General features: G+C 37.0%; 14 protein-coding genes, 1 long non-coding RNA gene and 2 pseudogenes across 37 annotated transcripts; 5 read left to right on the top strand and 12 right to left on the bottom strand.

The window, feature by feature from the left end:
• Positions 1-13,459: 13,459 nt before the first annotated feature.
• LOC103420430 (uncharacterized) lies at positions 13,460-14,536 on the top strand. The gene has a single exon (XM_008358496.1). The coding sequence runs from the start codon at positions 13,460-13,462 to the stop codon at positions 14,534-14,536; it is 1,077 nt and encodes a 358-aa protein (XP_008356718.1).
• A 1,142-nt stretch (positions 14,537-15,678) lies between these two features.
• Positions 15,679-18,447, bottom strand: LOC114825558 (uclacyanin 1-like). The gene is made up of 3 exons (XM_029104294.2): positions 18,182-18,447; positions 17,339-17,552; positions 15,679-16,731 (listed from the first exon to the last, which is right to left on the bottom strand). The coding sequence occupies exons 2-3, from the start codon at positions 17,541-17,543 to the stop codon at positions 16,040-16,042; spliced, it is 897 nt and encodes a 298-aa protein (XP_028960127.1). The 5' UTR covers positions 17,544-17,552; positions 18,182-18,447; the 3' UTR covers positions 15,679-16,039.
• Positions 18,448-19,491: 1,044 nt separating this feature from the next.
• On the top strand, positions 19,492-23,231 carry LOC103409902 (dehydrogenase/reductase SDR family member FEY-like). The gene is made up of 8 exons (XM_029104140.2): positions 19,492-19,904; positions 20,127-20,247; positions 20,328-20,445; positions 20,545-20,681; positions 20,933-21,034; positions 21,503-21,595; positions 21,799-21,871; positions 22,621-23,231. The coding sequence occupies exons 1-8, from the start codon at positions 19,678-19,680 to the stop codon at positions 22,881-22,883; spliced, it is 1,134 nt and encodes a 377-aa protein (XP_028959973.2). The 5' UTR covers positions 19,492-19,677; the 3' UTR covers positions 22,884-23,231.
• Positions 23,232-23,489: 258 nt separating this feature from the next.
• Positions 23,490-27,708, top strand: LOC103438291 (kinase-interacting family protein). Of its 3 annotated transcripts, XM_070824245.1 has the most exons (4): positions 23,490-23,607; positions 23,742-23,894; positions 24,807-25,011; positions 26,485-27,708. In XM_070824245.1, the coding sequence occupies exons 3-4, from the start codon at positions 24,837-24,839 to the stop codon at positions 27,483-27,485; spliced, it is 1,176 nt and encodes a 391-aa protein (XP_070680346.1). In that variant the 5' UTR covers positions 23,490-23,607; positions 23,742-23,894; positions 24,807-24,836; the 3' UTR covers positions 27,486-27,708. The 3 variants fall into 3 exon arrangements, with proteins under 3 accessions (XP_070680346.1, XP_008375055.3, XP_070680347.1); XM_008376833.4 differs by lacking the exon at positions 23,490-23,607 and having other exon boundaries at positions 23,617-23,894; XM_070824246.1 differs by lacking the exon at positions 23,490-23,607 and having other exon boundaries at positions 23,756-23,894; positions 24,816-25,011.
• Positions 27,709-27,913: 205 nt separating this feature from the next.
• On the bottom strand, positions 27,914-30,098 carry LOC103438340 (uncharacterized). 2 transcript variants are annotated; one of them, XR_011582468.1, is made up of 5 exons: positions 29,475-30,098; positions 29,233-29,370; positions 28,880-28,996; positions 28,302-28,439; positions 27,914-28,204 (listed from the first exon to the last, which is right to left on the bottom strand). XR_011582468.1 is itself a non-coding variant. In XM_070824247.1 (4 exons), exons 1-4 carry the CDS (start codon positions 29,961-29,963, stop codon positions 28,392-28,394), a joined length of 792 nt encoding a protein of 263 aa, XP_070680348.1. In that variant the 5' UTR covers positions 29,964-30,053; the 3' UTR covers positions 28,211-28,391. The 2 variants fall into 2 exon arrangements, 1 of the variants encoding a protein (XP_070680348.1); XM_070824247.1 differs by lacking the exon at positions 27,914-28,204 and having other exon boundaries at positions 28,211-28,439; positions 29,475-30,053.
• Positions 29,991-35,352, top strand: LOC103438290 (uncharacterized). The gene is made up of 9 exons (XM_070823324.1): positions 29,991-29,996; positions 30,247-30,400; positions 31,039-31,136; positions 31,868-31,939; positions 32,987-33,069; positions 33,286-33,386; positions 33,524-33,691; positions 34,186-34,268; positions 35,125-35,352. Exons 1-6 carry the CDS (start codon positions 29,991-29,993, stop codon positions 33,347-33,349), a joined length of 477 nt encoding a protein of 158 aa, XP_070679425.1. The 3' UTR covers positions 33,350-33,386; positions 33,524-33,691; positions 34,186-34,268; positions 35,125-35,352.
• Positions 35,353-36,253: 901 nt separating this feature from the next.
• LOC103438289 (germin-like protein subfamily 1 member 13) lies at positions 36,254-37,447 on the bottom strand. Its single transcript, XM_008376832.3, has 2 exons — positions 37,203-37,447; positions 36,254-36,930 (listed from the first exon to the last, which is right to left on the bottom strand). Exons 1-2 carry the CDS (start codon positions 37,327-37,329, stop codon positions 36,377-36,379), a joined length of 681 nt encoding a protein of 226 aa, XP_008375054.1. The 5' UTR covers positions 37,330-37,447; the 3' UTR covers positions 36,254-36,376.
• A 15,515-nt stretch (positions 37,448-52,962) lies between these two features.
• On the bottom strand, positions 52,963-65,364 carry LOC103438288 (uncharacterized). 10 transcript variants are annotated; one of them, XR_011582466.1, is made up of 18 exons: positions 65,116-65,336; positions 64,889-65,020; positions 64,642-64,758; positions 64,447-64,497; positions 63,852-63,941; positions 63,623-63,769; positions 63,374-63,481; positions 62,630-62,686; positions 61,811-62,204; positions 61,467-61,729; positions 61,044-61,211; positions 60,609-60,774; positions 60,140-60,282; positions 59,242-59,520; positions 59,007-59,141; positions 58,735-58,933; positions 53,253-53,363; positions 52,963-53,141 (listed from the first exon to the last, which is right to left on the bottom strand). XR_011582466.1 is itself a non-coding variant. In XM_029104138.2 (18 exons), exons 1-17 carry the CDS (start codon positions 65,206-65,208, stop codon positions 53,297-53,299), a joined length of 2,613 nt encoding a protein of 870 aa, XP_028959971.1. In that variant the 5' UTR covers positions 65,209-65,336; the 3' UTR covers positions 52,963-53,141; positions 53,253-53,296. The 10 variants fall into 10 exon arrangements, 5 of the variants coding, with proteins under 5 accessions (XP_028959971.1, XP_008375050.2, XP_008375051.2 ...); XM_029104138.2 differs by having other exon boundaries at positions 58,735-58,916; positions 64,642-64,779; XR_529763.4 differs by having other exon boundaries at positions 61,467-62,204; positions 64,642-64,779.
• A 173-nt stretch (positions 65,365-65,537) lies between these two features.
• LOC103438337 (rhodanese-like domain-containing protein 8, chloroplastic) lies at positions 65,538-68,773 on the top strand (annotated as a pseudogene).
• LOC103438286 (uncharacterized protein At4g15970-like) lies at positions 68,646-73,339 on the bottom strand. 5 transcript variants are annotated; one of them, XM_070824244.1, is made up of 5 exons: positions 72,865-73,320; positions 72,766-72,804; positions 69,832-70,206; positions 69,270-69,751; positions 68,646-68,910 (listed from the first exon to the last, which is right to left on the bottom strand). In XM_070824244.1, exons 1-5 carry the CDS (start codon positions 73,114-73,116, stop codon positions 68,907-68,909), a joined length of 1,152 nt encoding a protein of 383 aa, XP_070680345.1. In that variant the 5' UTR covers positions 73,117-73,320; the 3' UTR covers positions 68,646-68,906. The 5 variants fall into 5 exon arrangements, with proteins under 5 accessions (XP_070680345.1, XP_008375046.2, XP_008375048.2 ...); XM_008376824.4 differs by having other exon boundaries at positions 72,766-73,339; XM_008376826.4 differs by lacking the exon at positions 72,766-72,804 and having other exon boundaries at positions 72,805-73,339.
• Positions 73,340-79,656: 6,317 nt separating this feature from the next.
• On the bottom strand, positions 79,657-80,598 carry LOC139197240 (uncharacterized). Its single transcript, XR_011582467.1, has 2 exons — positions 80,271-80,598; positions 79,657-80,151 (listed from the first exon to the last, which is right to left on the bottom strand). It is a non-coding gene; the product is annotated as an uncharacterized lncRNA (long non-coding RNA).
• A 949-nt stretch (positions 80,599-81,547) lies between these two features.
• On the bottom strand, positions 81,548-83,421 carry LOC114825514 (uncharacterized protein At4g15970-like; annotated as a pseudogene).
• A 3,099-nt stretch (positions 83,422-86,520) lies between these two features.
• LOC103409877 (uncharacterized protein At4g15970-like) lies at positions 86,521-89,408 on the bottom strand. 2 transcript variants are annotated; one of them, XR_011582462.1, is made up of 5 exons: positions 89,103-89,407; positions 87,622-87,999; positions 87,060-87,541; positions 86,845-86,946; positions 86,521-86,725 (listed from the first exon to the last, which is right to left on the bottom strand). XR_011582462.1 is itself a non-coding variant. In XM_070824241.1 (4 exons), exons 1-4 carry the CDS (start codon positions 89,298-89,300, stop codon positions 86,898-86,900), a joined length of 1,107 nt encoding a protein of 368 aa, XP_070680342.1. In that variant the 5' UTR covers positions 89,301-89,408; the 3' UTR covers positions 86,842-86,897. The 2 variants fall into 2 exon arrangements, 1 of the variants encoding a protein (XP_070680342.1); XM_070824241.1 differs by lacking the exon at positions 86,521-86,725 and having other exon boundaries at positions 86,842-86,946; positions 89,103-89,408.
• Positions 89,409-91,494: 2,086 nt separating this feature from the next.
• On the bottom strand, positions 91,495-97,127 carry LOC103409881 (uncharacterized protein At4g15970-like). 3 transcript variants are annotated; one of them, XM_008348671.4, is made up of 6 exons: positions 96,867-97,067; positions 96,142-96,773; positions 94,885-95,250; positions 94,287-94,768; positions 93,438-93,516; positions 91,495-91,586 (listed from the first exon to the last, which is right to left on the bottom strand). In XM_008348671.4, the coding sequence occupies exons 2-5, from the start codon at positions 96,397-96,399 to the stop codon at positions 93,483-93,485; spliced, it is 1,140 nt and encodes a 379-aa protein (XP_008346893.1). In that variant the 5' UTR covers positions 96,400-96,773; positions 96,867-97,067; the 3' UTR covers positions 91,495-91,586; positions 93,438-93,482. The 3 variants fall into 3 exon arrangements, with proteins under 3 accessions (XP_008346893.1, XP_028959968.1, XP_070680341.1); XM_029104135.2 differs by lacking the exon at positions 91,495-91,586 and having other exon boundaries at positions 93,279-93,516; positions 96,142-96,633; positions 96,709-96,773; positions 96,867-97,127; XM_070824240.1 differs by lacking the exon at positions 91,495-91,586 and having other exon boundaries at positions 93,279-93,516; positions 96,142-96,633; positions 96,867-97,097.
• Positions 97,128-100,259: 3,132 nt separating this feature from the next.
• LOC103409880 (sucrose synthase 6-like) lies at positions 100,260-104,519 on the bottom strand. Its single transcript, XM_008348668.4, has 13 exons — positions 104,256-104,519; positions 103,844-104,131; positions 103,546-103,747; positions 103,317-103,435; positions 102,903-103,215; positions 102,616-102,789; positions 102,362-102,478; positions 102,092-102,258; positions 101,784-102,008; positions 101,124-101,690; positions 100,819-100,957; positions 100,592-100,743; positions 100,260-100,502 (listed from the first exon to the last, which is right to left on the bottom strand). The coding sequence occupies exons 1-13, from the start codon at positions 104,357-104,359 to the stop codon at positions 100,370-100,372; spliced, it is 2,700 nt and encodes an 899-aa protein (XP_008346890.1). The 5' UTR covers positions 104,360-104,519; the 3' UTR covers positions 100,260-100,369.
• Positions 104,520-105,449: 930 nt separating this feature from the next.
• On the bottom strand, positions 105,450-113,288 carry LOC103409879 (protein argonaute 1). Of its 2 annotated transcripts, XM_008348667.3 has the most exons (23): positions 113,061-113,278; positions 112,544-112,586; positions 111,535-112,256; positions 111,247-111,455; positions 111,006-111,155; positions 110,784-110,917; positions 110,531-110,640; positions 110,080-110,186; positions 109,802-109,940; positions 109,614-109,730; positions 109,257-109,364; positions 109,111-109,182; positions 108,066-108,188; positions 107,798-107,963; positions 107,415-107,674; positions 107,166-107,308; positions 107,000-107,062; positions 106,851-106,914; positions 106,609-106,744; positions 106,444-106,517; positions 106,264-106,358; positions 106,126-106,157; positions 105,450-106,041 (listed from the first exon to the last, which is right to left on the bottom strand). In XM_008348667.3, exons 3-23 carry the CDS (start codon positions 112,246-112,248, stop codon positions 105,821-105,823), a joined length of 3,237 nt encoding a protein of 1,078 aa, XP_008346889.1. In that variant the 5' UTR covers positions 112,249-112,256; positions 112,544-112,586; positions 113,061-113,278; the 3' UTR covers positions 105,450-105,820. The 2 variants fall into 2 exon arrangements, with proteins under 2 accessions (XP_008346889.1, XP_008346888.1); XM_008348666.3 differs by lacking the exon at positions 112,544-112,586 and having other exon boundaries at positions 113,061-113,288.
• A 7,269-nt stretch (positions 113,289-120,557) lies between these two features.
• On the bottom strand, positions 120,558-130,234 carry LOC103428368 (protein argonaute 1-like). Of its 3 annotated transcripts, none has more exons than XM_070823874.1 (23): positions 129,701-130,232; positions 127,606-127,835; positions 126,965-127,572; positions 126,657-126,865; positions 126,417-126,566; positions 126,185-126,318; positions 125,948-126,057; positions 125,424-125,530; positions 124,678-124,816; positions 124,479-124,595; positions 124,190-124,297; positions 124,037-124,108; positions 123,126-123,248; positions 122,884-123,043; positions 122,505-122,767; positions 122,266-122,408; positions 122,054-122,116; positions 121,914-121,977; positions 121,621-121,756; positions 121,453-121,526; positions 121,274-121,368; positions 121,160-121,191; positions 120,558-121,061 (listed from the first exon to the last, which is right to left on the bottom strand). In XM_070823874.1, the coding sequence occupies exons 2-23, from the start codon at positions 127,811-127,813 to the stop codon at positions 120,835-120,837; spliced, it is 3,342 nt and encodes a 1,113-aa protein (XP_070679975.1). In that variant the 5' UTR covers positions 127,814-127,835; positions 129,701-130,232; the 3' UTR covers positions 120,558-120,834. The 3 variants fall into 3 exon arrangements, with proteins under 3 accessions (XP_070679975.1, XP_028959966.1, XP_008364694.1); XM_029104133.2 differs by having other exon boundaries at positions 126,965-127,605; positions 127,639-127,835; XM_008366472.4 differs by having other exon boundaries at positions 126,965-127,835; positions 129,701-130,234.
• Between the last annotated feature and the right edge of the window lie 1,792 nt (positions 130,235-132,026).

Genomic DNA, 132,026 nt, shown 5'->3' with positions numbered 1-132,026 from the left:
TGAGGGTAAGTTGTTTGTCATTTTCGCTTTGCACGTAGTTTTGGACTCGGAACGTTGCTTGCTCAAGCTCAACTGGATAACTGCCTCTGTATCAAAGGCAAGTGAGAATGGGGTTTCTCTTGTTGATGTTCGATACGAAGTGCGGTATGACCAAAGAAATTAGGGTACAAATTCTGGCCAACAACCTTTAACCTTGTCTAAGCTGGTTTTCAAAGTTCGCTTGAGTATTTTGTTGATGGCTTCAACTTGTCCATTAGACTGGGGATGAGCTGGGGAGGCAAAACATAAGTTGATGTTGAACTTAGAGCAGAACATCCTGAACTTATTGTTGTCGAACTGTCGCCCGTTGTTAGTGACTATCGCATTAGGAATGTCGAATCTGCAAATGATGTTCTTCCATACGAATTCTTCTATTTTTGCCTCAGTAATGGTTGCCAAGGGTTCTACTTCGGCCCACTTTGTGAAGTAGTCAACTGCAACGATTGCATAGCGAACCTTGCCCTTCCCTGCAGGCATTGGGCCGATCAAATTAAGTCTCCATTGGGCGAAGGGCCAAGGGCTGATCATAGGAGTGAGCGGCTCTGGAGGGGAGTGAGGAATAGTTGCGTAGCGTTGACACTTATCACATGAGCGGGATATTCTGATGGCATCTTGGTGGAGTGTTGGCCAGTAATATCCTTGGCGAAAAGCCTTGTGTGCTAGGGATCGAGATCCAGCATGATCTCCGCAGACTCCTTCATGTATTTCTCGAATGACAGTTTCCGCCTCTACGGGCGTAAGGCATCTTAGGTATGGTAGGTTAAAACCCCGCTTGTAGAGTTTGTCATTAATAATCAAGTAATGGGTAGCCTTGTATCGAATCTACTTAGCTTGGACTTTGTCATTTGGAAGGGTGCCATGAGTAAGGAATCTATAAATCGGGGTAATCCAACTATCTTCTTGTTGTAAGTTACACACTTCCGCAGTCATGGTGCTTGGTGCTGCCAATAATTCGACCTGAATTTTTCTCCCAATCTTGTCTTCCACCGCTGAGGCGAGGCGAGCCAAAGCATCTGCATGACTGTTTGCCGCTCGAGGAATTTGGGTGATCTGGTAGTGGAAGTGCTTGAGCAACAATTGTGTTTGTGCCAGATATGTTGCCATGGAGCTATCATTAGCGTCAAAGTTATTGGTGACCTGGTTAACCACCAATTGGGAGTCACTGAAGATATCAATTCGTTTAACCCTAAGGTGTTTGGCCAAACGTAAGCCTGCTAGGAGGGCTTCATATTCGACCTCATTGTTCGACGCCTTGAATTTGAAACGAAGAGCATACTCCATCGCCACTTTGTCAGGGGTCGTAAGGACTAGTCCTGCTCCACAACCATGTTGGTTGGATGAGCCATCAACATATAGACTCCATGCTGGGGTTGTTGGTTCTATTTTCTGAGCTTCCGAGGGTAATGAAACCACTTCTTTAGGTGTAGAAACAATGTCAACAGGATATATGAAGTCAGCGATGAAGTCTGCCACTGCTTGGCCCTTCTCAGCTGGCTTTGGTTGGTAAGAGATGTCAAACTCACCCAATGCTATCGCCCATTTGATCATTCGCCCGGAAGTGTCAGGACTTTGGAGTATCTGTCGAAGAGGATGATTGGTAAGCACGATGATGGAGTGTGCTTGGAAATAAGGGCGAAGTTTTCAAGCAGACATAACCAATGCTAGAGCCAATTTCTCAATGTTGGAGTATCGTGTTTCTGCATCTTGTAAGGCCTTGCTATCGTAATAGACAGGCCGTTCGACATTACCATCATTTTGAATGAGAATGGAACTTACTGCTGAAGCCGATACCGATAGATAGATAATGAGAGTGTCACCAACCTCAGGTTTGGAGAGTAGATGGGCTTTACTCATGTAGTTTTTAAGGTTCTTGAATGCCTCAGCACATTCATCAATCCGTGTAATGTACTTCTTACTTCCCTTAAGTGCTTTGAAGAAAATAGCACATCTGTCTGTGGCCTTAGAGATGAACCTAGTTAAGGCTGCCACCTTACCAATAAGGCTCTAGATGTCTTTTGAAGTTACCGGTTCCTTCATGTCGATGATTGCTTTGATCTTCTCAGGATTAGCCTCAATGCCTCGTTGGCTTATCATGAAACCTAAGAATTTACCAGAGCCTACGCCGAAGGCACATTTATTGGGGTTCAACCTCATTCGATACCTCTTCAGAATGGTAAAAGTTTCAGATAGGTTGGTGATGTGTTGGTCAGCATGTTTGCTCTTGACTAGCATATCATCAATGTAAACTTCCATGCTCTTCCCAATCTGTTCGGCGAACATTGAATTGACCAGTCTCTAATAAGTCGTTCCTGCATTTAGGCCGAAAGGCATGACTTTATAGCAATATAATCCTTTGTCAGTAGTGAAGGCTGTGTGTTCTTGGTCTGGAGAGTTCATGAGGATTTGGTTGTATCCTGAGTAAGTATCCATGAAGCTCAGAAGTTCACACCCTGCCGTAGAGTCTATAAGTCTGTCTATGAGAGGAAGAGGAAAACTATCCTTCGGGCATCATTTGTTTAGGTTGGTGTAATCGACACACATTCTCCACAAGACCTTTTGGAGCAGGAGACTTTCCTTGGTCAGATTCTTCTTTACAAGGACAACATTTGCTACCCACGTTGGATAATTGACTTCGCGGACGAAGCCTATGCCTTTTTCAACTTCTGCCTTCATTGCCTCGTACTGTTTAGCGTCATAAGATCTTCACTTTTGTCTCGCTGGCTTGGTCTTGGGGTCAATACTTAAGCGATGACAGATGATATCGGAGATAAATGCCTGGCATGTCTTCGTATGATCAGGTGAAGACCTTAGTGTTCTCTTGCAAAAAAGATATCAATGCCAACCGAATGGGTGGTGACAAGGTGGTGCCAATCTTCACCATGCGATCCGGATAATCTTTTGAGATAGAGACCTTCTCCAACTCTTCAGCGGGTTGTACTTGCTGGGTGAAAGAGTCATCTCGAGGATCGTCAGGTTGACTGTTGCCACCGTGAAGATCCAAGTTGGCTTCGTCTAGGCTGGTCTTTATGACTTGGTCATGTATAGAAAGGGTTTCCTTGGGCATATGCAGGTGTTGTTGCTTGACCGAAGTGTTGTAACATGATCGTGCACTAAGTTGATCTCCTCTGATGTAACCATTGCCATAGGGGGTTGGAAATTTCATCAACAACATATGTATGGATACCATGGCCTTGAGATCATTGATGCCTATGCGTCCGAAGATGACATTGTATGTCGTTGGGCAATCAACCACCAGGAAGTTAGTGGTAATGGTAGCTGTGTAAGGGCCTGTACCAATTGTGAAAGGTAAGTGTATGCTCCCCAAAAGTTGCACGATATCACCGGAGAAGCCTATCAAAGGGGAAATCGAGCGATCGAGCAAGTGTTCAGCTACATTAAGTGCCCTGAAAGCTTCAGCAAACATGATTGTGAGGGTAGATGATACCTATTTCTTCCTCAGGGTAGAAACATATTGGATCCCAGTTAGGTTTTTGATGCTTACCTCATCTGATGTCTTCCACGTGAAACACTTGATGGCTAGACCTTAAAGCTCGTTCGCTATTTTTCATGGCCCTGTTGGAAGATTTAGATATGGGTGTGCCACCACTTATGGAATATATCACATTAACCTGGCGTTGGTTACGGTTACCCCTTGGAGGGTGAAGGAGGAATTGATCAATTTTTCCTTCACATGACAAAGCTTCAATATGATCACGAAGGGTGATACATTTCTCGCCGTCATGGCCGTTATGCTCGTGGTAGCAGCAAAACGTGCCCGTGTTCTTCGTGGGCTTGTAATCCGGGTGCCTCGGCTTTGGCTTTGGTATCAAGTGTGCTATGCTGGGGTAAATGGCCACGTATGTGGCGTTCAAAGGTGTGTATGCCTCATACCTCGGGGTAGAGGCTGTCCTAACACGTGTTTGACCCACTGTGTTGACTGCTTGGGGTCGGGGATTATCATGGCGATACCCTTGGTTATCGCGGTAGTGTCCCTTACTTTTTTTACTAAAATGAGACTGGTGAGGATGGAAATCTTTCCTTTTGCCCTGAGATTGATATGTCTGTTGACTTGACAAAGTATTAAGTAAGGCAGGGGGAGGCACCGCTGCCGTTTGGAAGGTCGAGGTCTTCTCATTTGGTTGGATCTGGCTTCCACTCCTTACTTGCTGATAAGGGTTGGTCGTGGGGGGTTTCCCTTGATATGTCTTTGCCTCGGCGGAGGCATAGTTGTAAGCATGTGCTATCACCTCAGAGTAAGTTTTCCAAGTGTTGGCATTGATCATGTACTTGAAGAAACAATCACGTAGGCCTGCCGTGAAGGCTTTGAGGGTGGTCTTGTCATCTACCTCAGCGCAGCGAGAATACTCATGGCTGAAACGACCAGCATACTCTCGTAATGACTCGTCCAGCTTTGGCGAATAATGTATAAGTCATCTGCAGAATGTAAACGATCGGTGTGGAAGATGTGTTGAGAGATAAATAGTTTCCTCAGTTCATCAAATGAGTCTACTGTCTCAGGTGGAAGACTGCAATACCAGTTTAAAGCTCCATCAGAGAGGGTGGAGGGGAAGAGAAGACATCACTCTTCGTCGGTGTGCATCCGATATGCCATGGTGGACTCAAAGAGGTTAAGGTGTTCAATTGGGTCCTCCCTTCCAATATAGAGTTGTAAACCAAGCTTTTGTTTTGTCTTCGCTTAAAGAGGGGTGTCGAGGATCCTCCTTGTGAGAAGGCCAGGCCTGGGTTGGTTCCAGTCAGGTATCTCGGCCTGACGTTCGGCCTTCAACTTGTTTACTTCCTCAATGAGCTGTAGGACAATGGGGTCTTGAGTGGAGTCATGTACCACTGGGATTTTCTTTCGTAAGTCTCCATCGCCTCTTAGAAGTAGGAAAGTTTGAGCAAGGGTGTGTGATTCCTTGGACTCGCCGTACTGACTTCTAGGGCGAGTCTGTCGGAATACCTCAGAGTCCCCTGTACCTTCATATTCCTCTAGGACATGTCGGTCCTTCCCTAGATTGGCAGCTGAGAGGAGACCGAGTCTTTCAGAAACCCTTGGGTTATTGATCTTAGAGCATATGTGGAAGGGATTCTCTCGACGTTGCTTTAGGAAGTCTCGGCAGCCACGATAAACGACTTTCGATCCTTCCAACCCTTCTGCAAGGAGGTGTCTTCCTCCACTTCTCCTGCTTTGGATCGAAGCAGCTGGGTTGAGAGAAGTCTCATGTTGATCAATGTTTTGATGATTTGCTCGCTCCTCATCAGAGATACCCATGTCGAAGGAAGGTGACCCTCCGTGTTGGGGGGCACCCAGATGATGGTTGATGTCCACAAGGGCAAGAAGCTCGCGTGTTTGAGTACGCATAGTTTCATGGAGCGTCTCAAAGAGCTTCTCATACTGCTCCTGGAGGACCTCATTCTTCATTGCTATCTTGTTGTTTTGAGCTTCTAGCTCATCGACTTTAGCTTGAAGAGCAAACCTATTTCCTTCATTCTTTCGTTGCTTCGCACTAGGTGCAAGAGGGGTGTCATTCTATGTGTTGTGGCTTCCTTCGCTCCCCATGTTGGAGATGGATGCCTGATCAAAAGAGAGTGTATGAATGGTGGAAACCAGCTTGACAAAACTGAAGAGAGTGGGAATAAGTGTCGTTCCCACAGACGGCGCCAAATGTTGATGCACAAAATCAGTAAGGACTTTGGTACAACAGAAAGTATTAAGTTTGTAACCTTCGCTAGATTGCTCTGGTCACTAGTGTGGATAAATATGTAAATGGATAGAAACAGGGAAACAAACACAAAATGTACGTGGTTCACCCAGATTGGCTACGTCCACGAAGTAGAGGAGGTCTCATTAATTGTGAAGGGTTTACACAAGTACATAGGTTCAAGCTCTCCTTTAGTGAGTACAAGTGAATGATTTAGTACAAATGACATTAGGAAATATTGTGAGAGAATGATCTCTATTTATAGAAAAGAATTTCTAGTTTCATTCTGACATTGACACGTGTCGTGTTGTGATTGGCTTCTGATGTTGACACGTGTCGCGTTATGATTGGCTTCTGATGTCGACACGTGTCGCGCTGTGATTAACCTCCTGGTTGAAGGGAAACTCTTCTGGGTACTTGACGGTATAACGTTGACCAATACTCAGTAGTTTCGGGATTGGTCAAGTATGGTACAAACACCTTCCTTCTCTCTGGTATTTTATATAAGCTACGTGCAAAAGAGAATGAACAAAGTGACATAAGAAAACCTACGCAAGAGAACAACACCTACTTGAGAGAAGGAAACGTTTGTATGAAAGAGAAGGGAGAATGTGATCGCAAAGCTTTGTGAAACCCAAAATAGAAATCACCCTAAATAACGTTTTCTTTCCAATCACCATAAATAAGATTAAATAATAGCAAAAATTAAGGAGTGGAAAATATTAACAACAAGGGTAAAATGGGGATTATAAATTATTTTAATAACGATAGATGACTCATCAACCGTATAAAGAAAGTTTGATGAAGTGGACAAATGGTCAAACGGGTTTAAATCGAAAAATACAGAAAAGTGGGTTTTCTCTAAAATATATTTAAGATACTGGGTTAGTATCAAATTGTGATGGACAAGACTCTTGATAACTACTAAGGCTCGTTTGTTTGACCTCCTTAGCTAGGATTGGATTAGCTAAGACTAATAACTCACATTTGGCATGGCTATGGACTAAGTAAATGGGACTAGCCCGTACTCGCATGGACTATTGGCCTCGTTAAGTCGTCCTAATTAGTCTGACCCAAAAGCACGGGATTGCTAAGAATCTCAATACGCTGCTTCCCTCGCCGTCTCCTTTGCGTAAATTAGTGGGAGCGAACCGTTGTTCTTCGTCAAAGATATTGATCCTCCAGTGAGCTTCCAGAACAAGTCTCATTTCTCTCTCTGATCGATATGGGAATTGGGGGATGAACTTGGTAATTAGAGTTGCTCTTGAACTTGGTCAATTTGCCTTAAAAATTGATAATTATTTCTCTTGAATTGAAGAAGAACCATCTAGCTGTCCTTTTTTTCCATGCTGATGTTGTGCCCATTGGATGCAGTCAAGAAATTCCGATAAAAAAATTTCAAAGCTCTTGTTGAAGCTCTGCCATGGTAGCTTGACAACCGTGTCCTATTTCTGATGGGTGAGTGGGTCGGCGCACGGGAGGGCTGAAAAAGCACTGCCCAGATGAAGATTGAAGACAATGGAACAAATTGTCAAATTCCGGTTTCGTCAATTTTGGAGGAGAGAGAGGATAAAACGGTGGTGTTCTACTCGATTTGATCTTTTATTATTTATTTTTTTATTAGTTTTTAGTTTTTCTTTTGTAAAGCAAGTGTGGATTAAAAATGAAAAAAAAAACGATTTGAGTCCTAAAATATTTTAGACTATAGTTTAGTCCGGCACTGTACCAAACACTTCGCTATTTTTATTCTGCTTAGTCTAAGCCAAGTCAGTCCAGCTTAGTCACTAAGGCTAGTCTAGTTCGAGATAGTCTGATGCAACAAACGCATCCCTAGTTATATAAACCATTCCTTGGACAATGAGAGCAATGGCATGGAGAGCTCCTTCCTCCGACCACATCCTCCTACACTCTAGCTGCCTCCTCGATCAGAAGTTAACAAGATATTTCCTTCTCTTAACGGATGGATTTATGTGTTTTTTTTTTGGGCAACAAAAATCAAAACCAAAACTCTACTGTTTGTGATCATGACTGTAGAAAGATCTTTCTCTTTCTCTTTTGTAAATGTAATGCCATCAATCACTAGTAGTATAATTATGTGGTAGTAGTCTAATATATATACACTGTAGCCCATTCCAAGTGACGTTAGTTTTACTTTTATTTGCTTACTTTTGCTACTATATCTAATCATTGTGTTAAAAAATATATCTATATCAAAGAAGGAAAAAAGAAAGGGAATTTTAACGAAAAACTTCCGGTACTGTTCATTTTAATGAAAAATCACATTTTTACACTAAAAAGTCAATTCTTGTACTATTCACTTTACCCTTTATTTTGTCCTTATCATTAAAACTCAAAGTTTTCAAGTCATTTTCATTAGTTTTCCTAAAAATAAATTGAGCAAACACATTACAAACTTGTATTCATATTTTATTGATTAAAATAAATAAGAATACAACAAATTATCAAGACGACTATATAACCAAATGATCACATCTTGCTATACTTAATAATTAGAAAGTTACAATTAAAAGGTGTTTATAAAGGCCTAACTATGAAAATTATGAAACAAATAAGAAAGCAATCTTAAACCCTAATAAAAACTACAAATGAAACCATAATTCTTAATTATTTTCCTACTAGAAAACCATAAACATAACTGGACGTCTCATCTCTCATGCATAAATGCATTTTCTATCTCAGTGTCCCACATGATCAACATTCTTGTGTTCTTCATCGGTCATGCTATCATCAACATTCGTCTTTAGCCCTCACCTCTTGGCAATCAGGCAATCAGGCAATCAGGCAATCAGCACTGGCAATGCTATGATGTCTAGTTAGCTGCAATATTTTGGATGACATGAAGCCTGCCAGTGTCAGTACTGCCTGCCAGTGCCTAATTTGGAAAATGGAGTCGAAGAGTAGTGATTAATTGAAAGAGTAAACTGTCATTTAACCCCCTAAACTATCACGTCAGTGTCAATTTCCCCCCTGAACTATTTTTTTGGCCAATTGACCCCCTAAACTATGTTAAAGTGGCCAATTGACCCCCTACCGTTAAGTATCTTTAACTCCATCCAATTTTCTGTTAGAAAGTGTCATGTGCTTGGCACATGACCACCTTTTTACATTTTATGTCTAAATCTTTACAAAGAAAACATATAAAACAAATATTAAAAAAAAAACATACAAACCCTAAACTTAATCATTCAAAATAATAGAAAAAGTAAGGCTTTTTATATTAACCCCACAAAATGTTGAATGCACCCCATATTAAAATTTAATATTAAATGACTTATTTACTCTACTATGCAATGTCAATTTTGACCTTATTAGGTTTTTTAAAAAATAAAATTTTATAAATACACCCCAAATCACTTTTAGTGTATTATTTATCTTCTCAACTATCAAAACACTCACATCCTCCATTGTTGAACAAAACCCTAACCAATGAAACTACAAACATGTTGACTGAGAAAAATTGTTTTTGACGAATGAAACGCGAAATCGATGTTTCTGAAGCTTCACATGAGGTAAGACTTCACATTTTTCATTGTTTTAGTGATTTCGATGACATCGATAATTATTTAATCTTGTGTTTGCTACATTATTTTTCAATATGAACCCTAAAAGATGAATATGAATATGAATATAGAAGTTTGAATAATGCAGCAAATGCAAGATTAAATCATTATCGATGTCATCGAAATCACTAAAACAATGAAAAATGTGAAGTCTTACCTTATGTGAAGCTTCAGAAACATCAATTTCGTGTTTCATTCGTCAAAAACAATTTTTCTCAATCAACATGTTTGTAGTTTCATTGGTTAGGGTTTTGTTCAACAATGGAGGATGAGAGGGTTTTAATAGTTGAGAAGATAAATAATACGCTAAAAGTGATTTGGGGTGTATTTATAAATTTTTTTTTAAACCTAATAAGGTCAAAATTGTCATTGCATAGTGGAGTTAATAAGTCATTTAATATTAAATTTTAATATGGGGTGCATTCAACATTTTGTGGGTTGTTAATATAAAAAGCCTTACTTTTTCTATTATTTTGAATGATTAAGTTTAGGGTTTGTATGTTTTTTTTTTAATATTTGTTTTATATGTTTTCTTTGTAAAGATTTAGACATAAAATGTAAAAAGGTGGTCATGTGCCAAGCACATGACACTTTCTAACAGAAAATTGGATAGAGTTAAAGATACTTAACGGTAGGGGGTCAATTGGCCACTTTAACATAGTTTAGGGGGTCAATTGGCTGAAAAAATAGTTCAGGGGGGAAATTAACACTGACGTGATAGTTTAGGGGGTTAAATGACAGTTTACTCTTAATTGAAATTACATATATAAGAGAACTTAAGAGGAGAGAAATGTAGCGGTTTAATTGAATTTGTCGGGACATGGCGGAGTGTTTTTGGTACGTAGTGAGTGACTAGTGTGCTATCAGTTTCAACGCAGAATATTCATATGTATATAAAATAAAGAAATATATTGAAAGAAAGAAAAAGAAAAGAAGAAAAACGATTGTTTGGAAAAGCAGAACCTGCAGGCTACCACGGTGGGTGAGTGGGTAGGTGGGGTGGTGGCTAGTGCATGGCTGTGGGTGTTCCCTGGGGTCAGACAGGAGGAGACCTCCAATGGCCCCCAACCCCATATGGAAGGGAGGGTCCATTTCTGCTTATCAGCCTGGTTAACTTATGCCTAGAGCTGGAAAAAAATCCCAAAAATTCCAAACCAAACCAAAAAATTCCCAAAATCAAACCGAAAAAATCCCAAACCAAAATTCCCGAAAATTTTGGTACCCAATACCGAACCGATCCCAAATTTCGGTACGGGAATCGGTCTCAAGTTTTTGGGATTTCGGTATTCCCAAACCGAACCAAAAAAAATTATATATATATATTGTTTAATTTTTAAATATATATTTAGATTTTTAATACCTGTCGGATTTTGTTGAGATTTAATCTCAACCATTGAATATAAATTTGATTATTTGATACCTTGCCCCTCCTTAATAATTCTTCATCTGGATGGTTCACGTATGCATTGAGATGAAAGATTCATGTGCTATATAGAAATTTAAGCTGACGTATTATTTTTTATACTACAATTGTACTTACTGGTGTACACAGACTTTCTTTTTCCTTCCATCCATTATTAAATCCATTTTTACTTACTGGTGTACACGGACTCAAATTTGTGCACAAATTAGTACAAACATGCCTTGCCATTTGATTGGCAGATTAGTAGAAACAAATTGGCAAATTGAGCTCAAAAGCATAATATGTCAAATTTTAGTCCAAAAGCCCAAAGGCCCAAAACCATTTCGGGATTCCCGATTTGTCCCGAAATCCCGAAACTATTTCGGGATTCCCAAAAATTGGGATTCCCGAAAATTTGGTTTGGGATCGGTATTGAAATTGGGATTCCCGAAAATTTCGGTTTGGGAATTGGGACAAGGGTTTCGGTATGGGATCCCATACCGAACCATCCCTACTTATGCCACTTTGGCACTTTCACCACATGCATCCTCCTCCTAAACAGTGCCACTTTGGCACTTCCTTAATTTGTAATTAAAATGATGATGAGCACGTAGCAAGCTTCTAGCTACCAGGGTCTAATTAATTGTCCATGGTAATTAAGTTAATAGTTAAGTTGATATTCAAGAAGAAATTACAAACTTTCATGTACATGATGATCAAGAGCCTAGAAGGTTGGAGGTCAAGTAAATATATTTGTTTGAGAAATAGAGGAGGAAATTTAGGAATGGAGAACAGCTGCTAATTAGTCCAATATCCACCCACCAACCAACCCCTCCAAAAACAACAACATAAAAGTATATACAGCTTCCATTCCATTTCATGATCATGGCATTCTTTTTGGCCTAAGGAATAGGGGTGGAGGGAAATGAGGGATCTTTTGTTCGAGAAATTTTTTAATGTGCTAGGCATACTAATTGATACACCAAATGTAATGACACAATTGGTTGAAATATATATTTTTTAATTTTTCAACCAATTATATTATTATACTTGGTATGCCAGGCCGTGTTTCCGAAACACTGAAAAATTTGTCCTTTTGTTGGGCTGCGTTTACTTCCTAAATTGGTTAACTTATTTACTGTTTGTGCATAAATTGTTCCTTACAAAATTACAGAGCATGCTTCAAATGGTAGAGAAAGGAACACGCACAAATAAGCAAGCAGTCAGAGCTAATAAAATGCGAAACTATTGAGTGTGGGTTAGTACTTACTACGTAGTGTTGAAAATTCCATGTAAAAATTGTCAAAATAAATTATAATATAAAATAAGGTTCCATTCCTAATTTCGGTAAGGCCTTTTAGGATGAAATCAAACTCATGCCGAGCTAGTAGGTGATGAAGTTGTAGAATAATATCAAAGTTAGATCATTGACACGTCTCATTGAAATTTAACACTTAATAGTAATAATTAACTGTGATAATTAGTTGGGCAAGCACTTACAATAAATTCCATGTAGGAGTAGGACAGAGCCGCGGATGAAAGCAAAGAGGCGCGGTACTGGATCTAATGGAGATTAGATTTTGGTTAATTAATTCAAAACTTTTGTCATACTTGTGACATCAACTAATTTTCTTATCTGTAGTGTTGCTGTTGCTGGTGCCGGGCCATATATGACTATAATTAACAAAAAAAGGGTAATCTTTAATTATAAAAAGAATAACGTGGCAAACGTCGAACAGTTTGGGAGAGGATACGAAAATTGGAGGGCAGAGATTTGATCAAGGAAGGAATAGTTGAGAGGAGTTTAAGAGATTTTTCAATATGACCGGTATACAGAGTGGTACGTCACGTGTTACTAAACAAATGGCGTTATATGTGTGCTAAAAAGTTAATAACTTAAAAAATAAAATTTCTCACAATTACTATTAAAACACACGATATACCACTTGTGTTTCCGTCACAACTAAAAATTTCTGACACAGAGGCCTTCCCTCGGCTTTTGTGCATTTAAGCCCTCCCTCCCCCATGGCTCTTGGCCCTCCTTGTCCTTGCTCATCTTCTTAAATTAATTCGTTGTTTTTCTTTCGTTGTTTCTCTCTAAATAAAAAGCCCATTCACTGCATCGCCATTGAAGTCGAAGAGATGCAAAATCCGTCTGCAATTGCAAATGCAAACTGCATCCGTTCTCTGCTTTACTTTCTGTCCATTCTTCTTAGCTCTATATGAATGAATTAGTCCGACTCCATCAGTCCACCTTCATTCCCTCTTCATTTTCTTCTTCTTTTTCTTTGTGTGTGTGTGTGTGTATATATATATGATATGGGAGTGATCCAATATTTTCATGCGATCCTATCCTAGCTAGGCTATAAGGCTGCTCATATACATATTTTCATCAAGTGCCACGCACCAAACTTCTTCTTGTCTCGAGCCTTAAGGTAGAAATTTATTCCAGCAATTTTTTACGCTGTTTTAAGGAACCCTGTCATCTCTCTCTCTCTCTCTCTCAGTTCCTTAGTCTCCGTGCCTAGCCCAAGTAGTCTCCAATATCCCAAGTCTCTACTGTTTCGAAAATGGCCGTTTTATATGCTATTTTGGGTCTCCTTTCGTTGAGCAGACGCAGAGCGTGTGGTTTTTGACACATTCTTTGCTCCTTTCTTCTTACTTTGAATTTGAATTTCTCAAACTTATCCTTCTTCCAGTTAGGAATTATTATAATTAGGATACAAATTAAGATGATGGACCATATGTTTGGAAGAGGAAGACTGGAAACGGCAATCTGGGCGGCAAAGGTTTTGCTGCTTTGTGTAGGGACAGTGTCGACAGTGGTATTCTTCAAAGCAGCAGTCATTCCTTACCTGCTCAACCTCAGTCTTTCCCTCGTCCCCCACATCTGGACCTCCTTCAAAAGCTGCTGCTCTTTATCCCCTCTTTACATCTTCATCATCCTCAACTTTATCATCGTCACCATCGCCGCCTCCTCCACTTTCCAACGCAGAAACCACAAAAACAATGCCAAGACCACTGACAGCATTGACCCCTCTCACGATTTTATTTACAGTCCAGACAGCAGCACCGACAACAAGTACAACAGCAGCCAATCCCAGATGTTGTCCGCCCAGCCGCAGCAGCAGCAGCAGGACAGATTAATCCAAAGTCATCCGGAAGATGATGCAACTTCTCTATTTTCTTCATCATCTCTGGACAAGAATCTGTACTCATCGAATAATGAGATGATGAGTTGGCTTGACATTCACACAGTACAAGAAGGTGTCATGCCAAGTACTAGTCTGAGTACTAGCACTACTACCTTTGATTATGATGGTCATCAGCGATCTGGGCCGTCACCGGAAAAGTGCTGCGGTGACTCGATGCCAACAGAGGAGGAGATGGAGGCGGATGATGACACCAAGACATTGGACACGACATGGAAGGCCATCATGGAGGGGAAAGGCAAGGCAAGTGGTAAGCACCTCAAAAAGAGTGACACTTGGGACACGCCTCCTCGCCTAACCGGCCGGCAATTGGCCATCACAAGTACCAAATTCAAAGTCCCACAACGTCAACTAAATCAATGTAACTTTGATGACGATCACGATGACGAGGACGATGCATTGACATGGGCTCGCCGGGAGCTTAAGAAATCGGATACATTTAGCGACAGAGTGTCGTTGAGAAGGGAAAAGTCGATGACTCAGGAAGAGTTGAACCAGCGAGCAGAGGCCTTCATCAAGAAGTTCAACAACGACATCAGGCTCCAGAGGTTAGAATCTGATCAACGTCGTTTCAGGGAGATTGCTAGCACCGGAATTTAGCTTCTCTCACTATTATCATAGACCTTTTTCTTTCTTTTTGGTGTGTATTTAATTACCTTATTTTTGTTCCATTTACTTTTAAATGCACAAGGAATACCGAGAGATTCTCTTGTCTGTACCTTAAGCTTGTTTATCTCTTATATATGTATTGTTAATTAGTTATCAGTTGGCAGAGGCTCATCACCTACTAAACCAAGCCACTCATTAGCTACCTTAGTTTTATATATATTGTCAATACATTGTTGATTAATAAACTTTGTTTTAATTAGTATTAGTATGTTATATTAGAATTTTGTGGGAGTACAGCTCAGAGCTCTCAGCTGAGAAATTCCTTTTTGCCTTTTGGCTTATACATTAGTAAATCTACATATATTGTGGAATCTTTTTAGGCAAGCTTCCGTTTTCTTTATGATTATAATCTAAAAAATTATAAACACGCATCTTTTTTTAGTCTTTGACACACCCGTGTTTAATTTTTATCTGTTAATTCAATTTAATTTATTCAACCCAATGATAAAAAAATATAGATCCTGCAACTCCCTATATTTATGTATTAATTAGACAATGATCCTTCAACTCCTTGTTTACAATATTGTTCAATTAATTCTATGACTATCCACTCCACCTTATACGTTTGATATTTGATTATATGGAGGCATCTAATTGGTTAATGTAATTATCAACCAAAAGTAGCAGTATGTAAAGGTTAGGCAGGTTTCCGTAGGTAATTAGGAGTGAGGACAGCATTCAGCAGCACAAATATGAGAATAAGCCAAATTTTGATTAAAAAGTAGCGTATGCTCAAATATATCAAAATTGGAGGACATTGTCTCACCTCCCATACTGTACAGTGTGCACGTCTCTACCACATGAGGAAAATGTCTTTGCTTTCTAAAATTGTGGAGACTACAATTAATGGGATAGTATTAGTAGCTGTTTGCAATTGCATTGCCAAGGTAGAGAGTGGGTAAAATACAAGTGAATTGAGGTGTAGGATATAATCCCTTTTTTTCTATATTAGTTGTGTGGTATTTGTGTGGATTTAAGATTAGTGGGCTGGCTAATAGGACCTTTTTCATTTGAACCATTTGATAGGGCAGGCCCAAGAGTGAAAATTTAGGATATCAATTAAGTGAAGAAAGTAGAAGAAGAAGAATGATTAGAGAGCATTAGAGTATCAGAAAGCTCTCCCTCTCAGTAACAACAATCAGTTTAGTAATTGGAAGGAGAATTAACAACAATATTTGACTAACTACAAAATATCTATATCCTTCAAGTTGTATAGCTATACCTATCAGCCTAGGCTTCTCATATTATATCCATCCATAATATTCTATCTATGTATAGCTATTTGCTAGCTAGCAAATCAGACCCAGGCGAATTACTTAAGACCCGAGCAATCTCAAAGCAGTGAAGAGAAGAGACGCAGCAGCAGCAGCAGCAGCAGCAGCGGTGACAATGGCTCTAACCACGACAAGAAACGCAGCACCAGGAACAGTGCTTCTAATGAAGAAGAACCCCAACAATGGTTCCAATGATGAAAAGAAATACGACAGCATGAATGATCACAAGTAACTCGGCAGTAACAACAGTGACATGAAGAAACAGGGCAGCACGAGTGAAGAAAACACACACAGCTATGGAGGTGGCGCTCCACCAAGGAATCGAAGAAGAGGAAAACATGAGCTGCATGATCAGTGCTGCAACTACTGTAACCAATAGCTGGATCCAGGTGCTGCCCCATGTTAAGTGCCCATCAGATGTAGTACTATTGCCTGTAGCATGATCAGGAGGTGAACCTTGTGTAGAATTAATCGAGTAATTGGAAGTAGATGGCGGCAGAGAAGGCAGCACATGATCATTTCCCACTGCTTGACCATCTGGACCATGTCTGCTGCTGTTGTTGGAAATTGAACTAGTAGTATTTGATGAAGGACTAGTGATCAAGGGGCTGCTGGGAGAGGTTGCATTAACATTGGGACTCATCTGCAGAGCAGGCAGGACAAGAACATGGAGCTTGAGGCCTATGGCACAGTGGTCCAGCCTCCCACATATGAAGTACCTGTCTCCGGTTTGCCTCAATGGAATAACCGTCTCCCCATCATTGTGCGTCTCCATTGGGTCTATTGTGTGGCACAAATCGTAGTCCATGTTCCCCACTTCCAGCACATCGTGCACCGGCGTGTACCTGAAAACTGCCTCACACCACCACCACCATATGATCAAATGTTAACTTCAGATTCAAATATATCATCTCTATCCATAATCAATCATTACATTATAAAAGTAACCAGATTAAGTCACAACTTAATTAATTCCAGTATCTATCAAGACACCCAATTAACAAAACAAATTCATGAACAAACACTATCAACCCCCCCCCCCCCCCCCAAAAAAAAAAAAATCCTATAAGCAATGTGCCCTGTTTGATTCCGTTATTCACCTTCTCAACTGATAGGGTCAGGCTTAAAACAGAGCCTCAAATTAAACGGCAGTTTTGCCTACATATCAAAATTCAGTCCGTTTCGTTATCAAGAAAGTTAAAGAAAAGAAAATGAAAAAAAAAAAACTGATTGTTCATCTTCAGTGAATTTAGGAATATGCTATGTCATACTAGTTGGTCCAAAATTTTACTGATCACCCTTAAGCCCTGCAGCCTTGTTCATGGATTCCAACCAAACGGCTACCAAATACGTAAGACAAGATTGAAGTAATCAAATCAATTAAAAAGGACAAAGAGATAACCAGTGAACTAGATCTAGATGTAGCTAATCAAATAGATAGGATAATCAGATTACACACCAAGAGAGTCGCCCGCACGGAAAGTGGCGCGAGCAGCCCATGCTTGGAGGTTGGAGGAGAGATCCCAACCGGAAGCTCCACCAACAGAGTGGTTGGTGTTGGTTGCAGCAGCTGCAGGGCCAGCAGAGACGCAGCGGAAGAACATAGATGTGAATATCACGACAAGGATCGCCTTCACTGCCCATCCTGGTCTTAATCCCTTCATTTTTGCAGACTGAAAAATCAGCACGCATGCATTTTCTAATTAGTAACTACAGTAATCGATAATTTGATACATCGTCATATCCAAATTCAAGAAAAGATGATGAGATAATTTCTGCCATTTCTCAGGAAAAAGCCCAAACACTTGGGTAAACAGGCACAAGATCATGAAAGAAAGAAACAAGAATTAGAAAGTAAATTAATGATGTAATGGATCGGAGGAGCTCAAGAACGCACACACTCAACGCACTAATGGATATATTCAAGAAAATCGAACAGAAGAAATTAGCAAGAACAAACTGATATCAAACATCAATCAAGTCAAATCGCACAGTAAGTAGCAGCAGGGTAACTTTCAACAAAAATTAGCAAGGACAAACTGAACTTGAACGTATTGGTCAAAATGCAGTACGTAGAAAGTTTCTCAGGAGATTATGCCATTTTCTCTGGAAAATGTGCAGAGAAAATTCATTTCCTCGGGAAAATGTGCAAACACTTGGTAAACACATGATCGTGAAAAGAAAGAAACAATAAATAAGCAGAAACAAACTGAAATCGAACGCCAATGCAAGTCAAAACGCAGTACGTAGCAGAGTAAATCTCAACCAAAATTCTCAGGTGACTCACTGATTCAGTACGTACTTGCAGTTCTTGATTTCTTGCGTTGGTAAAAGAAAATCGAGACGACGACGGTCGATTGAGCAATAGGAAGTTCTTGAATAATGGAGAAAGCGAAAGGAATTAGCGACGGAGTGGTGGAATGGATTGAAGAGCTTAGCTAAGCGCAGTGCGAGTGTATATATACTCTGCTCTCACGCAGCTGTTGAATCGCCATGCTACCTTTTAGTTTCTAGAGAGAAGGTGATTGGAGAGAGAAAGAGAGGGATGGAGAGGTGGCACAGCGGGCAATGGGGTGGTGGTTGTTACACTAGTATTTCTCGTTAGAATTCTGTTATAGAAAGGGAAACTGCCCAGACTGCCCAGATGAGCACACTTGGCGCGTGCGCAACATGCCCAAATCATTATCCAATCTTCGAACTCCACCTTTTAGCACTTCTTATTAGTATTTCTCAAAAATAATTTTGTACGTAGTTTTAATTCGTTAAATCATACGTTTTTTAAAACTTCAATGTATAACATTGTATATTTTGAAAACGTTGGCATTGTTATGAATGCCCACACACACACACATTTTCAATGCCCATACAGATTGAAATTGATTTTGGGGATGCAGGAGATCATATTTTCCAAAATGATGCTATAAATTTTCAATGTATAATTAATGCATCAGTATTGGAGTTGCTCTATAAATAGAGCACTCCGTATGCTTTCAAAAATACAGACAGAAAGAAATAAAGATCAATAACATCATCTATTCCTCCGTCTTTTATTTGTTATCCCCTAGTGCTATAGTTTCGGTGTAATATTTTACAACTGCTTCACTCCTGTCACTAGTAAAGGTTATCTCTCTAACTTTTACATATTTATAATAGTATACATTTTTTTCAAATCAGTGAGCTCCACCCTGATTATGTTTGAGGCTTAACGAAATTCTTGATAGAGTTAACAGGATAGAGCAAACATTAGGCAAGTTCGTGTAAGAAGTGCAAAATGAGGGAGATGCAAATTCAAAATCATGCCAAATCACGCTAAATTTATGCAAAGCCACGAGTAGTTATCATGTTGGACTATACCAAAACAAGCTTATAATATTAATGCATCAACATTTTAATTCGAATAATATCAAGCTACTCTTCACTCGACATATTATTCCCCTTCCGTTTTCTTACAAATCAACGTTCATTGTTTGTTGTTTGAGTTGGGATTAATCTACTCTAATATTAATTTGGATTACTCGAATTTAACTAGAGCTTATTTAGAACTAAATTATTCACTAATTATATTTGTAGTTGCGGCTATATAAAACTCTCGATTCCAGAATAACCTAGGCTTTTCGAACCATTTTTAAATCACCCCAAATTACGGAAAAAATAATAAAATATTTCGTACACCTAAATGGTCGCCGGGCAAGGGGTCCAAATCCACTTGCCACTACCACTACCACTAGAGGCCGTAGAGACACGGAGGCTCAAGCTACTGTTTTATCTCGCATCAGAGAAGAGAGAGAGGAGGCTGAGATGGCGGCGTCGGCGGCGTCAAATTCGAAGGAGGAAGTGAAGATGAAGAAGAAGGAAGGATTGGGATGGATAGAGTGGATGAGAGGGTGGTTGTATCTGGCGTACGAGATGCTGTTCCAGAGAATCACGGCCAGCCACTTGCAAAACCCCATGCCTTTGCCTCCCATCAACGATCTCACTTGCATTGTCACTGGATCCACCAGCGGCATCGGCCGCGAAATCGCCAGGTCTCCTCCTTCTCCTTCCTTCAAATCTCCAAACATCGACGATTTCAGTTTTCTTGTTAGCTTGTTTGTTTAGTATAAATAAATCAACTCAGTTTGCAAGATTGCATTGGGACTTAGGGGTCCCACCGTTTGGTTACTGAGAATTTTGATAGCCTGGTGCCCATTTCTCAGTTTCAATTGTGAATTTTGAATTAGTTTTGCTTAAACATGAAAACCGAACAGGCAACTAGCGGAATCAGGCGCGCATGTTGTAATGGCGGTGAGGAATACGAAAGCAGCTAATGAGCTGATCCAGAAGTGGCAAAATGAATGGTCTGGAATGGGGCTTCCTCTCAATATTGAGGTAACTTATTAACAGGGCCAACGCTAGTATCTACATTTCATTAATTATTTACAAACAATAATATTGTTTAACTTTAATAGGTTATGGAACTTGATCTGCTTTCATTGGATTCTGTTGTGAGATTTGCCGAAGCATGGAACGCTCGTTTAGGACCTCTCCATGTTCTTATCAACAATGCTGGGATATTTTCAATTGGAGGTTGATCCTTTTGTTGACATTTTTACCTGATTTCAAATGTTCATCCCTTCAGAATCTGATCGGTCATTTGCTGGACTACTCTGTCTTTGGTGTGTTCAGAGCCGCAAAAGTTTTCTAAAGATGGTTACGAAGAACACTTGCAAGTGAATCATCTGGCTCCAGCGTTGCTATCCGTCTTGCTATTGCCTTCCCTTATTAGAGGATCTCCGAGTCGAATTGTTAATTTGAATTCCGTTGTAAGTTCCATGGTCATCATGCATTAAATTTTACATTCTTCAGCTATTGCTTTTCTGGGTATATATGATATATATAACATTTGCACACCTACGTACACACACATGGAAAGAAAAACTAGTTGGCATATATGCTAACTAGTTGTAGATACATCCTTAGGTTTTTATATTGGCACTATAAATGTATTTCACAGTTTGATATTCTTGTTTTACTGTTATGTTAATCTGTGAATGCTCGTTCTTTCTTTATATAGATGCATTATGTTGGCTTTGTTGACACAGAAGACATGAACGTTGTTTCCGGGAAAAGAAAATATACAAGCTTAGTGGGTTACTCAAGCAGCAAGTTGGCACAGGTGGTCTTGAAAGTCTTTATTGTTTGATGGTTTCCATATTTTAGCCGGAACAAGCTTGTAAGAGCTACAAGCTTTTCTTCCTATCCATCTTTGTGGAAATGAATTCAGGTCCTCTTGATCTGTAAAGTTTAACTACTTTGTGCGATATATATATATTTGAAATACAGGTGCCTCTGTCTTTATTTAGTTCTTTTTAGTTACTTGGACCTGTACATTGATCAAGTGCTTGATGATTGGGTGCTATAATCTGCTTGTGTTTTTTTTTTTAATTTTGTTTTAATTTTTTTAATTTTTATGGTTTCAACTTCTGCTTTGATCTCTCTTTTCTATTAGTTTGTAAAAGCTGGTCATCTATTACCCAAGGCTGGACACTTGCACATAATTAAATGTCAATTAACTGCGGTGGTATGTATATAATTTTCGAAGCTAAAACAAGACTACTCTAACCTAGTCGTATATGGATTGCAGATTATGTTTAGTAGTGTCCTACATAAGCGGCTGCCTGCTGAATCTGGCATTAGTGTAGTGTGCGTTTCACCTGGAATTGTCCAGACTAATGTTGTAAGTATCTTGACGCATTCCCCTCCCTTCTTTGTTATCTCGAAGAAGGATGTGCCTTCAAGGTTTCTATATGAAAGTTCTATTTGACAGTCTTGCATGTTATTATTTTATGTACCTTGAAGATTTTACGTTCAAATATTATTTACATATACAGTATAGTATATTGAGTTTTATGTATCATTTTGGGTTTCAATTAATTACAGGCAAGGGATCTACCCAGGATTGTTCAGGCTGCGTATCATCTAGTACCTTATTTTATGTTTAGTGCTCAAGAAGGTGTGTCCCTCTTGCTATTACATTTCATTTACCATTTTATACCTTCTTACTTATAAGATACTGAAAGCACCTCAGAAGCAAGGTTTGTAACTTTAATCTTTGATGAGTAGTTAATATCATCTCGTATTTTGCTGCATTTAGTAAAGTTAAGAGTGGGCCATGATTAAAGTTGCCCGAGCCTGTGAGTTGGCCAAATAAAGATTAAAAAAGATAAGACGGAACAGAATAGAAAAGTCGGTTCTTCTCATTATCTTCTTGTCTTGGTCCTGTTCCTTTTTCACTTTGTTAAACCCAAAGAACTTGCTTAAACCCAACTGCGATTTTTTAAACGAAAGAACAACAATAGTGCTAGAAGAGCTTTTGGCGAATAGGAATGTCCAAGAAACTGAAACACGTTAATATGTGCTACAAAGACGTGGCTTGTGCTTATATGTGCAAGATGCGCATATGTACCTAAATTTGAAAACGTAAAATATATAGAAAGTGAAACAAGGTATGGGATCATCCTAGATTTGTGTAGTGTAGATGAAAACCTCATCTTTATGATTGATAACTTCCTAATCACTTATTTATGAATTATTAAGCTATCAGGTACTGTTGACTCTTTGCTCCTGGGTGATCTACTTAACAGATCCTAATTTTACTGCCTAAGCAATCAATAAAGCTTTTGATGCTCAATTGAAAACAGAAGCAAAAGAGGGGGAGGGAGGGATTGTGAAAATCATATTGGACTGATTTATTGTATGCAGGTTCTAGGAGTGCTCTGTTTGCAGCCACTGATCCACAGGTTCCGGAGTACTGTGAATTGTTGAAAACGGATGACTTTCCTGTTTGTGCCTTTATTTCTCAAGATTGCCGTCCAACGAATCCTTCAGAAGAATCGCATAATGTTGACACTTGTCACGAAGTGTGGGAGAAGACATTTGAGATGATTGGCCTTCCTTCTGATGCAGTGGAGAGGCTTATAGAAGGGGAAGAAGTTGCATGCAGATACGGGGCTCATGGGGAGTAGCCTTATTGCATGATATGCTAAAAGTGCGCATCAAATGCGCAGCCTAGATAACGTGCGGAAGGGTTGAATGCAGAAGAAAGACCGGAGTGGCACGATCATCTGGAAGAAATTTGAAGAGATGGTGTTGTGTTGTACACCAATTTAGTTGTTTAGATTTGTTTTTAACTTTTGTCGGGTGCGCGGGAACAGAAACGATTATGAAGGTCTGATGCTGGTATTTGGTTCACCCCCGCTCTTCCCAGTTCCCACTGCTGGAATTGTTTTCTTGGTGTAAACTAATGCTTTCAATTGCATAGACATTATATGTAGAGAATTATTTAGAGACACAATTTCAGTGTTAAAAGATGAGTAATGGCTTAAGAATGCAAGCAAACAATATCCACGAATTTAGATTTAAATGAGATGGGATGGAAGTTATAGGAGGTGGGACAATGCAAGCAAACAATAAAACGCTACGTTTTAATGGGTACAAGGGGTCACTGTAAACGTAATGTTTTTAACCATTGCTACAACGCCATGTGAAAAATATTATAAATGATTTTGTATTAGTGCTTTGGAACGCTGTATCTCTCCAAAGACCTGGATTCTCACTCGGATGTGAAAATAAAAATTTGAAAAGATTTGGATGTGAGAGTACACATGGCATACATATATATACTCTCAACAGCGCCGACCCTCTTTCGCTTCTCTCTCTCTCTCCCTCCTTATTAATCAAGAATGAAGGGTATGTAACAAGTATTATTAGGAGCTTTGCGTAGGCTTTTGCTTTGCTCTCACATACGTTACTCTTCTCCTTAATTTACAAAGTATTTATTTATTTCAGAGCAGGGATAATATATAATCATGGTTTAATTACAGCTATACCCCTGGAACTAGCGCTAGCTATTTCATCTGCTCCTCCGTCGTCTTGAGTCTCTTGGGTATTCAGTATTCTCCTCTCTCTGGTCCTGCCTCTGCCTCTGCCTCTGCCTCTGCCTCTGCCTCTGCCTCTGCCTCTGCCTCTGCCTGCAGGTAACTCTCTCTCTCTCTCTCTCTCTCTCTGTGATCTCATTTGTTCATTACTTAATATTGTTCAGCAATTCAAATACTGCACATAATGATATCTTTCAAGCACCGCACCCGCACGTATGAATTATGAACTTGGCGTTAATGATTTGAAATTTTGAATGCCATACAGAGTCTCAGTCTCCATACTATAATCTCTCAACAGTTGTCTTTTTTTCTTAAATCGACTCTTTTAAAAAATTAATTTCTTTTCTTTTCTTTACATATGTAATTGTATATTGTGATTCGTGGGCAGATGAGACAAACATTTGGAATTTGGAATGGAAAGGGAGATTGAGATTCAAACAAACAAACAAACAATGAAGAAACAATTATACTTCTGTCTCTGATCGTTTAGTAAATCCAGTATTCATTCAGTTATTCCGTCTGAGTTTTTTAAGAAAGAATCAAAGGATAGAAATTAGGACGTCTTTCTCCTAAATAAAATCACACTAATTAATTTCCTCCCTGGAAATTATGCATGGGGAATTGAGTCATGATCAATGTTCCAAAGCCAAACCCACACACATATGTGCAATGAACAGTGTTGATACTCGTTGTTTTTTAAACCGAAAAGAAAGAACACTATTATTTTTCGACTTCATTGCTCTTCCTCCTCCTCCTCTAGATCTGCGCTTTAATGTCTTGTACTGCAAAGGAAAGAAATAGGTTTGTGTGGCGCTGCTGCTTCTGCTATCATCTGCGCCTTAATGTCTTGTACACCAAGGTGTACGTCTGGTCTCCTTCTTAAATGCGTTTCAGAAACGAAACCCTACTCCTGCTCTCTGTTTCCACAAAGTTTATACTGTTCATGAACAGAAAACTAATGTTTATATTTTGCTTTTCTTTTATTAATTTAATTTATTCACTTTTATGAAGGTGTTGTAGGAGGCTTGAGAGTCTCGAGACATGTCGATGGGACCGACAGCGGTGGAGAAACAAATAACAATGTCATCAGCTTCATCATATCCTCCTCCTCCTTCAGTTGAGTTGTCGGCTCCTCCAAGTCCAAGAAGTAGTTTAAGCAGCAGCAACAAGTCCACCATGAATCGGAAACCCCCATGGCTCTTGCCCGTCCTTGACGGTAGGAACATTTTCATTTGAATCATTTTTCTTCTCCCTTCAACTTTTACTCATGGATCCGGAGAACAACTTGCATAAAAGGACCATCATTTGACGTTTAGTTGAATAATACACTGATGCATTCAAGTCATTCTCTTTATATCTTTTTAACTTTGTTTTGGTGCACGCATGATTGAATTGAACAACGTACTTGTGATATTGACCAATCTACTTTAGTTTGATTATGGATGAAAAGTTGAATGGAAAAGCTTAGGAGGGTTTTCGTGCAAGCACATGTGATGATGGGATGTGACAACTGACTAGGTAAACGTACGTAGTCTAGAGTTTACCATCTTTGTCTGTCCATCCATCAGTCCATCAGTCCATCAGTCCATCTGTCCATCTGTCCATCTGTCCATCTTCCTTTGTGTTTGAATTTCAAAACTCCATTTGATGAGTGGTGAGTAGTCTAGTCGGAAGATCAAAAGGACATTGGCTTGTAGCAGTATATAATTGATTTTGTTTGATATTTATTCGAGGCAGGAAGGAAGGCACCGACCTCTCTCTTTCATCTTTCCTTGCACATTACTCGAGGATTAGGTACAGGATTCAAGGAAAGAGAGAAAACCTGCTTGAATTGATGCAACATTTTTCAATATTCTTTCTTTTTTTTAACAATAATTCTGCATGAAATGATGCAACATTTTATTTTATTTTAAGCTCATAGAGTGTGCAATTTAATTATAAATCCCCCATGGTAACTTTCTTTTTATGCAAGTGTAGTAGACCAAAAACCAGTGACTCAATTACGTTCGAGTATGAACTAGTGTGTGCTACACATCTACACATTCGAGTATGAACCATTGCTGATTCGCTATAAGTTTTAGTTTGTATCAAATTTGAAAACAATGGGGGAGGGTATTTATTTTTTATTTTCTAAACAAGCGATAGTATATGCATTAAACGGATAAGAGAGTGATTAAGCCTTACAATAGGATTGACATAATAATATGGTTCAACTTCGTTTTTTGTGAAAATCAAACTTAAGTTAAAACCTTTCACTTAAAGATAAAGAGGAATATCACTAAATCGTAATACTAAGTAGATATAAGGGAGGGAATCTATGTATCTCGATGGATGGAGGGTGACATATTTGTCCTCTTGACTTGTCTCCAGGGGAAATTGGTCATTTCACAATTTGGTGGTCCTGCTCAATTCAAAATCTCTTTTCGAATTAGATGCTCTGCTCACTCTCTAGTCTCCATCATAATTTCCCAATTTAAACTCCAATTTGATTTTTTTACTTGCATGTTTAATTTGTTTGTTACTTTTGATCTCTGCACTCCACATTTAAGCTCAGCAGCTCGACCCAAAAAGGAAAAAGCCCAGCAGCGTATAATGTGCATGTTATTGATGACAAATATGAGCGGAAGGGAATGCTGCATTCTAGTTCAAATAAATTAACAGATGCCTTGGTTGTTGTTATATATGTCAGATATGGAAGAGAGGATGAAGATGGTGGCATCTAACACAGCTCAACAAGACACTGGAGACACCTTCGCTGAACGAGCCGAGGCTTACTACAAACGACGCCCTCAGCTTCTCTCTCTGCTTCAAGACTTGTACAATGCCTACCTCACTTTATCCGATCGTTACATTCAAACAATCGCCAAAACCAATCATCGACGCAGACACTCCTCCCAAACCTCAATCACTGATAATGGCTACTATGACGACTATCATGACCAACAAGACGCAGATGGTGATACATTAAGCCAGATGGATTCGGACGTGGACAGTTCCCTCTCCTATCAGCAATTACCTCTGGCTGCTGCTGCTCAGGATGATGGCATGGTTTTGGATTTGGACGCGATTGTTACGGAGATTGTGATGAAGAATGTCGAATGTGATATCTTACTTGATGAGGCCGACACCACAGAGAGGCGATACAACGAGTCATCCAGGAAGATAGAGTTGCAGAAGAGCTTGCTTGAGGTGCTGGAGTCCGAAAGGCTCATACTACTGCATGAGAATGCCAAGTTGGGGTACAAAATGGGTGCACTGATGGAAGAGAACAAAGCCCTCGCATCCGAGTCTATGTTCATTAAGAGGAAGGCTGGAGAGCTGGCTAGATGTCTGCTCAAGGTGAGGGAGGATCAGAGGGTGTGCATGCTTAGCCGTAAAATCGAGGACCTGCAGGGCCAGATTTATGGGTTGGAGAGGAGGAACAAGGAGTACTATGAGCAACTCATGAAGAGAGACCAATGGTCCTCCCAACTTGAACAAGAAGAGAGTAGGAGCATCAACAACAAGAGCAAGTTTAATGGGAATGAGGTGAACATGGATATTTGCTTCCAAATAGGGAAGATCAATCGGAGGCTGAAGAGAGGTAATAGCACAGTGAAGGATTTTGGAGCTGTGAACGGGAAGAAGGGTTTGAGTTGGTGGGGAAAGGTCAAGAACATGGATTTGTTTCTGTGCGGAGGCTCTACTTAACCTTAATGGTCTCTGTTTAGTAAACTTAAGTTAATGGTGGTCTGTTTACATTTCTTCTATTGAACTCAACGCTGTCATGAACCTGCTGACTCCATGGTGATTCTGCCTTATATTAGTTTCATGGTTAAGGAGAATTTGATGCTGAAACCAGGTGAGGTGTGCCACTATAGTTGAAGTTGCCAACTTTTAATCTATGACTAAACTATTGAATGCTTCAAATGAATTTCCAGTGTTTGTGTCGTCATTTGGAAACTGTACAGTTCATTAAGCAAAACCGATTTCCTCACACAGATGAAAAAGGACAGTTCTCAAACAGAATTCTGTCTCTAAATTTAGTCAAAATCTTGTCTAAACAATCGGATATGAGGAGACTATAACGAGTAGATTGGAAGATTACTAAAATGAACACTACACTCTGTTCCTGATCCTTGGTATAACAAATGTCTTACGTAGATTACGCCTATTAAATAGGTACATCAGAAAGTTGTGAGATCCCTACTCGTCCGAGGATATAGTGCTAGTTAGGCTCATGAAAAAAAACTTACAGATTTCACGAATATGTATATATACAATACCCTGAGGCTGTTGCAATTGATTTAAAGAGAGAAAAAAAAAAGAGAAAAGTGCTTGTCCTATAACTTACCATTTCTCCAGTATACGTAATCATCTTCTTTCTTTTTACCGCCATTCTTAATACATCAGGGTCAAAATTCTAGAACCTGGAATTGGGGAAAAAGAAATCATGTTTGAGATGTTCTGCTAAGTATAGTACAGTCAAGTGAAATAATGTTCTGAAAACCATCAAAGGAGACCCACCTGGACGCAAGCAGAACAAACATTATGACTTATCATCAAAGTTGAGTAATTGATCGATTTACATATATGACTCCAGGAACATTGCAGCTCTTAAGGCAGATTTACGGCAGTGAGTTTCTCAAGGTTTGCAATCCTAGCCTGCATCAGTGGCACAGGTGATGAGAAAAGAATGATATCAATAAATGGGAAAAGAATTCAACAACCATCATTTGTAAACAAAAATCCAATTGCATTAGCTCTGGATCAAGTTCAACTCAGACTACAAAAGACAAACTCGAGGTTCAGATTGCAGTGTTCAACCCAAAACCAAATTGTACATTTAACCGACCTAGCAATGGAAGGCAGAAATCAAATCTAAGAGCAGTGAAATTTCACGTACATATATATGTTCCGTGCCATTTTCCAAGCCATCTTCAGGTTAAAGTAATAAATTTTTGTGTGTATTTACATCTTACATTACATTCAGGACAGGAGTAGACAAAGTCTCCAGAACGCATCAAATCTTGCACATTGGACGGATTACATGGATAATCATATGTAAGGATATAGTCACAAAGTCAGTCATAAAAATTGACTACCTTGAAAGATTTGGAACGTCGAAGAGAAGGATCCATCTGTAAAGCTGTCGAATATGATCTCTGCGCGGAATTAAATTTGTTCATGGCCAAGAATGCATCACCTTGGCAAATATAAGCCTGAACAAAGGACAAACTATGATCAACTTTATGAAATTAAAATGTATTGTAACCACTGCCTACCCAGAGAGGCAGAGGCAGCAGGGAGAAATGCTGGATGCTAATAACATATATATATATATATATATATATATATATATATATATATAGACACACACACGCGCACACGTGGTAATTAATTAAGCAATGGAATAATTTATTAGTTAACGAATCAAATAATGAGACCAAGCATGCACCTCAGGATAGAGAGGATGCAAAGCCAAAGCTTGAGCGGCATCTTCAAGAGCCCCGGAACAATTGCCGGATGCTAATCTTGCAAGGGACCTCTCTTTATACATAATATGAACACCCCCAATTGGTCCTAATTCTATAGCCTGCAAGCAGCAATATGCTAATTGTGTTTAATTAAATTAAGTCACTTGTTAATATTTTCTTTTAAATATATAACTGAGAATAGTGAGAGCTAGCCAGAGAGTACCTGTGAGAGGAAGAGCTCAGCCTGAGAGAAATTGTTCTTGTCAACTACTTCACTTCGCGCCTTGTTTCTCAACGCCAGCGCTTCCAAACTCTTGTTAACAATAGCGTCCCAATTCGAACCACCACCACCATCACCTTCTCTTCCCCGTGGCAGAACTAGTGCCACGAGGACCTCGGCCGCTCGAGCGGTGGTGCCGCAGTGAGCGACCAAAGTGGCGGCGGGAAGGGCCACGAGGTTGGGGCCTGCCCCACAGCGGCCCAAGCAGCCGGAGGATTTGACGGAGACGTTAGGAGGGGCGAGATCGGTGAGGGTCTCAAGGATTTGCATCGAACCTTGTCTGCGGCAAGTGCGGTTGGTGCACACCCTAATTTCCTGGACGTCCTCTGCCGACTGACAATCTTTGACCACGATGCGGCGTCGCACACGCCTGGAATAAGATCTAGAGGCGGCGGAGGCAGTAGCTCCAGGTAGAGGCAACACCACATCCATTTCTCTACCTCGAGAGTGTCGAGATAGATGACAGTTAATTTCCTACTTTAATCCGCTTAACAAATACTTCTGTTATTCCAACAGCTCGACTTACAAATTACAATATTTTCTTTAATGCGCTTAAAAATGTATTTTTTTACAAATCTTTATATACTAAAACCCAATCAGGGTGGTACTGTGGATGACCAGTGGTGGGACGATTTTGCCCCTCCAAATTTTTTCCTCTTTGCGCTTTGTTTCAGCTTTTCTACACTGAAATGACGCTTATACCCTTGCTTTCCAGGTGTTAGCCATCGCTGCATCCTCTTCATGCTTCTATTGCTTTTCATTGTTTTGTCTCGAACTGCTCTTTCATTGTTTTCGGTTTTGCTGTCCGTGGCTCTGTCTCGCTATCTTCTTTCTCGGTCTCACTCGCTCTCAGACTGGATGGTTTTTCGGTGAGTTATTCGAATCTTGCATCTGGGAGCTTTTTTAACCAAATCTATCGATTTTGTTTTGTTCAATTTGAAGTGTTAAAAATTGAATAGTTTTTGGGTAAAATTTTTAATTAGATTGTGTTATGGGTTGTGATCAACCATTGACTTGGTTTGGGAGTTTTGATTTAATGCGAGAGGTGGGGAGTTTTCTTGGGTGAAATTTTAATTAGATTATGTTTTGAGTTTGAGAATTTTCTAGCTTGCTTATCCAAGCATGCAATTTTGGTAATAGACTTGGAAGGAAATCGGTTTCGAGGTTTGCCAGATTTGTGGAGTTGTGATTGGGGGTTGAAGATTTTGGTGTTTTTGCGTTTGTTTTCATCTGCGATTGACGAATTTTGGCCGGATCTGTTCCCTGTTTTTTTTCTCTGTTTGAACGACGGCTGCCTTTCGGTTGTTAAGCGACGACTGTCTTTAGATCGTTGGAGAATAAATTTATTACAACTGAGGTATATTTCATAACTGTTGTGTTTCACTTTTGGTTCTGTTTTTTTGTTAATTTGGATGAAGTTCTAATAATTTTGTTTTGGATCAGTTGTTGTCCTCTGTTAGGAGGTTTGTGTTTAAGACTTGAGAGTAGTGGGGTCTCTTTCTTGCAGGTCCTGCTGACACCAACTCATCTAGCCATTGTGATGGAGTAACTGGGGGAGAACTCTTCGAGAGAATAATCAGTGCTGGCAGATTTAGTGAGGATGAGGTAAAGTAGTTTCAAAGGCAGAGAAAATTTTATCGAAAATGTTTTTAGTGTACAGTCGGAAATATGGGATGACTGAATGTCCCTTGAAATGGAATCCATCTCGATTTTTGTTTAGTTTTAGATAGGGAAAGTTAGGTCTGAAGCATTTTTACGTAAACAGTGTCATAATATAACTAAAACTTACATAATTTTTCGATTTAATTGTTGTTTTGCATCAGGCAAGGAGGAAATAATTTGTTTCAACAGTATACAACTTAGTTTCAATAGTATACGGCTCAGTTTTTGAATAACACTCAGGTAGTTTTCGAATAACAATATTACTAATTAGTTTTCTAAATGCCAATTACAGCTCTAAATTTTGTCTTAAGTGGAGTATTCTTAATAATGTGTCATTTTGTTGGCAAATCAGTATGTTTTGATTGTATCTCTGCTTAGACAGAGAATTGTTAACGTATGGGTGAGAACGTGGGCTTGCTCATGTTTTAGTCTCTCTGTCGTATGCAATTTTACTTGGCATTCTTCAATGTAGCTATAGTTAAGGCAACACTCTCAGTATTTCATAATCAAACCACCATTTGAACTTTTTTCATCCACGAAGTTAGGCTTTTATGTGTCATCTTGAATAGTTATACGTTATTGCTTCAGATTACTCCAGTGCGACATTGTTGTTCTCTTACTTACCTCTCAAGCTTGCTTAATATACCTAATCTTATTATTGTTGTATTGTTAAGGAATACTCAACCGCGGTTCCAGTTCATCGTTATGAATCGGCGCAATACGGGTACAAATTCTTTACACCCACGGTACGAATTCTTGACACCCAATGTTAGTTCCTATATTATCTCATTTGGTTGATTTAATGACGGAATTGGTGGACACCTACAAAATTAGTTGAAGTTCACTGGAAGCATATCCTATATGTCTGATTGTCTGGGATATTGTAACTGTTTTTTGGTGCATATTGGGGAATAGATTGCTTTTAATTAGAGCTTTTCTGATGGTTGCTACCAATACTCGCCTATATTGGGCAATTATTATTTTTTGTTTATCAGTTGTAGTGGCATACTAAGTCATGACTGCTATAACCTCTAACCTTCACCTTTTTATTTATTTTTTATTATTTTATTATTTTTTAGCTTATTTAGGTGAAGTTTGCAATCCAATACATGAGAAGAGTTATCTAGAAAAAGGCAAAATATGACATATTAACGTGAACACCATTAAGGTATCTTATCTATGAATATTTTTTCTATCTGTTCTGAATCTATGACTAAACAAGTTGACATCCCGTATATATGATAGGTTGAATCTGTTTGTTCATCTATATATATAACACGCCCTTACTCTTTTAAACCACTATTAGAATTTAATTATGATTAGAATTAATTGATGTCTGGGGTGTTTCAATTGATCATCTAGGAAGAAATATATGGTTCTTTAGTAGCACCAAAGGCTTGAGAGTAGGAGTTCTTAGTCATGCAAATGGTTTGCTTGCTAAATCTATTTCAAGGCTGGAAGAAGAGTTAAAACATATGTTATTGTCTTATATGTTTGTATTTGAATGGTAATGATGTTGTTCTTCTGGTGCAAAAATCTTCCTTTGAATGCATTTTAGCTTAGGCTCTACTTTTCTTTCATTTCAACTTCATTTTCATGTTCATCATTTACTGTTTGTATGTGTTTTGTGTTGGCATTGGAGGGTGGTGGTCTGTCATTTTGTTCTTCTTTTGTCTAATTGTAAGACCTTCTAACAATTGAATTTATTTTATGTGGAAACAATCATTTTGATCCCGTAGTTTGAGTTGTTTCAGTTACGTATCAATACTTAACATTATTTTTATCATTTACAGATGTGTGCTTTTCAAGCTTTGTTATATTCAAATTTTAATGCACTTGATACTTACTTCAGAATCATTGGCATTGATCAAATAAGGTGACCAAATTCTTATCATTGATCATTCAATACCTTCTCTCTTTGCTAAGTTTTTTCACCCCTCTTAAAGCTTATTAACTTTGATATGCTTCAAGTTATTCCTTGGTATAGAATCCACCTCAACTGCTTTCAAAATAATCAGATATTCCTTTGAATTATTGAAATTTCAAAAGAAATTGATTTAATTTTTAATTTTTATATTTTTTTTATATTTAGGCAGGCGAGAGAAAAGAAATTGACAAAGCAGAAAGCTTTAGTGAAAGCTAGAAAGCTTCAGTGAAAGCTAGAAAGCTTCAGTGAAAGCTAGAAAGCTTCAGGTAATAATTTATCAAGTTATTCCTTGGTATGGAACCCACCTTAACTGCTTTCAAAATAATCAGATGCTCTTTTACATAATTATATGAATTTTTGAATTTTCGAAAGAAATTGATTTAATTTTTTTTTTTGTATTTAGGCTAGCAACAGAAAAGGAATTGACAAAGCAGAAAGCTTTAGAGAAAGCTAGAAAGCTTCAGATAATAATCATGAATATATTTTGGGTTATTCTTCTTTTCATAAGCTCGAAGTGCAAATGGTACTTGAAATGCAATGCTTATTTTGTGGTTCACAATTTTCCTGAAAGGTATTAAGATAGCTTCTTTTGTCAAATTTTCCTTCCTTTTTGGTTATGGTGGGAATAATACCGGTTCATCTTTCAGAGGAAAAAACACACCAGTGCACACTCGGAAATAGCTGGAGTTAGGCAAACCTCACATTGTATATACATGCTTTACAATTTGTGGAAAACCACATGACTTCTGAAAATGATAGTAGCAAATATGATGTATTGGGACTAATATTTTATTAACATGCTTCTGGCGGTATTGGAGTTATACCAGGATGGGTAGATTGGGTTGACAGTTGTGCACATTACATTTGTGTTATGATTCTTATAAATAACATCTTATTTCGTGGATGAATTTATTTCTACTCTTCGTTTAGGCATTGAAGATGATGCAACTCTAAACTTTAACGTCTTGATAGATTGGAAGTAGATATCTGTTTTTTATTCTCCACACTTTTGTCTAACTTCTTTTCGAGTGATAGTTTAGTTATTTTCTTACTACTTTCTTGCAGGTTACATACATATGGTTTATACAAAGAGTTTCTGGTGATGGGAATTATCAGATATCTGCAATAATGAGAATGCAAAGTAATAGGTTTGTCATTTTTTGATTTATATTAATTTCTTATTGTTTCGCAGATTAATAATTATGAGAGTGATTATATTTATTGTGTTACTGTGTAGTGTTGCAAGGTATAAATTCTATTATGAATTCTTCAGCTGATTTGGGGCAGGTGATATGAACTTTTATCTAAAGTTTATTTGTTTTGTTTCTTCACGATGCTTAATGTCATCCGGAAACAAATAGTATTTATCATCACCAAGTGGTACAAAAAGTATTTTAAATTGTTCTTTAACCAATCTATCGCCAAGTTTTCCAATGGGTTTCTTATTTTATTATCCATTTTTTCTTTTGCAATAACCCAAAGTCTTTCCATGCTCGAGAGTTAATGTGTGCTCAAAGAGATAATTTGTTTTGTTTGATCATTCTGTTATAATATTCTAAGTAGTTGCAAGTTTTAAAAAAGGAGGATAGGTCTTTTTGTTCGCTGAGAAAAAGGGAAATGTAGGGAGACAGGTCTGTTATATGAACAAATTAGCATGGTTCATCCTAATGCTATATAAGTTAGGTTACTGATTTGTTCATCCTAATGGTATATAAGTTAGGTTACTGATTTGTTTCCTCATTTCTTCATTGGTGATTCATATTTTCAGTGATTTTAAGAATGGGTAATAAGTTTTTGTCAAGAGTTAATGTGTTTAGTTTCATTTTTTCTAATTTCTGTTCTATATGGTTTTGTGTCATGTGATTGGAGTTTCATGTGATTCGAGGTTCTAAAAGAGAAACATAACTTTTTATTTATTTGGTCAGAGGAGGGGGGAGGAAGTTCTGTTCAAATTTGGTTTTTCCAATGGCTTTGGAAGAAATTATATCGCTATTGTTATTACAGGTGTCCAGTTTGCAGAAATGACAAGGTATGCTACAATCTATTCTTTGGTAGATTTGATTCAAATTGGTAGATTTCGGTAAGAAATAAACTTTTATCTTTTCTTTTAGTTAAAGACAGTTAGGACATCAATTTGTAAAAGATATGAATATTAACAATGGTGATAGAACCGTCAATCCATATAGTTGTAAATAGATTTGAACATATATGTAAATATTACATATTATTGCATATCGTGTGTATTTATAACTTTCTACATGTTTTATACAGTTTTGAACCCGCAGCATCGCGCGGGCACCGTTGCTAGTTATGAGCTATAAGTCGTAAATTTTTAATTTAAAGGACCAATCAGAGGCCTACTTTTGTATCATTTTCGTCGTGCGACAAGCATTTTAATAAATTGTGTTGGGCGATCAGTGATTTTCTAGAACTTGGATAACACTTTTGCTCATCGACAGTATTTAATTATTTTATTTTCGGTCCACCACACATTAAAAATCTATAATAAAAAAAATACTTCTATATATTACTCATTAAATGCTCCAACACTTCCAAATGGGCTTATAGCTTCTATAATATTTAAAATTTGTAATTTTTACGAAAATTATGAGCTATAAGTCACTATTTCTTATTAAGATTTTCTAATTCAAAACAACAATTGTAAGCCTACTTACGTGTCATTCCATTGATAGGTAAGTTTCTTAATAATTCAGGTAGAGCATTTAATGATTTTCTGGAACCCGCTAAACAATATGATGGATTTTGTGACCTCATCATAAATGGAGAGAAAATTGGCAAACAATTACGGTGACTGTATCCACACACATAAACATGAAATTTGAGGGGTTCATTGTAATTAGGCTACCTCCATTTTGATCAAGTATTTGTATTTGTTGATACCTGATACTTTGTTCTTCATTTTATGGTGAAATCACGAAGACCACACAAACCCACCAAAATTGCTTTGTCCTCTTTGTATGGTTGCACTGACCAACACAGCATAACACACAAAACATTAAAACCCAGCCACATCTACATGACAAGTAATTGCTTTTTTCGATTGTTCAAACTAAAAGTACGAGCTCGACCGAAAAAAAAAAAAAAAAAACCTTCCAAGTAAGAGATTTCGGGATAAGTAACATACATCACTGTTGTATTAATATTATACTGTTACATCATTACATAAGCAAAATCAAACCATGATCTTCTTATTTACTTAATATTATATTTCATATAATTTGTGTAGTCGTTTTGATTAATGGTTGTTGTACCAAAACTGTTTCTGAAGATAATCAACCTCCTTCTCGTCCACCTGGAATGCCTTGGCCAAAACATCAGGGTTGATGGGAGGGTTGGATCCGAAGACTGCATTCGCAATGGTGATCACCCCCGGGTTCTGGCTGCTGAGACCCGCGATGGCCAAAGCGTTGGTTTTTCCGACATTGAGTTGGAAGTGAATGAGACCGACTGGGAACACAAACACATCTCCCTTGTACAACACTTTGGTGAACAGCCGATTGCCGTCGCCATTGGATGTGACGAATCCGACGTAGAGTGAGCCTTCCAAGACGATGAGTATCTCCGTGGCACGAGGGTGAGTGTGAGGAGGATTGAGGCCATTTGGTGCAAAGTCTACGCGAGCAAAGGATATGCCGAGAGTGTTGAGTCCGGGTATATCGTCTACGTTTGCCGCCGTAACAATTGAACCAATCGGATTCGATGTGTTTCCGGGGTTCCGGAGCTTGTCAGAGAAGAAATCGTTTGCTGACGCAAGTTTTGGGTTCTTGCAGAACTTCCCGTTCACAAACACTGTTCGCAATTAAACAGACAAACAAATTAATCTTTTTTTATGTACTTACGTGTTGTACATGCATGGATGATGATGAGCCATCAGCCATGTAACATCATCCTTGCACAATCATATAGGGTTTAGGCCTTGCTATTTCCTACGTACTCTATATATTTACTGAAAGGAATTTTACTAGACAAAAAAATAAAACATATGATTAATTATACAACAGAAGAGTAATCTTAATTAATGATATTGTATTTACGTAATTAAAACGTATAATTATACGTACCAGCAGGATCGGTGTTATTAATTGCTACACAAAAGTCCTGAAGAGGACTTGGATCAGAGGCAGAGGCAAGGAGGGTGGCGAATGCTAATAGGGCAATAGCAGTTACAGGGAAATGAACTCCTTTCATCGCTAGCTAAAGTTTATAGGGGAATATCCTATAGATTAGCAAGGACTTGGAACTTGTACTTTGATAAATACCGTGTAACTAAAGTAGTATTAGATGATCAGTTGCTTTGAGATGGATGAAAATTATGTATGGGGACACTTCTGTATTTATAGATTAGCAAGAGACACTGATGATGAACTGGTCTTGGATTTTCCCTCTCGATAATCGAAGCAGGTAAAGACTTGGATTTATTTTTAGAAGCAGGTAAAGACTTGGTTGTAACTACTAATTAATTGAACTGGTCTTGGATTAAAATTCAATATTAATATGTACCAATTCTTTTGGCAATAAGCCACTAACCGTATTGCAATTTTGTATGTGGTCGATTACCCTAATAGTTAGTGATACATTACATTCGGGTTCAAATCTTCCGTTCTCTCAGTGTTGTTTAATTTTATTTTAAAAAAAATTTAAAAAACTGTATTGCATTTTTTGTTCATTGGGAATTTTATTGAAAATGTTGTTAAAAATACATGCATATATAGCCTATAGGTGTTAATTAAATCGATCTCAATTAAGATAGCCAGAAGTTAAAATTACAATATGAATAAAAAGGACGACCAACCATGCGTTAAAATAGAATTTTCAAAAGCTTAATTTGACTTAGTCCCACTTTTTGTTGTTTCAATGAATAAATAAAGGGATACTTTGGATGCAGTTCATAATCCTTAACATTCTTTGACTAAAACCTTAATGGTATTCAAAGTTTGATCAAAGTTTCTTGACTTTGTACACCTCATTATATTACAATTAATATTTATATTTTTATAGTTTTGACATTAATTGTTTGATATTTTATGAGATTTATAATCCTATGAATTTAAAATTCCTCATTATAATACTATTAGAAATGGTTACAATAAAAAAATTCAAACATTTTGATTGAATAAATGGATAAAAACTATGTAAAAATAAGAAATAATAAATGGCAAAAGAATATATCCATAGTGTTAAAAAAAAGGGTACATTTTACAAAAAAATTGGTACATTTCACATATAACAAAGTGGTACATTAATAAAGAAAAATGGGTACATTATAAATAAATTAGGGTACAGATATAAGATTAAAAAATTATGAGTACAAATGAATTTAAAAAAAAAAATATAGGCTCTAAAAGAAATTAATACATGGGTCCAAAATAAAACTAAAAAGAAAATACTACAAATTTAAAAAAATGTTGCATATTAAAAGTGGGTACAAACTAAAAATATAAATATATGATACAAAGTTTATGCATAAAATATAAATATACCACATGTAATTTTTCTATCATTGATTAAATATACAATGTCACGTGATGGTGTACACATGGGTACAAACACAAATAAAACTTTAAAAAATATGGGCACAAAAAGAAACTAATATATGGGTACAAATTAAAAATGAAAAGAAAATTGGTACAAATTAAAAATAGGTACAAACTAAAAATTAAAATATATGATAAAAATTTTAGCTATAAATATAAATATACTAATTTTAACATTTTTAACACTAAAGGAATATATTTAAAAATAAAAATATTTTATTATTCAAATAATTAATGATGTTATTAATACCCAAGGACCTTGATAAAAAATTGAAAATGAATAGGATTTTAATCAATGGAGTAGCAAAAAGAAGAATGTGAACCTAATTTCTCCCTAAATAAAATATATAATCTTGCTTGAAAAAAGAATAAGTGAAGAATATCAGGCTAAAGGTACCTTTAGTAAAGGTCTGTGAGGTATATATATAGATATTTATATAATGAGGAAGGTGGAGAGGAAATGAGTTAATTTGTACCAAAAAGATGGGAGTTGCTAAAGAGAGAAAATGTCATCCAAGAACGTAAGCAATATTAAAATATGTACAGGCAGCCAAGCCAGTGATATTATATTACAATCAATTGAAGTATTCCAAATCGTAATGCTCTCTTAGTGGATAACAAATATGAATTGGCACTCGTTCTCCGACAGTTATTTTTATTTCTATTATATATATATAAATTATATGGAGAAATTATTTCTAGGTCTTGATAAATGGCCCAACTGCTTCTATGGAGCTTATAAAACTTTCCTTAACGCATATATCAAAATATTTGGAAATTCAAAATTTTCATTTCACGAAAACTGTGAGATTTTTACTAATTTCTAAAGTAGTGAACGTAAACCTATTTTTTTGTCTTTTTGGTTGATCGATAAGCTTTTCAATAATTTGTGTAGGGCTTTTATTGATTTTTTTGAATCTCAAATATCACTTTAGCTCACCACCAGTATTTTTTATTTTTCAATTTCACCATTTTAAAAATCCGAAAAATAATACTTATGGGTCTTATTAGTGGTACAACTACTTCCAAATACCTTATAAAACTTTCTTTAATGCGTATACCAAAAAATTGGCAAATATTCAAAATTTGCATTTTCATGAAAACTGTGAGCTATAAATTACGTTTATGGATCAATTTTGCTAATTTCATAAGCAGTGATCGTAAGCCTACTTTTGTGTAATTTTGATCAATCAATAAACTTCTTAATAATCTGTGTAGGGCTTGTAATGATTTTTCTTGATCTCATATAATACTTACACTCTGGGCCAGTGTTTATTTATTTTTCTATTTCACCACATTAAAATTCTGCTAAATATACATACAAGTCTTAATAAATGGTCCAACTACTTCCGAAGAGCTTATAATACTTTGTTTAACATGTATACCATAAAAATTGCAATGGTTGAAAATTTGCATTTTTCACGAAAATTGTGAGCTATAAGTCACAATTTTACAAATCTATAAATGTCACACCCCGACCTGGGCTCCACCACATCCTGGGCTTGGCTCCGCCATAGCATGATATTATCTGCTTTGGGTCCCGACCACGCCTTCACGGTTTTGTTTCTGGAAACTCACACGAGAACTACCCAGTGGGTCACCCATCCTGGGATTGCTTTCACGTGAACTCGTTTAACTTCAGAGTTCCTATGAAATCCGAAGCCAGTGAGCTTTCAAAAGACATCGTGCTAAAAAAGGTGAGCATGTACATATAAGGCATAGATGATCCACTCCCTTGGGCGATGTGGGATCTAACAATAAACAAGTGATCTCAACCTACTTTCGGGTCATTTGGTCGATCTATAAGCTTCTCAATGATCTGTGTAAGGCTCTTAATGATTTTTTCGGATCTCGGATATCATTTCCACTCTTCACTAGTGTTCATTTATTTTTCTATTTCACCACATTAATAATCCGTAAAAAAAAACTTATAGGTCTTAAAAAATGGTCCAACTACTTCCGAAGAGCTTATAAAACTTTCTTGAATGCATTTACCAAAAAAATTGCAAATGTTCAAAATTGCATTTTTCACGAAAACTGTGAGTTATAAGTCACGATTATGGATCGATTTTGCTAATTTCTAAAGTAGTGATTGTAAGCCTACTTTCATATCATTTTGGTTGAGCAATAAGCTTCTCAATAATCTATGTAGGGCTCTTAATGATTTTTCTAGATCTCGGATATCATTTTCGCCTAGTGCAAGTGTTTATTTGTTTTTCTATTTCATCACATTTAAAAATCCGTAACTTATAATTATGAGTCCTAAAAAACTGTCAAACCATTTCCGAAGAGCTTATAGTACTTTCTTTGAAGTGTATGCCAAAAAAATTGCAAATGTTCGAAAGTTTCATTTTTCATTAAAACTTTGAGCTATAACTCACGATTTGGATCAATTTTGCTAATCTTTAAACTAGTGATCACAAGCCTACTTTCGTGTCATTTTGATTGATCAATAAGCTTCTCAATTATCTATGTAGGGCTATTAATGATTTTTTTCAGATCTCAGATATCATGTTCGTCTTCGCTAGTATTTATTTATTTTTCTATTTCACCACATTAATAATTCATAAAAAAAAAACTTTTAGGTCCTAAAAAATGGGCTTACGAAAATTGTGAGCTATATAAGTCACGATTACAGATCAATTTTGCTAATTTCTAAGGTAGTGATCGTAAGCCTACTTTCATTTCATTTTGATTTATCAACAAGCTTCTCAATAATTTGTATAGGGCTCTTAATGATTTTTCTAGATCTCAGATATCATTTTCTCTTAGCTTCAGTGTTTGTTTATTTTTCTATTTCACCACAAAAAAAAAAATCAGTAAAATATCCTTATGAGTCCTAGAAAACTGTCCAACCACTTCTGAAGAGCTTATAATACTTTTTTTTAAAGTGTATTCCAAAAAACTTGCAAATGTTTAAAAGTTTCATTTTCATTAAAACTATGAGGTATGAGCTATAAGTCACAATTTTGGATCAATTTTGCTAATCTTTAAACTAGTGATTATAAGCCTACTTTCATGTCATTTTGATTGATAAATAAGCTTCTCAATAATCTGTGTAGGCTCTTAATGATTTTTTTTCAGATCACGGATATCATTTGTGTTCGCCGTTAGTGTTTATATATTTTTCTTTTCACCACAGTAATAATCCGTAAAAAAAAATTATAGGTCTTAAAAAATGGTCCAACTACTTCCAAAGAGCTTATAAAACAGTCCTTAATGCGTATACCAAAAAATTTGCAAATGTTCAAAATTTTCATTTTTCACAAAAATTGTGAGCTATAAGTCACAATCATTTTTGCATACTTCTAAAGTACTGATCGTAAGTCTACTTTCATGTCAATTTGGTTGATCAATAAGCTTCTCAATAATCTGTGTAGGGCTCTTAATGATTTTTTTTTAAACCTTGGATATCATTTTCATTCAGCGCCATTGTTTATTTATTTTTCTGTTTCACCACATTAAATGTCTGTAATATATGTCCTAAAAAACGATCTAACCACTTTCGAAGAGCTTATAATACTTTCTATAAAGTGTATACCAAAAAAAAATTAAACGTTCAAAAGTTTCATTTTTCATTAAAACTGTGAGCTATAAGTCACGATTTTGGATCAATTTTGCCAATCTTTCAACTAGTGATCGTAAGCCTACTTTCGTGTCATTTTGATTGATCAATAATCTGTGGAGGGCACTTAATGATTTTTCTAGATCTCGGTTATCGTTTTCGCTATGCGCTAGTGCTTGTTTATTTTTCTATTTCACCAAAAAAAAATCCGTAAAATATACTTATGAGTCCTAAAAAATTGTCCAACCAATTTCGAAGAGCTTATAATACTTTCTTTAAAGTGTATATCAAAAAAATTACAAATTTTCAAAAGTTTCATTTTTCATTAAAACTCACTGTGAGTTACTCACGATTTTGGATCAATTTTGCTAATATTAAAATTTAAGACTATCAGTCTTAAAAAATTGTTGAACCACTTCCAAAGAGCTTATAATACTTTATGTAAGGCATATACAAAAAAAAATTGCTATTTTCATAAGTTTCATTTTTCATTAAAACTATGAGCTATAAGTCACGATTTAGGATCAATTTTGTTAATATTTAAGACATACACAATTTTGCCAATATTTAAACATAAGATTATCAGTCTTAAAAAACTGTTGAACCACTTCCAAAGAGCTTATAATACTTTCTATAAAGCGTATACCAAAAAAATTGCTATTTCACCACATTAATAACCCGTAAAAAAAAAAAAAAACCATGTGTTTATATATTTTTCTTTTCCCCACAGTAATAATCCATAAAAAATAAAAAAATAACTTATAGGTCTTAAAAAAATGGTCCAACCACTTCCGAGGAGCTTATAAAACATTCTTGATTGCGTATACCAAAAAATTTGCAAATGTTCAAAATTTCATTTTTCACGAAAATTGTGAGCAATAAGTTACAATTATGGATCAATTTTGCTAATTTCTAAAGTAGTGGTCGGAAGCCTACTTTCCTGTCATTTTGTTTGATCAATAAGCTTCTCAATAATCTGTGTAAGGCTCTTAACAATTTTTCCAGATCTCGGATATCATTTTCGCCCAGTGACAGTGTTTATTTATTTTTCTATTTCACCACATTTAAAAATCCCTAACATATAATTATGAGTCCTAAAAAACTGTAGAACCACTTCCGAAGTGCTTATAATACTTTCTTTGAAGTGTGTACCGAAAAAAATTGCAAATGTTCAAAAGTTTCATTTTTCATTAAAACTGTGAGCTATAACTCACGATTTGGGTCAATTTTGCTAATATTTAAACTAGTGACCGTAAGCCCACTTTCATGCCATTTTGATCTATCAATAAGCTTCTCAATAATATGTGTAGGGCTTTTAACAATTTTACTAGATCTCGGATATCACTTTCGCTTGGCGTCAATTTCTTCTTTTATTTTTCTATTTCCCCACCAAAAAAAATCCATAAAATATGCTTATGAGTCCAAAAAAAACTGTCCAACTACTTTTGAAGAGCTTCTAATACTTTCTTTAAAGCGTATATCAAAAAAATTGCAAATGTTCAAAAGTTTCTTTTTTCATTAAAACTGTGAACAATAAGTCTTGATTTTGGATCAATTTTGCTAATCTTTAAACCAGTGATCGTAAGCCAACTTTCATGTCATTTTGATGGATCAACAATCTGTTTAGGGAGCCACTTAGTACTACGGTCTAGTGATATTACTCTTCACTTGTAAGTGAGAAGTCTTAGGTTAGATTCTCACCATAGCCCATTGTGAGGATAAGCCCCTCCCCCCCCCCTTCCTCTTAGTGTAGATAATAAATAAAAAAAATCTGTTTAGGGCTCTTAATGATCTCAAACATCATTTCCGCTACCCACTAGCATTTATTTATTTTTCTATTTCACCGCATTAATAATCCGGTAAAAAAAAACTTATAGGTCTTAAAAAATGGGCCAACTACTTCTGAAGAGCTTATAAAACATTCTTGAATGCATATACCAAAAAATTTGCAAATGTTCAAATTTTGCATTTTTCACAAAAACTACGAGCTATAGATCACGATATTTCTAAAGTAATGATTGTAAGCCTACTTTCGTGTCATTTTGATTGATCAATAAGCTTCTCAATAATCTGTGAAGGGCTCTTAATGATTTTTGTAGATCTCGGATATCATTTCCATTCTCCGCTAGTGTTTATTTATTTTTCTATTTCACCACATTAATACCATGTAAAAAAAAACTTATAGGTCTTAAAAAGCGGTCCAACTACTTCAGAGTAGCTTATAATACATTCTTTAATGCGTATACCAAAAAATTTGCAAAGCATTCAAAATTTGCATTTTTCACGAAAACTGTGAGCTATGAGTCATGATTATAGATAGATTGTGCTAATTTCTAAAGTAGTGATTGTAAGCCTACTTTCGTGTCATTTTGATTGATCAACAAGCTTCTCAATAATCTGTGTAAAGCTCTTAATAATTTTTCTGGATCTTGGATATCATTTTCTCTTAGCTCCAGTGTTTGTTTATTTTTCTATTTCACCACAAAAAAAATTTCAATAAAATATTCTTGTGAGTCCTAAAAAGTTGTCCAACTACTTCTGAAGAGTTTATAATACTTTTTTTTAAATCGTATATAAAAAAAATTGCAAATGTTCAAAGTTTCTTCTTTCATTAAAACTGTGAGCTATAAGTCATGATTTTGGATCAATTTTGCTAATCTTTAAACCAGTGATCGTATGCCTACTTTTGTGTCATTTTGATCGATCAATAAGTTTTTGAATAATCTGTTTAGGGCTCTTAATGATTTTTTCGGATCTCGGATACCAATTCTAGTCTTTGCTAGTGTTTATTTATTTTTCTATTTCATCACATTAATAATCCGTAAAATAAAAATAAAAATAAAAATAAATAAAAAATAAAAAAAACTTATAGGTCTTAAAAAATGGGTCAGCTACTTCCGATGAGCTTATAAGACATTCTTGAATGCATATATCAAAAAATTTGCTAATGTTCAAAATTTGCATTTTTCATGAAAACTGTGAGCTATACAATTATTGACCGATTTTGCTAATTTCTAAAGTAGTCATCGTAAGCATACTTTCATGTCATTTTGATTGATCAATAAGCTTCTTAATAATATGTGTAGGGCCCTTAATGGTTTTTCTAGATCTAGGATATCATTTTCGAACAGCGCCAATGTTTGTTTATTTTTCTATTTGACCACAAAAAAAAAATTCCGTAAAATATCCTTATGCGTCCTAAAAAAACAATCCAACCACTTCCGAAGAGCTTATAACGCTTTCTCGAAAGCATATACCAAAAAATTGCAAATGTTCAAAAGTTTCTTCTTTCATTAAAACTGTGAGCTATAAGTCACGATTTTGGATCAATTTTGCTAATCTTTAAACTGGTGATCGTAAGCGTACTTTCGTGTCATTTTGATCAATCAATAAGCTTCTCAATAATCTGTTCAAGGTTCTTAATGATTTCTGCGGATCTTGCATATCATTTCCGCTCTTCGCTAGTGTTTATTTATTTTTCTATTTCACCACATTAATAAGCCGTACAAAAAGAAAAAAAAACTTTTAGGTCTTTAAAAATGGGCCAACTACTTCCGAAGAGCTTACATTCATGAATGCATATACCAAAAAATTTGCAAATGTTCAAAATTGCATTTTTCACGAAAACTGTAAGTTATAAGTCACGATTACGGATCGATTTTGCTAATTTCTAAAGTAGTGATCGTAAGCCTACTTTCATGTTATTTTGCTTGATCAATAGGCTTCTCAATAATCTATGTAGGTTCTTAATGATTTTTCTTTATCTCGGATATCCTTTTCGATCAGCGCCAATGTTTGTTTATTTTTCTATTTCACCACAAAAAATAAAAAAAATGAAAAAATCTGTAAAATAACCTTATGAGTCCGAAAAAAATGTCCAACCACTTTTGAAGGGCTGATAATACTTTCTTTAAAGCGTATACCAAAAAAATTGCAAATGTTCAAAAGGTTCATTTTTCATTAAAACGGTGAGCTATAAGTCACGATTTTGGATCAATTTTGCTAATCTTTAAACTAGTGATCATAAGCCTACTTTCGTGTCATTTTGATTGATAAATAAGCTTCTCAATAATCTGTGTTGGCTCTTAATGATTTTTTCAAATCACGGATATCATTTGCGTTTGCTGCTAGTGTTTATTTAGTTTTCTTTTCACCACAGTAATAATCCATAAAAAAAACTTATAGGTCTTAAAAAATGGTCCAACTACTTCCGAAGAGCTTATAAAATAGTCTTTAATGCGTATACCAAAAAATTTGTAAATGTTCAACATTTTCATTTTCCCTGAAAACTGTGAGCTATAAGTCACAATTACGGATCGGTTTTGCATATTTCTAAAGTAGTGATCGTAAGTCTACTTTCGTGTCAATTTGGTTGATCAATAAGCTTCTCAATAATGGCTCTTAATAATTTTTTTAGACCTCGGATATCATTTTGTTCAGCACCATTGTTTATTTATTTTTATGTTTCACCACATTAAATGTCTATAATATATGATTATGAGGCCTAAAAAACGGTCGAATCACTTTCGAAGGGCTTATAATACTTTCTATATCGAAGGGCTTATAATACTTTCTATAAAGTGTATACCAAAAAAAATTTAAACGTTCAAAAGTTTCATTTTTCATTAAAACTGTGAGCTATCACGATTTTGGATCAATTTTGCCAATCTTTAAACTAGTGACCATAAGCCTACTTTCGTGTCATTTTGATTGATCAATAAGTTTCTCAATAATATGTGGAGGGAACCTTATGATTTTTCTAGATCTCGGTTATCGTTATCGTTTTCACTGAGCACCAGTGTTTGTTTATTTTTCTATTTCACCAAAAAAAAAATCTGAAAAATATACTTATGAGTCCTGAAAAATTGTCCAACCACTTTTGAAGAGCTTATAATACTTTCTTTAAAGTGTATATCAAAAAAATTACAAATTTTCAAAAGTTTCATTTTTCATTAAAACTGTGAGCTATAAGTCACGATTTAGGATCAATTTTGTTAATATTTAAGCCATACACAATTTTGCTAATATTTAAACATAAGATTATCAGTCTTAAAAAACCGTCGAACCACTTCCGAAGAGCTTATAATACTTTCTGTATACCAAAAAAATTGCTATTTCACCACATTAATAACCTGTAAAAAAATAAACTATGTGTTTATATACTTTTCTTTTCCCCACAGTAATAATCCATAATATAAAATTAAAAATAAATAAATTAAAAAAATAAAAACTTATAGGTCTTAAAAAATGGTCCAACCACTTCCGAGGAGCTTATAAAGCATTCTTGATTGCGTATACCAAAAAATTTGCGTCACGAAAACTGTAAGCAATAAGTCACGATTATGGATGGATTTTGCTAATTTCTAATGTAGTGGTCGGAAGCCTACTTTCTTGTCATTTTGTTTGATCAATAAGCTTCTTAATAATCTATGTAAGGCTCTTAATGATTTTTCCAGATCTCGGATATCATTTTCGCCCAATGCCAGTGTTTATTTATTTTTCTATTTCACCACATTAAAAAATCCGTAACATATAATTATGAGTCCTAAAAAACTGTAGAACCACTTCCGAAGAGCTTATAATAGTTTCTTTGAAGTGTGTACTGAAAAAATTGCAAATGTTCAAAATTTCATTTTTCATTAAAACTGTGAGCTATAACTCACGATTTGGATCCATGTTGCTAATATTTAAACTAGTAATCGTAAGCCCACTTTCATGCCATTTTGATCTATCAATAAGCTTCTCAATAATCTGTGTAGGGCTTTTAACGATTTTACTATATCACTTTCGCTTAGCGCCAGTTTTTGTTTATTTTTCTATTTCACCACCAAAAAAATCCATAAAATATCCTTATGAATCCTAAAAAACTGCCCAACTACTTTCGAAGAGCTTATAATACTTTCTTTAAAGCGTATACCAAAAAAATTGCAAAAGTTCAAAAGTTTCTTTTTTTCTTTTTTCATTGATTCTGGATCAATTTTGCTAATCTTTAAGCCAGTGATCGTAAGCCAACTTTCATGGCATTTTGGTGGATCAATAAGCTTCTCAATAATCTGTTTAGGCAGCCACTTAGTACTACGATATAGTGGTATTCTTCATCACTTGTAAGTGAGAGGTCTTAGGTTAGATATTCGTCAAAGGCGAATTTGAACCATATTATTGCTAGCTCATTGTGAAGATAAGCTCACACCCTTCCCCTTAGTGTAGATAATATTGTTTGTTCAAAAAAAAAAAATCTGTTTAGGGCTCTTAATGATTTTTTTGGATCTTGGACATCCACTCCCCACAAGCATTTATTTATTTTTCTATTTCACTGTCACATCTTAGTCTCGACTCCATCGTAGCACGATATTGTCCGCTTTGGGCTTACCATTCCATCACGGATTTGTTTCTAGGAACTCAGACGAGAACTTCCCAGCGGGTCACCCATACTAGGATTGCTCTCGTCCGAACTCACTTAACTTCGGAGTTCTTATGGGATCCAGAGCCAGTGAGTTCCTAAAAAACCTCATACTATAGGGAGGGGACATGTACATATAAGACACATCACTCCCTCTCTGTTGGTCGATGTGAGATCTTACAATCCACCCCACTTAAGGGGAACCCGGCGTCCTCGCCGGCACATTCGCACCGAACAGCAGAGTGGCTCTGAGACCATTATGTGACATCCTAGTCTTGACTCCGTTGTAGCACAATATTGTCCTCTTTGGGCTTACCATTCCCTCACATATTTGTTTCTGGGAACTCAGACGAGAACTTCCCAGTGGGTCACCCATCCTAGGATTGCTCTCGCCCAAACTCGCTTAACTTCGGAGTTCTTATGGGATATGGAGCCAGTGAGTTCCCAAAATGCCTCGTACTATAGGGAGGGGAGCATGTACATATAAGGTACATCACCCCATCTCCGTTGGTCGATGTGAGATCTTACATTCACCACATTAATAATCCGTAAAAAAAAAAAAAAAAAACTTATAGGTCTTTAAAAATGGGCCAACTACTTCCAAAGAGCTTATAAAACAGCGTATACCAAAAAATTTGCAAATGTTCAAAATTTGCATTTTTCACGAAAATTGTGAGCTATAGATCACGATATTTCAAAAGTAATGATCGTAAGCCTACTTTCTTGTCATTTTGATTGATCAATAAGCTTCTCAATAATTTGTGCAGGGCTCTTAATGATTTTTCTAGATCTCGGAAATCATTTCCACTCTCCGCTAGTGTTTATTTATTTTTCTATTTCACCACATTAATAATCCGTAAAAAAACCAAAAAAACTTATAGATCTTAAAAAATGGTCCAACTACTTCCGAAGAGCTTATAAAACATTCTTGAATGCGTATACCAAAAAATTTGCAAATGTTCAAAATTTGCATTTTTCACAAAAAATGTGAGCTATAAGTCATGATTACGGATCGATTGTGCTAATTTCTAAAGTAGTGATCATAAGCCTACTTTTATGTTTTTGGTAGATCATTAAGCTTCTCAATAATCTGTGTAGGTCTCTTAATGATTTTTCTAGATCTCGAATATCATTTTCGCTCAGCGCCAATGTTTATTTATTTATTTATTTCTATTTCACCACGTTAAAAATCCGTAACATATGATTATGAGTCCTAAAAAAATGTCGAACCACTTCCGAAGAGCTTATAATACTTTCTATAAAGCGTACACCAAAAAAATTGCAAATGTTCAAAAGTTTCATTTTTCATTAAAACTGTGAGCTATAAGTCATAATTTTGGATCAATTTTGCTAATATTTAAGCTAGTGATCATAAGCCTACTTTCGTGCCATTTTGATTGGTCAATAAGCTTCTCAATAATCTATGTAGGGCTCTTAATGATTTTTTTGGATCTCAGATATCATTTCCACTAGTGTTTATTTATTTTTCTATTTCACCACATTAATAACCCTTAAAAAAAACCTTATAGGTCGTAAAAAAATGGTCCAGCTACTTCTGAAGAGTTTAGAAAACATTCTTGAATGTGTATACCAAACAATTTGCAAATGTTCAAAATTTGCATTTTCACCAAAATTGTGAGCTATCACGATTACTGATCGATTTTGCTAATTTCCAAAGTAGTGATTGTAAGCCTACTTTTGTGTCATATTATTGATTAATAAGCTTCTCAATATTTTGTGTAGGGCTCTTAATGATTTTACTAGATTTCATATAGCATTTTTGCTTAGCGCCAATGTTTGTTTATTTTTCTATTCCACCACAAAAAAAAAAAAAAAAAAAAAAAAAAAACTGTAAAATATCCTTAGGAGTCCTAAAAAATTGTCTAACTATTTCCGAAGAGCTTATAATACTTTCTTTAAAGCTTATACCAAAAAAATTGCAAATGTTCCAAAGTTTCATTTTCCATTAAAACTGTGAGCTATAAGTCATGATTTAGGATCAATTTTGCTAATATTTAAACTAGTGATTGTAAGCCTACTTTTGTGCTATTTTGATCGATCAGTAAGCTTTTCAATATCTGTGTAGGGCTCTTAATGAGTTTTTCGGATCTCGGATATCATTTCTGCTTTCCGCTAGTGTTTATTTAATTTTCTATTTTGCCATATTAGTAATGTAACATCCCACATCGCCCAGGGGATTGATCCTTAAATGTATATTCTCATCCTTACCTAGCACAAGGCCTTTTAGGAGTTCATAGGCTTCGGGTTCCGTAGGAACTCTGAAGTTAAGCGAGAAGGAGGCCAGAGCACTCCCAGGATGGGTGACCCACTGGGAAGTTGCTCGTGAGTTCTCAAAAACAAAACCGTGAGGGAATGGTAAGCCAAAAGCGGACAATATCGTGCTATGGTGGTGGAGCGGGCTCGGGATGTGGTGGACCCCGGGCGGGGATGTGACAAGTAACCCGTAAAATAAACTTATTGGTCTTAAACGATGGTCCAACTACTTCCGAAGAGCTTATAAAACATTGTTGAATGCGTATACCAAAAAATTTGCAAATGTTCAACATTTGCATTTTTCATGAAAACTGTGAGCAATTACGGATCGATTTTGCTAATTTCTAAAGTAGTGATCGTAAGCCTATTTTCGTGTCATTTTTATTGATCAATAAGCTTCTCAATAATCTGTGTAGGGCTCTTACTGATTTTACTAGATCTCGAACATCATTTTCACTTAGCGACAGTTTTTGTTTATTTTTCTATTTCGCCATATTAAAAATCCATAAAATATACTTGTAAGTCTTGAAAAACGGTCCAACTACTTCCAAAAAGCTTATAATACTTTCTTTAATGTGTATATTAAAAAAATTGCAAATGTTCAAAACTTGCATTTTTCACGAAAACTGTGAGTTAGAAGTCACGATTTTGGATCAATTTTGCTAATTTTTAAACGAGTGATTATAAGCCACCTATCGTGTCCTTTTGATTGATCTATATGCTTTTCAATAATTTGTGTAGGTCTTACTGATTTTTCCAGAACTCGGATATCATTTTCACTCTCCGTTAGTGTTTATTTATTTTTCTATTTCAGCACATTAATAAATCGTAAAAAATACTTATTGGTCTTAAAAAATGGTCCCACACTTCCAAAGAACTTATAAAACTTTCTTTAATGCATATACCTAAAATTTGGAAATGTTCAAAATTTTACATTTTTCGTAAAAATTGTAAGCCTACTTTCATGTCATCTTGCTCGATCAATAATCTGCGTAGGGTTCTGAATGATTTTTCAAGATCTCAGAATGTTTAAAACTTGCAATTTTCACGAAAACTGTGAGCTATAAGTCACAATTACAGATCGATTTTGCTACTTTCTAAACTAGTGATCGTAAGCCTATTATCTTGTCATTTTGATTGATCGATAAGCTTTTGAATAACTTGTGTAGGGCTCTTAATGATTTTTCTAGATCTTAAATATCATTTTCATTCTGCATCAGTGTTTATTTATTTTTTCTATTTCACCAGCTTTTTAATTTTTTTTCTTTCTATTTCACCACATTAAGAATCCGTAAAATGTAGTTATGAGTCTTAAACACCGGTGCAAGTACTTCCAAAGAGCTTATAGTACTTTCTTTAATGCATATGCCGAAAAAATACCAAATGATCAAAATTTGCTTAAAATTTGCTTTTTTCATGAAAACTGAGCTACAAGTCACAATTTTGGATCGAAAATCTTTAGAATAGTGATCTGTATCATTTTGATTGATCCATAAGCTTCTCAGTAATCCATGTTGGGCTCTCAAGGATTTTCCGAATCCATAACATTTACTTATAGTCTTTATAAATGGTCCAAATACTTCGGAAGAACTTATAAAACTTTTTTTAACGAGTATACCTATAAGCTTACAAATTTTTCAAAATTTGTGGTATTCAAGAAAACCATAAGCTATATGTCATTATTTTAGATCCATTTTGCTAGTTTTTGCAGTAGCGATCCTAAGCCTACTTTGCTTTCCTTTTAGTCTATCGATAAACTTATCAATAAATTGGTATTGAGTTTTAACGAATTTTTTAGATCTCAAATATCACTTGTGCTCGCCACAAGTATTATTTTTATTTTTCTATTTCTCCCATGAGCGGTAGGTCTCGGGTTCGAGACTTGGGAGCAGCCTCTCTATAAATGGGGGTAAGGCTAGCCGACATTCACCTCTCCCAGACCCTGCGTAAAGCGGGAGCCTTGTGCACTGGGTACGACATTTTTCTATTTCTCCACCTTAAAAATCCGTAAAAAGTGCTTACGGGACTTGAATAATTGGTCCAACTGGTTCGGAAAAGCTTATAAAACTTTTTTTCAATGCACGTACCAATAAAATTTGAAATGTTCAAAAAATTTTCATTTTTTACGAAAACTAGATTCGACCAATAACATTAAACCTAAGCTGTACGCGGTCAAGAAGCAGAGCCGAAAGGAGTTTCCAGCCCCATTCTTACGATGTAACCCAACCTGCACAGAACAAAAGGCCAAACGGTTTAATAAAAAGGTATCAAAAGTTCCCCCAATTGAACTATGCGAAGCAGTTAAGCTCAATGTCATCATTTTTTCCATGTCAAATACCATGGGGGTTTAGGCTCAACGTTGTAGCATCCTCTCAACATCTTCTATACGATAAGCTCATCCTCAAGATAGTTATATTCAAAAGTGAACTCAGTTTTGATCCTTTGGCACCTGTACCGTACCGTACCACAACAAAACATATAATCACAGTTAAATCCGTCATGTTATCAATGAAAACAAAAATGTCAAGCACATTAACTGATTGGTTTTCCATAACAAGTATGATTGTACGTGTGCTGTAACAAACAAACCCCAAAGCCATAAATGTAAATGTAACACAAATGGGAAGCAAACGGAACACAACCCTTTTTCTTGAGATGTATATGTTGGATTTTTCCAGCCCATGATGAGTTGTCGGAAGTCTATTAGGAATTATAGTCTTAAGTGGATTAAGTTGATTTTCCAATTGGAATGTTTTCCCCAATCGGAGTGGTTTTCCCAATTGGACTTGTTTAGCAAATTGAAGTTGTTTTCCCAATTGGTGTTGTTTAACCAATTGAAGTTGTTTTCCCAATTGGAGTTGGCTTCTCAATTGAGAAGAATTCATGACTAGATTCCAATTAGAATTAGTAATCCTTATTGAAGACGACCTTTATTATGTCTATATAACGGGGTTATTGCACTAGTTTTGAATTGGAGCAAAACAATAAGTTGTACTACTCAAGGAGCTAGAGTGAGAGAGGCAAAGCGTGTGCAAGAGAAAAGAAAAAAGATAAATAGTGTCTTGTTTTTTATTCGTTCAGGTTTTTTGTCAAGTTTTAATTCTAGGCATGGACCAAGGCTCTCAAGAAGGTCTCAAGAAGGTGAAGAGCTCCGTCGAGATCCGTCTCACGAGATCAGTCGATCCTACGTCACAGAAAAGATGCAGCTCAAGAAGCATGGGACAAGTTGGAGAATGTTTATATGGGCAAAACCGTATCCAATAAACTTTTTCTCAAGGATGATATTGAAGATCACGTATGTAGGTTTCAGAATTACATAGTCAATCTTGAGAAGGTCGATGAAACTTACAAAGACCAAGATATGGCAATCATCTTGCTAAGGTCTCTACCTTCGTCTTTCAAGCACTTTCAAACAACCCGAATGTTTGGAAAGTATTCTCTTAAGCTTGAAGATGCAATTCAAGCCCTTCAGTCATATGCTATGCTAGATGATATAACTAAGAGATCTCAAGTCCTTTATGCCAAAGGCAAGGATAGGGAACGGAAAAAGACAAGAAGAATAGCAACAACATGAGTAGGTCAAAATCCAAGAAGACAAAAGGAAAAAAAGGTTGCTTCGATTGTGTTCTCCCGATCATTGGAAGAATGCCAAGATGTAAGGAAGCTCAGGTTCAAGTAGTCAATCACCCAGCAAGAGAGTGATAGGAAACATCAGGCTCCAAGATTTTCACAAGTTGGATTTTGGATACTCGATGCACATTCCATATATGTGTGCAATCAAAGAATGGTTCGATATTTACAAGGAGGTCAGCAGTAGAGAAGTTTTACTAGAGGACGATTCACCATGTCCTATAAAGGAACCAGCATTGTAAGAATCAAAATGTTTGATGGAGTGATCGAGCTTTGAGGAACGTCAGATATATCGTTAAAGTGATGAAGAATTTAATTTCCTTGGTACTTTAGACAATACTGGCTATGGGTACAGTTCTGAAGCAAGAAGCCTCAAGGCAACCAAAGGATTGCACAAGAAAGGTGACCTACAATACAATACGCGTACAAGCTAATTGGGACTACGATAGTTGGGGGAGCAGCCATTTCCACAAAGCAGAGTGAAGAAGAAAAGACTAAACTCTAGCATCATAGGCTAGGGCACATAAGTCAAAAAGGGTTGCAAGAATTGCACAAGAAAGACCTATTGGAAGGCGTGTCACATGCAAGCTGGACTTTTGTGAATATTGTGTTCTTGAAAAACAAAGGTATCATTCGCAAGTAACAGTGCAGATAACCAAAGCAACGAGCAACTCGGCCATGTTCACTCAGATGTTTGGGGCCTGCACCAAATAAATCCAATGGTCGAGCTAGGTATTTTGTTACTTTTATTTTTCTAGAAAAGTATAGGTTTATTTCATGAAGCAGAAATCTGAGGTTTTTGAATAGTTCAAGGAATGGAAGACAGAAATCGAGAATCAAATTGAAAGAAAGATGAAGTGACAATGGAGGTGAGTGTACAAGTAATGAGTTTGCCAATTACTATAAGCAGGAAGACATCACACTTCACAAGTGATGAAAGGTCCAAACTCAAACCTAAGTCTGCACATTGCTTATTCTTAGGTTTTGAGGAGGGAGGGATCAAGCTTTGGGATATCAACAAGGCTGTCGGTCAAGATGTTGTCTTTGATGAGACAATCATGCCTCTGAATAAAACCGAAAGCAGTGGGGAAAAGGACGATGTTGAAATTGAAACAACAAGAATTCTAGTAATCAAATTAGAGGAAGATGAAGCTCAGGTGGAGCCAATTAAGCAAGGTGTCGAATCTAATGATTTTGGGGAAGACGAGCATCAGCATCGTTCACCAATTAGAAATCAGGTGGAACAAGAAATAGGGCAAATTAAGGCACTCCAATCCGCCAAACATCCAAAGGGGTTCGAAATCCAACCCACAAAACCCACCCGTATTCCGAAGATGCATGTCACTGGACAAACCCAATCCAAACAAGAAGAAACCATATAGGTTTGGGTTTGACCAAGACGAAGTTAATTATGCTATCAAGTGTTGGGTTTTTTCCAGCCCATGATAAGTTGTCCTACGTCTATAAGGAATTATAGTCTTAGAGGATTCAATTGTTTTCCTAATTGGAGTTATTTTCCCAATTGGAGTTAGTTTCTCAATTGGTGAATGATTCATAACTAGATTCCAATTAGGATTAGTAATCCTTATTGAAGAAGACTTTTATTATGTCTACATAAAGGGACTATTGTACTAGTTTGAGAAGGGAGCAAAACAATAATTTGTGTACCACTCAAGGGTTTGGAGTGAGAGAATGTTGTAAGGGCAAAGTTTGTGCAAGAGAAAAGAAAAGAGATAGCGTATTTCTTGTTCTTGTTCTTTCAGGTTTTTCTTCAATTCCTAGTTCTAGAGATTTGGCAAGATTATTGGTTGTACTCATTATCGATATAGTGAAAGATTGTTGTTGCTGTCCCTTGGACGTAGGCACATATTGCCGAACCACGTAAATTCTTGGTGTTATTTATCTTTGGTTATTTGTTTTCGATTTCCAGAGTATATTCTATTTTTCCATTCTTAAACGTGATATTCTCAACATCAAGGAGATCCAACTACTTATCGAGAAGCCATAGCAAGTGATGAGCAATATAGTTGGATAAGTGCTATGACAGAATAAGTATATTTCGAAGGCTCTTGAGAAGTTCAACATGCAAAAAGCAAATGCAGCTTCAACTCATTTGGCGGCTCACTTCAGATAAAGCGGACAACAATTTCCTAAGTCCGAAAAGGAGAAACAAACAATGGAGAAAGTGCCTTATCCTAATGTCGTGGGTTGCCTCATATATGCAATGGTATGCACCGACCCGACATAGCTCAAGCAATCAGTGTCATTTCCATGTACATGTCAAATCCAGGAAAGCAACATTGGGATGTAGTCAAGCGGATTTTGGGTTATTTGAAGGGTTCTTGGCGACAATGGATTATATTTGAGAAGCAAAAAGAAAGCAAAGACATTCGGATATGTGGATGCTGATTATGCAAGGAACTTAGACAAGAGAAGGTCAACTTCTAGTTATGTCTTTCCATGCGCAGAAGGACCAATCAGTTGGAGGGCACCTCTGCAACCAATAACAGCTTTGTCAACCACAGAGGCAGAGTATATTGCTTTGGCCGAAACTGGAAAGGAAGCAATTTGGCTTAGTGGCTTGGTAAGTCAAATGGGAACCACTCATGATTATCTGAAGCTAAAATGTGATGGTCAAAGTGCCATTCACTTTGGCAAAGAATCAGGTTTTTCATGGAAGATCAAAGCACATTGAAGCAAGGTATCATAGAATAAGGATGGAGTCTAAGGAGATTTTGGTTGAAAAAGTTCACACAAACGACAATGCCGCAAATTTCCTTATGAAGATAGTGCCGGCCAATAAGTTCAAGCATTGCTTGAACCTGATCAATCTTGTTGATTGATTAAGGTGGAACACCTCCTCACTTGAGGTGCAATAAGGCAAGAAGAAGATTGTCTTCCAGAGCTGCTTCAAGAAAGTTCAAAGATACTCTAGGGTGCAACGATCAAGACTTTGTTTGACTCACCAAGTTGGAGATTGTTAGGATTTTTGGCTCGTCAAATAGTGTCCTTTTTCGTTTAGGATTGTTTTAGGGAAACAAAGGGTGCAACGATTCTTCTCCTAAAAGGACTAGGAAAGAATCTTAGTTTCCTTATTCAATTTAGATTATGAATCCTATTAAGTCTATTTGGAATTGAAAAGGAAGTGTAATTTCCTATTCCACTTAGAATATAAAATATAATCTATAAAGGGGCATGTGAGCTGAACCCCATACATATAAATAGGGTGCAGCAAGGCTGAAATATCTGAGAGAAAAAGCTAGATAGGGTTTGCAAGAGTACTGTAATCTCTATTATTAATCAAAGAAGCTGTGATTTCTCTACACAGAGAAATCACAACTAGACGTAGGCAAAAGTTCGGCCGAACCAGTATAAATCTTGTGTGTTTCTAGTTTTCTCTTTTTTGCTAAGTTTTAGTCTATTGCCGGAGACATCAAAGAGCAAGATCTAGAGGGAGTCGAAATTTTAACACCAAGTCTACTAGGATTTATAGGATTGATTTCCGAATTTGAGTGGTTTTCCCAATTGGAGTTGCTTTCCCAATTGGAGTAGTTTCCCAATTGGAGTTGTTTACCCAACTAAAGTTGTTTTCCCAATTGGAGTTGGCTTTCTCGATTGGAGAATCCAATCAGGATTAGTAATCTTTATTGAAGTTTGTCTATATAAAGGGCTATTGCAGTAGTTGTGAATCTGAGCAAAACAATAGGTTGTATATCACTCAAGGAGCCAGAGAGTAAGAGAAGGGCAAAGTGTGAAAAGAAAACAGATTGTGTATTTCTTATTCTTGTTCTTTCAGGTTTTTCATTGACAAGATTATCCGTAGTACTCATTGTTAATATAATGAAAGATTGTTATTGCTACCCCGTGAACGTAGGCACATATAGCCGAACCACGCTAAGTTTTGGTGTTATTTGTCTTGGTTATTTTGTTTTTCATTTCCGGCTTTGTTTTGTTTTTCTCATTCTTAAACGTGATATTCACAACAGTATTTCCTAACAATAATAGAAGCTATAGCATTTAAAATATCTCAAATAATCAAATCGTGCCCCCTCCTAGTCCCTCAAACGCTCAAATAACTTGGGCAAAAGAGGGGGCGAGGAGCTTAATTCTGGCTACTTAAGACTCCCCAACACCAAGTACGACGACTCAAAGAAACTTGAATGCGAAACTAAAGGATAAATAAAACATACCATCCGTGTTGTAGATCATCATTTGCAATATGAAAGTCAAAGTACACATACGTCCCCTGTTCATATTCATCTGTGGCAACTTTTGGCTCCTCGTGCCGTTGAAACCAAGTGTTATATTTCCTATGGTATCTCCAAGATTGCTTCTTCAGTTCTTTTGCCGCCAAATATTGCTGATAAGTGTTCTGCAGACAATAATGAACTTGGACACAAGTTTATACTTTATAGTGATCCTACCATACGACATTAAATGTAACTCAATTTATAAAAAGTACCTGCTGATAGTAAAATGCAAAGAACAGGGTATCAGTGCCATATGGTTCAAGACCTAACCGTTCCCAGAAGGCAGGATTATTAACAATAGGTGCTTGCGCTTGGGGGTAGCTTAGAGGTGTTTTTGCAGGGTGCCTCTGTTGATGGCAAAACGAATGAAGTCGAGTATTAAATAAAACCTCGACTCTTATTCACAGTAAAAGGGAGATCAAATGATAAAAATAATCAGGTCCATACTGGAGTATAGCTCCTTGCACGTTCTGAGTCTTTGGGTTGTGGAAGTTTGTAGTAAGCAGCCTCAAGCATCTGCGAATTATACGACTGATCATGCAATACCCCAGAATTAGCAGTTGATCCAGAAAGGTTATCACCAATTGCACCAAGATCAGAAACACTTCTTCGGCCAATAATGCCAAGGCTAGGAGAAGGTTGATTGGACTGTAAAGGTTGCCCAGGAGAGAGATCAATATCTCGTGGTACTTGAGCAGGCTCTGTTGAAGAGCCAGAAACTCCAGCCTTCAAAAAAATAAGATTCAGTAACACATATCAAGCCACATCCCACATCCATCCTTCCACAACAACAACAACAAAGCATTTTCCCACTAAGTGGGGACATCCATCCTTCCACAAATAAATCAAAATATTTATGATGCACACCACAATCATATAGAGAGCAAATAAATTGGTAAGAATGCTATGTGAAATGGAGGGCGTTTAGGAATAAAGGAAGTTTGACACAACTTTTGCCTGTCCTTTTCTGTATTCCTCTTGGGCAGGCGGTACAGAGAGTAGCCAACCTGTTCATCTTGCTATGCCTTTACATTTTGGGTAGTGCCATTCACACACCCCTTCTTACCTCCTACACACTCTTGTTAAATTTTGTCCATTGATCTTCTTCAATTCATTCAATCCGACGGCCAAAAATTGATAGGGGTGGGTGAGAGATAAAAATAGGTGTGTGAATAGCACCACCCTAAATTTTTTGAAGAAAATAATACAACTTACAATGACAACGATTTACTACCAGCTCTGCACTAAAATAAATTTTCCGCAATAACTAGTTAAAAATCATACAGAAGAAGATAAAAAATATTGGCAACAAATCATAATATAGTAATCAAGAAAATATTCATACCAGAGAATCAACTGCATATGAGGCTTTCAAGTCATCTTCATTCATTAGATTCTTTACGAGTCCAGAACTAGTAGAGTCCGCAGTAGACTCATCAGGTATATTCTGTTGTTGCTGTTGTTCCTCAACTTTTGGATGACTTACATCTGCATCAAATAAACCAGATCATTCAGTTTTGATGATAGTGCACCCATGTTACACTGGGCTGATCAGTACAGTACACTACTTTTTAAATTTGATCCCAAGTGTTTGGAGTAGTGTGGGTTTGGACAAGAAACTGCCACTCTTTATTGATCCTGAATTTTTTTCATTACAAAAAAATTCTATGTATTTGAGTTTTCTGTATTCAATTCAGTCTTTTCACTTCTTGGTGGAAAAAATAAATAAGGGTCATGATAAGATAGCATAAATAAAAAAACGGAAAATAGAACATCAGAACAATATCGTAAACTGAATTTAGGATGGAGATTACCAGTTTCTTTTGGTCCAACCGACATCAATGCCTGTTGGTTAGACTGTTGATGGATAGAATTTAGCTGCTGCTGTAAGGTGGTAGGTGCAACAGTACCAAGACCTGGGGGCTGTACCCCTAGTCCAGGGCCAGCTTGAGAAGATACAGATGAGTTTTGAGGATTAAACTGCACATACAATCAATTGTCATCTAAAATAACTCTTGCACCAAACTAACATCTCATTCAGTAATAAATGATGGATATTATTATGCATGATATTAACTAAAGCAATGGGCAATGAATTGGATGACCAACAAAGTGCAGCCAGAGAGATTCTTGTGGGGGGAAAAATATCAATCTCTTTCCATGAAAGTATGATATGAATTAGATTTGTTCACATTTCACTGAATCAGAAGAAACACAACCAACAGCTGATTCTACAAAAGGTACAGTACCTGTTGCAAAAGTGGGTTTTGCTGTGCAGAAAATTGCTTATGATTTCCACCAGCAAGAGGAGGCATGCCAAGAATGGTACTGTGACCTTGTTGCTGCACTTGTTGGAGCCGCTGCAAAAATTTCTCCCTCTGATCGGGTGCTATTTCAGTCCTTCCACGAAATATCCCCTGAAAATTGGTAAACTGACTTAAAATCTCACAAAATCTAACTAGTCCATAAAATTTGAATCCGATAATGCAGTCAGATAAAGAATAGATATAATGGCAAAGCTGCAAAACAAAAGCATATTTTCAATTCTACAAATGGTATACATTCGAGGTAGCATAAGGCCATGCAACCTATGTATAAAACTGGAAATTAATAAAGAGTATGACAAATAGAGAGATAAAGATAGAAGAAACCCTTAGTGAAAAGTTACGTACTGCTTCATTTTGGTTTTGAAAGGAACTTCCAGGCCTCCACTGCATGCCAGAGACAATAGAAGGAGAAAATGCTCTGCCAGGTATAGCAGCCTCACTAGCATTACTAGAATCAACTGGAGCACTTCCATCACTAGCCTTGGCAGCTTGAGGCAAGATCAGTCTGTTAGTTATAGGGGAAACAAGTGGCTGCACCACACCACTATTCCCAATTCTCTCATCAGCTCCCAATATATTTCTCTTGGTCACATCAGAAACTGAAGGAACTGCACCAAGGGCACTATTACTAGGAGACACATTGCTAGAGCTAACAGGGATACTAGATGGAATTGGGGCAGAGAAGCCACCTCGACTGATGCCCCTTACAAGTCCAGCATCAGAAAGAGATGGTGATGGTCTACGGCCAGGGAAGCTTGCTGACTCTTCTTCCTTCACAGAAGCAGACAAACTTACAGGAGATGAAGAATTAGCAGCCCCTGCATTCTCTGTGACACCCCGAACAGCATTTGAACCTGGAATGGCCAAAACACTTGGCACACTGGGCAGATTATGAGTTGGAACACTTGCAGAGACAGGAGTTGCATGACTCCCAGTTGGTGTTGATGCAGGAGAAGATGAAAGCACACCACTTCTAGGAGGTGGAGTTCTAGGAATGTTATCAGCATTACTGTCCTGGGAAACTGCATCTTCAACTGGCTCTTGGACAGAAACACTCTGCTGATTAGTAGAAGTAGCAGCGGGCTGGAAAAGAAAAACTAACCTTTAGTACAGTAACATCAGACAGCATCTTACAGAAAGGAAGCAGAGGTCATCAACATATCTCCAAATTCTAAAAAATTCTAATATAGAAACCTGAGGGAAAAAAGACTTTCTCATTCAATTTAAACTTCCTTTCAATCAATGGTCAGTTCAATTGATTACCAATTTTGATTTAAAATCTACTAAAAGAATAAAAAGTAACGATTACCCCGTAGATATGTTATATAAATGTCTACTACAAACACATCTTAACAGCACTCTGCAGCATCACACCAAATATGAATGCAATTGTTTTTATCAAAAACTAAAGAAGCAAACTTCAATTCCCTTAACAGAACCCATATGGATTCAAGTATGCAACCACCTACTTATTCAAGTACCATTCACTCAAGATTTTGAGGACATACAGGCAGTGGAGATGCGGGTGGTGCCAAATTAGTCTTCAAGCCAAGCATCGGTGCACCCTGCCCCCCAAAAATAAAAAATTTAAACTGGGTTTTGACATGGTCATTAAAATACTAAAAAATATATGATACCATGAAAGATAATGGAATCCAAATGGCAAAACAACAAAATTGATAAGCAAACAATTGATTTGTAAACTTAAAGAAACAACTAGGAATAGGTTTAGATGAATCAACCACATGTCCCAACTAAGGACTCAATTAACAAAGATGAGACAACCTGGCATCTAAATATAACGTTACAAGCGCATCTCTACTGGTGGGGCATAAGGAAGGCCATAAAAGCCATCTACTTTCCAATTTTTCATCGATTCCTCTATGGTAACAGGATAACTTGTACAAAATGAATAACAGTTAAGTTGAGATTCTTTAAAATAAAATTAAAAAAAAAAAAAAAAAAACTAGCATCTTACAAAGTGAGTAATATTATTAACTAGCATCTTACAAAGTGGTTATATATTCAATAAAGGATCAACAAACGTATAAGCAAATATTTACTTCGTAATAAAAAGAATTATGGTTTAAAAAGACTTTGTTAACCATTTCTCTCTCTCTTTTTCATGTCTATCTCAACTAACAAGATACGTTTCCAAATGTAATGAAAAATTAAATAACTACAACCTCCAACTAAATATAAGAACCTTAAATAGAAATTGCATTCAGCAAAACAAAAACAAAAAAAAGTACCTTGATAAGACCAGGAGGAATAATGGCCAGATCTTCAAGGGACTCCACCTTGTCCAATGGTAAGGTGTTGTAAAGCTCATCAACTTCACTAAATTCATCAAAATCCTCCTAAAGATTAACATAACAAAATAAAAAAAAAGTCTGACATAGGTAATTCAAAAGCAATACATGACCATGATTGAGAATGTTCTATATGCATATTTATAAATACCCAAACAAAACAAATATAAAATTCAAAGCACAATAAACCTGATTGCGTTCCACATAGTCTTCCAAAAAGTCTTTAACATCATTGACCTGCTCAGGACTCAGCTCATCATTATCCAATAGCCTCAAGATCAGTTCTAACTTCATTATATGAGCCTTATGCCGAGTAATTGATGTCTCTAGATGGGTCTGCAAGACAAATAAAAAAATATTTGTCAAAGGATGCAGAAAAACCACATGTTTCCTAAGAATGCAGGTTTCTTTCTCCTACCAGTCTGGGTGGTCTGCCCTTCCCTTTCTTAAAAGATAGCCCTTCAATCTCAGCTTCAAAGCTGTCAATCTGAGACTCCAACTCCCCAACCTTCTCAACACAATGAAACACCAAAAATACTCACTGAGTGATAATGGATAATTTCCAATACATAACTTGTAAAACCGATCACATCAAATGTGATGTTTAAAACCATTATTGTCAAGTTATAACGACATAAGAAACAAATGCGATCTAAAGCATAACTGGAAAAAAAAAAAGGAACAACAAACGTATAAAACTTCAATAAAGACAATCAGTGCACCACAGCTCCAATGGCAACCATCAATCAATTAAAGAACTCCAGTTCCCCTTTAACAACCATCCATTACCATTGTACATATAATTAAATATATAGCAGACACGAGCACACACACAAGCCAAAACTTATACATCAATTAAACATGGATCATGCAATAAAATGAAATATTGACATAATTTAAACTACAAACGCAGCAGACATCCTAAACCACACTGTTTTATACAGTCACAGGCTTTTTAAGGCAGCAGAAGTAGGTAACAACAGACTTCAAGAAAAAGCTTTTGTTTCACATACCACGTTGTTTATCCAATCCCTTGTCTCTGATTTGGCCTTCTCCCTCGGATCCTATCATAAAAAGGAATTACACAGTTGGCAATTTGTTTCACATTATCATGAGCATTGCCACAACGGTATTACCAAAGAACAAAAATCATGAACTGATTAAAAACTAGGGGCGAATGAAAAGAAACATATAGGATAAGTAGTTACGGTTTTAGGTTGTTGGCCCAATCCTTCTTTAGAAAATGCTTTTGTTTTTGTCTCCTTTTCACATATCTTGAACCTTTCCATTTCGCGCTCAATGAGTTTGCGAGCATCCACCAGAGCCTGCTCATAAGAGGCACTGACCTACGTCAACGTGTATCAAAACATGAATCAATTGTCACGTCCAAAATCAACGAGTACAAACGAAGGTAGAAAAATTCAAAATTGCATATCGAAAATAAAAAGATAAAACCTTTTTATCCTTGATTTCACTGGATTGAATCCAAGTCTTGATCTGGTCCCTGTACCTCTGAAGCTTCTTAATCTCCTTCTTGAGGTCGGCCTCAAACTTCTCTTTCTGGTTCGCATTGTCCGTATCGTAAACCTAATCGCATTGCACACAAACAAGCATCAGTAGTTTTATCAGTTGGAATTTGCGTTTTTGTAAGCAAGCGGAGGAAGGTAGAAGAAGCTACAAACCTTGTTCCAAATGCTATCGAAGACGTCGACGCCTTCTTGGACCTTCTTGAGAACGCGGTCGATCTCGCCCTGGAGCTTCCGACTCGCCCCCATCCTCTGATTTTCCAAATCGGATAATCGGATTGCAACACCACTACGGTTAGGGTTTTTTTATTTTGCGCCCCAACAAGAACAAATTTCAGATAACGAAATCTATCGACCTAATTTTGAGATTGAGTCCCTTCACCTGCCGGAGTAAAGTTAAATCGTATTTTTTGTATTTTCTTTTTCTTGGGTCATTTTAAGCCCATACGACGCCGTTGGTATTGGGCTTTGACTCGTCTGAATTGGGCCTATAGTCTTTGGGCTGGATAAAAGCAACTGTAATACGACGCCGTATCAAATGGAATACACTGTCACTCTCCGTTCATCAACAGTCCCACAGTACTCACTCACTGCTCACAGACTGAACAGATACGGAGAGACAGAAAATATGAGAGGGTGTTTTCCGGCGCCGGCGGTAATATCCGGTGCGTCGAGCTCCACAATTACTCAAATTGCTTTGGTGGGCAGAAGAAGGAAAGGTTCATTTGAATTCCCAGTCTGCTCCTCCGCCGCCCAAACAGCTTGCCTTTCTTTCTCAAATCACAACGAGCATAACCAGCAGAGGCAAAGACAATGCCTTTGGTTACCAGAAAGAAGCAAACGGAAAGGCGGACGTCGTGCGGGCGTTGGCTTGCAATGCAAGTGCAGCTACGAAAGCAGGGGAGAGGATAACGAATGGGTGGTGGTGAATTTCTACCATTTCGTAATGATCAAAGACGCAGAGGCGGTGGCGGTGGCGGCCAAGCATCCCTCTTTCGTAGAGGGTCTCAACATACGTGGGCGGATATATCTGAATGAACAAGGGATAATGCACAGGTATTTATTGCTTTCTTTTTGTAATGTTTGCTTATGAAATCAGTGGAATGAATGAATGAAATGCTTATACAATGCTATAATCTATCTTAGCATATTGCTTTGTATTTGTAATGTACTAATGTTTATGAGCAGAAATTCTCTGCGGAGGACGTTCGTTCCACAGCCGGATTGTATGTACAAGTGAACTGAATTCATGAACCATACATATTACAGCAAGACAAACAAATAAGAAGTGTGTTTAATATCCTGTGTTGTGCATGTGTGCAGTATAGTGGGCTGTCGAGAGATGCACTTGTTGCATATTTTGAATGGTTAAGAGGAAACGAGAGATTTTCCGGCATCCTAGTGCAGGTTTCTGCAGCAACAAATGGCCATTGCGGTATAAGCCCTCACTGGTTCAGGCAAGCCCCAACAGAACTTCTTTTTCTTCTACATCTTGTCGCTGATGTCATAACATATATCTCCCCCGCTTCCAGTTAGAAGGAGGTATTTCACATCTTCCTTTGCTGGACCCTTCAATGCGAGCAACAAATCTATCTCCATCTGAATGAAGAAAGAGATTGGAAGCAGTGAATACAACTATTGATGTGTCAAATGACAATCTTAAAAGAAACCAGATTTTATTGGAGGTGAGAAATGGTATGTTACTTCCTAGCCTTTTAATTTTAAATGATTTTCCTCTTATCGTTAATCCGGCAATTCCCTTCAACTGTGCGTATTGTTGTTGGAACAATTTTGAGTGTTCAATAAAGACTTGTTCATAACTGTACATTTGAACAGTCCTTGATAGCTAGATTTGTTTAACACTGTCGTTTCTTCTTGTGTTGTTTGACATGTTGCCTTGGTCATGTTTCTAATGTATAATTGCGCATGCAATTCTTGTTATTTGTGTAGCTTCTACGTCAGCCATATAATAATTGTGTTCATAATTTCAGCCACAGAAGTTTAAAGATTTTGTCACTGCTTGTAATCAGGTTATGAATGGGATATTGGTCATTTTGAAGGGGCTCGGCGACCTGATATGGACTGCTTTAGGAGCACTTCGTTGGGTTTTCGCAACCAGAGGTACGTGACTTTTAGTTCAATGATATGTTACATCTGGAGACATTCTGTTTGTAGCCAGAGTGTGATGGTTGAAGTAGTGTTGTTTCGGCAAAACAAAAAAACTGTGCAGAAGTCCCACAGACATAATTATATTGATGTGTAATGGTTTGAAATGAAGTTCTGATGTGAAGGTTTATGCCTTGGTATGGAGATTTAAGATCAGGGACGTCAGCAGTTGGGAGGTTCCATAGTTTGTAGTCAAGCAACACTTTTGTGGTATTATATAGTGAAGGTCGCACTCTACTGTTTTATATACGAAAATTTAGGCATTAATATGTTCTGAAGGTAGTAGAAACTTCATTTTCTGGTGACGAATGTGAACATACTACTTTCTATCTCTGTTAGTACTTATTCAGGTCATTTCTGCAGATCCATTAGAAAATGTTGATAAAGAAAAAACAGATGTATTGATGTATTGCACTGGAGATATCCGTTGCAATGTATATTCCACAATCCTAAGGTAACCGCCAGCCTTTGCAATGTATATTGATGATTGTACTGCATGATTAATGGGAAAATTTGTGATGGAACGGGTCGTGGTTGTGATGTTGGAATCAATTCTTTATCTTCTTCTCTCGCTTTTCTTATTTTGGACATTTAGTTGTAATTTAATTTCATATGCCAGACAAAAGGGCTTTCAACATTTATACACATAAAGGAAGGTGTTTATCATTATCTGGAGAATGAAGGTCCTGTCCAGTGGATTGGGAATTTGTTCGTATTTGACTCTCGTCTCTCTCTCCCACCGCCTGCCTACAAGCATGAAGCCATGACTAAAGCAAGCACACATGAAGATCCAGAGAATAATACATTCGCTAGGTGCTATACGTGTGGTTCACAAGTCTGTGAGTTAAGGCATAGAAACAGTGCAAATCTCGAGTGCAATCTGCTGTATCTGTAAGTTCCTTTTGTTAGCTATTCTCTCTCCATCCACCCCTCCCTCCTCCAAGTTGAAGCGTCACTGCTTAAGTGTCATTATACCATCTGCATTACGTAAGGATTTCTATTTCAGATGCTGTTTGAACCGTGTGAAGTATTTAAGAGGACGTTGCTGTTCCAACTGCACGACTGCTCCTCGACCTAGACCTGTTCTTCCAAGGTTCCAGAGGTACAAGAAGTGGCACACGTATCAAGATTCGATTCCACAGAGCCAGTTGATGGCTTGATCAGACTCGTAAGTCCTCGGTGCAGTTCATCATTTATCTAAACTAAACCAGAGCATCTGGTGGGCATCATGCTTGTCTTCCTGTTGGATGGTTGCAGTTCATGACGAATTTAGACAAATTTCCCTATTCTTTTCTAACAAAGGAGAAAGGCAAGTTTGGTGTCTATGATCATGTTAGCTTGCAGCCATAAGTCTCCAGAATATACATCGGCCTAACTCTTCTGCTATAGGAAACAACAAGCAGCTGCAAACGTAGCGGAAACGTGGAACTGAAACATCTTGTTTAAACATTGCTCTTAGTAAAGTGTGAGGAAAAAAAAATGTTCTAAAGTCAGTACCTCAACTACGCTTATGCACATGATAGCAGACAATATAAGTGAGTAAATAAAATTGAATTTGTACGTACATGTAGGCATTTATCTATCTCTTCTGGTTTGTACATTTGAAATTGTCACAATTCATAAATGGAGGGTATATTCTTTTCACTAATTCACTTCACATAAACATTGCAAAAAGAAAAACTGCTGCAAAATAAGTTCTGTAATAATAATCATGAGCAAGATGACATATATTTGATCCGCAGGGAGCAATTTCCATCGTTGAATTTAACCCACCTTTTCTTCTACCTGAAGTGACAACATACGTGATGAAGTAGGACTATAGACGTCAGATTCATGCATGCATGGGATGGTTCTCAAGTCAAAATTAAGTTTCAAAAATATTTGATCATCAACGCAACAACCTTTTTTATTTGGTTGCAAAAGGTATGTATAAAGGGGTGTGCTATCCACACACACTTTTTTACTTCACAAACTCCTCTTAATTTGCAGTCATCAGATCGACTAAATTAAATAATATCAAATGACAAAAATTAACAAAGATGTGTGAGAAGTAAAAAGAGTGTGGATAGCACATCTGAATAAAAACTATTGGCATAAGAAATGGGCTTAACGGAAGAAGATTCATAAGCGATGGCTAAAATTACCTGCATTTTTGTGGGACGGTCCATAAAGCTTGTGATGTGCCTGTGGCGTTACGAGGTGATGACATGTAATTTTTCCAAACTTGAAGCAAAGCTTTGAGATCGTTCACTTTGTTTTCAAGACCAACACAACAATTGGCATGCATTGTGCAAACTTGGTTAAAATCCTTACTTGGCTCACAGAAGCCACCAAAGTATTTTGTATCCAAGAATCTCACTTTCAATCCAATCTTGGCAATGAAGGGATCAAATTTAATCCTATTAAGCACTTCTTGTTCATTCGTATCTGGATATGTGTATTTGGAGAGGTACCAAAATTTGTAAAACCCAATAGTTCGATCATTGGATTTTACATTGACAAATCCACAGTTGGGAGGATTGTCAAAACTATAAGAATCAGCTAGGAATTGATCAGTTGCAATTTGAAAATCTGCATCCGGATAGAATTGTGGAAATGGATCTCGAAGCCACATTATATCGGTATCCTGACCATTAATTTCACTAAATAGTTCATTCATGGAAAAGAAAGCAAAAATTGGAAGAAATGAAGGACTAAGAAAAATACCGTAAAGATAAAGTTGTAGCCTTTGTCGAGAATGGAAGACAAAATCTGGGTTCTTCTCCACATCATCCGTAGGTAATTGGGAGTCAGATAAAATACCTCGCCGGTAAAGTTGGTGCCTTGAGTGTAAAGTAAGTAACAATGAGGGTGTGATGCTAAGCAACGAGCATATGCTTTTTGGTCCACGCAGATGACTAGCAAATGCTTGAGCAGCCATTTCGTGTTGCTTCCGATGTTAAAGCTCTCAAGAAAGAGATCAAATATTGAATTGGGCTCTGCCCATGCATCATTTAACGTAGTTATTATAACCGTTTTGTTCTTCATGCATGCATTTTTCAGAACTTTATCCAATGGATCCATATCCTCTTGTTGGTTGCCCTGTATGCACCGATAATGTTATCACTATTAATTAATGAAACTCTCTTTGTCAACCAAAAAATGATGAAAAGACAACTTAGTCTTCTATCATAAAAAAAAGATGGGCAATAATGTAATTTCATAGGTCTAAATTTTATTGTTTTTTATTAAAGTCTCACCTACAGGTGATGTTAAAATACCTCTAATATTTAAAAAATAAAAAAATAAAAAAAAACCAAAAACAAAAACCTCTCATTCCCCCCACGTTCTCTCCCTCTCTCTCCCTCTCTCCTTCTCATTTTCTAAAAAAATGTGTTCTTACACATAAAGTGTATAAGGAAATGCTAGTATCATACTTACATGCTAACATAACTAATTAATGAAAATATGACTTTATTCATAGAAATTATATTTCTTTTTAACTAAAATTCACCGTATTATATTTTCTTAACGAAAACCCAATGATTAGACTCCAACTCAACAATTTTCTTAATTAAATTTGACTTCACATAATTTTGTATTTTTGAATACCTAAAATACCCCTAATAACTTATGTCGGATTAAAAACAAAATTTAATGTCATGGTTTCAATGCATATTAATAACACAATGATATGATATTAGGGTTTGAATTCGCTTCATTTTTATCCTTTTTTAAGTTCTTAGTTATTTTGTCACTTAGTACTACGGTCTAGTAACATTCCTCTTCACTTGTAAGTGAGAGGCCTTAAGTTTAATTCTCGCCAAAGGTAAATTTGAACCACATTATTGCTAGATCATTATGAAGTTAAACCCACATCCTCCCACTTTAATGTAAATAATAACGTTGGTTAAAAAAAAAAAGCTTATTATATTAATACCCCACAAATTGTTGAATAAACCACACATACTTAATACACTCCACATTTACTTTTTTCAATGAAAAATTCTCTTAACACACCCCACATACTTCCCCATAATACCCTCACACCTCACATTCTCAATATACACCTTACATTTTCTACATGCACCCCATATTTTCTATACACCCCACATTTCTCAAATCTTATAAAGCTTTTAATTTGGACAAAAGATACCGACTTGAATTTTGACAAAAGATATTGCCTGGGATTTAAAGCATATGTGGGTTGTTTTCAATTCCACCATTAAAACTCATGTTGCATGTTTTTAATATTTGGTGGTAATTTTAGGTGTTTAATTCTTCATGTAATCCCTATGATCCCTAAAAGATGAATAAGAATATAGAAGCTTGAATAACGTAGCAAAAGCAAGATTAAATAATTATCAATGTCGTCAAAATCACTAAAACAATAAAAAAATATGAAGTCTTACCTTATGTGAAGCTTCCAAAACATCGATTTCGTGTTTCATTCGTCAAAAATAATTTTTCTCAATCAACATGTTTGTAGTTTCATTGGTTAGGGTTTTGTTCAACAATGGAGGGTCAAAGGGATTTTGATAGTTGAAGAAAATAAATAATACGTTAAAAGTGATTTGGGGTGTATTTAGAATATTTGTTTAACCTAATAAGGTCAAAATTGTCATTACATAGTAGGGTAAATAAATCATTTAATATTAAATTTTAATGTGGGGTGCTAATATAAAATGCCTAAAAAATGCTTAGTTGCCTTTCAAATTTGCATAAAATTAGAAATTTTTTCGTTTAACTTTTCCCTTTTCAAAATATGTGAGCATTATATAAAAACAAAATGTGCCTCTTAGCTGCCAATAAAATATAAGAATGTTATCTTCTCAAAATAAATTTACCTATATTTTATATATAAATATAGGTAAATTATTTTACATACCACATATATATAATAACAATAAAATGTGCCTAAAGCATGTAATAATATGTGCAAAATAATTTACTACAACATAAAAGATGTCATTCGGTTCAGTTTAATTACCAATATTTCACATGTAGGTACAGGTAAATTATTTTATGAAATTAAAGTACATACTTGAAGATAAAGATGTCATTTGCTAAGATAAAGGATGTCATATCTCATTTGGTTAAATGAAAAAAATATATGTAAATTATTTTTACAAATATTTACGTACTGACCTGAAATATATTTATATTTTTTATAAGGAAATATATTTATATATTTAATGAAAAAGAGAATATGTATGTATATTGTTTCAATTGTAGCTTATAAAAATTGAAATTTTGAGCAATTATTGACTAAAGCACATATAAATCAAGTATAATGCACCTACAAGTTGAACTTTTAGATGCTTGCAAAAAAAAAAAAAAAAAAAAACTAGACCAAATTTAACATTTCATCATTATTGTTAGGATTTCATCATTACTGTTGGTATTAGTAAATTGCATTGACATAATTAGGGTGTATTGGGGCATAGGTTGTAAATAGTATATGTTATTTCTTTGTCTACATATCAATGGATTTGAATTTTGGGGTTTAATTGAATGTTTAAATATAGATAAGTTTTGTCTAGGAAATAAAAATTGCAATAGCATATCTCTAAAGAACCCATAAATATACTGATTTGCGGAGTAGAAAGTAAACAGGATTAATTAGGGAGAGATAAGAAATGAATTAAGAGGACTACGTACTGTACTGGCCTGCTGAAGCGAAGGGGTTGTGGTATTCACCTGCTGAAGCGAAGGGGTTGTGGTATTTGCCTGCTGAAGCGGAGGAGTTGTGGTATTCGCCTGCTGAAGCGAAGGGGTTGTGGTATTCGCCTGCTGAAGCGGAGGAGTTGTGGTATTCGCCTGCTGAAGTGGAGGGGTTGTGGTTCTGCAGGAGGGGAGGGGTGATGCCAAGCCATCATAACGAAATCCAGAAGGATACACAAAATTGTAGACAATAAAGCAACCGGCGACAGCTGCTGCCGCCATAAACACCAGTATCGTCCGTGCAGTAATCCTCTTCCCAGTAATATCAAGAATCACAGAGTTTCTCATTCTTGATGCTTTTTCAACTGATAAATCCAGATTTTCTTCTCTTGGGTAATTGGGTTGTAATACATATGGCAAACTGCGTTAGACTTAGTCCCTTAGCTGTATATGTATATAAAGTATTGTATTTAGCTGCGAAAAGCTCGAAAGCTAACTGGACTAGTCATTACACACAATAGTGTGTAATGTATTATAGAGTCCAAGTCCAAGGTTGGTAGACAATGGCGGCATTGGACTTTCGGGTGTATATAGGAACTCTATTATTATTATTATTTTTTTACATTTCAAGTTGAAGGTTTGAAGTTGAAGTAGTCCATTACTTCACTTTTAATATAGATAATATCGTTTGTTAAAAAAAAATAGGCATTACGAAAGTCCCATTTTGGTGGTGGCAATTTGTTTTCAAGGTTTGGTTGGCTTTTTAGTCAAAATGATCATTGAGATTAGTCTAACTCTTCATTTTGGTTCATGTGATTTAAAATCGATAAAACTGGTTTCTGAATTTGTCAACCATCAATCATTTTGGTTATTCCGTTAAAAAATTCCCCTTAAATAAGAAGAAAAAAATACCCTCAATTGTCAAATTATTTTGTCCCATTGTTTTTTAAATTGAGGGTATTTTTATCATTTTAGTATTTATTTAACATAGATTTTTCACGGAATGATCAAAACGATGACAAACTTAGGGATTTCTTCTATCAATTTCAAATCTCAACAACCAAAGTGACAAGTTATGTCAATCTCATTGACCATTTTAACTAAAAAGCCAATTTGGTTTTACTGTTTATGCTTGAGATGTATGATGAGTGTATGAGGAAATGAATTAATGAAAAATGGTGATGATAAACAGAGTAAATGAAAACAAAATATTCAAAGTGATAGCAACTTAAATAGTTTTTTATTTTTAATTTGTCTGATTTAATTTTGTGTGCTTTTTGTTATAAATTTTTTCTACGTCTCTTTCATCATCATTCATCAATTCTTTTTTATCTATCTCATAGACTCTCTATCATTAATACAAAAAATGAGCATTAAAATAAAAAAACGAACTAAATGGTTATCAAACATTTTTTTAATAATGTTATATGATGTGTCATTTAGTACTACGGTTTAGTGATATTCTTCTTCACTTGTAAACGAGAGGTCTTAAGTTCGATTCTTGCCAAAACGAATTTAGACTATATTATTGCTAGCCTATTGTGAGACTTAACGCACTTCTCTCACCTCCTTTAATGTAGATAATATCGTTTGTTGAAAATAATGTTATATGATAATTTTTGTTTTTTATAAACAAATATATGATATGTTTTGCAGTCGGATGGATATAATTTGGCAAACTCCACCTCGAATCTTATACCCCTGATTTTTTTTACCAGTACAAGATGTCAACCTGTATTACCTGCCTGCCTGGCTAATTGTTTCTTCCCCTTTGAGCCTTATTATCCTTCTGTTAATATTTACTTAATTTTTAATTAAAACCTCTAAAGCTCTACAATATATATATATATATATATATATATATATATATATATATAAAGGAATACAATAATATTTTTTCATATACAAAATGAAAATTAAGGGATGACCTCCCTAGCTAGCTTGTTCTAGTCCACCGGGTAAGGTAAGTACTAACTAGGGTTAGCCCATATATATATATATATACACATAATCCATGCAGACCACTCTACATATATATAATAATTTAAGCGTTAATCTTAGTTTACTACCATGAAGTTTCGTGGTTTTCAACATTTGGTACATGAAGTTTTTTTCATCCCAGAATTATACCTCAAGTCTTAATTTTGTGACAGTTTCATACATATGTTAAATTTTCCGTTAAAACTTTTGTTAACTGATGACGTGGAGCCCACGTGAACAATAACTGAGCGTTACGTGTCTTATGGGCCCACATAAATATTTTTAAAAATTAAAAAAAAATTCCCGTTTATGGGCTCCCTCTCCCCCAAACATCCTTTCTCTCCTATGTACACCTTTTCCCCAAACATCCTCGTCATGTACGAGCTCCACTTTGCCATGCCCATGTCCGGTGCTATCCTCAACAACATCAACACCCACACCGTCTCCGTACTCCTGCACCATAATGAAGCCATTTCTCTCTTCCTACCGAACACCCTTTCCCATCGACTTGTCCTCATCGCCGACGATTCGAGCGCGCCGTCATGCGCAGCACCACTTGATCACTTCATGTGCACATACGAGAACCTCGTGGACAGAGGCGACGAGAGGTTCGAGTGGGTCCCGTCGTCGAACAAGTGGGATCCAATGACTGCCACATCATCGGGAGTCGTTCACTGCCATAGAGAACGATGGAGCAACGGGCGAGGGCCTTGACGTCGCCGATCTTGTTGAAGACAAGGAAGAGGAAGGAGTCTGGGAGGCGATCGAAGAGGTCGTCGTCGATGGAGGAGTAGGGTTCCAGACGACAACGACGAATTCCTCCAATCGGCACTCCTACTCTGTCGGCTCCTTTGATTACATCGTAGATGAGTAGGAGTCGGAAGTGAGGCTGAGCAATGCTGAGCGGGAGGGTGTGGGTTGCAAAGGATGAAGGAAGGGAAGGGGTTGGGGGAGGTAGAAGACGGGTTGGGTTTTTTTGTTTGTTTGTATTTTTTTGTATTTATTATTAGCACGTGACACTCAGTTATTGTCCACGTGTGCACCACGTCATCAGTTAACATAAGTTCTAATAGAAAACTTAACAGATATACAAAACTGTCCCAAAATTAAGACTTGAGGTATGACTTTTGGATGAAAAAAAACTTCATGTAACAAATGTTAAAAACCACAAAACTTTAGGATAGTAAACTAAGATTAAAATGTTCAACCTTGGAACAAATTTACATATAATTCTAATTGTTATCGAATATGTATATATAATTTTAATTTTAACCACTAAATTATTGCACGTAGCGGACAGATAGTGAGGCCAGTCGGCAGGCCACGGCAAGAATGGTGTGCCCTCTCCTCTTCCAAATTCTAGGGAATTAATATATCATGTCATGTATAATTAATTCCTTTTATGGTGATGGATACTCTTTTGTTTTATTGACTGGATTGAAATCTCTAGCCAGATTTTTATTGAGATTCATTGTATGCATCATATCCTCAATGAGTGGATGTAGTCTATTACCTTATCAATGAATATTGCACCGTTTTCAAAAAAAATTAATGATAATATTCTTTCCCAAAATTAATCAATCAAAGCCATTAAATAATTTCAAAATGAACTTGTTAAACCTAATTGGGGGAATTGATATAATTTTTTATTGTTAGTTGCCAAGTCAAAAGATGCCGACACAAGCCAGAACGTCTGAACATGTATATTCTGGTGATGGGAACTAGTCTAACATGACTCACAAGAGAGATGAAGATGATGTTGGGAATTATTATCAATATTCAATCGGAGAGAAGACTTTTCAAAATTAAGAGTATTCTTATTTCTCTGCTTGATTTTATTCAATCCGGCTGCAACCGACGTTTCAACGCTATATATGTTTATTAATTTTGTCATCTCTTCTCCATGATGCATATTCAAGTATAGAATATTTAACACACCAAAAAAATTACGTAAACATTCTTATTTTACTATCTCATGCTAATTTTATATTCGCATTTTTTCGGAATTATTTCATGTTAGTAGTACAGCTCATTTCTTTATTTGAGGTTCGCCTATGAACATGCAACTTCATCAAGGAAACCAAGTTTATATCTTATTCTCCTATTTTGGATATTTTCGATGATGATGAGCATGGACGGAGCTACATAAGGCCCAGGGAGGGCATCCGCCCCCATTCAGATTTTTGGGTGAGGAAAGCAAAAATGTCATGACAATTAAAACAACAATTAAAATTTTGATTTTGGTTCCAAATATTCCACGTTTTCTAACCTAAATCAAACTCAATTGAACTAGGGGTTTTGATAAATACATTGGATTCAACTGATGAAGTATCATAATTTAATACAAAATTTTTACTCCAAAGTATTTTATATGAATTTACTTCATTCATTTGTTTGTGGCATTACAAGTTAGAATTTAACTTTCTAATTTAGAGATTTTTTACTGTATTTGGTCTTCAATAACCTAAAACCCATTATTTTACTTGGTTGTTTTAAGACGCCCCCAATAAAAAAAAATTTCTAACTCCGTCCTTGATGATGAGTGTATAATTATTATTATATTCTCTCAATTATATTATATAATATATGTCAATATTGCTCCAAAACACTCTCTCAACTATATATCAATATCTCTCAAGTATGATTATAATTATACTTGTCTTACCTCGAGGCTTCGATTCCTACATTGATTTTTTAATTTTATTTTGGGATTAATTTCCTGTATTGATTACGAAAGGGATCATTCATTGCTAATCACATAAATCAAGCATAATTTATTTCCCTAAATAATTATTGTTCAATTGTATTATTCTTAGGCCAAACTCTAATGATTGATTGATCGATCATTGACTTAATAAACTTCAACACTCGTTTCATAATCTATTTACCAAAAGAGAATGCTAAAGCTATCATATTTTTAGAACATATTTTGTAGAATACATGATGCGGCAATCTATAGTTGATTTCTTTCTTTAATAGATCATATTTGGGGGGTTTGTGTTAATTTTTTATTTTTATTTTTGTTTTTCAAAACCGGTGATATTGGACTCATTTGAAATGGTTAAAAGCGTTTAAAATGGTTAACAACGTTTTTGATAAAAATGCTTTTGGAATCAATCCATAGTAAAATGACAAATGAATTCTAGAAAATCACTTCATTGCTTCATGCAAGAATGCAGGAAGCACTTTAAGTGCTTTTGAAACCCAAAAATATTTTTTCTACAAGTGATTTCAGTTATTTTAAGAGCAGTTCTAAACAAGCTATATACTAAGGGGAGATCAGATTCAATTTTTTTATTCAAATGAGAGAGTATACATTATTGTAGACAACATGGTTAAGCCCGGTCTACAAATTTGTGTTAGTTGCGTACAAATAATTACCTAACAAGAATAATTTTAAATTGTTCTAAACTTTTTAAAACATTTCAAATAAATACCTAACATTGCAAGTGGTTATCTACTACAATATTAGAGAGAAGTGTTGCCCTTACACTACGGTGTGAGATCGAACCCGATCAGCCCCCTAGTCTAACATTTAATTTAACAAATATATCATTTGACCAAAAAAAAAAACAATAATAAATACCTAACATTTTGAGAATTATGCATTTGCTAAGTCACTAGCATTAAGTGTCGGTGACATCATGTGGACAAGTATAGAATTTGACTCTGTTTGTGTATCTCAATATTGTCCTTATCACTTATCATTAATAACTCAACATATGTCTATTTTTCAAAATATGAGATAATTTTTTTAAGAAAAAGTACGATATTCATTAAGTTGCAATAAAAACCTACAATATTGAGGATAAGGTGCATAGATGGGTCTTGATAAAAATCTTGTTAGAAATTTCAATCCGGTAATAGTATATGGCACAACCAATGTATAGTAAACTATCTCAAATATTACGATCGAAGTAAAATTAACTGGGTCTTTCTTCTACTAGGATGTCCTAGATCAAGTCCGGAGGGTCTTCAAACCATAACACATCGCAATGTCTTCCAATTCGTGCACGAGCAAGCCGATGCGCTGCTTGATTGGCTTCGCGTCGAATGTGGCGCATTTCAATATGCGCAATTACCGGGAGAAAGCTCCTAGTATCTCCCAAAGGTGGACAAACCATCTTCCTTCCTTTGTAGAGCAGCTATAGTTATGCTCGAATCACCTTCGAACACGACGTCTTGTCCTCCATTGACGATCTGCACCAAAATTTTCGCAGCATGCCTTGCCGCCAAGATCTCCGCATGCAGCTGGGAAACCACATTAACATGAACTCCTGAGGCCCCACCGCCCCAGCACTGCCTGGTGCCTCCTTTGAAGGTCAATCTGCCTCCTTTCGTCTCTCGAGCGGATCCGACATATTCCCCCCTAACCCTTATAAATTTTGATTTGGTTCTGTCTTCGGCTACTCTTCCTCTCTCAAATTCTTCAGAACGCAATCCCCAATGCAAAATTCCACCACCGCCTTCTCCTCCCCCTGAAGATATTTTTAGTTACGACGAGAATACGAATGGTACACCACGTGTTTTTATACAAGTGATGAAATTTTTTAATTTTTAAGTTATTAATCATTTAACACACATAACTTATCATTTATACAGGAACACATGATACATGATGTATCATCTCTTGGTTACACTGAAAAATCTATCATCCACCTGCAACTGTAGTACAGCTTTTTTTTGGGATACACGTGCATGTCACATGCTGATTATAGTTATTTTCCCTCCTCAATCTGTCGCACGAGGCCCGGCCCAAAAATAATACAACCGAGGCGGCCCATCACAAATCCAACGGATCGGATCCAGGCATTCCAGCCTATACGTGGGCAAACCACAATTGTACGGGCATTATGTATTCTCGAGCTCTTTTGATTTCTACATTTCAAACTGGTTGGTCTGAAGTTGAACTAGGCACCAGGAAATTGTACAAGTATCACAAATACACAATATTACATACTAATTACACTTTACATATACTTGCACATCTGGCTTTCTTTGTATTTCATTTTCATATAAATAAAATAAAAAATAAACAGCTACAAAATAAGTTTTGTAATCCTGCTTTGTGAGGAAGATGACATATTTGATTCCCTGACCGAGGTGCCATTTTCATCATTGAACTTCGTGCTCATTTTCTTCTACATCAAGTAACAACATGGATTTAAATATCGATATTATCGGCGAAATATCGCCGATAATATCGATTTTTCGGGTAATGGATATTTAAACTGGTTTCCGTGTAGTTTTCGTCCAAATATCGCGATATTATCGATAATATCGCGATATTTTGGAAATATCGCGATATTTCGTTGAACGGTGCAATCGGATTCCGATATCGGACGCCGGAGAAGAACGCCGGAGATGGTGTGCCTGTTCCCGAGCCCATTTCGTCCCAAAAACCTTGCAAAAACACGAATTTTAACTTAAATTTCACATATATACTCCAAATTTCACGCATGCATCAACGATTCAACATATGTGATATCGGTTTAGGGCTTAGGGTTTCAATGGAATCTCACCTGAAATATCGATGACTGGGCCAACTCCTTGCTCAGCGGCGCACCACCAGAGACGACTGAGGGAGAAGAAGAAGGATGGAGAGACTGAGGGAGAAGGATGGACGGAGAGACTGAGGGAGAAGGATCGAGATCGAGGCTGAGGGAGAAGGATAGACGGACGGAGAGACTGAGGGAGAGAAGGATCGAGATCGAGGCTGAGGGAGAAGGATGGACGGACGACGGAGAGACTGAGGGAGAGAAGGAGAGACTGCGTGTGTGGTGTGTGCGTGTGTGGTCTGTGCGTGTTTTGCAGAGAAGAAGAGACTGAGGGAGAGAAGCAGAGAAAGGGAGAGCCTGGGAAAGTGGAGAGAAAGAGAGGACTGAGAGAGAAGATAGATGTGAAGGATGGGGAATCGGGATGGAGGGGAGGTCACACCACACACGTGGTGCTGAAATGGGGAAGCATGCTGCACCTTTTCAAAGTTTCAATTTCAACCACCCACCCAACCATGATTTTTACTTTTAATTTTAAAAAGTTAAATATAACCATTCAAAATATCTTAAGTTATATGACTTAATGTATTTTTAAATTTTAGATTGGTTGGATATTCTTTTTACATTTTATCATTCGATTTATTTGTGGGCTAACGAGGGAAACCAAACTAGCACATATGAACAATAATTAGTAATTTATTTAGAGTTTTAATACTCACATCCTTATTAAACTCCTAATTAATTTTCAATTCAAACATTTCAAATATATAAAAAATAAAATAAGAATAAGTTTGTACCCATTAATTTTTATAAAAAAAAATTGATATGTACCCGTTATAAGAATAAGTCACTCATGTATCTTACCATGCAATATATAAAGTGTAAAATATTGTACTAATTCATTATATATAAATGATTATGGTGTGTTTAAACTTCTTTCATTAATTACTACATATATAAATGATTAATTACTACATATTTTCTACACTCACAATGTTTGTCAGCTCGCTATATAATCAACTTGATAATGTTAAATCCATCATGCAATGCATTTCCTTCCAATTTTTTGTGATAAACTAATAGATAATTGACTAAATAAACATCCTGCAAAGTTTCAATAAAAATTTCCAAGTTTTTCTTACAATTTCCGTGGTTTCCATGTAATTTTTATCGATATCGATATTTTATCGATATTTCCGTCGATATTTCCGTATTTTCGGACTACCGATATTTCCGATATTACCGATATTTAATACCTTGAGTAACAAGTAGAAAACGTCATAATCAGATCCATGGTTTTCAACTTAACTTTCAAATACTAGTTCATGTTCATCATCATCATCATCTATTTCGTAAGTTACAAAAACTGAAAACTGAAAAACGAAATGGTTATCTAATGATCCTTTAGAAATAAACTTCATTTTAAACCGTTATGATTAAATAAAGCAATGTAACATTGTAAAAGTGTTTACGCACTGATCTTGAATACGTTATAAGATATACAATGTGATCAGATGTTGCATCCCTTCTCCAGTGATCACTAATGCTTCCAAAGGCGTTGGAAAGAAGTGCTTCAATCAATTAGAAGGTCAAAGGGGTCAATACAAACAACAGACCGTATATAAAGTTCCAAAAGAAATAGGAAGGAAAAAAAACCTGTTAAGGGCGACATGCGAAATGTTTGCATAAGAAATAGGGTTTAACATATGACCAGAAGCTACATTTAAAAAAAATATTCCGTATGCTTAGCAAGGGGTTTATTGATTTGTTGGTTAAGAATATCATTTCTTAAACCCGAGTTATAAAGTTCGAATCCACCTTGCTTGTGTAAAGAACAAAACAAAAAAGCGAATGCTTAAAAATTAAATGAAAGAAGACTTACAAGCAATTGATAAATATATACCTGCAATTTTGTGGGACGGTCCATAAAACATGTAATGTATCATTGGTTTTGCGAGGCGATGACATGTAATTTCTCCATGCGAGGAATTGACATGTAATTTCTCCATACTTGCAGCAAAATTTAAGATCATTGACTTTGTTATCGAGACCAACACAACAATTAGCATGCATCGTGCAAACTTGATTAAAATTCTTACTGGGTTGACAAAAGCCACCAAAGTATAGTGTATCAAAAAACCTCATTTTCAGTCCAATCTCAGCAACAAAGGGATCAGATTTAATCCCATTTTGTACATCTTGTTCGTGTTTTCTTGGATACGTGTTTCTGGAAAAGTACCAAAACTTATAAAATAGAATAGTCCGATCATTGGATTTTGCATAGGAAAATCCAGTGTTGGGTGAAATTTTCTCACTGTAAGAATCACCTGTGAAGTTATCACAAGAAATTTGAAGATCGGTATCTCTGGATTGAATTGTGAGAATGGATTTCGAAGCCACATTATATCATTATCCTGTACATTCCAATATCACATGCATGCAACAAAATCAACAACAGTTAAAATAAATTGGCAGCTAACTTTTTTTTTTCCTTTCTTGATATTGTAAGTTTTGGGAAAGTAAGCAAAAATTGAATAGGAATTACTGTAAGAGTACATTGTAGCAATGGTCATTCAACTAAAAATCTATTACTATTGGTCCATTAACTCATCAAAACGTGTAGCTATGGTCATTGTCGTTAACTTTGTTGGAATTTTGTCAAAATGAGTTATTTTGGAAGGACCATTGCTACAATTGGGTTAAAGTTAAGGGATCATTTCTCTAATTGGGTTAAAGTTGAGGGACAATTTCTCTAATTGGATTAAAGTTGAGGGACTATTGATAATTGATTTTTAGTTGAGGGACCATAGCCGCACGTTTTGATAAAATGAGGGACCAATGGTAATGAATTTTTAGTTGAGAGACTATTACTACAATTTACTCTTACCGTAATGACAAAGCTATAGCCTTTCTCGAGAATAAGAGATATAGACTGGACTTTTCCCCACGTTATCTGTAAGTAGTTTGAAGACGTAAAAACTGCCTCGTGGGTAAAGTTGGCACCTTGAGTTTTGAGTTGATAACAATGAGGGAGCAACGCTAGGCAACGAGCATATGCTTTTTCGTCCAAGCAGATGACTACAAAATGTATGAGCAGCCATTTCGTTTTACTTCCGATCTCGAAACTCTCTAGAAATAGTTCTAATATTGAATTGGGTTCTTCCCATGCATGCACCATTCAACTCAAATGTTATAATAGCTTTGTCCTTCATGCATGCATTTTTCAGAACTTTATCCAAAGGATCCTTCTCCTCCAGCTGCTTGCCCTGCGTGCACCGGTAACCATGCATGCATGTGTTATGTGTACGTACGTACTTAGGTACTAAAGTAATCAATTTATTTGTGTTTGTAGAGTAGAAAGTAAAATGGGTTAATCCGTGAGAGAGAACTAATTAGTAATTAATTAAGCGGACTACTGTACTCGCCTGCTGAGAGGGAGGGGTTGTGGTTCTGCAGGAGGGGAGGTGTGGTGTCACTGCCAAGGCATCATAACGAGATCCAGGAGGATACACAAAATTGTAGCCAATAAAGCAACCGGTAACAGCTGCGGCAGCCATAAAAACCAGTGTCGTCCACATATTAATCCTCTTCTCAGTAACATCGAAAACCACCGAGTTCCTCATTCTTGATGCTTTTTCAATTACAAATTCACTTCTTGTTTTCTCTTGGATAATTGGGTTGCAATTTGGCAAACACACACACACACACACACACACCACATCTTGGCTTTCCTGCTTTTCACAGCTAGCTAGCTAAACTAAGGCTATCACCAACCTAAGGAGGGTCAGAGGGCTTCCTTTAGCCCTATAGCCCTAAAAAAAAAATTAATATTTTAATGAACAATACTATGTCATATTTCTTACCATCTCCAACCAAGGGGGCCAAAGGGTCATAGGCCAAACATAGCCCTGTGACAAAAAATTATCTCCAACCGAGGGGGCCAAAGGATCATAGGCTAAACATAATTTATTATTTTAATTTAAATATTACAACTTAAATATTAAAGACTACAACAACTTAAATTTAAAGACTATAATCATCATCATCATCATCATCATCTGCCATTGTAGGAGTATAGTAGGATGTAAACAACTCCCGTCGGGCCATAATTTCCCTTTTTTCTATCAAAATAAGCCTTACTCATTAGAGTGTAATCCGAAGTGTTCATTTGCATATTCCTATCATCCATCTCTTCTTGTATTTGTTTGGCTCGTTCTTCGTGCCTACGGTTCCCATCTTCTGCGGCAATGACATTTTGCTTTGCCATTAATCGCAATGAGACCGCCATTTCCTGTTGAAAGGGTAATCATCATTTGCCTTGCCATTTTCCTTCAATTTTCGAGCCTTGTTTCATCCCCTAGCCCTAGGTATGGAACCTTCACCCAGAGACGGATTTTCAACCCTTATTTCTTGAATGGTAGGAGATCCATCTTTATCCCCATCTGCATTTGAGGATGCATTTTCGAACACCGGCATAGGACCAATTCTTTGTTGAGGTGGATCTTCAAATAACACCCACCCATTACAAATTTCCCAACAACCGTGATGACTAAAAGGTTTAGAGTTGTCCTCCATATAAAAATCCTCCGCTTGGTGTACTTAGAAAATATAATTACAAAAATTAAAGGAAATTAATTTATGAAATTAAATGTAATATAATTAAATATTTAAAATAAGTTGTGAAAACGCTTACTTCGTTGTAGTAATTGGCTCCGCTTTCATGTCTGCTTGCGGCCTTTAACACTGCTTGATGCCATTTATTCAAACTTGGATGAAAATGTTTCTTCCATCTTAAATAACAACTCTCGTAGTTTCGGGAATTCGGTGGAGTGGTGCCTTCGTAGAACTCATAGTATTTTTTGAATGTACGAGTCCAAACACCTTCACTTGTTCGAGAACTCCCCCTCACACTATCTTCCGAGACCCATCTATAAGTCATGCAAAGAGCTTCATCTTCTTTTTCGGTCCAAGCCCCACCTTTCATTGCAGATGTGGTCATTTGAAAATTATTGAAAAAATTGAAGGAAAGATTATTGGAAGTGGTAAGAGAATAGAATGTAAAAAATTGAAATAGAATGAAGTAAGATAGTATGGAATGATGAAAATTATGTGAGAAATGATGTAGGAATAGCTTAGGTATTTATAGGAAAAAATTTGGAATTTTTTATTGCTTTTTTAAAAAAATTTATCCGGAAAAAAAAAAATTAATTCAAATGACCCGAGGTTGGCTGGCTGGCATTTGGGCCAGCCGATTTGCCTGATTTGGTATTTTTGGCCCGGTGGGGCCCACAGACCCTTTGGCCTAGCCCTCGATTGGAGACAGTTTTCATGTCATTTCAGACTATTTTTAGCCCTATGACCCTCTGACCGGATCGGTTGGAGATGGCCTAAGCTAACTAGAGTAGTCATTTACCGTTTGGTTAGGTCAGAACCGACTGCAGCAGCAATTTTGTTTTTAGTGGGTTGCGTCGAAACTGCGAGATTTGATTGGCAGACAATTGTGGCATTGAATTTTCGGATAGGAAACTCTAATTTGTACATTTCAAGTTGCAGGTTCGAAGTCGAAGTAGACATTACGAAAGTCCCATTTTCGTAGTGTCAATTTTTTTTAGGTTTGGGTTTCAAGGTTTGTGCTTCAGATAGAAGAGTATATAAAGGAAAGAAGAAGAATGGATGAAAAATGGGGATGGAAGAGCGGGAAAGGGAAAAGAAATGATTATTGAAAACAAAATCTTAAAAGTGAAAACAACTTAATATAGTTTTTTTGTATCAAATTAAGCCACCGCCTTCAAAATGATAGATTTTGTACCTATTTTTATTTTCGTAATCTTCTTGCCAAGACTTTGACAAATTATCTATTGCCAAGGCATACAATCAATGTTTTTAATCATGCTAGAAAAATGTTTACTCTTAACTTTCTTCATAAATTTTCAAAGGTCCATTATCTCATATAGAATTTTGATTGGTTGACAGAACATCGCCAACAACTCTAGGACGGTGGATTTCTACATTCCTGTGATCTCATCCGTTTAAGAATTGTCATAGTTTAACTCCACCTATTTAAGAATTTCTCTCAGTATAAAGTGTGAGGAAAAAAAGTGTGAAAATTGTACCGCATCGGTGTTACTAATCTATTTCATTTTATTAATCTAAACTACGCTTCTGGTGGATAATATTTGTGAAAAAATTGGACTTCTACATTAGGTATCCATCCCTTTTGATTTGTACATTTCAAAGTTGCATACTATTTGAAGTTGAAATAGACATTACGCAAAGGTAATCCATAAATTAATGGTGGCATATTCCTTTCACTAATTCACTTTAGATAACTTGGAAAAAGCAAAACAGTTGCAAAATAAGTTTTGTAATAATGTAACGAGCAAGATATAAGTTTTGTAATAGTATTTCACGAGCAAGATGAAATATATTTGATTGCCAGGGAGGAATTTTCATCGTTGAATTTAAGCCTCTTTTTCTTCTACCTGAAGTATATACATGAAAAAGTAGAACTATAAGCGTTAGATTCATGCATGCATGGGATGATTTTCGTATCAAGTTTCAAAAATATTTGGTCATCAACGTAACATTGTATAAGATTTACCTGCAATTAAATGTTTAGAAAGCTCCACAGATTGGAATAATCTTTTTATAGTTTCACTCCCTAGTCTGGTTACTATGCTTCCAACGGCGTTGGAAGGAAGTGCTTCAAGTCAATCAGATACTCAAAGGGGTCAATATACTAAAAAAGATATAAAAACTGTTGGCATGAGAAATGGGCTTAACAGAAGATTCATAACCGATGGATAAAAAATTTACCTGCAATTTTGTGGGACGGTCCACACAGCTTGTGATGTGCCAGTAGCATTATGAGGCGATGACATGTATTTTTTCCAAACTTGAAGCAAAGCTCTAAGATCGTTCACTTTGTTTTCAAGACCAATACAACAATTAGCATGCATTGTGCAAACTTGGTTAAGGTCCTCACTTGGCTCACAGAATCCACCAAAGTATTTTGTATCCAAGAATCTCACTTTCAATCCAATCTTGCCAATGAAAGGATCAAATTTAATCCTATTAAGCACTTCTTGTTCATTCGTTTTTGGATACGTGTATTTGGAGAGGTACCAAAATTTGTAAAACCCAATAGTCCGATCATTGGATTTTACATTGACAAATCCACAATTGGGAGCATTTTTAAAACTATAAGAATCACCCATGAATTTATCAGCTGCAATTTGAAAATCTGCATCGGGATAGAATTGTGGGAATGGATCTCGAAGCCACATTATATCGGTATCCTGTTCATTAATTTCACTAAATAGTTCATGCATGGAAAAGTAAGCAAAAATTGGAAGAAATTAAGGACTAAGAAAAATACCGTAAAGATAAAGTTGTAGCCTTTGTCGAGAATGGAAGACAAAATCTGGGTTCTTCTCCACATCATTTGTAAGTAATCGGGGGTTAGATAAAATACCTCGCCGGTAAAGTTGGCACCTTGAGTATAAAGTAGGTAACAATGAGGGTGTATCACTAAACAACGAGCATATGCTGTTTGGTCCACGCAGATGACTAGCAAATGCTTGAGCAGCCATTTCGTGTTACTTCCGATGTTAAAGCTTTCAAGAAAGAGATCAAATATTGAATTGGGTTCTGCCCATGCATCATTTAACGTAGTTATTATAACTGTTTTGTTCTTCATGCATGCATTTTTCAGAATTTTATCCAATGGATCCATATTATCCTCCAGTTGGTTGCCCTGCATTTTTTCAGAACTAAAGGTAAATTATTTTACCACACATATATAATAACAATAAAATGTGCCTAATGTATGTAATAATATATGTAAAATAATTTACCTACAACATAAAATATGTCATTTAGTTCAATATTTAATTTACCTATATTTCACATAGATATAGGGAATTTATGTATCTATTTGAAAATGAGTGAGGATCCTCGCAAGATCCTGTTTGTAAGGATCTCGGTGATTCTCAAATCACATCCATTCATCGTACATTAAGATGTTAGAAATTATTTTTTAATTTAAAATTGAATATAAACAGTACATGACGAAAACTGACCGCATGATGTTCGATGAACAAATGTGATTGGAGGATCCTCTCTCTTTGAAAATAAAGGATGTCATATGTCACTTGGTTAAAAAAAATATAGACAAATTATTTTTATGAAGATTTTTTTTTGTCAAACGGTAGATTTTGTTAAATTATATGTTAGATTAGCCACCAACGAAATTTGAACTCATGTCGTTATGAAAAAATTCAACACCTTTCTACCATTGTGATAAAGAGCCACTTGCATGAAGATTAAAATACCAATTTGAAATACATTTTTATTTTATTTTTCATAAGGAATATATTTATATATTTAATAAATAAAAAAAGAACATATATATGTACGTATAGTCTATAAAAATGAAATTTTGAACTGTGTGTTGACTAAACAATTACTAAAGCATAATGTACCTACGAATTGAATTTTTGTTTTTTTAGTAAAATGATACATTTTACACGGATTGAGAGTTCGGTTAAATCATATAATTAACCATTTTGGTATCAAATTCGTCATCTACTAGATTCGTACTTTAGATCTCTCATTTACAAGTGAAAATAAATAACATTAGATCATAGTATTTTAAATGCTTGAAAAAAAACCGAAAGAAACTAGATCAAATTTAAGATTTCATCATTATAGGTATTAATAAAGTTTACTGACACAACTAGGAAATAAAAATTGCAATAACATCCGTCTAATGAACCCATAAGTTGATTTGTGGAGTAGAAAGCAAAAGGGATTAATTAGTGAGAGATAAGTAATGAATAAGAGGACTAGTGTACTCGCCTGCTGAGGTGGAGGGATTGTGTTTCTGCAGGAGGGGAGGCGTGGTGCCAAGCCATCATAAAGAAATCCAGGAGGATACACAAAATTGTAGGCGATAAAGCAACCGGCGACAGCTGCTGCCGCCATAAACACCAGCGTCGTCCGTACATTAGTCATCTTCCTATATATATATATGCCAAACTGGCGACAGTTTCTCATTCTTGATGCTTCTTCAAACTTATTAACTTCTTCATCTATTGGATAACTGGGTTGGTAATAGATATGCCAAACTGCGTTAGACTTGGTCCCTTACCTATATATATACATATACATATATATACATACATACATACATATATATATATATATAAGTGTAGTATTTAATTTATATGGATTTTTTCTAAAATCAAGAATCATGTGTAAGCTTGCTGCGAATAGCAGGAAGGCTAACTAGACTAGTCATTACGCACAATAGTATTAATATAATGGCCTCTACTCTAAAATAGTATTAGTACAGCGTCAAAGTCCGAGATTGAATCCGTAGACAACTCGGGCATTGGACTTTCGGATATATAGGGATATTATTTTTTACATTTCAAGTTGCAGGTTACAAGATGGAGCAGGCAATAGCATTACGCAAGTCCCAATTTCTTAGTTCAAATAGTTACCAGACGGGCTCTAAATAATTTGTAATTTTCATTTTGTGTGCTTTTTGTTGTAAATATCTTCTACGTCTCTCCTATTGATGAGTATATTTTATATTATATATTTTACCCTATTTTTAGTATATTTTGGTTAATACTTTGAAAGAATTTTGATACTTTAAATTGTATTTTCAATATAGGACTTTCGACTTTCTTTGGAGCAAAACAAGACCAAATGGACGAATTTTGGAGTAATTCCGGTTGGAGGACGTTCGTGAGTCACTTAGCTTGATCGTATCAAAATTTGGGATTTTTCCACCACCCATCATCCTTCATCCATTCTTCCTTATCCCTCTTATTTTCTCTCTATTAGTAATTAAAAAAAAACTATAAAAAAAATTGAACTAAATGGTTATCAAACATCGTTTTTTTACTTTTCCTTTTTGATAATGTAAGATGATATGTGTACTTGTGTGGCCTTTGGTGTTCATGCATGGCCATATGGGAGGAAGGAAGTTGCGTATCGTTATGATTTTGTTGTACAACTGGAAATCATGACCCTTGTATAAAACAAGTACTATAAACAGGGATGTGTGATGTAATCCTTTTCTCTACATATTTTTTTTGGTTTTTTAACTAAAATAATTCCTGAGATTTGCATAACACATCACTTTAGTCACTGAGATTGAAAATCAATAGAAATGGTCCCTGAGATTATCCACCATCCATTATTTTGGTCATTTCATTAAAAACTCCGTTAAGTGTTTCTGAGCTCTTGGCTGGAAGTTTATACAATTTTCAAAGCTTCGTAACTCAATCGTTTCTTATCAAATTCAACCTATAATATATCAAAATGAAGATAGGAAAGTGTAGAACAAGATTATACCTATTTGGAAGCACAATGGTTGCCGGAGATGGCCGGAAAATAGCCTAAAAGGTGACTAATCTGGGGAAAAACTGAAAAACTAGCCGGAAACTGGGTAAACTTTAAACGTTCATAACTTCTTCAATACTCAACGAAATCGAGTGATTAAAAAACGAAAATCATACTTCTAGACGAGACAAAGAGAATGGTACCTTTCTTGATGGCTAACTCGCCGTAGTTTGGTAGAAAAACGGCTCGAAAGTGGCCAATTCGAGACCAAGACAACCACTTTCGAGACTTTTTTGGCCAAACAACGATGAATTAGCTGTCTAGAAAGGTACCATTCTCTTTTTCCCGTTGAGAAGTATGATTTTCATTTTCGAATCATTCGATTTCATTGAGTATTGAAGAAGTTATGAACGTTTAAAGTTTACCTAGTTTCCGGCGAGTTTTTCAAATTTTCCGCGGACCAGTCACCTTTTAGGCTATTTTTCGGCCATCTCCGGCAACCATTGGGCTTCAAAATAGGTATAATCGTGTTCTACACTTTCCTATCTTCATTTAGATATATTATGGGTCGAATTTGGGTAAGAAACGATTGAATTACGAAATTTTGAAAATTGCCCAAACTTCCAGTCAAGAGCTTCGGGACACTTAACAGAGTTTTTAACGGAATGACCAAAATAATAGATGGTGGACAATTTCAGGGACCAAAGTGATGTGTTATGCAAATCTCAGAGACAATTTTGACTAAAAAGCTTTTTTTTTTTTTTTTTGTAAAATTCTTTTCTCTACATTTCATTGTTTCCTCTACCCACAAAATTAAAAATAAAAACCCTGACAAAAAAATGAATAGTAATAATAATAATAATAATAAAAAGGTAAGAAAATGAAAGAGGAGTGCAAAGGGCAAATGAGTCAGTTTTGTATTGAACAATTTTATATTAAGATGACATGATAATTGATCACCAAGGTACCATTTCCATCGCCCCCTACCTGAAATAACAACATAAAATACAAAACGTCAGATCCATTCTTCTTAAATCATTTTTCAATTTGGAAAAGTCATAAACAATGCAATATTGTACATGTGTTTTCCAGCTAATCTTGTATACATGTTAGATATGTATGGAGGCCAATTTAATTAAGGAGAAATTAGGTTTATATCCATATTTTTTCAACTCCATTGATTAAAATCTTATTCATTTTTAACCTTTGATCAAAGTCCCTTGGTTTTAATAAACATCATTAATTGTTTCCATAATTAAATATTTTACATGCAAAATAATTAAATTTTATTTCTAAATATATTCATTTAGTGTTAGAAACGTTACATTTGATATTGTATATATATATATACTTATGGCTAAATTTTGTATCATATATTTTTATGTTTAGTTTGTACCCAATTTAATTTGCAACCCTTTTTTTTAAATTGTACCAATTTTCTTTTCAGTTATAGTTTGTACCCATATATTAATTTCTTTTTGTGTCCATATTTTTCAAACTTTTATTTTTACACATTTTTTTAACATTTTTTTTGTACCAATAATTTATTGATAATGTCCTCATTTGTCTTTAAAAATGTTCCACTTTGTTATATGTAAAATATACCAATTTTGTTTTTGTAAGTTCCATTTTTTATGTAAAATGTATCCATTTTTTAATGTAAGATGTATTTATATTTTTACTCTAAAATGTACCCATTATTTTGTATATAATATATTAATATGTACCAATTTTTTCATCTAAAACATACCACCTGTTTTGTATAAAATGTATCAACTTTTTGTATGTAAATTGTATAGCATAAAAATTACCATTTTTTATATGTAAAATGTCATTAATATAAGTAATGGCAAATAATGAGTTTTATTTAAATATAATATATCTTAATGACAAATCATGTCTGTCACATCCCGGCCTGGGGCCACCACATCTCGGGCCCGTTCCACCACCATAGCACGATATTGTCCGCTTTGGGCTTACCATTCCCTCACGGTTTTGTTTTTTGGAACTCACGAGCAATTTCTCAGTGGGTCACCCATCCTGGGAGTGCTCTGGCCTCATTCTCACTTAACTTCGGAGTTCCTACGAAACTCGAAGCTAGTGAGCTCCCAAAAAGCCTCGTGCTAGGTAGGGATGAAAATATACATTTAAGGATTACTCCCTGGGCGATGTGGAATGTTACAATCCACCCCCCTTAGGTCCCCGATGTCCTCGTCGGCACACTTCCGGCCAGGGATTGGCTTTGATACCATTTGTCACATCTCGACCCGGGTCCATCGTATCCCGGGCCCGTTCCACCACCGTAGCACGATATTGTTAGCTTTGGACTTACCGTTCCCTCCCGGTTTTGTTTTTGGGAACTCACGAGCAACTTTCCAGTGGGTCACACATCCTGAGAGTGCTCTGGCCTCATTTTCGCTTAACTTCGAAGTTCCTACGGAACCCGAAGCCAGTGAGCTCCCAAAAGACCTCGTGCTAGGTAGGGATGCGAATATACATTTAAGGATTACTCTCCTGGGCGATGTGGGATGTTACAATGTCATTAAGATAAATTATACATTTTTATATAAGTATAATTTATTTTTTAATATTTTCGACCCATCAAATCATGGATTTTATTTAAAATCTCATTAATATAAGTAATTACAAATATCAAATTTAATTTAAAATTATAATAACTTACATAGAAATGCAATATTGTATTCATTTCAGGGACTCCAATCAAAAACTAAAAATTAACAAAGTTTCAATTAAAGAACGTTGATAAATAAGAACTGCATCCAAAGTCATCATTTAATTAAATACATATATATGTACACATATACATATACGATTTACCAATTGCGATGAATTTTGTGCAATTTCCTTTCCCTTCTCCTCCTGTCACGAGTGCTTTCCAAGGCGTTGGAAGGAAGTGCTTCAAGCCAATAACAAAGTCGAAGAAAAAAGGTTCAATATTTTAAACGACAAATCGTATACTTCTAGAAGAAACAAATATAAAAAAAAAGTCAAACCACGTAAATCTAGAAGAAAATGTTTAAGAATAGTAAAAATTTATTTCCCTCAATTTCATCATCGGCGGGACCCATCAGACGGCCGGGAACCCACATACGATGCGACTGCTGCACCAATGCGGAACAAGTTCTAGAAAATGTTTTGGATAAAAAACTCAACATACGATGACCAGTCGTATTTACCCAAACAAAAGAAATAGAGACAACTACACATACATTCAAAACCAATTTGAAGTTTTTATAGATGATTTCAGTTTGTAGTTTTAGCTTGGTGAGGTAACAAACAAGACTGAAATTTTAAATTATAGTTTGCTTTTTTTCTTTTATTAGGTTTGTTGGGATTTGAACATTCGTCTTTCTTTAAAATGATTCAAAATTAGCGAAATTTTATGAAATTTATCTTGTGTTTTTGTCTACATAGGTAAAGCTTCCCAAAAAATAACAATTCAAAAAGTCAAACAATTTTAAATAAGGGGAAAGTAATTTTCACACACTTTTTCTAATTTCTCATACACTCTCTTTATTTATGGTCATCAGATTGAATAAATCAAACGAAACTAATAATCAGATTAAATAAGAATGTATAAAAAACTAAAAAATAGTGAAAATCACCTAGACAAATAAAATAAGAACAAGTCCCAACTCAATATGATCGATAATATATTATATATACCTGCAATTTTGTGGAACGGTCCATGAAAGTTGTGGCTTGGCAGTTGTATTAGGAGGTAAGGACATGTACTTTCTCCAAACTTGTAGCAAAATTTTAAGATCATTGACTTTGTTTTCGAGACCAACACAACAATTGGCATGCATTGTGCATACTTGGTTGAAGTCCTTACTAGCCTGGCAGAACCCACCAAAGTATAGTGTATCCAAGAACCTCATTTTCAATCCAATTTGGGTGAGGAAGCGATCAAATTTGATCTTGTTGAGAACGTCTTGGTCATGCTTCTTTGGATACGCCTTTCTGGAGAAGTACCAAAACTTATAAAATTTAATCGTGCGGTGGTTTGATTTTACATAGGTAAACCCTCCATTGGGAAAATTATTTACGCTGTAAGAATCACCGTTGAAGAAGTCACATGCAATTTGAAAATCTGCATTTGAGTAGAATTGTGGGAATGGATCTCTTAGCCACATTATATCAGTATCCTGTGCATCCAATATTGGAAAGAAAAAAAAAAGTTAAGTAAAAGTTGGATACATATATAGGTAGAATAGTAGTGAAGGACAATGGAAAATTAGGAATATTGGATTAAGGGAATTACCGTAAAGACAAAGTTGTAACCGCTGTCGAGAATAGAAGACAAAAGTCGGATTCGTCTCCACATCATGTCCAGGTACTCGGAAGACATAAAAGTAGCCTCGCTGGTGAAGTTGGCACCTTGAGTGTAGAGTTGGTAGCAATGAGGGTGTGACGCCAAGCAACGGGCATATGCTTTTCTGTCCAAGCATATGACTACCAAATGCTTAAGCAACCATTTTGTGTTACTTCCAATCTCGAAACTCTCTAAAAAGAGATCGAATATTGAATTGGGTTCAGCCCATGCATCATTTAGGGTAGTTAGTATAATTGTTTTGTCCTTCATAGATGCATTTCTGAGAACTGTATCCAATGTATATTCTAGAGTGGTCTGTATCATCAAAGATCAAATCAAATTATTGGTCTATGTAATGGCATTGCATAACCCCAACCCCTACGCCTGAGGGATTGTCCGATAAGGTTTTTCGTACAGAGCAACTCAAACACATATGAGATCAATCAGGTTAGGTGAGATAAAATTATACAGGTTTTCATAACCATGTGAGAACGGTCGAGCATACCCGGTGGTACGGCAACTTGACCCAAGATTTTTCATTGGGCCCCGACCCGGAGGGGAGTAAGTGTGCCAGTACACACGACAAGGACAGCCATTACATGTGTAAAAGCATTAACCCGTTTTTGAGTCATGTAGCATCCACAATTACAGGATAAAAAAGAAAAGTAGTATATACAAAGAGAGATAGCTAATTATAAAATATGGGTAAAATCCGAATTAAATTGGTTGAGAAAACAAAAATTGGCATGGATCGATGCGTAGAGCGAAAGGTAATGATCTTAAAACTTTGATTAATGTGAGCAAACAGAAACAAAAAGTCTACTATTTGGACAAGTATTATTAGAATTCCAGAAACGCAAATTGACTTCTCTCTCTCTCTTCGCCATTGAAGATTATGAAACATATATCGATAAACATAATTATCTGAGTGCCAAATCCTTTATAATTATGTATATATTGATTTCAGATTAGCTAGCATACAACAAAAATATATTGTTTTACCTAATTTGCTCCAAGAGTCTACAAGTAATTACCACCACTTTGATTTTTTATATCTGTAATCGAACGTTATCAGAAAAACTAATAAATAAAACATGCTGCTGTTGGAATATGCCGGCATTAATTATGAACTAAAATAACAAGCCTTCGGATGAACGCAAAATAGAACATGAGAGAGAGAGAGAGAGAGAGAGAGAGAGTACTGGCCTGATGAGAAGACAAACCGTTGTCATAATAGGATCCGAGCAGAAATCCGGAGATGATAAAGCAACCCACAGTGGCTGCCACAAACAGCAACGTCGCCCTTAGAATCCTCTTCACCACCAACGCTCGGTTACTGCAGCCTGATGATCCTTTTCCACCGTTGGATGATGGTGACGATGGTGATGATGATATTGGCAATTTCATCATATCATTCTCGCTAACATAATTTCCAGCTGCTTCATCTGCCGATAATTTGCTCATTCTTACTTCCCTCTCTCTCTCGCTCGCTTGCTTTTGGAGTCGGACTGTCGGATGGATATAATTCGGCAAACTCCGCCTCGAGTCTTAATTCCCTGATTGTTTTGCTACTACGAGATGTCAACTTGTATTACCTGCCTGCCTGCCGGCCTGCCTGGCTAATTGTTTCTTCCGCTGAGCCTTATTATCCTTCGGTTAATATGTACCTTTTAATTAAGACCTCTAAAGCTCTAGAATCTACATAAAGGAATAAAATTAATAATTTTTCATATATAAATTGAAAATTGAAGAGATGACCTCCATAGCTTGTACCAGTCCACTAGGTAAGGTAAGTACTAACTAGGGTTAGTCCATCTATATATACCGCACGCAAGCATCTGCATATATATAATAAATTAATAATGTCCACCCCTGGAACAATTTACATATAATTCTAGTTATTATCGAAATATATATAATTATAATTTTACCAGTAAATCATTGCACATAGCGGACAGACATTGAGGCCAGCCGCCAGGCCAGCATGGAGTTTAAATCAGCCTCTCCTCTTCCAAAATTCAAGGAATTAATATATCATGTCATGTCAAAAGCCTAAATGTATATTCTTTCACAAAATTAATCAATCAAAAGCCTTAAACAATTTCAAAACGAACTTGTTATGTGAAACCCATTTGGGGGAATGGATTTAATTTTTGGTTGCCAGTTGCCAAGTCAAACGATGCCCACACATAACATGTGTTGTTTTGGTGACCACTAGTCATTAGTCTAACATGAATCACAAGAGGGAACGTTGGGAATTGCATCAATAATAGAGAGAAGACTTTTCAAAATTTGGAGTTTTCTTTATTTTGTGCCCAATTCTTCAATTCAATTCAGCTGCAAGCCTGCATCCCATACTTCAACGCTATGTTCATTAATTTTCTGTCTAGTTTTGAAATTTCTTAATTTTGTGCCTAATTTTGCCATCTCTCCATGATGCATAGTATAGAATATTTAACACACTAAAACACTTAATTAGTTTTTTTTTTTTTATTACAATCGATATTACTGGTTTAAACTATACTAAGGCAATTCATCACTTAATGTTTTACTGTCTTTTGTTAATTTTATGTTCGCAGTTTTTAGGAAATATTTAGTGTTAGTAGTACAGCTCATTTCTGTCTTCGAGGTTAGCCTATGAACATGCATCTTCATCAAGAAAACCAATTTTATATCTTATTTTTCTATTTTGGATGTTTTTCGATGACGATGAGTGTATAATTATAATTATATTCTCTCAATTATATATAAAGATTCCTCAAAATATTCCCCTCATCCATCCACGAGCTTACGAAGAAAGCGTCCTCGTCGTATTTCGTCGGTGTCTTACCTCTTGGCTTTGATTTCTACGTCGATTTTTTAATTTTTTTAATTTTATTTTGGGGTTAATTTCCAACATTGATTACGAAAGGAAAGGTACCATTCATTGTGAATCACATAAATCAAGCATAACTTCCCTAAATAATTATTGTTCAATTTTATAAATTATAAATTTGCCTCTTCAAGATTTATTCTTAGGCCAAAGTCCAAACCCCGTTGATTGATTGATCATTGACAGAATATACACTTCGAAACTCGTTTCGTAATTTATTTACCAAAGAAACTGCTAAGAACATCATGTGTTTAGACTATATTTTGTAGACTAATGTGACGGTTGATGATTGAATTCTTTTTTTTTAATAATTTAATGAATTGAATTAAATGTACAAATCCAACTATCAACTGACACATTATATGATCTATAAAATATGATTCAAGTAAATAATTTTTCTAGCATCACCATTTGCCAAATTAGTCTAACACCTTTTTATTTTTTCACATACTAATCTATAAATTAGAATTGGAGTCCTGGAGATTTGGGGGGTTTGTATTAAGTCCTTTTATTTTTTACAACTGATGATATTATACATTAAAGGAGAGAGATTCAATTTCAGATTCAGATGGGAGAGTACATTACTCTAGTCAATTTAGTTATGCACATGTCTACAAATTTGTGTTACTTACGTAAAAAAAGTTACCTAACAAGGATGATTCTAAATTGTTTTCAACTTTTTAATACATTTTAAACAAATACCTAACGACTTGAGAATTATGCACTTGTTAAGTCACTAGCATTAAGTGTTGGTGATATGATTTCACCGTGTCTGTTAAAATTATTTGAATATTTGCCTTCATCAATTACAATGGTAACTTAATATATGTCTATTTTTTAAAACGTTAAATAATTACTAAAAATATTTTAAAATGTTGAGACTAATATCATCCTAAAATTAAATAGTTATTCATACTTAAGTTAAATAATTAAATGTTTAGACTTTTTATGTCCACTTGACCTAGTTTTTATTTTTCAAATTTTATCTCTGGTAACATTTTCTTAAAAAAAATCAAGAAGAGGTAGTGGCAATGCAAATGCATGTGGTATAGAGTGGCACGTGCACTGGCATGGTCGTCGTTTACCTCCTTGACTATCCACGGACAAGGATTCTATTTGAATCATCTTTGTGGGATCTAAAGATCAATTAATCATGTTTGTTTATCGTATATCGTGCTGTTAATTTTTGTTAGGTGCTATATTCAATTTTAAATTAAAATTTTAAAATAATTTATAACCGTATTATATACGATAGACAAACATGATAGATTGATCATCCGAATTCCCTAATCCGGAAAAGATCTTATTCTATTATCAATATATCTTTCTTAATCACGTCCAAAGAGTAAATTGCCACGTTAAAAACAAAGTGGTCCACCGTGGCCGAGGGTGGCAGTGCCTGGTGCCTGCCACTGCCAGCACAGCAGGACCCACTACTCATTTATTTCTTGGAATTTTTCCTCCACAAATTTAAATTTAAATTTTGAATTTTGGTGTGCAAGTGGAAATTGGAAAAGTAAAGAAGATTTAGTGGGGGATGATTGATTCAGTTTAGTTTCTGGTTTTAACGTTCAAAGTTATATTATTTGTGCAGGACCATTTCACAAAGTTGAATCAGTTGATGAGGAGGAGGAGGCCCTTAAAATCGCTATCAAATCAAGTTGATGAGGGGGGCCTTATCAAAATCGCTATCAAATCAATTACTGTAATATATATATATATATATATAAAACAGGATTTTATTTTTAATTACTGTGTGATTGTCAAATTTATTTTAGTAAGTTCGATTTTAACTTAGCCAATTTAATCACAATGTTTGACAATGTTTGCATCTTAGTCACTTTCGTTAACTTTCTATTAAAAATATAATACAATATTAATCCACCAATAACAATTGCTTATAAATTTTAAAACGCGTTTGAACTATAAAACGAGTAATGTTAAGAATATCATCTACTTAAATTATATTTTATAAATTGTATAACGTAATAACTGATAATTGAATTATTATTAAATTATTAACGAACATACTTATTTTTTATTAGTGCCATGTCACATTTGTAAATTTAATCTAAAAATTTATCCACCTAAACCCTGAAAACGCCAGGCCACCTTCCCCTCCCTTCCCCAGTCGTTCATCCACACCTCTCACCGCCACCAAATCCCCAGCCTCAGTCACTGCAATTGCAGTTGCTGTAGTGAACTGAAATTTGTGATTGTCACAGATCCTCTTCTCCCTTGCCTACAACCCCCCATACACGAAAGCAGACATTTAAATTATTGTTGGAAACTTATATTTGTTCAAATTATATAAATTGGCTTAAATTGCGTTGGTAGAAACTTGAAACTGCAGTACAGTTTGCGGAAGAAGACGGGCGGAGAAGAAGGGAAAGTGTGGCTTCCTTTAGGAAAAAAAAAAAGGAAAAAAGAATACAGAATACAGAATACTGAATACTGTAACTGATCTTTATTGTTTTATTGGAAGTTGGAGAGAATTTAAAATTTACATGATCATTGTGAGTTGATATCGCTTCAATTTTAATTTATTTATACACTTAACACTTAATTGTACATATTCCTAATCTTGTAATAAAGAATGATGAGAAAACCAAGGATGACGCAGCAGCAATTCCATGGGCATCGTGCTCTGCTGCGGCTTCGAGGTTGGCCAAGCTCCCCACCTTCATCCCTCTCCCTGCCAAATGAATTAATCCATCTAATTAGCATTAAAAAAATTCTGAATTTAATTAAGCAAGTTCCCTACGTTACGTACTAATTAGATACCTTGGTGTCAGCTGAGGGATTGCTAAGGTTGGTGCTGCATCTGGCTGCGGAGGTTTGGATACTGCTGCCGGCGCGCGTTGGTCGACAGATGCAGTTACGGCCTTTGGCGCCGGTTGTTCGTATCCATCACTTGGGACAGCCACATTCTTTGCCTGCATTAACATACAACGTGTATTTTACGGCCTGTTTAAGAGTGATTATGGCAGGGTCAGAATCACGAGACGTACCAATTTCCTAAAGAGGAGATTGTAAAACATATGAATGTAGGTTTCCTTGGCTAACTTTTGCGCGTCTCTCAACTGCCTCCAAAATCCATAAGTTGATCCCATGTTCAACACTTTGTTTGCATATATCTTCCATGTATAGCTGCAAGAAAACCAAAAATCAATAAGATCATGCACAATAGCAAACCCTTTTGCTACAAGTGCGTTTAAGTGTTCTTGAGGTTTAAAACGTAGTTAGAAATGCTTTTCGTTATTGCAAAACACTTTAGTTATTCCAAAAACAGTCTCAAATAGGCCTGCAGTCATACCATTCGTTTATACGCTGCAGACCGGCAGCTGACATCTTCTTCCAGTATTCGCCATCCGTCTTGCATTTCTCAAAGAAGTCAGCAATCTTGTTGCTGGATTCATCACCATTGTTGGGATCAATATGGAAACCTGAGACGCCATCCACAATGATTTCTGCAGGGCCTCCTTGGTTGGTTGCAAATGTAGGCAACCCACAGTTCATGGCCTCAATGACTGTGAGACCGAACGCTTCGTACAGCGCAGGCTGCACGAAAGATCCCTTTGTGTCTGCAATGCACCGGTACAGCTCCCCATTTCGGTATCTGTCAGTCTGAGCCGCTATCCATCTGAACTGACCGCTAAGTTGATATTCTTGCACCAAGGCATGCAGTTTCTTGATTTCAGCAATTTCTTCTCTGTCTTTGGATTTAGATGGATCGAAGAATCCCCCAACGATTACAAGATTGACCAAATTCCTCAGCCTCTTGTTCTTTCCAAACCACTCAACGAGTCCTGTGAGGTTCTTCACTGTGTCCAGCCTTGCCATTGAGAATATGATCGGTTTCTTCTGGTCTGCCAAAAATCCTCTGTTCCAACCATGTTTTATTTTTCAAGAGTTTTCATTAAGAAATTGCCACAACAAATGTGCAAGAATTGACAGATGTGTAAGAATTAATTACATGTGCTCATCGTTTTCCTCTTTCTTGTAGAGTAGTTCTTCGATGGCAGGTTGAAACTTGGTAAATCGTTTTTGTTTCTCGGAGTAGGGAAAGTAGACGGATTGGTCAGCACCAGGGGCAGCAATGTTGAACTTTGGATCAAACACATCAATGCCTGACACGACTCGATAAAGTCCTGGCATTGTAAATGCTGTATGGCTTTCGTACTGTCCAGGTCGGTCCTTGCTGCAACATGAAAAGAACACATCGATCGATTAAGGAGACGATTGTGTCAAGTAATTATGGTTTTGGCATAAAAGACTACTAACCCTCCGGCAATTTCTTGGAATGTGCTTGTTATGACAAAATCAGCACAATTCATAGAGATTATGTCAGCTGTGAACTGACAAGAGAAGTGGTATTTTGGATCAAATTCCTTCCATTTGGCATCAGAATCTTCGTACTTGGTCTTTTCTAGCGCATGCGCAATCGTTCCCTGCAGAGGGTTAATTACTTGGAACAAGTTAATTAAGTTGAGATTCAAGTTTTTAACCAACAATTATATATCGAAGGAGGTGTTTACGTGTATAGACTTAGACCTGAGTGATTCCAAGTTTAGAAGCAATCAGAGAGGCCACCAGGTTTCCATCACTGTAGTTCCCAATTATGAGGTCCGGTTTGCATTCCATGTGTCGTAAGATCTTTGCAGTTGCATCCTAAGAAACAACGATGAGAACAGAATAAATATGTAAATCGTACTTTTTCTTTCCAAAAACTCATGACGAGTACTGGAGAAATGAGATCAGTAGACTAAATTGGTCACATATATGACAGCTAGAGTGAGAAGATGAACCAGTGCAAATGTCTCGAGATAAGGGTAGATATCGAAACGAGAAACCCATTGGCGGAGAACGCCTTTTTCTGTCCTGAATGGAACCCTAAGGATGTGGGAGTGCTTAGTGTCGATGATAGCTTCCAACTCCTGGTTGCATTTTGTTCCTCGAGCGTCTGGTATAAGTCGTGTCACCTGTGTACATGACAGGTACGTACATACATTGTAGGTACAAAGTACAAATTAGAAATGCAATATGTACACATTATTCAGTATTCTTTTGTTTATGCATAGTCAGTCCAGCTCACCACAAGAATCTGAGGTTTCACAGCAAGGCCTTGTTGTTTTATTCTGAGAAGCAACTCTTCCTCCAAAGCTCTCACTTGATCAAGAATATAAACCACCTGGCCACCCGTGTCGGGCAATCCAAGGACATTCGACTGGCCAAAGTAGCCGTGAGGAGAGAAGATAACGATGTTGAATGTGTTAGGAAGTCTGCTAAACAACGACTCCAACTTCACCGAGTCTGGCGCTTGGAGTACTTCTGACAGCAACCTCATTGTCTCCCCAACTCTTTCTGCTGTATCTCCCCATCCCTTCTCAAAACCCAACACTTTAAACCTGATCAAGATTAAATACATTTGTCCGTATATAAAAAATCAAGATCTGCAGCATATATATATAACACATACATTCTTTAGTTAAGGTGCATGAGAGATAACCTTTGCTCAAAATTCGGAAATGGTGTGGTTTTTGGAAGTGTGGAGACGAGTACTTCTGCTCGGATCAATGCGGTTTGGAGTTTTTCAACGGTATCCAGACTTTCATTGATCATAAGATTCTGCATATATATACATTGTACTTTAATTAGAACAAATTAATAGAGAGGCCGCAAAAGATCAAGTAATTAATCAGTTAATCTCAAACAAAAGTGACATATGTGATTTCTACCTCTCCGTGATAATTAAGTGGTAATAAGTAGTCAAGGAGGGGTTTAGCATAATCGGAGCAGCTGGCATGAGTACTGAGCCTTGATGAGATTAACTTTAAGACGAAGTTGAGTCCATTTCCGATCGAAGAAGGAAGAGTCATTCGAGGAGTAGAGAAATCGAAGGCTCCAAAATCTATTTCCAAAGCATTTTCATCGTTCGCCCTGTTGCATGCATGCATCGCTCAAATTAATATGACAGCAGTTACGCATATATATTATATATACACGTAGCTACATACGCATGCGTATAATACGTACCAGCTTTCGTCAAAGATCATTTCTTTGAACTTCAAGTATTGGGTAGCAGAAATGCCATCCACTGCTAGGTCATCTGCATTCACCTTAACAAATTCGGAGAAACCGGGATTCGGTCTCACAGCAAAAGCGACATACGGTGGAACAACAGCTGCCTCCTGAGTACGACTGAGGATGTAACCAAGTAAACCCTCCAAGACCTTGCTTCTTTCATGCCTGTCTTCTATCGATTTTTCCAGCTCCTCCATTATATGCTGGGGCTTTATTAGCCTTTTCCCCGTTCCAACAAAACTTTTTGCACGCATGTTTAAATTTGTTAATTAATAATTAATTAAACAAGAACATCAAGACTCGAATTTCACAAACATATAATGAATAAATAAATAAATATTGTATGAAAAAAAAATCAAAGAACCTGGCAAAACATTTCTTCATATGAAAGCGGCTCTCCCTGAGTGCATCTGGCATGGTTTCTGCAATCGTATCAGATCGCTTCAAAGCTGAGGAGGTGGAAGCCATTTCAGTCAACTAATTAGCACAACCGATCACAAGCGATCTTCGAAGTTGGTTTAGTTTAATGAACGTTGGTTTCGTTTATTGGTGAATTTATAGGGAACTTTAAAATGCAGGAAGAGAAGAGTGGTTAGGTTACGTATGGCTGAAATTGCCATGGGAGGAGAAAGAACAACCTTTATTCTTTAATGCCTTTATGTGGGAAAGGAAAGATGAAAGCAAGAAAGGAATTATAAAATGGGTTAAAGCAAATCAACCAGATTTGGCGTTCGTTGTGGTATATTTGTTTTAAAAGTGGAGGGAAAGAATCTCAAGCAATTCGTACTTGGTCTTCGTAAACGTGCATTTTTATCCTTGTTCCGATCTCAAGTTTACGACATGTTTTACCTCAAATTGTCCACACGTTTTTTCACCACCACAATCATGACACACTGTCACTAAGTGTTACCAATACATTCATTCATATTACGTGAATATTTCATTAATGCTCGAAGTTTATGACATATCAATCTTGTTGTCCGTATAAAATAATAAATAAACTAGTAACACCAACAATACACCCTTACTAGTACAAAACTAATTATTAACATTATACCTAAATCTTTGACATATCAACCTTGTCGTCTGCATAACGTAATAGACAAAGGAAAACTACTTTGCACTTCAAATTGACCGAGGAAAACAGAAATTTGTATGCGAGAGAAGCCTCATTTCGTAGAGAATATTGGAATAGAATGAATAAAGTATTTCTAAGAAGCTTGAAGGAAGAAATGAAAAACTCGACGGATTTCTTACGAATAAAACTTATCCATTCAATCTCATGAAAATAGTAGACTTAGAAAGATACTTTTCGCAAATGTCTAATCCCATAATCCCTTGGAAATAAAAAACCATATCATTCTTCTTTTATGTTATTTCTTTAAGATAAATTAAAACAAGAAAATTTTAACAAAAAGCTCACAATACTGTTTAATGAAAAACCATATTTTTACACTAAAAAGTCAATTCTTATACTATTCACTTGCAACACATTTTCATTAAAACTTAGAGTTTCAAATTTTTTTCATTAGTTTTCCTTTAAAACAAAGCGCAAGAATGCATTCCAACAAGAGAATTAAAGCTGAAAGTTGTACAAGACAAGACACTTAATAAATTAAACGAAAGCAGCAACTAGTTTTAGTTGTCCGAATTCCATCTAAACGAGAGCATAAGATTACTAACTTGCCAAAACACCTGACTGGCGCAGTGCAGTAACAACCGCATACCAGTCAGTTGCAACGGCAAATTTCAAATACTAACCGACAGACATCTAAAACACAGGTGCAGCAAAGGCTATAGACACCCTTTGGCACTAGGCAGACTCCAAAACGACGACATTACAATGCATAATCTTCCTACACTCTTGAGGCGACATCTCTTCGCAACCTCTACTAAACGACTCCTCTCTCTCCCTCTCTCTCTCTCTCTCTAACAGTAGAACATAACCCTTTTGACATTCTCCTTGAGGGCAGGCAAGGGCCTCACTGCAGCATTTGCACCTGGTGCTCTCGTGCTCCGCGGACCCATACCGCCACCCATGCCCCCACGTCCAGGAGCACCACTGGTCATTGATCCGCTGTCTGATGTCTCTGGTTCCATGTAAAACCGAGCTCGGAATGCAGCAAGATGGGCATAGTACGCCGGAGGAACTGCAATTTTAAAGCTAAGATCAGAACACTGCCTATTTTAAGTACAAACAAGAAAATAATGAGAAAGCATCAGAGAGAGTCTACCAATGGAAACCGAACGCGTGCATCTTGCATACCTGCAAGAGTTCAAAAGATCAACTATTCAGCACTGGAGTTTAAGGATTCGAAAATATGAATAAATAAAAATTTCAATGACTGAAACTGCTAAATTAGCCAACTTACGTATAGCAAAGATTGTTTGTGAGTGACTGCAGTTCATCAGCTGTAAACTTGTTTTCATCCCACAGCACGTGGTAATGAGCCGGACGGCTTGTACCCTGTCAAAACATGGTGTATACAGATTTATAAACATGCTGCTTCACAAACACACACCCCACTGAAAACACAAGGAAAAATCATTGCCTGAATTCCAGCATGGCTGCAGAGGTAGAAGTCAAACTCTGTTGGATGACAGATTTTGGAGTCCACAACCGTACCTGCAGAAAAAATTGGGTAAAAGTTCCGTATAACAAGCATGAAAACTGAACTACATCATCCAAACATTTCATATTCAGTAAAATTAATTACCAGGTAAGATATTTCCACTCCTGTCAACTGCATTACGGTCATTATGGTTGTTGGCAAACAACCTGGTGTGGTGCCGTTTTTGAACCACAACAAAAGTCACAGGTGGCTGATAGTTTGGCTCCAAGGAAGCACAAGCCTGAAGAAGAAAACAATGCCAGAAGCAAAAAGAGGTTAATAATATTACTAAAAAAGAACAAAATGCACAACTATACTAAAGAATAATCCCAAAAATGCAAGTTCACCTTACGAATCGCATCAAGCTCGTATAGTAGAACTTGGTAGAACTGCCCTTCACTGACACCGTCCCTGAAAACACAAACGTGTATACACACACCATTAGAAATAGGAGAAGTACATAGGACACAAACAATGGCAAAGGAGCATTAAATGCCTGTAAAATATGATGCGCTGTGGCTTCTGTCCTGTTGCTCTACGGAATGAAATCAGCAGTTCCCTACATTAACATACAAATTTAACTCAGTTCTACAATTCCTAACAATCCCCACTAAGTAGAGAATTAATATAATTGAGAGAGATAGAGAGAGGGAGAGAGAGACTTTATCATTCCACCAGTTACAGTACCCCTCTGAGGATCCTGCCATGTTTTGAACAGGTCCTGGATGAGCTCCTGGCGATGAGCTTGAGCACAGACCAAGCCAGCGTACTTGGTAATTTCTGGCCAGTCTTGTGAGGCCACAACCTGTGTCATAAACGACATGTGAACAATTAAACTGTGACTCTCCATGTGAATTCAAGACAAATACAAAAGCACTAGCTAAAACCCATAGATATAATCGACAACATACAGCTGCAATTGATGGGCTTGAATCCTCCCCTGGATGAGGATGGGTAACATCAGCACCAAAAATTATAGTAGGACGGTCACTGACTAAAGGAATACGTCTTGACAGTGCATCAATAAGTACTGTGTTCCTTCCGCCAACCTTCACATTTATCTTCAAAGCAACATTTGCCAAGTATTGTTTACTCATTTTGAAAACGTGTTTCGTCAAACAGCACTGGGATACCAGGCCAAGATCCGTCTCACAAATTCGTTTCAAGTCACCTGGATGGATATCAGTACATACAAGAATCTAGAACTTCAGGACAACACAAAATTGGGACGATATTATAGAGAGAAATAAAAAGCAGAAAGAGATAATGGAGCCAAACGATTTCAAACACATACCGTAAAGATTGCCATTATTATCTGGTAAAATCACGACAAGCAGGTCAAGCTCCTTGCTCTGGGGCCGGAGTTTGGTCATTGCATCATGGTACCTAGTTTTTAAGGCCTTCTCTGCCTGATCAGGTCGAGCTCCGAGTGGTGGAAGTACAGGTTCTGGATTAAACGCCTATAAAAAAATACACTTCAGCATCAGAGAAATCCAAATATAGAAAACTAACAATGCAATTAAAGCCAGTGGAAACCGTAATAATAAAGAAAATTTCCATACCATGCCAGAAATGTAACACATTTGAGCAAGTTCATTACAGAAGGACCGGGCCACACTGTCTTGAACATTTCTTGAAAAATTAATGCAAATCCAATTGTTTACTTTTCCTCCATTGACCATTTTCTGCAAAATATCATAGTAATCCAAATGGGCTGTAATAATTGAGCAAGACATGGGACATTCATTTGTCTACAGATATAACCATATGTCCAACTAAGTATTTATTAACCACGTAAACATGAGAACTACTCAATGTATTAAAAGCGTGAGGCGTGGGTGAGGCGTGGGTGAGGCGTTTGAGGGATAGCCCAGCCTAGGCATGAGGCGAAGCCTCACGGGACCTAAATTTTTTAATATATACACTGAGCATACGCATATATTACATTAAAAAAAGAAGAAGATTATTAATCAATAATTACCCTGAGCACACACATATTATAAATACATATACACACATATATATAAATATTATATTTTATATATATATATATAATAGAGGATGAAAAGCACAATGAGCACACATATAACAATGCATGCAGACAGCACACACATCCATTATATAAAAAAATAAAAATCAGAAAAAAAGGCAGAGAGATGATAGTGCAAGGAAGAGGTATGAGGCAGTTAAAACCCTACCCAAAATTTGGGTTTGGGAGTTAATAAAAATAAAATAAAATAAAAAAATCCCCTGAGGCGTGCCTAGGCGGTGCCTTCCGACGCCTTCCGCCCACTCCCTCAAAACAGAGGCGGCAACCCTTAAGCCCAGCCTCACAGGGCACCTAGGCGCACCCTAAGGCGAGCCTTTTAAAACATTGGAACTACTATATGAATAATCACATAGTAAAGTGGGTAAACAGTTAAAAAGTCAATCATACAAATATCCAGATATATAATTTCACATGTGTGACTGAAGACAATAAATAAAGGCATTAAAGAAACATTAATGCATAAATAATAGGACTTTCTTTGGGTCGAAAGGTAGATCACATTGACCACACACTTAAGTCAACGTAAATAAGGGTTTAGAGGGGTGCCAAAATATTACCTTATTCATCATGTTCCACTGACCAACTTGGGGCAGGCAATCCTTTTCCCGTCCAGTATCATGATATTTCAGCTACGCAAAATAAAAATCAATACAGATATACTATCAAAGTACCTTTTGGGACTGAACGCAATTACATATCTTACCCAGGGTGCAGGAAGAATACGAGCTTCAACCTGAGCCAGATTCTCACTAATTTTGATTCCAAACTCCTTGGCGTAAGGATCTTCATGGTAAGCATTATGACGAACCGTCTGTAACATGTACAAAAATATTAAACTGGGAATTAACATATCACCATCAATTGTATTTCTGGATAAGAGATGCCTTCTACCATAAAACTTCAAATGATGTGAGCATTTAAATTATGACACAGAAGATAAAAGTTAAGGACAGCAAGATGACAATATTATCAAATAACAAAGCAGTAAGCAAAGGGCTCATGGCATCAACTGCAACAAAAAATATGTCATGATAAATAGAATAATCAAAAGATAACACACCCGAATAATATCTTGCTCCCTGTCATGAGGGCGCTGGCAGGTGACCTTAAGCAAAGCAGTTATCTGTCTCTCGTTCAATCTCTTGGAATACCTTTGACCTTCGACAATTTTACAAACCTGAATCCAGTTACTGCTCATTAGCATCCACATCTAGTATTTACAAGCTAGAAATTATAGAAACAACTCACCTCCATGGGCAAATAGTTCGGTCGCTGCTGATTTCCAACTTGAAGGCAAGGCCATTGTGCATGTTGAATGACAAACCCGTAAGTTTCATAGAAGTACTCAACAACAGATTTCATAGTTCCTCTTTCATCAACAGGGAAACTGAACGGACAAAATACAATATCAGGGAAACAAGTTTCACACACCTCAATGTGCTCTTAATACAAATACGAAGTTAAGAAATATACAAGCATAGGAAAGCATAAGAAATATACAAATATAAAAGTTAATAAGTACTCACGTCAGTTCCCTTGTTGCCTGCGACGTTAAACCAGAAATACGGTACTTTCTGCGCATATTTCCTCGGTGTGTGACCTCAACCTTGACTCCACGAAGAGCCTTTTTTATCTGTTCACAATTAAAAGGTTACTATGATATCTAATATAAAAATGATGGCAAATATAGCTGTACATCAACCGTGATACACGCTGCATCTACAGCATCAGATCTATAAAACATATAGTTTTAAGTGAATATATAAGAATGAAAGGTTACCTCAAAAATAACTACACAAACATTAACCCCAGTCAACGAGTTTTTACACATGTAAGTTAATTTTCACAAACAGAAATGCACAAGGAAACACGAAACAGATTAAAAGTACCAACACCCCAATAATTGTCACACTTTGAAACAAACACTCAATAGAAACAATTAAATCACCAAAACGGAAACAATGACGGAAACCTAACCTTTACACGATCAGAATCAGAGAGTGGCCTATGTGTAACATCCCGATTCAGTAGCTGTGTTACAAACTCAATAACTGGCAGCGGCTCAATAAAAGCAGTAGAGGACATATCTAGACAGCATGTAAACAAAACACCAATCAGCGGAATAACTATGCAGTGTAACACATCACAATTACTACAATCAAATTGATGAAAGTAGATAATCTGTTATTCACAGAAATGATGCATGTTGGGATAGCACAAAATTAAGTACCAATATTCAGAGACAGCCCCATCTGAGTTGGACGAATACTCTGATAAAACCCACGCCAACTTTCCAAACCCTCACCAAGTGACTGTCTTCTACCCAAACCAGGGGCATAAAATGAACGGCCCACGGGACAGTACCTACAAACAAAGAGGAAAAAATTAGCTATCAAACATATAAAACAAGAATGTGTCATCATGTCATCAACACGCGGAAGAAATTGTTTACCTAGAAGTAGGCAATTCGCGCAGAACAATGTCCAAAACCTGAAGCGCCTCTTGAGGTGCATCAGCTTGCCTCCCTTGCAAAAAGAGACCTAAATGGTGAAGGTCAGCACGTGCTGCAAATTTTATGACAACCCTAAATTCCCTCTCTCTCCTGCCATCAAGAAGAAGCCATGATCAAATACATACAAAATAAGAGTGCACAGAAAAAATGTAACTAAAAATAAAGAGCTGTGAGTACGCACCTTTGTCCACCTGGACCATCATCATCATCAGTAAGAGTGATTTTAAACTCCTTTGAAAGGAAAGGAAGTGGGCCGGCAGTATACAGGCTCTTTCGTCCATCATAAGCTGGTAGACGTTTTCCAAGATGGGATTCCCTGTACAGTGTCACCAGCTGCTCCATCACAGCACGATTTACACCCCTTGATGTGACCTCCGGCGTAATGGTAACCTAATACATATGATGAAAAGATATATTATCCACCGTAGTACAATATCAAAAGATAGAGACAAATGGCAAGAGAGCTTACGTCATACTGGTGGAGGTCTTTGTCAGGTAATTCTGCAAAGAAATGGTTTGCCTTGACTGTACACCTTCTGCCAGTGCTACCCTTACCAGGGCGAAGCGGGAACCTGACTGATTTACTCGAGGGTGCCACCGGTTGAATAGCCTGGCTAGGTGCACTCTCTTGCTGGACAGTAAGGACAGCGAGCTGCTCCGCCACTTCTGAAGGCTCGGGCGGCTGGGATGATGATGAACTTCCCACATATACAGGCGGAGAGGTGAGCCCTTGATAAGGAACTTGATGGGTGGCCCCTTGGTAAGGAACTGGGGTTGCTTGGTGCAGCTCGGGGAACTGAGGTCTGGTTGGCCCACCAGGAGAAGGTGGTCCTCCACGGCCAACACCACCACGACCACCTCCATAACTACCACGACCTCCTTGCTGAGTCGGTCCTCCCCTGCCTCTGGCCTGATATTCCTGTGGCCCACCATACTGCTGTTGTTCATATTCCTGGGGCCCACCATATTGCTGCTGTTGCGGCACTCCGCGGCCACCACGACCCCCTCCATAGCCTCCACGACCTCCCTGGGGGGCCGGTCCACGGCCACCTTGGTAGTTTCCTGCACCCTGTTGTTGTGGCGGAGTCCTTTCAGGAGCACGCTGGGAACCATGACCCCCAGCAGGTTCATGAGACTCGGAGCTTTGCCCACTAGGGAGTTCAGTTCTCCTCTTCCTCACCATGATGATGTCTACACAGAGAATCAGTATTGCATCAGAAGAACCATTAGCAAAGAAATAAAAGGCTATAAACCCAAAAACAATGTATTAACGAATGTATAAAATGAAAGTAAATGCATAATGTACACCAACAACTCAAAGAATCCACTCATGGGTTAGGGTTTTCCAGAATACAAACATATCCAAGGGTTTTCAAAAGGCTGAGAGCTCGATACCCAGAACCACAACATATAAAAGTGCCCCAAAGCAAACACTAAAATAACAGAAAACACCTTCAATCAGAAGGTGGGAAGGTTACCTAGAATTTTCCGGTGTGATAAGTTCGAAAATCCTATGTGTTCCTGGAATTTGGTAAAATGTACCACGAATGTCATGTAAAATTCAGTTTCTTAAAAAAGTAGGAGAAAAATAATAAAAACAGAAGATAAAATGGCTATCATCAATTGCTCTAGTACCAACGTAAAAAACCCAGAATAAATAAATAAAATAAATAAATCACTATACCAACTATAAACCCTAAAAGATCACCTTCTTAGAATCCTAAACAACCACACATGCTTCCCAGCATTGCAAAAAACGCACGAGATCTAACGATCTACCGAAACAAAACGCAACGAAAAACCCAAGCGACGATAAAACCTTTCAGAAAAACTTTAAAAATATAAATTAAAAACGAAAATAAATCTTCGTGAGAGAAACTGAAGCCTAACACCAATTTTAGGGCAAAATATGTAGATCCATACCACAAATTAGCATATAACAACGGGAACAAATGGCAGTACGAAACCCTAAAACGAGTCGTTTCGAGTGGTTACCGTGAAATCAGAGTCCGATGACCGTCGTACAACGCCGCGGTAGCGGTAGCTTCAGAAGGCGAGAACGATGAAAAATGGAAATCGAAAAGGGGCTTGCCTGCCTACGCAGTACTCACTTTCCCTCAGACTCCCAGCTGAATATACTAAATAATTTTATAAATAAATAAAAAAGCCCCAACCCAACGACGTGCACCAGCGGTTTGTATTTCGAAATGACCACTCCGTCCTTCTTCCTACCCCTACTTTATCCAATAAAATATTTCTTTTTTACACCGCACAAAGCTAGGATTTCTTTTTAAAACTAACAAAATCAGAGTTGTTATTGACATTTCAAAATAATCATTTTACACTCAAATCAAAATAAAATCCACTGTAAAACGCTCCTTAAGTCCTTACCTTTTTGCGTTGGTAATGGATGAGTTAACAGGACATATTCAAGATGATATTCCTTGGTGTATGCTTTTCGCAGACGATATAGTGTTGATAGATGAAACTCAGGAAGGGGTAAATGCAAAGCTTAACCTTTGGAGAGAAGTGTTGGAATCTAAAGGTCTTCGCCTAAGCCGATCAAAGACAGAATATATGGAGTGCAAGTTCAGTGCAAATGGAGGCCAAAACGAGTTAGGGGTGAGGATCGGAGATCAAGAAATACCAAAGAGCGACCGTTTTCGTTACCTAGGATCTATCTTGCAAAAGAACGGAGAATTAGATGGAGATCTCAACCATAGAATACAAGCGGGATGGATGAAGTGGAATAGTGCATCTGGCGTGTTGTGTGATCGCCGTATGCCACTGAAGCTCAAGGGAAAATTTTATAGGACGACAATAAGGCCGGCGATGCTGTATGGCACAGAATGTTGGGCGGTGAAGCATCAACACGTACACAAAATGGGTGTAGCGGAGATGAGGATGCTTCGTTGGATGTGTGGGCACACGAGAAAGGATAAGATTAGGAATGAGGATATCCGGGGTAAAGTAGGAGTAGCCGAAATTGAAGGAAAGATGAGAGAAAATCGGTTACGGTGGTTTGGACATGTGCAAAGAAGGCCTACTGACGCTCCGATTAGAAGATGCGACTATGGGACAGAGGTTCAGGGCCGAAGGGGTAGAGGAAGACCTAGGAAAACTTTGGAAGAGACTCTAAGAAAAGACTTAGAGTACTTGGATCTAACGAAGGACATGACACATGACCGAGCACAATGGCGTTCTAAGATTCATATAGCCAATCCCACTCAGTGACTTGGATTTTCCAAGTCTTCAACCGAGAAGTTTTCCTCACTCGAAAAATTAAGGGAACACTACCCCAACCTACATGCTCCACTCAGAAAGCTTCAACATACAAGCTTCAACAAAAGAAAATTCAAAGAACTTAGCGAAGAAGGCTTTGGTGTATTTAACACAATATGTTGAAATGAAGGAAAACTTATTTATTGATATCCCCGATAAGCTACAAATATGTACATATACATGAGTCAAAATAAACAAACAAGATGGAGCCTTCACAAAGGTTGCTTAGGAGAAGTCTCAGCAGTCGGTAGAGCCCCAGAAAGATAAGGCATCGGAGGGGGATCATTCGGAGCCTCAGTACTGGACAGAACCCTAGAAGGAGGAGGCATCAGAGGTTAATCATTTGGAGCTTCATTACGCGGTACAGCCCCAGAAGACGAAGGCAATAAATGCCTTTGGAACAAACCCACAAATCTCTGATGATCAAGTAAAACCTGACCATCAGTTTCCTTCATCTGGTCAAGCTTCCTCTTCATGTTTGTAGCATAGTCATGTGCGAGCCGGTGCAACTGTTTATTCTCATGCTTGAGCCCTCTAATCTCCTGTTTGAGACTCATCACTTCGGCCGCCAATGATTCAACTTGGCGGGTTCGAGCAAATAAGCGTTGGGCCATATTAGACACAGAACCTGCACACTGAACACTGAGAGCCAGTGAATCCTTAACAGCTAACTCATCAGACCGTTTGGAAAGTAGTCTGTTATCTTTGGGAGTGAGAAGGTTCCTGGCCACCACCGCAGCGGTCATATCATTCTTCATCACAGAATCCCCAACGGTAAGATGACCAGTAGGGGAGACGAAGGATGGGCGCCATATGTTGTCTGGAGAAGGCGGGGCTGCCTCTTCAACAAGGTTCAAGTCAAAACGACGGTCGGAGGGGCCAGACATTTTCAAAGGTATTGAAGAGAGAAGAGGTCGGACAAATCAAGATCTTAGAAGTGCAAGAATGAAGCTTCTACTGGTGGAGATTCAAGTGTGCTTTGGAACTTAATGCCAGCCCCTATAAAAAGCTGCACTCGACGGAGCTTCAGACATCGAAGAGGCGCCTGCTCAGAAATCGAAGAGGCGTTTGCTTTCTCAAAAGCTGGGCTGCTTAGAGACCACGAGGGTTGATCTCATAAATCGAAGAGGTGTTTGCTTTCTCAAAAGTTGGGCTGCTCAAAGACCACGAAAGCCGATCTCAGAAATCGAAGAGGCGCTCGCTTCCTCAAAAGCTGGGCTCCTCAGAGACCACGAGGGCCGATCTTAGAAATCGAAGAGGCACCTACTTTTCCAGCCTTGTCAGCACCTGTCACACGCACACTCAGCTTTGCAGAAATTATAGGTATTCTGTCGAAGACTTCTGGGGAAGTAGAAAACACATGAATCTTACTGTCCAATCACCCACTTCCCACACGCAGCAATAGCTCATGGGTACCACAGATAACTTTGCCAAAGTTCTCTGCCAAAGTTGAGCACGTGAAGCTTGCAGCTCCCACTACATCGCTCTGACCAAGAAGGGTAAAAGAATAGCAAAGAAACAGCACTAACAAAGTTTAGACCCATAAATTTTGAAGGTCTAGCTACCATATTATTACCCACAAGGGTAAAGGAACAGTACCACTGTTGGATAATTGGAAAGTCCCTGTGTGTCAACCTCTGTGCCTCGTGGCAAGGTAGACTAGCAAACATGCCCAACCTTTACTCACATTCGAGAAAACACTCCCAATAAGATTGCTTGCTCCAAAATCGAAGAGGCACCGTCCTCCGAATCTCGAGAGCCAGACTCCCAACATGACTACTTTCTCAAAAATCGAAGAGAGGGTAAAGGAACAGTACCATTGCTGGATAATTGGAAAGTCCTTGTGTGTCAACCTCTGTGCTTCGTGGCAAGGTAGACTAGCAAACATGCCCAACCTTTACTCACATTCGAGAAAACACTCCCAACAAGATTGCTTGCTCCAAAATCGAAGAGGCACCGCCCTCCGAATCTCGAGAGCCAGACTTCCAACATGATTACTTTCTCAAAAATCGAAGAGACACTGCTCCTCGAATCTCGAGAGCCAGACCCCCAGCATGATTGCTTTCTCAAAAATCGAAGAGGCATCGTTCTCCGAATCAATCGAAGAGGCGCTCGCTTTCTCAAAAGCTGGGCTGCTCAGAGACCACGAGGGCCGATCTCAGAAATCGAAGAGGCACCTTCTTTTCTAGCCTTGTCAGCACCTGTCACACGCACACTTAGCTTTGCGGAAATTATGGGCATTCTGTCGAAGACTTCTGGTGAAGTAGAAAGCACATGAATCTTACTGTTCAATCACCCACTTCCCACACGCAACAATAGCTCATGGGTACCACAGATAACTTTGTCAAAGTCTCTGCCAAAGTTGAGCACGTGAAACTTGCAGCTCCCACTACATCGCTCTGACCAAGAAAGGTAAAAGAATAGCAAAGAAACAGCACTAACAAAGTTTAGACACATAAATTTTGAAGGTCTAGCTACCATATTATTACCCACAAGGGTAAAGGAACAGTACCACTGCTGGATAATTGGAAAGTCCCTGTGTGTCAACCTCCGTGCTTCGTGGCAAGGTAGACTAGCAAACATGCCCAACCTTTACTCACATTCGAGAAAACACTCCCAACAAGATTGCTTACTCCAAAATCGAAGAGGCACCGCCTTCCGAATCTCGAGAGCCAGACTCCCAACATGATTACTTTCTCAAAAATCGAAGAGACACTGCTTCCCGAATCTCGAGAGCCAGACCCCCACCATGATTGCTTTCTCAAAAATCGAAGAAGCATCGTTCTCCGAATCTCGAGAGCCAGATACCACATACCACTTTTTCAAAGTGCTCTGATAGAGTTAAAACATGTGAAGCTGGCAGCTCCCACTACCGTGCTATGACCAAGCAGGGTAAAGGAATAGCATTACTACTTGTTGTTAGGGAGACTCCTATATATGTCGACCTCCATCCCCAACGGACAGGCAGACCTGCAAAAATGCTCAACCCTTCCTCATATCTGAGAGGGCACTCCCAACGAAGCCTTTCGAAATATTCAGCTTTCTTTCCCCCCGATAATACCTTTGCAAACAAGCTATACTAGAGCAAGAATATCTCATATCATCAGGGTTAAAAGCAAGAGTATCCCATATCATGCTTTTTCCCTGTCTTTTCCTTTGGCCTTGTTTTTACCTGCAAGACAAGGAGAAAGAGAGCAATCAGTCAGCACTTGAAATCAAGCTCCCAGCCAGGAACTGACAGCCTGGAACCCCTTACCTGATTACTTACCTGGCATTGCTCTCGAGTACTCATCTTCAACATCTTATGTTGCCAGGGAAGATACCGCATCTGCTTGAGGAACAGATAGGGCAAGTGCGAAGGATACAAGGAAGCATGTGGAGACAAGCGTAACAGCACACGTGCCGATCCATCCATTACTCTGTCAAAAGCAAAAGTATCCCATATCAGCAGGGTCGAACGTACTCTAGATTTGATGGACTTGTTTTGACCCTCAAATTCTTCAGTCGGCCTTATACTCTGGAGGAAACCAGAAAACCCTCCAGCTCAGTTCAAGAATAAGCCTGTGGAAAGTTACTTCTTCAAAAGCAAAAGTATCCCATATCATCTCTTCTCATTTTTCTTCTCTTTATCCTTCATGCTGCTGCAAGATGGGGAGAAGGTGAACAATCAGCCGGAGCTCTGATTGCTTACCTTGTCTGTCACCTTTTTCAGCAAATCCCCTAGCTCGGCGACTTGGGGGACTCCTACTACATGGTTTGTATCGCGCTTGACCAAGCCTGAAACTACAAGTAAGCTTCAAGTGAAATTGATACATTACCTTGTGCATCTCCATCAGTTAAAGATACCACCCCTGGATGGAGGAAGAGTACTTCCAGATAAGCTGCCACATCTACCTATGAGACAGATAAGGCAAGTCAAGATGATACCACACTCCGATACTTAGAAGTTTCGTGATTACGAGATCATTCTCCCACAATATTTCCTAATGTCATTTGTACTTTAATGTCATTTGTACTAAATCATTCACTTGTACTCACTAAAGGAGAGCTTGAACCTATGTACTTGTGTAAACCCTTCACAATTAATGAGAACTCTTCTATTCCGTGGACGTAGCCAATCTGGGTGAACCACGTACATCTTGTGTTTGCTTTCCTATCTCTATCCATTTATATACTTATCCACACTAATGACCGGAGCAATTTAGCGAAGATCACAAAAAGCGACCGTTTTCGGTACCTAGGATCTATCTTACAAGAGAACGGAGAATTAGATGGAGATCTCAACCATAGAATACGAGCTGGATGGATGAAGTGTAAGAGTGCATCCAGCATTGTTGTGTGACCGTCGTAGGCCACTGAAGCTCAAGGGAAAATTTTATAAGACGGCAATAAGGCCAGCGATGTTGTATGACACAGAATGTTGGGCGGTGAAACATCAACACGTACACAAAATGGGTGTAGCAGAGATGAGGATGCTTCGTGGGATGTGTGGGCACACGAGAAAGGATAAGATTGAGAATGAGGATATTCGAGGTAAAGTAGGAGTAGCCGAAATTGAAGGAAAGATGAGAGAAAATCGGTTCCGGTGATTTGGACATGTGCAAAGAAGGCCGACTGACGCTCCGGTTCGAAGATGTGACTACGGGACAGAGGTTCAGGGCCGAAGGGGTAGAGGAAGACCTAGGAAAACTTTGGAAGAGACTCTAAGAAAAGGCTTAGAGTACTTGGATCTAACGGAGGACATGACACAAAACCGAGCGCAATGGCGTTCTAGGATTCATATAGCCGACCCCACTTAGTGGGAAAAGGCTTTGTTGTTGTTGTTGTTGTTGTTGTGGTGTATTTAATCGTATTTATGATAAAAACAGAAAGTGTAACAATTGTTTTTTAAAGTTTGTAGAACAATCGTACACGACACTTTGCTGCGTGAAAACAACGTGCTCATGTTCTATCTTATCAAGTCATATTGAAAATGAATAGATGCGTTACTTTGATGGGTTGTGCCGTGTCAACATTCTATACTCATTTCGACACGTTGACAAAGGTCTAATTAATCATTTCCAGGTCTATCCAAACATGCTAAGGTTAGGCCATTCTTTACCATTCTTGTTTGGGTTGGAACGTCAACTTTCTTTTGAAATTAGAGCAAGTTACATTAAGTATGAGACAAAATGACCACACATGTCTCACGTTACCCGTTAACTTGTTCACGTGATTGACTCAACCACACAGGAGTGGGCATATGAGAGGGTGAAGAAACGTCTCACTTGAGAAAGTTAGAAAACATTGCAAAGGAGAATAGGTTTAAGGGATTAGTCACTTAACTTATTGCCAATTAATTTTAGTATAAAACTTTAATGATGGGCTTAAAGCTGAATGCACAGCTTGATTTGAGTGTGATTCTCTTCCTCTTCCCTTTTATTTTCTCTTCTTTTCATTTCTTTTCTTTTCTTTTCGTTCTAGTTGATTTTCGACACCCGCACCACCTATTCATTCATTTCATGTAATTTCTTTTATTTTCCGGAGGCTGCTTATTAAATGACCAAAGTACCACTGCTATCAAATCCAATCCAATCCAATCCCAAGGTCAATATCCAATCGTTTTCAGTTTTCATGTTCAACTAAGTTTGTTTGCAAGGGCAGCGGTTTCTTGTGCAATTTGTTCTGTTTTTGTTGCTACTTTAACTTTACATCAAAAAGCTCAAGTAAGCTCTACTCTATTTCTGTTTGGGTGGATTGGAATGGATTGATTTAAAAGCCAACTTTTTGAAGGTGGTCCATTCATCCTCTAGTCTAGTCTAGCGTTTGTTCATATGGAATTGGAAAAAGTCACTTAAATCTTAGGGACAAAGTTTAGGCATATTTCTTGAGGCATATAATTCGTGACGGAAACTACTCAACATTTTGTTGGCATGACAAGTGGCAGCCCCAGATGATGGTCTGGTTACTTGGATTGTGATTTGATCTTGTATACAAGTTACTTTGGGTGATTTGATGCCTTCTTTTCTTTGCTCTTGTTGCATTGGGTTTACTCCCTTCTTCCTTTTTCTAATATACTTGTTTATTTCTCTTTATGACTTTCGCCGAACTCCCCCTTCCCCCCTAATGTAACATATATCGTTCTACTAAAAAAAAATATATATATATACACTTGTTTATTCATAAACAAATAAAATACGACTGCGGGTAAAGTAATAACGCATTTGTAAATACTACAAAACGCTTTAGTCTTCTTAGCATTACTCATTCCACATTATTATTATCATTGGGGGGAAATGTTTTCCCAATATCTGCATTGGTGGCAGTGCAGTGGCACCAGGTTCAACAACACATACATTGTTTATTGCCAAAGCCCAAACCAGAACCATATGATTTGGGATGCATCTCTCATGCATCAAGATACCAGATCACTATCTTACTGTTTAACTTAATAACTACTTGGTCAAATGTCAATTATTACCAGGGACCAGGACAGATTATTCCTCCCCTAACAGTAGAACATAACCCTCTTCACATTCTCCTTCAGAGCAGGCAAGGGCCTCACTGCAGCGTTTGCACTTGCTGCTCGCGTACCCCGTCCACCTGATCCTCCGCCACCCCCATATCCACGTCCAGCATTAGCACCACTTGTCACTGACCCCCCTTCCGACGTTTGTGGTTCCATATAGAAACGGGCTCGAAATGCAGCAAGATGGGCATAGTACGCAGGGGGCACTGCCAAATTGGAAAACTCGTCAATTTTACTATTTACTAGTAATTCAACGAAATGAGCATGTTATAAAAATAATCTGAGAGAGAGAGAGCGCGCTCACCCACGGAAACAGAACGGGTGCACCTCGCATATCTGCATCAGTTGAACTCAATCACTAAAACAAACACAAACAAAATGACAAACATGAAACTAATAGGTGCACCACCAAACTTACGTGTAGCAAAGGTTATTTGTAAGGGTCTGCAATCCATCAGCTGAAAATTTGTTTTCATCCCATAGCACATGGTAATGAGCTGGACGGCTAGTGCCCTGTTTAACATGATGACTACTAATTTAACAACACTCCCAAAACTTTTCAGAGTATACATTAACATACAATAAATGAATCGCTACCTGAATTCCAGCATGGCTGCATAAGTAGAAATCAAATTCAGTTGGATGACAAATCTTTGAGTCTACAACAGTACCTGTAAAATCAATGTCAAAGCGTTTTATACCACATTTCACATATGAGTTCTTAAAATCATGGAAAAGAAGTTCCAAGTCTAGCAGAATTAGTACCGGGTAATATATTCCCACTTTTGTCAACTGTTTTCGGGTCATTATGGTGGTTGGCAAACAATCTGGTATGATGGCGCTTCTGAACCACAACAAAAGTCACTGGAGGCTGATAGTCTGGCTCCAAAGAGGCGCATGCCTGAATTATGGAGAAAAAAAAAAAACAGATAGTATATATTAAGATGAGAAAGGGATTAACTAAGGTTTATCAATTTCCTGACAAAGATGCGAAACAGAAAGGAAGTTATAATTTATGACTAAAGTTGAGAAACTGAATTTTAAAAAAGTAGATTTACCTTACGAATGGCATCAAGTTCATACAGCAAAACTTGATAGAACTGCCCTTCACTGACACCATCCCTGCACAACCATAGATACACCATCAGATCAGAGAAAAAACGAAGTAAAGGTAGTGGCAGCAGAATATAAGACATGCCTGTAAAATATGATGCGTTGAGGTTTCTGCCCAGTTGATCTACGGAAAGATATGAGCAATTCCCTGTATTCAAAAGAATAAATATCTGAATCCTATAATCCCAAGCATAAGTTTATTTATATGCATTAAGAAAAAGGAAAGTAATCATGTCCAACAACTAATACTAGAAGAACCTAAATGAATGAGAGAGAGAGAGAGAAACAGAGTCATACTTGATCATGCCACCAGACATTGTCCCTCTTGTTGGATCCTGCCATGTTTTGAATAAATCTTGGATGAGTTCCTGTCGGTGGGTTTGAGCGGAAACCAAACCAGCATATTTTGTAATTTCAGGCCAGTCTTGAGACGCCACAACCTGAATAATAATTTTGAAATAGTCAAACCCCATTCTGGGGCGAAGAGAATAAATTCACATGCAAGCTAAAGCACAAATGTATGTTCAGTAACACACAGCTGCAATTGATGGACTTGAATCCTCTCCAGGATGAGGATGGGTGACATCAGCACCAAAAATGATAGTAGGTCGGTCACTGACTAAAGGAATTCGCCTTGACAGAGCATCAACTAGCACTGTATTCCTCCCCCCAACCTTCACATTAATCTTCAAAGTTACATTTGCCAAATACTGTTGCTTATTTGTCTTAAAGACGTGTTTTGTTAAACAACACTGGGAAACAATGCCAAGATCTGTCTCACATATTCGTTTCAAATCACCTGGATAGCAAATAATGACAAATGTCAAGTCCAAGATCCATTCCTAAAATAAAAAAATGGCAAAACTTTGAAAGAGCAATATGGTTAATTAAGTTAATTTAGTTCAAGTTCCAAACCATAAAGAGAGCCATTATTATCAGGCAAGATAGCAATAAGCAGCTCAATCTCCTGGCCCTGAAGTTTGGTCATGGCTTCTTGGTAGCGAGTTTTCAGAGCCCGCTCCACCTGATCTGGACGAGCGGTAATAGGTGGAAGTACTGGTTCAGGATTGAAATCCTAAGGGAAATCCAACATTGCATGAGGTATCACAGATTTCGAAGAGAATGAATAAAATATAAGGGCATCACAGGCCTCATACCATGCCAGAAACATTACACATTTGAGCAAGTTCTTGGCAGAACCGACGGGCAGCAGCATCTTGCACACTCCACGAAAAATTTATGCACATCCAATTGTTGACTCTGCCGCCATTAACCATTTTCTGAAACAATACAATAGTAAATCAAAGAAAGTATAAAGACAATTATACCCTCGACTTCAACAAGAGACAAAAACATCATCATTCAATATGGGAAACACAGCCACAATAACCTCCGACAAGTTACAACCACCAGTGGTAATGCCTTTTTCTAGAAAACCACTAGAACTTAACAGAAACATTATATGCCCTTCTATTGCCAACATAAGATAGGCAGAATATCATGTGCAAGGCCAACTAAATCAGCGACTGATCAAGTTAGCAAACTAGTCCAAAGGAACCAAAACTAAGAACAAATGCCATTGCAGAGATGCGATATATAGGTGATCGGTCCAGTGCACAATACCATTATTGTTCCACAAGCAATCTGAAAGGAACCAAAACTAAGAACAAATGCCATTTCTAAGTATGACCTCATAGACACACAACATCTGTGGCTGCCATGCACTTTCCCTTCCCTCCACCCAAACCCCCAAAAAAGTAAAAAGAAAAACCTGGGATTTTTTTTTTTTGAGATACTTGCAAACACACTCTTTCTCTAACCCACCACCACCTACTTATTTTACTTTAAACAATTAATTTCTAGGCTAGTGCTACAACAGCACAACATTAACAAGAATTCCTAACATCCCCACCACAGAATGTAGCCCAAAGTATATAAAAGGTTTCATGGCAGAAGCAAATTAATTGCCATGCACAAAAATATAGACACATGTATACAGCCAGCTTCATGTGCTCATCAATTACAAGCTATTCTGAAAAAGGAAACCATAGATTTATGCTAAAGATACCTTATTCATCATGTTCCACTGTCCAACTCGAGGCAGGCAATCCTTTTCTCTGCCTGTATCATGATATTTAAGCTGCGAAACAAGATTCAGCTTAATTTCATCCATTTAGTGAAGGAACAAAGGGTGGTACCAAAAGCTTGAAAAAACATATACCCTGGGCGCAGGAAGGATGCGAGCTTCAACCAAAGTGAGATTCTCGCTGATTTTAATCCCAAACTCCTGAGCATAAGGATCTTCGTGGTAAGCATTTTGACGAACTGTCTGAAGAGTGAAAATTTCAACCAACAGATACCGAGTGAGTAGAACTTTACAAGTCAGGCCCAAGGAATGTCAACATCAGAAGACAAACAAATTAAATTTCACTAAATGAAAAATTGGTACACCATACATGAAACGTAACAGTTGTGATGTAAGCCAATAAAAGAAATCCACAATATCTAACCTGCATAATGTCATGTTCCCTTTCGTAAGGACGCTGACAGGTCACTTTAAGCAAAGCAGTAATCTGTCTCTCATTCAGCCTCCGGGAGTACCTCTGACCCTCAACAATTTTACAAACCTGAACACAATGATTGCTTATTAACATGCTTGTCCAGTTAAAAATAAATAAAATAAAATACAAAGAAAGTTGCACTTCTTACCTCCATGGGCAAATAATTTGACCTTTGTTGATTTCCCACTTGTAGGCAAGGCAGCTGGGTATGCTTAATGATGAAGCCATAGGTTTCATGAAAGTACTCAACAACTGATTTCATAGTATTTTGCTGATCGAGTGGGAAGCTAAACAATCAAGAAACAGCGTCAGAAAAACAAGTGTATGCAGCGGCAGCCTCAAGTAAAAACTAAGAGTCTACCTGATGAAGATTTATAATAACTTTTTCTAATTTAAGAGACAAATGCGAGAGAGGGAGATGGGCGAGGAAAACGGCAAAGAGAGGCATGAGAAATGTAAAACTAAAACCTATTTCACATGGTTTTTAGTGCTTATTGTATACCATTATATGTTTTTTCTCTCCTCTCTCCCTCATCTCTATCATCTCTGCTCACATTTTCATGATACTTTTACTTCACTTCATTAAAAGAATAACAAAAAGGTTCAGGATCCAAAGTTTCCTCTCAATTCTGTGTATTTTCTCTCCTCTTTCATTTTTCTCTGATTTTTTTCTTCTCTATCCTTCCCCTTTGACAGGTAAGGCTGATCAAAGGGACCATACTAAAAGCACGTCCATAGTGTGTATGAACATTTAGGAAATTAGACATTCAGGATGGGGGCAAATGAATCGGTCCAAAAGTATGGGGGGTTTATCATTATCATCAAAACTTGTGATAGTAAGCAATTTCTAATCCACACAAGTAACCAATGACAACATAAGATGTGAATACTCACGTCAGTTCTCTTGTTGCCTGCGATGTCAAACCAGATATGCGATATTTTCTGCGCATATTTCCACGGTGCGTAACTTCAACCTTTATTCCTCGCAGAGCCTTCTTTATCTGTTGTTACACAAAAAACAATGATTCTGATATCCGTTATAAATTAAAGTGAAAGTTAATTCTACAGACTGTCAGACATCATATCGAGAAAGTTACATTACACAAACAAGATTGGTTTGTCACAATAAACATCTAGCCTTGATGAAAAGTTGATAAAATATTCCAATATTCCATCCAAAAATTTAACAGAAATGAAGTTGATTTTGACACAAAATGAAGGAAAAATAAGAGGCAGCTTCTGCAGTGGGATTCTGCACCTACAGGAAAATAAATGGACTTCCACCGTTTGAACAGTCCAGAATAAAACACAAACCAACACAAGCAGGATCCTGCAGTGGAAGCTCCCTAGGGAGATTGATAAAACAAAAACTAAACCTACCTTCACAATTTATCACAAGACGATGAACAAAATCTTACCTTCACACGATCAGCATCAGACAATGGTCTAGATGAAATGTCTCGGTTGAGCAGCTCATTGACAAACTCAATGACCGGAAGTGGCTCAATGAAAGCAGTAGATGACATGTCTGGAACATTGATATTTTGTCAATGTTAATGGAAAAGTCGAATTGATAAAAGGAAGTGAACTGGAGAAAAAACAATCAAGATAGTTGCTGTAAAACTTTGATTTAAAAATCTTCAAAAATCAGGTACCAATATTCAGAGATAGCCCCATCTGTGTTGGACGAATACTTTGATAGAATCCACGCCAACTTTCCAAACCCTCACCAAGTGACTGCCTTCTACCCAGGTCAGGGGAATAAAACGAACGCGCAACAGGATAGTAACTACAATCAATCAAGTCCAACAGATTTAGCTCTAGAGCAATATTAATGTGTGAATATTGATGTGTACTGAACACATATAGAAGATAGATATCGTATACCTGGCGGTAGGCAGTTCACGCAGAACAATGTCAAGAACCTGCAGGGCTTCCTGAGGAGCCTCAGATTGCCTCCCCATCAGAAAGAGTTCTAGATGGTGCAGGTCAGCACGTGCAGCAAATTTGATAACCACTTTAAATTCTCTCTCCCTCCTGCAAGAAGGACAGAATGATAATCATATGGGTAAGAAAACTGTCAACAGAAACTATGTACAAACAAATTTTGAGCACTAAGTATCCCACCTTTGCCCGCCTGATCCATCATCATCATCCAGAAGGGTAATCCTGAAGTCCTTCAATGAGAAAGGGAGAGGGCCAGCAGTATACAAACTTTTGCGCCCATCATAGGCAGGTAGCCGATTTCCAAGATGGGATTCTCTGTATAAATCCACCAACCGCTTCATCACAGCCCGATTCAACCTCCGCGATGCAATATCAGGTGTAATTGTAACCTAACAACAAATAATATGCATTGAAAGCAATTATCAAACACAGATTTTTAGAACAATATGAGAAGGACAAAGACATATATGGACGGTAAAATAACTCACGTCATACTGGTGCAAATCTTTGTCGGGCAATTCAGCGAAGAAGTGGTTTGCCTTGACTATACATTTTATGCCAGTGGTGCCTTTGCCAGGGCGAAGAGGGAACCTCACTGACTTACTCGAGGCCGGAATGGGTTGAATTGTATTGCCAAGAGAAGGAGCAGGAACACCTTCTTGCTGGATGGTCATCTGGTGCAAAGGTTCCACCAATACTGAAGGCTGAGGCTCATAGGATGAGGAGGGTGCAGGGCCTGTGGCTTGAGGGGTGACCCCAGCAACATACGGAGCAGAGGTCGCTTGGTGCAGGTCGGGAACCGATGGTCTAGCTGAGCCACCACCAAAAGAAGGTCCTCCTCCCCCGCGGCCACGACTACTTCCACTACTGCCAGTTCCTCCACGACCTCCTCCTCCCTGACCACCCCGGGATCTACCTCTGAATTCAGGGGCCTGTGAGGGCGAGGTAGAGGGCCCACCATAACCATATTGCTGCTGTGGTGGCATCCCACGGCCACGGCCGCCGCCACCACCACCATAGCCTCTCTGTCCCCCCTGTGGTCCTTGTTGGGCCCAGGCTCTTCCACCTTGGTAACCTCCAGGTCCTCCTCCCCCACCTTGGTAACCGCCTGGTCCTCCTCCTCCCCCACCTTGGTAACCGCCTGGTCCTCCTCCTCCTCCACCTTGGTAACCGCCTGGTCCTCCTCCTCTTCCTCCTTCATAGTATTGTTGTGGTGCTGGTGCGGGTGCAGGTGCGGGTGAACTCCTCTGGGAAGATTGATCACTCCCCCCACTGCCTTCCTGAGGCTGAGAGCCTTCACCTCCACCAGGATTTTGATTTCTCTTCTTCCTCACCATGGTGAAATTCAACTAATGATGTCTGCAGAGTGAGAGTGCATACAGATCAAACCATAATTCAGCTCAAACTTCACTCACTCACTAATTAATCAGCTCAAAAAGCAATTAAGAATAAAATAGCAACCGAATCAAGGCAAGGCGGGATTAGAACATTCAAACACACTTGCCAATAAAATTTATGGCCAAATCCAGCAGACCCATATCATTGAACTAGCAAATTACTAGCAATGCATGCCCGCACGATGCCGCAGGTTTTTAAATTGTTTTAAACGTGTGGAATGATCAAAATCTATTTACATCCTTGTGTTCAATAAGGAACAAAAGATAGGTGCTTGTAGAATATATTACATAGCAAAAGTTTGGAATTAAGATGTTCATATAGATATAATACACATAAAAATAGGAAAATATCTTGTTTTTCCATGTCCCAACTTTTCACTTGTTCCTCAGTATTTCACTCTTCTTTCTTCTTCGTTGCCAAAAATCTTTTGAGTTTAATTATTACTACTTAAACATGTTAACGCATCCATAAGCTGACTAATTCTAATTAGCCTCATCATACAATTGCTAAATACTTATACGAAGAAGAATTAGCCAATTCTAATTAGCAACTGCTAATCAAACTGCAAAAGCAACATATGAGTTTTCCTGACTTCAAACATGAATTATGAGAACAAAACCATTACAGTATCATAAATCATAACTCAAAGCTAAATCAGAAAAGTATGATACACACAGTTGACGTTCTTTATATGTTGCAGGGAGTATAAATAAATAAAAGGTCATACCCAGTGCACAAGGCTCCCGCTTTACGCAGGGTCTGGGAGAGGAGGGAGTATAAATAAATAAATAAATAAATTCATTACATAAAGGTATTTCACCGTTTCCTTATCAACTAATGGCTATCTTCTTCTTTGGGTCCAACATCCTCAAAAAATTTGAATCTAACACATGAAATGATCAGAAATCATACAAAGTTGCAGTGAAAAAATTAACACAATCCTCGGAAAATGAAATTATTACAATAGTAGGGAAGAATAAAAACGAAAAACTACGGAAAATTTTGATAAGAATGCACATATATATTCAGCGGTTTAGGTTGGGTTTAGGCTGGGCTTAGTGTTGACTGTTGAGTTGAATCTAAAATTAAGACTAATCCTCATACGCTATTCCTTCTTCTACTTAATAAAAATGTCCCTAATGAACTGCAATTCAGATAGAACATCCTAATCCCCTTTTGGTCTCTTGGGGATTCAACTGAACACTAATACAATCACACAAAACCCGAATCATTATAAAAATTTCTTTCAGCCCTTTTTATCATTTTCCCAAAAGATCAACCCTTCAATATCAGAATCTACAATTACCACTTTTTTGCCAAAACCCAGAAAAACAATCAAAAAAATTAGCCAGAGAAGTGAGTGTTTACACCGAATAAAAATGAGATAAATGGAAAGCAAACACATTTCAACTATTTCAGCTATTTCAAATCTTTCTACAACAATATAGCTTTTCCCTAACAACAAATCTTTTCCCTTTCCACAAATTTTCACTTTGGACAGTATTTGAGTATAGAGGTTGATGGAAACTGAAGAGAGAGAGAGAGAGAGTTCGGATATAAGAACTCAAAAAATCCAAAACTCCAATTACCAGATTCATTCAAATGCACACAAACTAAAACACCACTACCAAACCCAGAAATTTAATCGAAATATTCTACAAAACCTATAAAAAAAATTACTGAATCTCAGATAAAATTACATCAAATAACCCATAAATTTAATGAATAATTCTCCAAAACCAGTAATTTAAACTAATAATTTACTAAAACTCAATTATTTTAAATCACAAATCTGAATCTTTACATGCAATAAGTCCATAAGGTACCTGAGGTGATGAGGAATAGTTTGAGACAACCTCGACGCCCGAAATCGTCGAATACAGGTCGGAAAAATCACAGAAGTTTTAGGGACTAAATCACAATAATCCGTAGGTTATAGAGATAAAATCTCCCAACAGCGATTTAAAAGGCCAGTTGGTGTGCAACTTTTTCCAGGTGAAGTTTTGGGGAGGCTTGGAAATCAAATCAACACAAACTTGGTGTGGAAAATATCAAAATAGTGGTAGAATAAGGTGCAAGAAATCTGGGCCGCATCCTCATGTTTGCATCAACAGAAATGGGTTTTGTGTTTGCCGTTGAATTTAAGAACGATCCGGAGAAAATTGGGTTTTAGGGTTCTAGGGATTTTGAGTGAACCGAATTGGAAGGAAAGATCTCTGAGAGCAGCAGCACCCAGCTGGTCACAGAGCAGCAATTGCTTTGCTTCTGTTTCTGCCTCCGGAGTCTGGAGGGTTGTCTTCTTCTTCTCTCTGTGAGAGAGGAGAGAGATGGGAAGGGATAGGAACGGAATTTCCCAAATGGAACATGATGTAGTACAATACAAAATATATTATTATTGTACACTACAGTCTTACTCGTACAATATAATGGATTAAATAATGGATAATGGTATAGAAATTAAAATTTTAAATCAAATGATGTGTTATCAATAAAAAAAAATTAACACGTTAATCTTAAGTAATAATCTAATCATCAACCACCGTCATTTGGTTTGAAAATTTAATCTTCCTAACATTATTATTAAAATGCTGATGTGGAAGCCAGACCAAATGTGATTAAAATGCCTCTATAAATCTTCTCGGCCCCTAAAAAAGATGGATAACCATGATTTGCCACAATTTGTCCTCTTTTTAAAAAAAAAAAACACATTACTCTTAAATAATTAATAGTATGAGAAATGGATATAGTATTATTACACTTTTATTTTTCTGAGGGAGGCTGGGCACTCATGCCAGTATTTTTTTATTAACAAATAATATTATAAAAACTATTATCTACATTAAGCAGTCAGACATTATGTTAAATTGCATAACAAATTAATAATAATGTAACTTAAATTTGTTTGAAAATTAAATTTAAAATTTTTCAAATAAAAAAAATATTACTAAACTATAATACATGGCTCAAACGCGGACAGTGTTAGTTTAATGGATTAAGCCAAAAAGGGCATCTTTATTTTTAAAACTTAGTGATGCCCGCAATTAACAACGCCTTGCTGCTGGTAGGTCTTGGAAAACGACAACTCGTTCCGTCAGTGAAAGGCACACGAAAACTACCTCTTTGCCAGCGAATGGATTTTACCCACACCCACTATGTCACAACAACCGTATTTTAATATTGTGAAAAAATTAAAACACATATTATTCGATTTATTAATATTAGCATACAGTGAAGTATCAAACAAATATAATAAATTTACTTATACTAAATAGGTTACAATCATAATAATTTTAATTCAATTATATATTTTACATTTATACCGCTACAATGACATACTCAAGCGGCATAATCGATAAACAAATAATATAATAGAAGAGAATACAAAACATATTATTTTCTTCTTAACCAATAATTGCAACACAACAAAGCGTTTGTGTCTTGTTTTGGGTGGCATTCTTTGGAGTGCGTGACACTGAACAAATTTTAAATTATTTTTCATAGAAAAATAAAACCTGTTTGTTTGTTAATACATATATTTTCCAGTAAATATTTGTTTGTTAATACATAATTATAATATTTAAAATGAATACATAATTTTAATTCAAAAATACATAAATGAATAAATAATCCAATTGACTCGACTAAATAAAATTCAATTAACATCTATTTTTTTATTCATGTCAAATTTAGGTGAATCGATCTCAAGTGAACTTAACATGTTGGCTTGCAATAAAGATGTTTTGGTCAATTTGTTTGAAAATTTTATTATGCACCAATGTAAGCAAGCATACATCAAATGAGCGAAGCATTAAACGTGTACTCAATGAAAAAAACGCTGACGCAGGTGCATGGTAAGAAATGAAAGCATGTATGAATAATATTGTTGGTCCATCCATTGCACCAATGCTAGAGATTTAAAAGATGTACCACCAATAACTGGACGGTAGTACTATTCAATATATAATTCTATCTTTCTATGAATAATGGTAGTACTCTGCAAATTAAAAAATTCAACTCTCAATCTACCCACACCAATTATTTATTGGGTTGGCAAATATTTAGTGGTGCATTATGCATGGAAGACGAACATGTGTGCTTTAACAGGTGGCTCTGGCTCTTGGCTTGGGTACATAGAGACACATGAAACGAAAC

The sequence above is a fragment of the Malus domestica genome, chromosome 06 (genome assembly GCF_042453785.1).
Source record: "Malus domestica chromosome 06, GDT2T_hap1".
In the NCBI taxonomy this organism is placed as follows: domain Eukaryota; kingdom Viridiplantae; phylum Streptophyta; class Magnoliopsida; order Rosales; family Rosaceae; genus Malus; species Malus domestica.
The sequence above is the reverse complement of the archived record's forward strand: the minus strand, read 5'-3'. Positions and strand labels throughout refer to the sequence as shown.

Coding starts and splice junctions, on each gene's coding strand:
- LOC103409880 (XM_008348668.4), bottom strand. CDS start 104,359: ATGGCTTCCACCTCCTCAGCTTTGAAGCGATCTGATACGATTGCAGAA. Junction 102,259..102,361: donor CTAAACTTGGAATCACTCAG/GTCTAAGTCTAT, acceptor AACCCTCTGCAG/GGAACGATTGCGCATGCGCT. Junction 101,691..101,783: donor GAGGAAAACGATGAGCACAT/GTAATTAATTCT, acceptor TGGTTGGAACAG/AGGATTTTTGGCAGACCAGA.
- LOC103409881 (XM_029104135.2), bottom strand. CDS start 96,399: ATGAGCAAATTATCGGCAGATGAAGCAGCTGGAAATTATGTTAGCGAG. Junction 94,769..94,884: donor GTTACAACTTTGTCTTTACG/GTAATTCCCTTA, acceptor TTGGATGCACAG/GATACTGATATAATGTGGCT. Junction 93,517..94,286: donor ACCGTTCCACAAAATTGCAG/GTATATATAATA, acceptor ATTGGCTTGAAG/CACTTCCTTCCAACGCCTTG.
- LOC103438290 (XM_070823324.1), top strand. Junction 30,401..31,038: donor TCAGACTGGATGGTTTTTCG/GTGAGTTATTCG, acceptor TCTTTCTTGCAG/GTCCTGCTGACACCAACTCA. Junction 31,137..31,867: donor GCAGATTTAGTGAGGATGAG/GTAAAGTAGTTT, acceptor TGTATTGTTAAG/GAATACTCAACCGCGGTTCC.
- LOC103420430 (XM_008358496.1), top strand. CDS start 13,460: ATGGACCATATGTTTGGAAGAGGAAGACTGGAAACGGCAATCTGGGCG.
- LOC103428368 (XM_008366472.4), bottom strand. CDS start 127,813: ATGGTGAGGAAGAAGAGAAATCAAAATCCTGGTGGAGGTGAAGGCTCT. Junction 124,817..125,423: donor CAGGCAACAAGAGAACTGAC/GTGAGTATTCAC, acceptor TTGATTGTTTAG/CTTCCCACTCGATCAGCAAA. Junction 121,192..121,273: donor ACAAATAACCTTTGCTACAC/GTAAGTTTGGTG, acceptor CAACTGATGCAG/ATATGCGAGGTGCACCCGTT.
- LOC103438286 (XM_008376824.4), bottom strand. CDS start 73,116: ATGAGAAACTCTGTGATTCTTGATATTACTGGGAAGAGGATTACTGCA. Junction 70,207..72,765: donor CGCTTCAGCAGGCCAGTACA/GTACGTAGTCCT, acceptor CGGTGCATACAG/GGCAACCAACAAGAGGATAT. Junction 69,752..69,831: donor GCTACAACTTTATCTTTACG/GTATTTTTCTTA, acceptor ATTAATGGTCAG/GATACCGATATAATGTGGCT.
- LOC103409877 (XM_070824241.1), bottom strand. CDS start 89,300: ATGAGAAACTGTCGCCAGTTTGGCATATATATATATAGGAAGATGACT. Junction 88,000..89,102: donor CAATCCCTCCACCTCAGCAG/GCGAGTACACTA, acceptor GAAAAAATGCAG/GGCAACCAACTGGAGGATAA. Junction 86,947..87,059: donor ACCGTCCCACAAAATTGCAG/GTAAATTTTTTA, acceptor ATTGACTTGAAG/CACTTCCTTCCAACGCCGTT.
- LOC103438288 (XM_008376828.4), bottom strand. CDS start 65,208: ATGGGGGCGAGTCGGAAGCTCCAGGGCGAGATCGACCGCGTTCTCAAG. Junction 63,770..63,851: donor AGGGCAGACCACCCAGACTG/GTAGGAGAAAGA, acceptor TTTGTCTTGCAG/ACCCATCTAGAGACATCAAT. Junction 62,205..62,629: donor CACCCGCATCTCCACTGCCT/GTATGTCCTCAA, acceptor TTTCTTTTCCAG/CCCGCTGCTACTTCTACTAA.
- LOC103438340 (XM_070824247.1), bottom strand. CDS start 29,963: ATGGATGTGGTGTTGCCTCTACCTGGAGCTACTGCCTCCGCCGCCTCT. Junction 28,997..29,232: donor TGCATCCTCTCTATCCTGAG/GTGCATGCTTGG, acceptor TCCTTTGTTCAG/GCTTATATTTGCCAAGGTGA. Junction 28,440..28,879: donor GACGTTCCAAATCTTTCAAG/GTAGTCAATTTT, acceptor CCACTGATGCAG/GCTAGGATTGCAAACCTTGA.
- LOC103409902 (XM_029104140.2), top strand. CDS start 19,678: ATGGCGGCGTCGGCGGCGTCAAATTCGAAGGAGGAAGTGAAGATGAAG. Junction 20,248..20,327: donor GGCTTCCTCTCAATATTGAG/GTAACTTATTAA, acceptor TAACTTTAATAG/GTTATGGAACTTGATCTGCT. Junction 21,872..22,620: donor TATGTTTAGTGCTCAAGAAG/GTGTGTCCCTCT, acceptor TATTGTATGCAG/GTTCTAGGAGTGCTCTGTTT.
- LOC103438291 (XM_070824245.1), top strand. CDS start 24,837: ATGTCGATGGGACCGACAGCGGTGGAGAAACAAATAACAATGTCATCA. Junction 25,012..26,484: donor GCTCTTGCCCGTCCTTGACG/GTAGGAACATTT, acceptor TATATATGTCAG/ATATGGAAGAGAGGATGAAG.
- LOC103438289 (XM_008376832.3), bottom strand. CDS start 37,329: ATGAAAGGAGTTCATTTCCCTGTAACTGCTATTGCCCTATTAGCATTC. Junction 36,931..37,202: donor TAATAACACCGATCCTGCTG/GTACGTATAATT, acceptor AATTGCGAACAG/TGTTTGTGAACGGGAAGTTC.
- LOC114825558 (XM_029104294.2), bottom strand. CDS start 17,543: ATGAAGGGATTAAGACCAGGATGGGCAGTGAAGGCGATCCTTGTCGTG. Junction 16,732..17,338: donor CCGTGCGGGCGACTCTCTTG/GTGTGTAATCTG, acceptor GGTGTGAGGCAG/TTTTCAGGTACACGCCGGTG.
- LOC103409879 (XM_008348666.3), bottom strand. CDS start 112,248: ATGGTGAGGAAGAGGAGAACTGAACTCCCTAGTGGGCAAAGCTCCGAG. Junction 109,941..110,079: donor CAGGCAACAAGGGAACTGAC/GTGAGTACTTAT, acceptor TTGTCCGTTCAG/TTTCCCTGTTGATGAAAGAG. Junction 107,675..107,797: donor TAATAATGGCAATCTTTACG/GTATGTGTTTGA, acceptor ATATCCATCCAG/GTGACTTGAAACGAATTTGT.